This window comes from Pithys albifrons, chromosome Z (genome assembly GCF_047495875.1).
Source record: "Pithys albifrons albifrons isolate INPA30051 chromosome Z, PitAlb_v1, whole genome shotgun sequence".
Lineage (NCBI taxonomy): Eukaryota > Metazoa > Chordata > Aves > Passeriformes > Thamnophilidae > Pithys > Pithys albifrons.
In genome coordinates this window covers 75,014,829-75,146,309 of record NC_092497.1, presented here as the reverse complement: position 1 = coordinate 75,146,309, position 131,481 = coordinate 75,014,829, and the positions used below count along the sequence as shown (strand labels likewise).

The 131,481-nt window shown below is 40.3% G+C and overlaps 4 protein-coding genes across 15 annotated transcripts; 3 read left to right on the top strand and 1 right to left on the bottom strand.

The window, feature by feature from the left end:
* Positions 1 to 64,940: 64,940 nt before the first annotated feature.
* Positions 64,941 to 71,463, bottom strand: RMI1 (RecQ mediated genome instability 1). Its single transcript, XM_071580499.1, has 2 exons — positions 71,257 to 71,463; positions 64,941 to 68,864 (listed from the first exon to the last, which is right to left on the bottom strand). Exon 2 carries the CDS (start codon positions 68,836 to 68,838, stop codon positions 66,955 to 66,957), a length of 1,884 nt encoding a protein of 627 aa, XP_071436600.1. The 5' UTR covers positions 68,839 to 68,864; positions 71,257 to 71,463; the 3' UTR covers positions 64,941 to 66,954.
* Positions 71,464 to 71,954: 491 nt separating this feature from the next.
* HNRNPK (heterogeneous nuclear ribonucleoprotein K) lies at positions 71,955 to 93,480 on the top strand. 8 transcript variants are annotated; one of them, XM_071580075.1, is made up of 16 exons: positions 71,955 to 72,075; positions 74,933 to 75,011; positions 75,119 to 75,198; positions 76,085 to 76,194; positions 77,557 to 77,613; positions 79,137 to 79,180; positions 80,061 to 80,134; positions 80,580 to 80,707; positions 81,662 to 81,790; positions 82,254 to 82,561; positions 82,909 to 82,963; positions 86,960 to 87,010; positions 90,779 to 90,800; positions 90,877 to 90,959; positions 91,397 to 91,566; positions 92,333 to 93,480. In XM_071580075.1, exons 3-16 carry the CDS (start codon positions 75,150 to 75,152, stop codon positions 92,364 to 92,366), a joined length of 1,314 nt encoding a protein of 437 aa, XP_071436176.1. In that variant the 5' UTR covers positions 71,955 to 72,075; positions 74,933 to 75,011; positions 75,119 to 75,149; the 3' UTR covers positions 92,367 to 93,480. The 8 variants fall into 8 exon arrangements, with proteins under 8 accessions (XP_071436176.1, XP_071436183.1, XP_071436182.1 ...); XM_071580082.1 differs by lacking the exon at positions 71,955 to 72,075 and adding an exon at positions 72,253 to 72,331 and having other exon boundaries at positions 76,097 to 76,194; positions 80,061 to 80,133; positions 80,594 to 80,707; positions 92,394 to 93,480; XM_071580081.1 differs by lacking the exon at positions 71,955 to 72,075 and adding an exon at positions 72,253 to 72,331 and having other exon boundaries at positions 76,097 to 76,194; positions 80,061 to 80,133; positions 80,594 to 80,707.
* Positions 93,481 to 94,103: 623 nt separating this feature from the next.
* On the top strand, positions 94,104 to 101,328 carry QNG1 (Q-nucleotide N-glycosylase 1). The gene is made up of 4 exons (XM_071580474.1): positions 94,104 to 94,486; positions 95,457 to 95,716; positions 99,519 to 99,714; positions 100,975 to 101,328. The coding sequence occupies exons 1-4, from the start codon at positions 94,150 to 94,152 to the stop codon at positions 101,205 to 101,207; spliced, it is 1,026 nt and encodes a 341-aa protein (XP_071436575.1). The 5' UTR covers positions 94,104 to 94,149; the 3' UTR covers positions 101,208 to 101,328.
* Positions 101,329 to 102,500: 1,172 nt separating this feature from the next.
* KIF27 (kinesin family member 27) lies at positions 102,501 to 129,928 on the top strand. Of its 5 annotated transcripts, XM_071581067.1 has the most exons (18): positions 102,501 to 102,704; positions 104,203 to 104,597; positions 107,900 to 108,100; positions 109,454 to 110,391; positions 116,619 to 116,762; positions 118,518 to 118,724; positions 119,261 to 119,436; positions 119,842 to 119,975; positions 120,495 to 120,650; positions 121,660 to 121,865; positions 122,728 to 122,922; positions 123,273 to 123,380; positions 124,433 to 124,609; positions 125,251 to 125,466; positions 126,354 to 126,560; positions 127,382 to 127,580; positions 128,022 to 128,186; positions 128,732 to 129,928. In XM_071581067.1, coding segments are annotated over exons 2-18 (3,756 nt in total). In that variant the 5' UTR covers positions 102,501 to 102,704; positions 104,203 to 104,272; the 3' UTR covers positions 128,734 to 129,928. The 5 variants fall into 5 exon arrangements, with proteins under 5 accessions (XP_071437168.1, XP_071437170.1, XP_071437171.1 ...); XM_071581069.1 differs by lacking the exon at positions 120,495 to 120,650; XM_071581070.1 differs by lacking the exon at positions 122,728 to 122,922.
* Positions 129,929 to 131,481: the final 1,553 nt, after the last annotated feature.

The window sequence follows — 131,481 nt, the reverse complement described above, 5'->3', positions numbered from 1 at the left end:
ACCTATATACCTTTGTGAATGTGTAAGTTATTGATTATATGTTGTGATCTAGCCTGGCAGACAGCTAAACACCATCCAGTCCTGTGCTCACTCCCCACCACTACCGATGGGATGGGGAAGAGAACTGGAAGGAAAAGTAAAATTTGTGGTTAAGGTAAAGACAGTTTAATAGAACAGAAAATGAGGGGATTATTGTTATTGTTGTTATTAATAATAATAGAATATACAAAAGAAGTGATATACAAGGCTCAACATCCACTGAGTGTTGCCTACCTAGCCTCCAGGCTGCAGCCCCCATCCAGCCTTCCCCCTAGTTTATATACTAAGCATGGCATATGGTATGGAATATCCTTTTGGATAACTTGAGTCAGCTGTTCTGGCTGTGTTTTCTCCCAGCTTTTTGTGCTTACCCTCCCCAGCCTAGTCACTGGTAGGGTATCAGGAGTAGCTAAGAAGTCCTTAACTTAAGGTAAACACTAATTAACAACTGAAGCCGTTGTGTTGTCAACACCATTTTCATCTTAAATCCAAAGCACAGCACTGTACCAACTACTAGGAAGACAAGTAACTATATCTCAGTCAAAACAAGCACACTGAGAGGCAGGTCATATACAGCAAGTTAAGGAGCCAAATCAGTGTTCTCCAAATCAGGTGTCACTTCTTTCTCACAAAAGACATGAATAGAGAGTGACAAGATGCCAATGATACAGTATATGAATACCCATTCTTCTGCAGACTGAAACTGTTTTTGCTATGCAGTGGTCAGAGTACTTCTCACTATGCAGTGCCATAAATACATTGTTCACAGAAGTCGTGAGTCTGTGGATCACTAACAGATTTTGAAGTTTCAGCTAGATACAGGTAGCACTAATGTCACTTAAACATGTTGCTTAGCAGTAGCATATAAGTGGGAAGGTGTCTCAGACCTACCAGCAGTGGTAAAAGACAAATCTGTGTCATGGGCTTTGATGCAGAGCAAGGGAAGCTCTTGGCCCTTGTGAGATACATAGCATTGGGAGCAGCCCCCTACAGGCCTGTAGTTCTGCTGTAGAGACATTAGTTGACAGCCTCAAGACACTAACTACAGAGGTAAAGGTTGAGCAGAGAAAACTTAGACAGGAGATTAGGGAAAGTCTTCAAGTGGCACCAGTGCAAATCAGAGCCTCTGAGGTCAGAGCCAGATGCCCTCCGACTAGATAAAGTGGACAGACCTCATGAACTGAGATGTAGTATTTTCTGGCCAAACATGAAGAAGACATGGGACGGTGGGATAGGAAACCCACCCGTGCCCTTGAAGCCCAAGTATGAGTACTGAAGGAGAATGGAAGAAGGTCGGTAAGCGTAAGTGCAGTACCAGATTCTGATGGGTAAAGATCCAACCCACTGGAGGGTACCTCCCAGATGTATTCATTGGGAAAAAGTTCTGACCACTATGAGCAAGATCAGTGTTGGAGAGGCACTGCCTCCAGTCAGGTAGAGGCACGGGACAACCATGTCTATTGGACTGTGTGGATTCAATGGCCTGGCATGTCAGACCCAGAAAACTATAAAGCTTTGACTGATACTGGTGCTCAATGCACGTTAACGCCATCAGGACATGTGGGTTCAGAAACTATTTCTATTTCTGGGGTGACAGGGGGGTCTCAAGAGTTGACTGTACTGGAAGCTGAAGGGAGTTTGACAGGGAGAGATTGGCAGAAACACCCCACTGTGACTGGTCCAGCCGCCCCATGTATCCTGGGCATTGACTGTCCCAAAAGGAATGTCCCAAAAGGACATAGATGGGCTTTTGAAATGGCTGCTGTAGAGACAGAAGGAATTGAACAGTTAAATTCATTGCCATGTCTCTCAGACAGTCCCTCTGCTGTTGGGTTGCTGAAAGTTGAGGAACAGCAGGTGCCAATTGCCACCACAACAATGCGTTGTCAGCAATATTGAACAAATCGTGACACTGTGATTCCCATCCATAAAATGATTTGTGAACTGGAGAGCCAAGGAGTGGTCAGCAAAACCCACTCACCCTTCAACAGCCCCATGTGGCCTGTACATAAGTCTAATGGAGAATGGAGATTGACTGTGAACTATCGTGGCTTGAATGAAGTTACCCCATGGCTGAGCGCCGCTGTGCTGGACATGCTGGACTCCAGTATGAGCGGGAGTCCAAGGCAGCGAAGTGGTATGTCACTATTGACATTGCCAATGCATTCTTCTCCATTTCCTTGGCAGCAGAGTGCAGGCCACAGTTCTCCTTCACCTGGAGGGGCATGTAGTACACCTGGAAACGACTACCCCAGGAGCAGAAACACAGTCCCACCATTTGCCACAGACTGATTCAAGTTACACTAGAGAAGGATGAGGCTCCAGCGCATCTGCAGTACATTGACAACATCATCATATGGGGGGACACAGTGGAAGAGGGTTTTGAGAAAGAAAAGAAAATCGTCCAGATCCTTCTGAGAGCTGGTTTTGCCATCAGAGTAAGGTCAAGGGACCTGCCCAAGAGATCCAGTTTCTGGAAGTGAAGTGATAGGACAGACACTGTCAGATTCTGACAAGTCATCAATAAGATCACAGCAATGTCTCCACCTACCAGCAAAAAGGAAACACAAGCCTTCCTGGGTGCCATAGGGTTCTGGAGGATGCATATCCCAGCATAAAGCCAGATCATAAGCCCTCTCTACTTGGTAACCCCTAATAAAAATGATTTCCACTGGGGCCCTGAACAACAGCAAGCCTTTGACCAGATCAAGTAGGAGATTGCTCACACTGTAGTCTTTGGGCCAGTCAAGACAGGACCAGACATGCAGAACATGCTCTACTCTGCTGCTGGGAATAATGGCCTGTCCTGGAGCCTTTGGCAGAAGGTACTTGGTGAGACTCGAGGCCAACCACTTGGATTCTGGAGCCGAGGCTACAGAGGATCTGAAGCCAAGTACACCCTGACAGAGAAAGAGATCCTAGCCACTTATGAAGGAGTTCAAGCTGCCTCAGAGGTGATTGACACAGAAGAACAGCTCCTCCTGGCACCCCAAGTACCAGTGTGAAGTGGGTGTTGGCAGGACAGGCTGTCTCTACACATCATGCCACTGATGTTACCTGAAGCAAGTGGATTGCTTTCATCACATAGCATGCCCGTACTGGAAAACCAAATTGTCCTGGGATCCTGGAAATCATCATGAACTGGTCGGAAGGTGAGAACTTCGGTCTAGGAGATGAAGAGGAGGTAGAGCAGGTGACATGTGCAGAGGAAGCTCCACCTTACAATCAATTGCCAAAAGAGGAAATACACTATGCCCTTTTCACTGGTGGCTCCTGTCACATTGTAGGGACAAACTGAAAATGGAAAGCAGCCATATGGATTCCCACCCAACAAGCTGCAGAAGCTATTGAAGGAGAAGGTGGGTCAAGTCAATTTGCAGAGCTCAAAGCCATCCAATTGGCCCTGGACATTGCTGAACAAGATAAGTGGACAAGGCTTTACCTCTACACTGACTCATGGATGGTTAGACTGATGCACTGTGGGGATGGTTAGACTGATGGAAGAAAGCCAGTTGGAAACAGAGAGTGATCATACACTTACATCAGTGTAAATAACACAAGATTTTTTCCTTGGATTTCATTTTGATTTCAATCTAGTTTTAAAGTCTAGTGATGCATAGAAAGCAGTAAAAGTACTTAATACAATATTGTGTATTGATTAATACACATGCTTCTGTTTTGCTCTAAATCTGAAATAAGAATATGAACCTGAAAAACAGACTAGTGATAAACAATTTCCTCTTTAGCTCATGATGGTTTTATAGAGGGGGGGAAAATATGAAAGTATTTCTTGTTGCTATGGCATTGCGCAGCATAGGGATTCACTATAGCAACTAGTGTATTACCTCAAAAGGCATTGACCAGAGCGCATGTGTTGCCATGGTTGCCACAATGAATATTTTATTTTTGCTATATTGATTGATGCCTTTGATGTCAGGTGGCTAGAAATGTGAGGGAGATGCGAGCACCTTATATGACATTGGTGCTTGTTCCCTGGTGACAAATATAGATTGCAGTTCAGCACCACAATTGTGTAGATGAAGTGAGAAAATTTTGAATTTTTAAATGAAAAATCTTGCATGTTACCAGAATTAAATATTGTAAGAAATGCCCTATGTGGATCTTTCTCACTTTTTTCCCATGTGCTAGGGAAGTGTTCCTACCTCAGCAGAAAATACATTGCAACAATTATGTGACTTTTTGCAGAATATTCTGAGTTGGAAGGGACACACAAGGATCACTGAGTCCAACTCTTTAAAGTGAATGGCCCTTATAGGGATCAAAACCACAACCTTGGTGTTATTAGCACCGTGCTCATCCCTGTATTAGAGAGAATGGCTCCATATGCAGGATAATAAACACAAATTTGTGTCCAGTTGTGGATTTTGTAACAGGTCTCGTGCTCATCTGGGAAATTTTCTAAGCTGTTTCTGATCTATAAAGTAAAGCAGTAGCCTGCATATGTTGTTAAAAGTTTTCTTGCAGCAAAGTTTGTTAACAGCAAAAGTGCCAGAACAGTTGTTGCATTATACATGCAGGAAGTCTCTCCATCTGATTCTGTGTGCAAAGTAAAGAGAAGGTGTACATTACATGCATAGTTTCTGTCAGAGGCCCTTACACATGGATCAAAAGAGATATAACTCCATGGAACTTGGTACTTTGCCTAAACTAATAGCTCTATTTTAACTAAAGAAAGAAGACTGTGGATAGGTTCATACCAATGTTATTTTCCCCTCTCTAAAGAAAAACTATTTCACTGCTGTAGCATCTTAGCTCAAAAAACATCAGGGGCACAAAAATTTGGTGTCCATATGAAATAACTGAGGTTATATCTCACAATCCTACCTACATTCCATAGTTGCTTTTCTTCATAATCTCAAGTAGTCCAAGTATCATTAACTGATGACTGAACTTGTGTCACAAAACTCTCACTAGACTCTAGTTGGTTTTTTGGCCATATACAGTAATTATTACACAGGGAAAGACTCTGAAGTCTCCTATCTTTTGTCCTGAATAATTTTTGTGTTACAGCTACTTCCCCAAGAAGCCACTGAAAAAAAGCCTTTGTCTATTTTCAATTCACAAATACCATGTAAAAGACATCCAACGCCTAGGATTTTCGAATAATTGTGTCCAAGCATTTCAAAATAGAAACTGATCCTTGCAGCTAAAGGCTGTTTTTGCAGACAGCTCAGCTGAAATCAACTGACACACCTCCTCTACTATATATATTTACATTGCTTAAGCAATTCTGGGATCTGGCTTCAGCTGAAAACTACATAGGAGAATTTGCAGATCTCCCTTAGAATTAATGATTCCGTCTTTGTGTTACTAGATTACCATAATAAAACCACAACAGAGCCCAGTCTAAGATTTCAGTTCAAGATTCATTTATTGTTGAATCCTCAAGCCTCTTGCTTCTCTCTTTTTATCCTTTCTTCTTCCAATGCTTCCCTGACTTTCTCAGTAGCACTGTTCACATCTTTTTTATTTTATCTGCTAGTTTTGATCACCTCTGTTTTGATTTCACACATTACCACAGGATGCTGGAGTTTTTCCTTTCTTGGATCACTAGGTGGCAGAAAACAATCAGTAAAAGCTCTTCTCCAGAAAATTCATAGGGATGCAAGTATGTAGCCTTTTTATTTATATATATGTGGCCCATGTGGTGTTTGCGTTGCTCAAAATTTCATGTTATATACTTTAATTTCCCCATTTTCAGGTAACATAATGTGTTATGCTTTGGCATGATGATTTAAGAGGTCACTGTGGGCACTTTTTATAGCTTTACTTCTCAGAGTTGCATACAGGCATCCTTGAAATTCATCTTTTCTAAAATTATGTCAGCTGTTTCCTCAAGATTTCTGATCACCATTGTATGTTGTGGTGAAGGGTGTTAATGCCTGTTTGTAGTAACGTTAGTAGAATGAAATATGGGATGCATAAAGGTTTAGATGCTGCAAAAACTTGCAGTAGATGAGGAGGGGAAAGTGTAGTTGTTCATCCTCCTACAATATTCTCTTTCTATGTAGCTGCAGATAATGTGGGGCTAAAGACTTCTAAAGCACATACATGGCCCACAACATTATAGGGTGTATCAAAGTCTATTTTATTGTGATTTCCACCACCAGTGCAGTTCTCAGCACATCCTCTGCCTTGGGGCTTGCTGAACATAATAAAGCTTTTCACAAACTGATACAGCTTGCCTTAGGTTCCTTGTAGACAGAAGGGGAAGCAGGAAGAATCAGCTCACTATGGGAGAGAGGGTTAAGAAAAAACGTATTAATGATGACATAACCATGAGTAGCAGTCCTAGAAAACAGTACCCTTGGAAACAAGAGGGAAATGCATTGTGCAGAAAACAAAGACAAGAGATCTGTATGAGATGTACTAATTTACTCAAGTAAATGTCTTGCGTCTGGAGAACTGATTGTTGCAGTGTCTGCAAACTATTTACAGGAAAGTGGGAAGCACAAAGAGCCTCCCTTGCCTCCCAGAGATATTAGAACCACTACTCAAGAGCTTAAATGCTTACTTCTAAATATGGCAACGTAATCCATTTCACAGAACAGTAACCTGCTCACAGTGAGTTGCAAGACCTTCAACAGAATTTAAGACTCTTTAAAAGAGATTGGATGGGTATAGTATTCTCAACACCTAAATAAGGAGGTGTCTCCTTTGCATTCTCCCCAATTGAGAAATATTTCATCTAATAATATGAGACAGCAGCTATCTACTTTGGGCTGCTCTTCATTTCTCAGATCTATCATAGCATTAATGGGAACTTCAGGAAAAGGCATATACACAAGATGTGAGCACCCATTCTTCAGAAAGCGGGATTGGAACCATATACAGAACACTCTCAAAAAACTTGAAGGGCTCAAAGCCAGAGACAGTGTGCTGTTGAGACATGCTTAGATAAATTTCACTTTGTTGTATTAGCTTTTCCTCATAGTTCCTTATGTTGGTCTATAAAGTCTGCCATGTATGCTTGTCAACAGAATAAGCTAAAGCCCTTTTGAGCAGTAGTGGGATGCTGGTGTTGCTCTTACCTGAACTATCCAGCTTTGAAAAGGCTCTCTCTTCTGAAACATTGATCATAAAAGCATTTCACTTGAACATGAAAGGAAGCATATTCGCTGAAGAAGCTAGTTCCAAAAGGTACATTTCTGTCCGGCAGACATCAACCTGATTGTTTCCAACAAAGAGCTGAAAGGAAAAAACTGAAATATTAGTCTAATTCACCATGATATTTTCTCTACATTCCTTTTCTTTACAGAGAAATGCAATACTGTAAAGCTTACTGCCTGATGTTCCTTCAAAATATTATTGTCAAGTGGAAGAACTGTTTCTTCTGCATGTCTGAGTATACCGCAATAACTAGAAAAATATAACTCTTTATCTAATCATTGCTATTCTGATCTATAAAGACATTATTCTTTGTAGACCTTTGAGGATTGAATAGGGTGCTAAAAATGTACCAGATTTGTTCCTCCATTAGAAGTCACCCTCACCCCCTTCTTACTCTTTATATAGTTCCTGAAATAGTGTGAGAAGGTGCTTTCAGCTGCATATAGATTATTTCTTCTCTGAGACAAGGTCTTTGGTCCATGCAACCATTCTCAAAATCCTACAAAACAGACATCAGGCAAAAATGGCTTCTGCACTATATGTGTGTTCACTTGCATGTGCTTAGTTGTGTAGCAAAAATATTTTTCCGTGAATTTGACTCCTACTACAACTATATGAGGTTGCAGTAGAAAGTCAACTCTACTCCTTTCATGCTTTATGCTTTCTCAGATACAGCTGTCACAAACCTGCACAAATCCAGTCAGATAATTCATTCATTAGCCTTCAAAGAGAGAGATAGCTTGATTCCTGAGAACTGAGTTAGCAGCAAGTGTAGTCAAGAACAAAAGCATTACCTGATGAGTGTGAATCTAACAAAGAAAGTTGCGGTTGAACCAGATCTGATAGTGCTGGCCAAAGCAGAAGAGCTTGGTAATTCTTTCCCTTGTTTATTTTGGTAGGGGACATGAAAGAAACTAGTTTTCAAAAGACAAAAAAATCTTCCATTTGTAGGTTATCTTTGCAAATACAGATATTTAAGAGACAGAAGGTTGAATCCTGAGGTGTTGGTACAAATGACCCAGGAGTTATTCTGGTGACATTGGGAATTCTTATAATTCTTTCTGTAAAAATTATCTTATTTAGAATTCTCGGAAGACTCTCTTATACTTACATGCCCCAAAAAAACCCACAAAAAACCCACAAAACCCCAAAAAACTACAACCAAACAACCAAAAAAATGCCCAACCAAACCCCAAACCCACAACAAGCTAAGACACCTGCCAGCTAGATGCCGTTTTCCAGATTATGACAAAGTAAGACTATGCTGATGATACCTGTTTTGTTTGATGGCACTGCTTCTGGAAAACCATGTTCCAAAACATAGTAGGTATAATTCTGAGTAAATTACCTTTACAGTGACCACAAACAGGCACTAACCTACTTCTGACTCTGCATTATGCAAAAAAATAGGCCAAGCAGCAGAGAACTTTTGATACAATTTTTGTGGAATAAACAGAAAAAAATGTGTGTAGAAATCAAGGCAACATCAGACACAGGTGCATACAATTCTAATCACAGTAGAGCTATCATAGATAAATTTAAGGAAGTACACATTAAACAGTCATTAATGATAAAATATAGAGCACAATACAAATATAAGCAGGTCTCATGTTCTAAGCAAGAGGATGAATGTGTTACACTTGTATTCTATTTGTGTAGTGTAATTCTCAACTGCTGATAAAACAATCAGTTAATCCTTTCCTTTCAACAACATTTAATGACCCATGGCTAAATCCACATTGATTGGTTCGATTGCTGGCGATGGATAAGAGACAAAGTTCTCTTTTTTTGTCTGAGATGGGCCCACAGAGCTTTGGTTGCACCACAAATAAAACACTGCCTCTTGATGGGTTGGTACTTAAGTTTTGTGTACATGTGTTTCCTGAAGGGACCCCGTATTATGCTAACATCACTGAAATTAGTTAGGATGAGTACTTTGTTTTAACCAGTGTTGGCCGTCGCCTCTTCATCATAAACCTAGATAGACCAGGACTGGACCAGGTCTCATGCTGGTAGTACCTGTGTATCTGAAAAAGGGTCAATAAGAACAGATTTTTCACAAAACTGTTTGTAAGGAGGGAGTGTAAGGAGGGAAGGAGTGGGAGGTGGGAAGTGAAAGTTTCATTTGGAGTTTTTGCTTGCTTCGTTTATGAATAGTCAGCTTAATAATGATTAAAAGTGAAAGAATATATTGGATTTGCACTATCCTACTCAGCTGTCTGCTCTATGTTGGTGCAGGGTTGACCCATGAGGTCTAGATGGCTCTGCAAGGTTAGTGGTGGCACTGTGCTAGATATCCACTGTAAACCAATGCAGATGATGCCATTAGAACTCTTCTGAAATGAGTGTCAGAAGTTAATGGAACTGCTGTTGCTGAAGCACTTCAGCACAGAAATACACAGGATGCAGTCTCTTATCATGAAGTGGTATATTGGGTTTATGTAGCAAGGTTTTGGTAGTGGGGAGCTGCAGTGTTGACCTCTGTGAGAAGCAACAAGGGCTGTTCCTGCATCATACAAAGCAAGTTCCAGCCAGATCCAGAATGGAGCCACCACTGAAATCCCCATGTTATGTGTATGGAAATGCCTCCATAGACTATGTGCAGCCATGGAAAAGCATATCAGTGTGGTCTGGATGTCTCAACAAGCTGGACATACAAAAGGAAACAGTAAACAAATTCCAAATACAATCTATTTAAAAAGAGTCTCAAACAACATAAGTGACACCAATGTAGATATTATACCTTCTGCTAGTCCGCTGTCTAATTAGAAATACAGAACTATCATATTTAACAGTGTTATTTAAAAAAAAAGGCTACATGAACAAATCTGAGCCATCTAGTGAGTGTAGTCATAATCTATGTTACTTGTCTCGTACAAACTATAAGATTATTTAAAAACAAAGTTTGTTTGTTTTTTTATTTTATCTACTTCAGATGCAATGCGTGCTTGAGTAGCTCAAACGTGCTTAGGAAAGTCTAAAGAAGGAAAAGGACATCTGCAAAGGCAAGCTTTGTTTCCATTCCTCTACTCACTTCTACAGAACTCACAGAATCACACAGTAGTTTAGGGTTGGGAGGGACCACTGGAGATCATCGAGTCCAACCTCTCTGTCAAAGGCTCAGCCATGCTGGCACCACCACTGCGCTGCGGTTCCACACTCTTTAGATCCAGATGCACCAACGATAGAAGGGATCAAGATCAGAGATGCCACGCTGCTGTAAATGTGTTAGACAAGCCAGGTTTTGAGGACAGCTTTTCAAGCATGTCACACCTATAGACAACTTTCACATGCTCATCATCAAGCACTTTTGCAACCTGGCATACATGGCCAAAATGGCCAGAGAGGTCAGAATCAAGAGTCGTGTATGTTTTAAAAATTTGCTTATTTTCTGATACTTAAATAGGATCTGAGCCCCTTCCAAACTGATTATTGCTATAGTTCCATAGTTCCAAAATCCTTCACGGTAATTTCTTTTTTTTTAACAAGATAGCTTGTTGAAGCCCAGCTCTCTCACTACCTGCTCCCAGAGACAGGTAACTGTCTAAAGCCTAAACAAAGGGATAGCTAATAGCTTTGCATTCCAACGTCTTGGGTGGGGAGAGGACTGGAGAAGGTCTTTTCTTTTTTTGGGTGGGAGGACTTCTACTCTTCCCCTGGCTTGGAAGGTGGTGAGAGAGAGGTTTCCCAGTGCTCATTTTTTGCTGCTACACCTTTGTCCTCCATCAGCCTGGGTGCCCAGACACCACTTGTTGGGCTGGTGGCAATACTGGGAGAGGGAATTCCTGGTTTGCCACCCCCTGACTCCGCGTGTCCTGTGCAGTTCTCCTGAGCGGGCAATCACCACTGCCTGGATTCACTACAGGGTCTTCGAGGGGCCGGCACCACCTGCAGAGGAGCTGCTAATCCCCCCAACAGTTTCAGACAAAAGACAGTGAGGGGCCTTGCACTGCCCAGGAGAAACGTTCCAGCCCATCCCAGGGTGTGCCATTCCCACCTGAGCTCTGGGATCGGTGCCACGCCCCATCCATGTCTGTGTCCCCTGGGCCCGACAGCGCCCCCTGCTGGCCATGAGTGCAACTGCGCCAAAGGGGCAGAAATGGGACTGGATTTGTTGGAAAGTTTTGGCTGCAGTGCTGCTGTTTATTCTGTTCTGGTTTTGGAGATATATAGATATATTAGTAGAGAACTGTTGTTTCCTTTCCTACATTTTGGGTCTAAAACCTCTTAATTGTGAAATAATAACTTGGAGGGAAGGAGATTTCCACCTTTCTACCCGAGGAGGGCTCCTGCCCCCTTCAGCACACATTTTTGTCTTGTTAAACTGAAGACAACTATGTGCAAACTATGTTCTCTGGATTAGCTCAGATTCTCCATAGTGCTTAGGCTTGTGACCCATGGTGGTCTCTGCTGTCAGTTGAAGGTTTTTTCAAATATATCTTCCTGTCCAGGATTCTTGTGTTTAAAAATGGCTTCAAAGTTGCTTCAGTCTATCAGTGCATTGTAATCCTGTGATTCTTCGACAAAAGTACGTTAGGAAAGAAAATAATTTTAGAAAACAACAAACAAACCTGCAAGGATGGCATGGGACATGTAGGAATGAATAAGGAACATTCCCTGGATTGAGATGCCCATGTGACTGTTTCATACGTCTCATCCATCAGTAACAGAGTATCCCAAAAGAGTATTGTCTATTCCTCTGGATTTCAAATCTAGTCAAGGACTGTCTCAGGTTGAGCTGGCAAAATGCCAAGTGTCCAAGACAGAGAGAAAGGGTTCTCTCCTCCCCAACCAACCAGCCAAGGGAAAAATGAGGGAGAGGGAAAAAACCCTCCAAACTAGGTTTATGCTTAAACTATGTATGTTTATACAGAAAAGAGAAAATTAAGAGAAAATTGAAATTTAACACACACTTACACAAACTAGGAATACAAAAAAATAATAACTTCCCCACTCCCCAGTGAAAACAGATTCTATCACTCTGCATCTATAAGTACCCCAAAAGACACCCAACAAGAAACAGAAAGAGTAACAACAAAATATTTCTACTTCTCTGAACTCAAACAAAAGGCAAGTAGCAGCAGCAGCAGGAGCAGGGCCTAGAACAGCAAAACAACTCTAGCACGTCTTGCTTGTACTTCAGTCATGGTGGAACTGACCTAACACCTCCCACTGCTGCACTCATATCTTAGGTTTGCATCATCTGGTATGAAATATGTCCTTGGTTACCCAGTCAGGTGATAGCTGTCTCCCAGTGCACATAGATTCTCTGAGCCTGCTAATTTGAGGCCTAGCTAAAACCACTACAAGGACCAAACAACAATTCATGGGATTTTTGGAGGGAACTTGAAGCTTTTTTATGTCATAGGATTTATTATTAAGAAATGTTCTCAGGAAGAGACTGCTACAATTAAAAAAAAGTGTGAAAACGCCAGACTGAAGAATCCTAAACACTAGCACATTGTATGTATTCTTTTAAGCTCTTTCTATTAATTTACTACAAAGATGTGAAAAAATCTCCTCCATGCTGTTTACACTGGGAGAACATAATGATTCATATGGCAGTGGTGACATACTGACATATGTTTTGGCATATGTTGTGAAATCTTCTGAGCCACACTTTTCCCCTAAGGCATAAGAAGATGGAGAGACAGAGAAGAATGGGCAACTCTAGGGATGTTGGGTGCCTTTTTCTGCTTGAATGTTTGTGGGTTTCGAAGATATTTCTCCAAGTCTGTGGCATTTTTTAAGATTTTCAAACATCTTTTCTGTCCTTCACACCTGCTCTGATCCCTTTGTGAAGGAGCTTGCCGAGGAGGTGGTGTGTATCATTGGGCTTACTCCTCTCCCCAGTACTTATGGAACTTGAACTCTCCTGTTCCCTTTCCCTATTCTCCCTCTGATATATTTCTGCCTCTTTCCTGTTCTCTCCACTGTGCTTCCATGTGTCTCACTGTCCCTCTTTGCATGTCTAGAAAAAAGTATAGTAATTCTCATAACTATTGAAAATTTGATGGCTGCATCTCTCATTGTGAATTTCTAATAGATGTATATTTTTAATTTTGTTGCCCGATGTTTTTCCCCAGTTCTTGTGTCAACTGGTTTCTAAAAAATATTTTTTTTATTATTTTGAAATCAGAGAGATGTCTGGGAATGTTTTTCAGAGTTGAAATTAATTTTTTTCTCTGTCAGCTTTTTTAGTTCATGGATGACTCTTTGGGTTTGGTTTCGTTTTTGTTTTTTGTCTGCCACAACATTTCTTCATGCAGCCAGAGTTTACTTGCTGTGATGAGAAACATTATAGAAAAGATGAAGACTGCGTTGTATCCATAGACTAATCACTTCATGGGAATGACTGATCTCTCTTTGAAAGAAACTGATGCAGTGTTATTTCATTGTCAGTTTTCCAAGCTCAGATTTGCAAAGAATCAGAGCAGTGACAAACACAACATTTGAGAGAAGATGGTAGAATATTAAGTGCACCCATTTTTCATCAAGTACGTTTTCTGTAGTAGTCATTCTTAAACCAAACAAGGCCCATTGTTTAAAACACTCATCTCTGGAAAGCTCTAAACTTCAATGTGATGAGAAAGTAATTCCAAAATTTTTTTTTATTTTCTCAGAGACATGCTTGCTCTAGTATCACCTCATCATCTCTGACTGAAAATTCATCTCCATCCTCTTCATTCTCTGAGAATGATGGGACGAGACATTCATCTACTTTAGAAATTCCTGTTACCTTCTAAAATTTCCTCTTCTTTTAACTCTTGCCTCCTTGCTTCTCTCCCTAGTTTTAAGCTGGTTCTGTTCCACTCATGTCCTACTGGCTTAGCTGTGTGCTGTTGCTGTGGCTTCTTACTTTTAAAAATGTTTCTCTATGCCCATCACCTGCAGTGCCTTCTATGTTCTAATCCCTCCTCACAAACCTCTTGACAGTTCAGCCTTTCAGGCAATTAAACACATATTTGGGTCATCCAGCCACATTAATTCCTTGCTTTTGTAATTTCTTCACTAATCACTGAATTTCAGTCATCTCCTGTTTCTCTGGTCTCAAACACAGAGTGCCTTTGAATAGGGAGTACCGGAAAATATATATATAACTAAATGTCCTTGTAACTAATACCTGCTGATGAAAGGGGGACTAGACCATGCTGAGCATTAGGAAGTTTTGCAGCCTACTGTTCTATGAGAGAGTAACAGCAATATGGGCCTGTTACAAAAGCAAATAGAGTCAGAGGAAGTCACTTCGACTTCAGAGAAAATTTGAGTTTGATAGTACCTGAGTTACGACATGCTACTGTAAAATGATCATAGAATCATAGAATCATAGAATCATAGAATCATAGAATCAGTTGGGTTGGAAAAGATGTCCGAGATCATCAAGTCCAACCCTTGGTCCTACTCCAGTCCATTTACCAGATCATGACACTCAGTGCCACGTCCAATCTCAGTTTAAAAACCTCCAGGGACGGTGAATCCACCACCTCTCTGGTGGGCAGCCCATTCCAATGCCTGACTACTCTCTCTGTAAAGAATTTTTTTTCTGATATCCAACTTAAATTTCCCCTGGCAGAGCTTAAGCCCGTGCCCCCTTGTTGTATTGCTGAGTGCCTGGGAGAAGAGACCAATCCCCACCTGGCTAGAACTTCCCTTCGGGCAGTTCTAGACAGTGCTGAGGTCACCTCTGAGCCTCCTCTTCTCCAGGCTAAACAATTCCAGTTCCCTCAGCCTCTCCCCATAGGGCTTGTGCTCCAGTCCCTTCACCAGCCTTGTTGCTCTTCTCTGGACCCGCTCCAGCACCTCAAAACTTTTCTGAACTGAGGGGCCCAGAACTGAACACAGTACTCAAGGTGTGGCCTCACCAACGCAGAGTACAGGGGAAGGATCACTTCCCTGGTCCTGCTGGCCACGCTATTTTTGATACAGGCCAGGATCCCATTGGCCTTCTTGGCCACCTGGGCACACTGTTGGCTCATGTTGAGCTTCCTGTCAATTAGTACTCCAAGGTCCCTTTCTGCCTGGCTGCTCTCCAGCCACTCTGTGCCCAGCCTGTAGCGCTGCAGGGGGTTGTTGTGGCCAAAGTGCAGGACCCGGCACTTGGCCTTAGTGAACTTCATCCCACTGGAATCAGCCCATCTCTCAAGTCTATCCAGATCCCTCTGCAGAGCCCTCCTGCCTTCCAGCACGTCGACACTCCCTCCCAACTTGGTGTCATCAGCAAATTTGCTGATGATGGACTCAATCCCCTCATCAAAATCATCAGTAAAGATGTTAAACAGGACTGGACCCAACACAGACCCCTGGGGAACACCACTGGTGACCGGCCACCAGCTGGATGCAGCTCCGTTCAACAGCACTCTCTGGGCCTGACCCTCCAGCCGGCTCTTAATCCAGGAGAGGGTACACTTGTCCAAGCCATGGGCTACCAGCTTTTCCAGGAGTATATTATGGGAGACAGTGTCAAAGGCCTTGCTGAAGTCCAGACAGACCACATCCACAGCCTTCCCCTCATCCACCAGGTGGGTCACCTGATTGTAAAAGGAGATCAGGTTGGTGAGACAGGACCTGCCCCTCCTAAACCCACGCTGGCTGGGTCTAATCCCTTGTCCATCCTGAAGGTTCTGTGTGATTGCACTCAGGATGAACTGCTCCATAACCCTGCCAGGCACGGAGGTCAGGCTGACAGGCCTGGAGTTGCCAGGGTCCTGCTTGCAGCCCTTTTTGTGGATTGGGGTGACATTCGCCAACTTCCAATCATCTGGGACCTCCTCAGAGAGCCAGGACTGCTGGAAGATGATGGAGAGTAGTTTGGCAAGCTCTTCTGCCAGCTCCCTGATCACCCTGGGATGATGAAGTAATAGATCTGTGTATGTAAAACATTGACTAAGTTACCCGTAATTTTATGACTCTGTAAATGTATGAATGCAAAAGCATAATGTGTGTGAGTTCTTGAGATCTCGCTGTCAGGCAGCACTATCAAGAAGGGGTTTGCATGTAGCTGGTACAATACAGGCTTAGGATCTGATAGTCTTTGCAAGGTCACTCTGCAGTGGGATTTAAAATATCCACAGTAAACATACATTTACACAGGAGTAAGCAACTAACATATTCTCTTATTTGATCTACTTCTAAATTAATGGATAAAATCTTTGGGTTTTTCCTCATTTTTTTCTTGGAAAAACTCAGAGAATAATATCAAGGACTGAAGAACATAGCTGCCAAAGTTTAAGGAGACCTCTTTCTTATGATTTTTAAGTGATTTTCAGAGTGTAAATTATATTTTATTGGAGTGATTACTGGGTGCTGTAGCCATTCAAAATTATATTGAGGAGTTGATAACTTGGTAACCAGAAAAGTGACTCTCAAGTGACTTGCCACATTGTTAAATCTTGAAAGGCTGAGTGTATATTGCTACCCACACTGGCAGTACAATTCATGGGTTGGTGGACTTTGTCATCCTTTAAGAAGAAATGCTTGTCCCTCTTCCTTCTAATGTGACCTGTAGATACAATTTCCACAGGCCAATTCAGTTTTGCTACTGCAATTTACTGTAGCTTTTATTTTTAATTCTGCTTGCCAAGGAAACTGAACGACCTGCTCTCATTTGGACAAGTATTAGAAGACAAGCATATGCAATATGCTTTTATGGTAGAAAGAAATTGTTGACAGAATGTTCCTTCCAGAATTAACTAGAAAGAAAAAGGTAGAATGAGAAAGAGAGAAAGAGAGAGAGAAAGAAAGAGAGAGAGAGAAAGAGAGAGAGAGAAAGAGAGAGAGAGAAAGAGAGAGAGAGAAAGAGAGAGAGAGAAAGAGAGAGAGAGAGAGAAAGAGAGAGAGAAAGAAAAAAGAAAGAGCGAGAGAGAGAAACAGAGGGAAGGAGGGAGGGAGGGAGGGAGGGAGGGAGGGAGGGAGGGAGGGAGGGAGGGAGGGAGGGAGGGAGGGAGGGAGGGAGGGAGGGAGGGAGGGAGGGAGGGAGGGAGGGAGGGAGGGAGGGAGGGGGTAGAGTGACAGAGTGGCAGAAAGGTTGAAGAATTGAATAGGAGCATTAATTTATAGGACAAGGATGATAAAGTAGAAATAAAAATCAGAGATGAAATGATTAAGACATTAAATAATTTAAAACCTCAGGAAAAAAAATGCAAGCTCCAGTTACGCAAATGGATTTTTCCTATGCATATAACTCTTTTTGTGGTTCTACTTCCCTGTAAGGAAAAAAAAATTACAAAAGGGTAGCAGATGCTCCAGCCCTGGCTTACACAAAGTGGAAGAAAAACCTTCAATCTCTTGCTGTAATTAACCCACAGATCTGGTTCTTATTCCTAGTAAGAAGTCCAGTAGGAGCTGCTTGTCTCAGGGTATCAGGGGTATCTTTCAAAACCAGTAACTGGCAAATACAATGGAAGGATTCAGTCTGGATAACCTGTCTTTCAACTGAGGGAGAATTTGGTTAAAGTAAATTAAAGCATTTCTTTGTTGTACTCCCACCAATCTATTAAAACCACCAGTATAACTATCCTGTACTTTGCACACTAGTGAAAACGACTCAATTTTGCATTTTGAATGGACTATTTGGATAATACTGAATTTTTTCCAAATATTTTTCAAGCTCAACAATTTGTTGAAATGAAATTTCCCCAGAAACAATTTTTAGATTGAGAAATTAACATTTTATGGGAGAAAAACGGTGCTTTGATAATTCTGGGTTGTCTTTGCTTAAGGAACAGCATTCCATTTTAAAAATCAAGTGTGATTTTTTGAGATAGATGTAGAAGCTTGTTATCACTGTTTAAAGCTAAGACTTTGAAACTTAATCCTTTCTGTACTTCATAAGTATAGATCCTTGTTACTTACCATGATTAATACAGGAAAGTCATAAATATATTTATTATTAAACAAATAATCTCTGCTAACAAAGTTTATCTAGTTATGGTTTTCAGTAATGGGAAAAATAGAGTTAGGTCCTTTGGAAATTCCGTTATGGATAGGTGAAAGGATATTGGATATGTGCAGTCTCAAACAGAATCATGCCAAAATATCTTGGCTTGTCACAATGTTTAAGACCATCTGAATGTTGCACAGGAAACGGATGTTCCAGTTTCTTTAAAGACTTTTTAGAATTTATATGGGAAACCATCCAAGCCAGCTGTTTTTTCATTATTTACTGAATCAATGGTCTCCTCCACTAATGCTTTTTCTAAGACATCCCTCTGTATATGTAGGCCTGTGGGGCATTTGGACGCTCTTAAAGAGTCAATTTTTGTAATGTGCATCAAAGGAGTAATTGTTCAAGTATATATCATCATAGACATGCCTAGAGGCTTTATCTTTTGTTTTAGTTAAAGTTATTTCCCTTTATCTTGAATTTAAATGCACCTTCCTTTATTATTGTTGCCTCATTTTCCAAGTGTACTTTCCAGGTATTTTTCATTGCCTGTTGTCCATTTTCTAGTACTGCTCCCTTAAATGCTAATATACAGTATATTCATCATTGGAGCTGGAGAAAATTTTATCCATAAAAGCTATGAAACAGACAATTCATCCGTCCACTACAATAATGTATACTGATTTCACAGTTTGAGATGGACTAATAATGGTTGGCATTTCTATAACAATCTTCATTTCAGGAACTAAAAGTACTATAAAAAATTACCTGAGCTCTGAGAACATCCTGAAAATTTTAGTAATACTATGGTATGTTATTTCTCCTACATGCTAGACTATGCAAACACGATACTTTTAAACAGACAGTAGCACCAGCAACTCCTCATACTTTGGCTGCAGTAGTAAGACTAAAGCAGAAAATGCAGCCATGGTTGTCCATAGTGCATTTCCAGCATCTAAGAAAGGACACTGAAGATGTTCATTGGTGGGATTTATTGGGAGAAGGGGTTTGTCAGGATCAGATGTGGAGCTGGGGGCTTTGGATCAGGTTTATTATACAATAACAGCAAAGGTAGGAGAACAAGCTGTAGGAAAATAAATAATGTTCTCATTTGTTATAACACTATTACTTTAGTAAAAATCCTTTAATTAGACCTTTCTCAAAATGTCTGTAGTATACCAATGCAACACCTACACTATTTTCTGATACCCAGCTTGTTTTGCCCATTTCTTTTTCATTTAGCTTTAGGTTACTTGACTGTCTTAGTTTAAAGACTCTTGCCTGAAAAGACAAGACAAAAGACAGAGAACAAGACAATTTAGTAGGAGATAAGGGAGTAGAAGCATTAATGAACACCCAGGCTCCACCAGGAATACACATCCATGCATGTGCTCCAAATACTTGTTTCATGGTTTTTATAATAATGTCCTTCCAATCCGCATTCACCCATCCCTTGGTTCTGCCCCTGGCACATCCTATCAGGAGCTGCGTCTAGGGGATCATCTTCGTCTTTCTCTTATCACATTGGGTACTTGGGGCTCTTCCAGCTTTCTTGGACTCCAGGTCACTCTACCTATGTTTATGTCTCCTGGTGCAGGCCTTGAGGTGTTTTTCAGCACTTCTACCTTGACAAGAAGATTAAACAGCTATCAGAATTTTGAGAGATTGATATGGGGTGTGCAAACATTAAGCTATTAAGCTACCATGGTTACTTTACTAGAAATGCTGGTGCATTAAAATGAACATTCACTATAACTACTTGAAAAATCTATAAAAATTTAAAAATCGAGAATCAATAAAACCTCTGAGGCATGAAGACAAATACTGGAAGTCTGGAACACCAATAAGATGAATTACACTCCCTCTTTTAGGGATGGACCAAAAAACTCAAGGATGTTATAAGTGAAAAAAACCCAGTTTATGACAAGGAAAACAGCAGCAACTACAAAACTACATAAGAAAAGAGCTTACCCACAAAGAGGGGGAAATCACCACTCATGTGGCTCCCTGGGGATAATGTGGAAACAAATGACAGAGAGTTTCCCCCCTACAGCCACCTCCCCTCAGGAATTAACTGCAGCAGTGGTACCAGTTCACTCTCTTTCTTCCCAGTGGCAGTAAGGGCTCTGGCACAAGGTGTGTTTCCTCTTGGTGAGCAGGTGACAACAGGTGCAGGTAAGGATAGCAACAGCTGCAGTCAATCAACAGCTATGATGGCAGTGGTAGTAGCAGCAAGTGTTGGTCACAGCATTGGCGAGGGCAAAATGATGGAGGCACTTGGTGGTGGCTGTGGCATCAAGAAAAGCAGAGCAGCTGGGAGTGCCGCCATCCCAGCAAAACAGAATGGCTCCCAGCTGGCTCAGTCAAACCTCAGAGCTGTACACTTCAGCACCATGCCTTAAAGCTGAAGCTCAAAGGAACAGGAAATTAACCAGTCGGTGTGGAGAGGGGCTGGGCCTGCCAGGCTAACCCTGATACCCTCTTCTTGAAGGGAGCCAGGCAAGACGGAGCCCTTCTGCCTCTCAGTATGGCTTTTTCCCTTTGTTGTGGCCTGGCAGGCATGGTTTCTGGCCATGGTAAAGCCCCTTACTTCCCCTCCAATTCCTTACAAGGGGAAGGCATAGCAGCCCTCTTTTGATGACATAAAATATGAATATTCATTTCTATAACTCTGTTTTCCCTGACTTGTAATTATAACATTATCCACCCCTTATTCTATACCATTCATGTCATACCCAGATTTATGCTTTTCAACTATTTACATAGTGAAATGCACACACTCCAACTGTATACAGATAAACAGGCTAGCCAGGGAAGTGGTCCCAACATCAAGCCTCACAGAGTTCAGAAAGCATTTGGGCTTGTGGCATGACTCTTGGGGATGGTCCTGTGCAGGGTCAGCAGCTGGACTCAATGATCTTTGTAGATCCCTTCCAACTCAGCATATTCATATATATATATACATATACATATATATGTGTATATATAGGTACAATTATACAGTTTTGCCCCAAAATCAGATCCCCTTCAGGTATACACTGTGTTTCCCCATCTTCCTGCATTATAACAATAACAGTGACATTTCAAATCAGCTTCTTAAGCTCCAAGGATTTCACTGGAAGCTTTCAAGGGAGAGCTGATTGACTGACAAAAAGAGACAGAGTAAAAAAAAAAAAGGCAAAAAACAAACAAGCAAACAAAAACATAGAGTGAGGAAAAAAATTGTTTTTCTTTTAGCTGCAATCCTTGATTTGAAAACAGCTGCTGAAAATATGAGTAACTAGGCCCAGAGACTCAACAAACAAAAGACCATTTTTGAAGGACTGAGAGGCTTGGAAGATCCAACTTAAATAATTTACTTCATTGGCATATTTCTTTACCCTGAATAATTTCACAGATCTGGAATAGCAAGCGGTTGAAGACCAATGTCTTCCATACAAATGGCATAGGAAAGAAATGATCTTGAGGATGTTTGCTAAGCTGAACTTGGTAATTAGGTTCAGGGAATTCACACTTTTGCACCCAAATATGTTTCCTTCATCCTGACACAAACTACCCTTTAACATCTGTAGCTGAGGTTTCTGGGGCAGTAGCCCCTATGCTGAACCAATTTTTTCCTGGTGAGTTTACTTGGTTTTGATACTTGTGCTCCTGCAACTTTGCTTCAGGATGCCCGTCACACAGAACAAAGAGCAAATCTCCAACTATTTCCTAAGGGTCCAGTGTTCATACACTCACTCATTTTCTGCTCTTTGAAATACTACTCTAAACAGCCTCCACTACCAATACTGATGTTGTTCATGTCCTGTTATGAGAACTGTAAGACTGACAACTTGTTCTTCGTGTATGTGTTTAGTTGTCAAACGGGGGAAGCATTCTGTCTCGGCATAAGGATAATGAAGCAATTATAGTGCAGGTGCAGCTCTGTGTAATTAATTTGAAAACTGAGAAGGGACTGAAAAATAGAGGGATTACTAAACAAAACAAAAAAAAAGGGAGGGGGAAGGGAAAAAAGAGAGATAGAAAAAGGGAGGAAGTTACCACTTTTGATCACACTTTGTCCAGTGAAATCCATTTAACAACAAGCCGAGCAAGAGTCTCTTTGCATGTTGTGGCTGACTATTCCAAATGGCCAACTGCTAGCAATTTTGCTGAGAGTAGGAGCTATCTGATATTACAGCATAGAGAAAGAGAATGAGCACATCCGCAGGACAAAGGGGATCAGCGAACTGATAGCATTCAGAGCTCAGCCCATATTTTCTGTGCAGTTTGAGAGACAGCACAAGTTGAACAAAAACATGGTTTTGTGGGTAACTAGCTTTTGTCCAACAGGCTCTTTTTAAGCTCTAAAAGTGTAAAAGATGTGCTTATTAGTTACAGCTTGTTAAATAAGAGCCTGAACAGCTCCAGTCCGAGTTAAACTGTCCTTCAACACAGAGTGAACGAAAGGACCTTACAGATCTTTCTGATGAAATTCTGCAACATACTGAAATAATATGTGCTGTGTGTTTAACCTCAGTTTTGCGCTTTGCCCAGAACCAAATTTCAACACCATGTACTCACAATGCTTCACATTTTATGATCTAGATATACTGTCTAAGTTCACTTCTCTTTGACTTAACAGTAACAAAACTTCCCACAGTGTAGTATACCTGCACATACTAGAGTTAAATTGGGTGTTTTCTATATGGCTGACATAAATCTTCTTCTTGTTCACCAGCTAAAACCTTGCCCAGCCTCACTGTGATTCTCAAGATGTGCCATCTTGAGACCTAGGCTAGATGCTAATCCCTGAGCCAGGTTATGGGCTCAGCTTTCTAAGTCTTCCATGCTACAGTGAGGTTGCTTCTGGGGTCACTCAGCTGTGGGTAGGTCTCCAGTGCCCCTCGTTTCATGCCCAGAGAAGAAGGATGCTCTTTTATGAGTCAGCATGGAAGAATCACAGAACACTGGCAATTATTAAAGCATCAGGACATGGCTGCCTCTATGTCTGGTTTGCTGCGCACACACGTATAAGGGTGACCTGCATGATCAGCTGAGTTAGAAAATACTCTGCCATGAGGGCACTCCACTTGATATTAAAGTCTATCAGATTAGGACGCTCTACACAGCTTTGTGTAATGGTAGTGAACCTCTCAGTATTTTTCCATGCCAGAAACCGTTTCAGAACTGGGAGAATACCTTGTCTCTTCTGCAGTCATCACTTGAAAATTATTTTAATTAAAACTGTTACAGTCACAGTAAAGAACAATCACATTGTAAGTATTTGTGAGAAAAATTTACGATTTCTATACAGTTAACAGGAAAAAAAGCAGGATTTAAATACAATTATTGTCAGTAAAGTTGGTTTAAAGTTTGTATTTCTCATAACTCATGCTGTTAGCAGTGCATTTTGTTCAGTAATAATAGGAATTTCATCTCTTTAATATCAAACATTAATGTGTTTCAATTAATTGCCATCCTGTGAGTTAACCCCAATAGGCAGTTATGTACTACACAGTTGCTTACTCACTTTCCCCCCTCTCCCACTATGGAGTGGGGGGAGGAGAACAAAGGAAGTGTAATAGCAAAAAACCTCTTGGATCCAGCTAAAACTTGTTCAAGGAGAAGTGGAAGAAGAAACAAATAGGTAAAAAAACAAGTGGTGCAAAACCATTCACCACCTTTCACAGGTAGACTGATGCCCAGCCAGTTCTGAAAAAAACATGGCTAACCTCCCTAAACCCGTCCTATTTTTTCATTGCTGAGTGTGGCATGATATGAAGTGGAATACCTCCTTGGTTAATTCAGCTCATTTGCACTGTTGTGTTCCCTCTCAGTCTCTTGGCCACCCCCAGCTACTCCACTGGGGAGGCAGAGGAGAGAATACAGAAGTCCCGAATGCTGGAAAAACACTGTGCAGCACAACAGTTGTATTAGCCTTATTGTTTTGTTCATTAATGTAGAACACACTAGTGTTCAAGCTACTATGAGAAAATTAACTCTGTGAGAGCCAGATTCAGTACTGTCATTTTTGTTGATAATCTCCACTGTAAATTTCCTTGATTGGGTTTCCATAGTTGTAGACACAGTCTATATTTGAAAGCCAGAGGCCATCAAGTTTTCTGTGACTAAGGGGAAAGGATTGTGGTGAAACCTGCTTTGGTCCCTCTGGAAGTCATGACACATGTCCTTCAGTGGCCACAAGAACAAGCTCTTGCAAAGTAAAATCCATACCACACGCATTTAAGACTACTAACAGTACCAGCAGGTACCAGTACTACAGCAGGTGAGAGATTGGAGTGCAGTAAACGAACCCTCAGCTGGTCCTGCTCAGCTCGAAAAAATTAAACTGAAATGTGCTTTCTGTTGATAATAGTTCCTCCAGAATTAGAAAGCACTTTGTCATTTCCTGGGGTAGGTAGACTCTGACATAAGGCAGACATTGCTGAACAGTGTCTAAGGGGCTGTAAATGCATCTACTTTTTGAATAACCTAGTGTCTTTTCTGAGATGACCCCAAGATGCCAATGTCAGCACACTTTATCGATTTAATTTCTGTAGCTGTTTTCCAAGCAAGACAAAAACCAGAAAAGATCACAATTGCTGACTGTAGATCCTGCATAGCCATGAATAGAAGTGTGTGCTGAAACATGGGAACTCCTTCCCATGGGGCCAGTGGGTATGGTTGCAAGAAGGGCCCCAGGGACGTAGACTCTTGAGCTGCTGTGGAAGGGCATTCAAAGATAGAAATTCTTGTGTCAGGGTACTAACCTCTATCCTCAATGTTTGTCTAACTTTATTTTCTTTTATATTTTATATGAATTTGTGTTCATTTTAGTGGAAATGTGATTATTTGGGGAGTTTGTGGAATGAAATCTGAAATTACAGATATTGAGCTGTCACTAATGAATAAAAGCTGACCAGTCACCAAAGCACAGTAATGCAGGACAATTCAGGCTCTGTGTGCAAAGGTAATAATAAAATTAAAAATAATTACAGTTCAAGACTTTTTTACAACTTATATGTTTAGTTTAATTTATGTGTCTGTGTGAGTTAATAGGATATAAGTATGTAACAGGGTGGAATAGTTTTCTATTCAAATTACTGAATTTGTGCACATGTGTCTAAAGAAACACGTGTTAAAAAAATGTGTCACTTAAGATTCAGTCAAATAATTCCTGGGCACCAATTATTTTATGTGACTCTGTGCTGATTTAAAGGTGAACCAGCAGGGAAAATGAACTCACCACAAGAGAGATTATAAGTCAGAGGCTAAAATTTAATAATAATATTACAATAAATAGATTGACACAAAGAGGAATTGCTTTTAACTCATAAAACCTAGCAGTATAACCCAGTGTCCTGGGGTACAAACCCGAAGGGGTTTGTTAGCCCTTGTGCTGAGACCTGCATGGTTCCCCCCAAGTCCCAAAGCAAAAAGAAGTGAGAAACCTGTTGGTGCAGGTGATGGCTATAGCCTAGTCAAGAGCAGTGATCTCTTCCTGTCAAGGTCCTGCTGCTCCTCTAGATCCATCAAGAAGTACCCACCATTTATGTACCCTCAGGGAGCACCCAGTCCCTCCCCTTGGGCGGGGACTCACACAATAAGTGATTAACTCTGGAGCCAGAGGGTATTGTTGAACCATTGATGGCCCATTAGCAGCTCTGCCCCCTCAGGCTGGGTGTGAAGGTGATAATGGCCCCCTGGGCAGCTGCTGTTAATGGCCCATTGTCCTTGGGGAATGAATAGAGGGGGTAGAATACACAGCTTTGATCACCCCCACACAGTGTTAGCTGGTCCCTCCTGCTGAACTAGGACAGACTCTCAGGTAGGAGCTTGTAGGCAGTTTGGGGTTGATTTCTTATCTTAATCAATGAAATAACATGTTAAAGGCAGAGGCGATAATTTCAATATTTCTGCTGATCTAAAAAGCTAGAACTGGATGACAAGGGGAAAAAATATAATTTTGATTTCTTAAGTGCATCTAAGTGAACACAAATCACGTAAGATATAGCCATTAAACACCTAATCTAGTGCCTGTATTTAGACTTATGAACATCATTGATAGTGTGATATAAGGTGTGTTTTCTAAAGGTAGGAATTAGGATAATTATGGCTGTTTAATGTTGCAAAACAAATTGCTAATATTAACCATTTGAAATGTATGGGTGGTTTTTGGGTTTGGAAATTACATTGGGATTTGGAATTTCAAAATGACAGATGGCTTTATCCACATAAACTGTGCTAATATCAAACATGCCTGAATGGTTAGGTGCCTTGGTTAACTCTGGAAAACTTTTTGTCTTTTTAAATCAAAGCCTCATACTAACTTGTATTTGATGTCAGGTTAGTTTTTTCTTGCAGGTGTTTCAAATTGGCAAGGACAGGCAATAGTGCCTAACGTGTTAAATTACTTTGTTTCTCCCCACTTGCCTTTTTCTATTTATGCTAAAAAGTAAAATACTAATGACACCTTTTTAGGCATTATTACATTCCTAAGAACCAAAGCAAGGTCTGAGTTTACTTAATAAGACTCTTTTTATTTGTGAACACATGTACATGCTTCATAATTGTGAAACACAGCTACCAAAAGAAAAATCATCAACCAAACAAATAAGGTGTTGGAAGGGTCTACGAACTCCGCTTTGTTCAAATCAGCAATGTGGTCAGCAATAGTTTGTTGTATTTTCATTTTCATCCGTTAACAGCTACATATGAAAAATCAGATTCACCTTTGTCGAGAAATAATTATGTAAATGTAATTTATAGCTTTAATTTGGACATGTAAATTTAATCTATTCAAACTTAAAAATGTTTTTTTGCACTGAATATTCCTACAGTGATTTAATATGCTTAAAATAAATGTTGAGCAGACAACAGAAAAACACATCCTCCACATCACAAAAGTTGTTTTAAAACAATAGTTTAAGTGTCTAATTAATATTTACTACCTAGGGATTCTAAAATATTAATTGTACAAGCTATACAGGTGGTAGGCATTGATGGAAACAGATTGCAAATGGGCAAGGCAAAGGAGCATTATAAATGCACTTTAAAAAATCCATGAAACAAGAGAATTTTATGTAAAAGAGAGTTTGTTTCAGGTCTTTAGCTCCCAGGTTTCCTGAAGGCAAGATTCATGCAATTTCTCAAAAAAGCCCATATTTTTATAAAAGGATTTACCTTAGTAATATGTCCTTGTTCACCTAAGGACAAACTCAGTGAGGCTCAGACCCAAACACTACAGTGAGGTTGCCACACTGTAGCTGTTGGGCTACCCTATCCTTCCCTTTCTTTTGACCATTAGCTGCTTCAGCTACTTCAGAACTTGTTAAACTCTACCGGAGGTAACTAACTTATCTCTTCTTCTGGTTCTAAAGTTCAAAAAAGTAATTTGACTGGATGAAATACAGTAAACCTCTCAAATGAAAATTATACCAATTTGCTTCCACGATACAGAAGAAAAAGAGAGAAAAATGTCTCCAATTGTGAGTTCCCTGATTTTCTGAAGGGAATTTTCAAGTATCTCAGGAACTATACAACATGCTCTTTTACAATCAGTCATCTTGACTTGCTTTAGCCAAATCCTCCTTATCGTCAGTAATGGCTTAGCTTGCATTTTGACTGCAACCAAAAACCTTGTGCTGCTTTCATGAGCACTATCCTTGTTAAAAAATTATGTTTTGTGACTTCAGCTTAATGCAAAACTAGAAGTCGAATAATATTTAGCCTTTACTATGTGTCCAGCCAATTAGATGTAAATCTGAGGAAATCAAACCCCTGACCAGACACAATTCCCAGACTTGATGAAATTAAGCCAAGCTGCTGGTGGTAGGTCTTCTGGAACTTGATGCAGACACTTTTGATGTTGAAGGTTCTGGTTCTGTTCATAAAGGGAATTAATTGATTTGAAAGAAGGGTTCTGTCATGACCACTGAAAAAAAATAAAAATGGAAAGAGCTGGGATACAGGGTAGAAGGTCTGTTAGGTGTTTGATCATTTGGCTTTAGAGTACAATTATGTCAAGTCTTAAAAAGGATGCAACAATGTTTTGAAAACCCCTTCTGACTTCAAGGAGCGGGGCCCAGACAAAGTGATGTAGCAACATCAGTTTGCTTGTATTTATGCACATTCTTGGTGTTTCAGGCCAGGCTGTGGGGAAGGAATGTGGCACACCCTAGCTAAAAATAAGAGGGTTCTCACTCTCTCAAGGTATTGATCGTAGTATAACGATAGATCATTCTTTGATGGACAAATCTGTTGAAGGCAATTGGTGATTTTTAAGTAAATATCTAAGTAGTTACTTATATGCAATATCTTCATCCAAATGTGAATTAATTAAAATTTTATATTGCATTTTCTAATAAAGGCAGCTAGATATGATCTGAAGGTGTGCTCACTCGTGGAATCTTATTCTCTGTTATTTATAAAGAAAGATAAAAATTACATGAGGATGATCATTCTACATTGGCAGCATGTTTGTATCATTTGTAGGCACAATTGCCAGAAGGCACAATGTTTCTGTTTTTGTATTAAGATGTTTAGATGATTTTCACATTTTTTGTAGACATAGAAGTTAAACAAGTAAACTGCAATGACAAACTATCTTATTGCTCTTTGGCTTCTAATACAAACAAATCCAATCTTGTATTTATTGTATTTTGGGAGCAGTAAATCTCTATGCTTTTGACTTAGCAAATCTTTAGACTTTCAAATATATACAAAAACAAATCTTCATTTTAGTAGCATGTTTAAATGATGAATATTATTAATATTGAAAAGAGCATATTCTCGGAAAAGGGGAACTGAGATGAATTTTGTCTTCTGCATTTTCATGGTCTCTTCTTGTTGCTAGCTTTCATTTAAGTAATTTTTGTCTAGGAAGGTGCCAGTGTAAGGCAGAAACCAGCTCAGCAGTCATTTCTAGTTCAGGCAGTTCACAGGACTAAGTAGGGACTTTTCTGAACTAAGCTCTGTAGCTCTAAAATCCCTGAGTGACAACATTAACAAGGCTTTTCTTTAGAAGTGTAGCATTTACATATGCAAGAAATAATTATGAAACACCTCTCCTAAAGCTGGTGAGGAATACTGTCCTGACACAGCATTTTGAAAACAGCAGTCAGAAAGCAGCCTTTAGGGCTATTGTTATTTTCAGATTGCTCTCCAGCTGGCATATTTGGGCATGACAGGATGGGAGAAAACAGTCCAAAACAAAACCAAATATGGGTGTATTGGATTCTGTTTTCCAAGAAAACAAGGTTTCCTGTAAGGTAAGTGTCTTTATATCCGGTCCTCAGAGCTACAACCAGCTACTACACTGAAAGTACACCAGTGTTGCAGATGTGACTTCCAAGATTGATGATCAGATTGGGAAATCTGCTTGGTCAGAAATTGGAAGTCATGGGTCATGAGCTGTCTTAGAGAATGTGATTTACTAATTTTACAGAAAGATTGGTGAATAGAATAGGGAAGAATAGTACAGAATAAAATAGAATAGAATAAGGATATTTCTGTAAGGGGCCTGCAACAATCACCTAGTCCCACTGCTTGACCACTTCAGTGCTGACCAAAAGTTAAAGCATGTTACTAATGACATTGTTCAAATGCCTCCTAAACACTGACAGATTTGGCATATCATTTGCCCCTCTAGTAAGCCTGTTCCAATGTTTGGCCACCTTCTTGGCAAAGAAATGCTTACCAATTTCCACTCTGAACCTCCCCTGACATGCTTTTGAACAATTCCCATGCATCTTGTCACTGGATCCCAAGCAGAAAAGATCAGTATCTCCCTCTCTGCATCCCCTCCTTAGGAAGCTGTAGAGATCAATCATGTCACCCCTCAACCTCCTTCTCTCCAAACCGAAAGTCCTTCACTGCCTTCTAGCCCTACTTTTGACTGGCTGTGTCTGATTGGGTTTGCCCTCCTGGCTGCCCAGGCACTTTGCTGACTCACATTGAGCTGCTGCCGACCACCACCCTTAGATCCCTGTAGGGCTGCTGTCTTGGTTTGAGGGGAAAAACCAAAATGTTTACCCACAAGCTGGGGAGGGAGGCCTTCTCCACAGTAATCATGCCACTCTTTACCAAATTTAAGAAAAGGAACTTTAATACAAGAAGGATAACTGTCCCTAACTGATATATATATATGTAGGTATAGGTATAACTATAAACAGACCAGAGCAAACCACTTCCCCAACACCACAGATAAAAAAAAAACAAAACACAACTACCCCCACAACAACAAGTTTCCTATGGGAGAAGAGTTATACTTATGGCAGTACCAGTGTCACAGCCCAGCTGCCAGCAGGTTGAATTCCCAGATGAACTCTGTGTCTTTTGTCCCCAATGAAGAAAGTGGGGAACCGCCCCGTGTCCTGGAAAGCAGCTGCAAACTTCTCTCTCCAAGTCCCTGCCCCAGCCAGGGCAGGAAGGCCGTGATGGTGCAGGCGGCGGTGAGACTGGAGCAGAGGCCAGGACCCCAGATGCAGGAACCAGGAGAAACAGCCGTGGTGAGGAGAAAAAGTAGCAGCTCAGCAAGAAGCCCCAGCAGTAGCCAGCAGCAGGAGCAGGAGAAAAAAAGAACAGCTTCCCTCCTCGACAGCACACACACCGCTCCTGCATTCCAACGAGCTAAGAATGGAAAAAAGTCCCCAAAACCAAAAGAGACAACCTGCCCCCACCCAAGTGAACAGCAGTTAACTACTTTTTGTTAACTGCTGGCATGGGCAGTTAGTGACAGGGGAGAGAATTTACATAATAATTCCAAACTACAGCAGCTGCTCTCTAGACACTCCTCTCACAGTTTACGCTCACATCCAGCAGTACTCCATCCCAGGGGCAGAATCTGGTATTTGTTGTTGAATTTCATGCCACTGATGATTGCCCACAATTGGACTCATGATAATCCTTCTGCAAAGTTCCTGTCTGTCTTGGGTTGAGCTGGCAAAATGCCAACTGTCCAGGACAGAGTGAAAAGGGTTCCTCTCCCCCCAGCCAGCCAAGGGGAAAAGAAGAGGGAGAGGAAGAAAAATCCTCAGGTTTATGCTGAAACTAACTACATGTATTTATACAGAAAAGAGAAAATTAAGAGGAAACTACTATATAACACACACACAAGTTATGTATAACAAGAAATACCTTCCCACTCCCCAGTTAATACAAAGCCCATTACTCTAAATTCTAAGCACTCTAAAAGACACCTTGCAAGAAAGAGAAATTATAACAACCAAATATTTCTACTTCCCCGAACTCAAATAAAATGCAAGTAGCGGCAGCAGGAGCAGGACCTAACAGATGAGAGCAACTGTGGCACGTCTTCTCTGCACTCCAGCCATGATGGAACTGACCAAGCCACTCCCACACACTGGATTTTACACCCTTTGAGATGAAGTAGTATGGTATGGAATACAGTATTATTGGCTAGAAGAAGAAGTCAGCTGCTAGCTAGCCCAGCCCAGCTCAAATCAGCTGACAATCCCAGGTCCAGCTGAATTTCAAAACCTAAATTTAGGCCCACCTGGCCAAATCCATAACACTGTCCCTCAAGAGAGTCAACAGCACTCTCCAGTTTGGTGTTGTTACCAGCAAATTTGCCAATGATGCATTCAGCTCCTGCATCCAGAACATTGATAGAGACGTTAAACAGAACTGGCCCTGGAATTGAGCACCAGCCAGATGTAGGCCCATGTCCTACAGCCCCCAAAGCCCTGCCATGCAGCCAATTCTTCACCCAGCACACCATAAACACATCCGTGCCACAGCTGAACAATTTGTCCAGAAGGACTCTGTGAGGGACAGGATCAAAAGCCTTACTAAAATCTGGAAAAAAATTACATCCCTGAGCTCCCCTTCATCCACAGGGCAGATGACCCTACCATCGAACAATTAGTTAAACAGCACTCTCTGTTTGTGAACCCATCTTGACTGTGTCTAACGATTGCATTATTCTTTGCATGCCTTTCAGTAGTACCCAGCACATCATTAACAAGTATCAGTTCAATGTTTTCTTTAGTCTTTTCCTAGCTATAAACATACTTAAAAATCACCTTTTTGCTGCTTGACAGAACACTAGCCAGATTCAGCTCTACCTGAGCTTCAGCCTTTCATGTCTTCTCCCTGCATATGCAAACCCCAGTTCTGCAGTATTCCTGCAATTACGTATCTTGTTTCCAGTGAACACATTTCCTTTCTACTCGTGAGTTCCATGAGCAGTTTCCTGTCCAGCCAAGGTGGTCTTCTGTCCCACTTGCCTGACTTACAACACAGTGTGATTGCTTGCTCATGTGCTTCCTAAAGACTGACCACCACTTGTGGACTTCAAAGCCCTCAAAAGATGATTCCCAGGGTACTCTGCTATATAGTTCCCTGAATAGCTTAAAGCTTGGTCTCCTGAAGTCCAGGGTAGCAACTCTACTGGCTATTTCATGATCGCTACCAAGTGCTTTCCTATTAACAAATGGCAAGTCGAGAAGGGTACGTTTCTTGGCTGGCTCACTGAGTAGTTTTCACAAGAATTTATATCTCCTACACACTTCAACAATTTCCGAGCTCTGCATATTACAGCAGTATGATATTTCCAGGTGATGACTGCGAAGTTGAAATTTCCCATAAAGACAAGGGCTATGTGCTGGTTTTAAAACTCAGTGCAAAACCCAAGCCCATTCAAAATGCCATATTTCACAGAATATGCTAAGTTGGGAGAGACCCACAAAGATCATTAAGTCTGACTCCTGGCCCTGAATGGGACCATCTCCAAGATGTGTCTGACAGTATTGTGCAAACACTACTTGAACTCTGTCAGGCTTGGTGCTATGATCAGTTCCTTGGGGATCCTGTTCCAGTGCCCAAACACCCTTTGAGTGAAGGACCTTTTCCTGATATCCAACCTAAACCTCCTCTGGCACAACTTCAGGCTGTTCTGTCTGATTCTGTCACTGGCCACCACAGAGAAGAGATCACTGACTGCTCCTCCACTTCCCCTCCCAAGGAAGATGTAGACTGCAATGAGGTCTCCTCTCAGCCTCCTCTTCTCCAGGTAAACAGACCAAGTACCCTCAACTGCTCCATTTCCATAGTGGAGGAAAAAAATAGGAAAGATTGTATATTGGAGTCGCAATTTATTGAAGCAATTGCAATATACACAGCAATAAAAGGAAAAGATTGTACAAAAGATGTTATGGTTTAACCAACAAAGGCAAGATGTCACCTGCCCCCAGCTAGAACAAAAAACAAGACAGCATCTGTTTCCATGCTGTACACATGGGGTTTCTCCCAGGAACCAAGGTAAGATGGTGGAGAAGCTTTCCTGGCACAACCTCCCTCCTACTGCTCCCCCACCTACGAACAATGGGTGAAAAACTGCCCAGTGGAGAAGGATCTGGGGCCACTGGTCAACAGCTGGCTGAATATAAGTCAGCAGTGTGCCCAGTGAACAAGAACACAAATGGCGTCCCACCTTGGATCAGACCTGGTGTGGGCAGCAGGACCACAGAACTGATTGTCTCCCTGTACTTAGCTCTGGTGAGACTGCATCTCAAATCTTGTGTTCAGTTCTGGGCTCCTCTTAAGAAGAAAGACATTAAGTGTGTCCAGAGAAGCGCAACAGAGCTGCTACAAGGTCTAGTGTACAAGTCCTGTGAAGAGCATCTGAATGAGATGGGGTTCTTTAAACTGGAGAAAATGAGGTTAGTGGGAGAACTTATCACTCCCTACAGCTACTGGAAAGGAGACTGTAACTAGGTGGGGGTTGGCCTCTTCTCCTGGGTAAAAAGTGACAGAACAAAAGGAAATTGTCTCAATTGCACTAGTGAAGGTTTACACTGGGTATTAGGAAATATTTCTACACTGAAAGAGTTTTCAAGCTTTGGAATAGGCTGCCCAGGCTAGTGGTACAGTCACCACCCCTGGAACTGTTCATAAAATATGTGGACTTGGCATTTGAGGACATAGTTTAGTGCTGAAGTTGATGGTTATGTTTGCTAAGTTGATGGTTATGTTTGATGCTCTTAGAGCTCTTTTCCAGCCTTAACAACTCCATGATTCTATGATTTGTGATACAGTATCAAATAAAAGGACAAGAAATTGAAAGATGGGTCATGTTTTATGTCACTCTGAAATTAATTGAATTTAAATACTGGAACACTCTGATATATAGAAAACAATGTGCCGAAGTTTCAATTTAAACCAATATTTAATGATGTAACTACATTTTTTGAGGTATCTTTAAGTACTTTTTTACATTTTAATTTGCAGGTTGTAAGTACAAACTCTCATGTTGCCTTGATATTATTATGTTTGGAAGTATTATTTTGAAGAACTGACTATCTGAAGAACAACAGCATGTTACAGAGAAGCCTAGATTTTACGTACAGAAGCTAATTATTTGGCAATTAAATAACATTACAACTTGCTAACCCCTGTGCTTCCATGAGCTCAGATATACCATGGAAAAATCTTCTGTTTCATAAGAGTATTACTCATTCTGACCACCTGCTTTGAAGGTCCTTTGCCAAATCTCTTTATCGTTGGTTCTCAGTCCAGTGAGCAAGAATTAGGAAGCAGCACTTCTTCAAAGGATATTCATTACAACGGCAGAGAAGAGTGTTTGCAACTTCCTGCCTTGATTTCCTCTGTTTACCAGTGTTTAGTACTTGCAGCTCCATTTCAATTCATTAATATGATACTGTACATGTTTAGGACTTCTTAAACCCAGGCCATCATTAGTCTCTTACAGAAAAAAAAAAACCAAAACTAAAAAGGTATCCTCAGATACCCAAATTTGAAGTCATTGACCACACTAAGTAGATTATTTTAATAGCAAGGTTGAAAACAGACCAGTTTAGAAACTTGCAGCATTTATTATTAAAATGGTTTAAAAGTTTTTTCATGTTATAATGGCAATACCTTGCCCACACTATTTATCTGAAGTACACAGGTAGCTATAGGTCTAAAGACTTTGGACAAGGAAAAAAAGTACATGTGTTTACTCATTTGTGACTAACCTCTTTATGTATGACAGCAAGATAGTTCCATTTTCAGTACTTGCACATCACTGTTAATAAACTGCTATTAACCGTGTTCCTGCCCCTATGATGAGGACAGAAAGATGATAGAGCTACAATCTACTATTCTGTTCAGCAAAATAAACTTTAGTGCTACCAGTTTCTCTTTTTGAGAAAGTCAATATTATTTTACCAGGAACTGCAGTGATGGTAGTACTTTGTCCCTGCAAAGAAAATTGCTGCAAAACAGCAAAGAAATCTAATCATGGAAAAGAACCTGAGAGTCAACACATAATGAACAATTCTTCAGTTACTTAATCAGATATACAATATACCATATAGACTTTTCCTGCCCTTTCCAGTATGGTACATTTATAAGTAACCTTCCTTAATCAAATGCAAACCAAGATATACTCCAAGACTAACTGGATCTAGTTAGTGAAAGAGAATGTAGTATAACACATGCATGAGAAGGCTCTCTTTGCATCTAAACAGTGGTTTACTTGAATGTAAGTATATTTTAAATGTCATTGGCAAAAGAAAATTGATTAAATGTAATGCTATAGTTAGCAGGAGACTGCAGCACATGGGTCCACAATATAGTAACAGATGGCACAGGTTAAATCTATTAGCAGTCACTTGGCAGGAAGACTGAAAAAGAGAAAGAAAAGAGACAAACAAATGCCAGGTGAAATATAACACTTGCTACAATAGTTCCACTAAAATATATTTCATTTTCTTGTCTCTGTTACTAAAATTTCTCTAAGCATTCCACCAGAAATTTAAAAATCTACTGTTTCTAATTACCTATTTTTAAAAATGTGCACATTTAGTCTAGGATATGCTGAACAGCTGATTTTCCACTGCTGAAAAATAGGAACATTTTTATTACTTTAGTGGTAAATCAAGGATTAGAGGTAGTGCAAAGTCAACAGTGATGGAAAGCTAGTTCGTCATGGCAAAGATGGGTAACTTAACTGTCCATTTACTGCTATCACACTAAATTCTCTCCCCTCTTTGTTTATTGTCCCACTGCACTGTAGTTCTTTCAGAATTAGTGTTTTGTTTTTCACAGGCATTATTCTAGTTTTCTCTGTGATGTTTCTGAAGGGGTTGAAAATGTTTTTAGTGTTTTAACTAAGGGTTTAACCTCAAAATCCTAGTGAGCAATGCAGTGTGTTCTGAAGATAATTATCCTGTTATTATCCCCTTATTGCTCATTTAAACAGAAGTGCTTTTTTCTTTTTTTTCTTTTTTGCAGAGGACAAGGCTGTCACTAACTGTGGTGATAACAATACAGGGATCTTCTCTCTGTTCCTTTAACCCTTTTCTTTCAGAGGTTTGAAGTTCATGGGAAACAGGCTAGCATGGTCACCATTAAATCAATCTCATCTCAGAATTTTCCTTCGTAACTGTAATTTAGTTGTGAGTGATACAGGTACAGCAACTGTATCCTGCCCTTGGTCACACTGAATTACTGTTTCATGTGGTGTTACACTCCATTATCGTACCCAGCTCACACGAGCTGCCTTTTCCTTGGCAGCCTTTACACACAGCTCCTTGCTAATGAATAGTAAGAGCTGAAAAAACCTACAAAAGTCTCAGATGACCTCTTTTGCATTGCAAAAATATATGTGGATTGATAAATTCACTAGGATGTGTAATAATCCATTATTTAATTTTATAGTTAGTGAACACCTGGCATGGGGAAAGTGAGATGCCTGTTTACTTACCATCAGTATGAATGTTGATTTCCAACAGGCAACCGAGAGCACACCACTTTTACCATTTTAGAAGGGATAAAAATGTGAAAGAACAATAATTTTATTATTAAGAGATACGGTTTTAAATGTTATCTTCAAAGATTGTTTATTACACAGTTTTCCTTAAAGTTTCATTTATATTAGGTTTCCTTCAGGAGTTGAAACAGGCTAAGAAAGATTGTGAAAGGTGAGTTTATTTGAAGTCTACAAAATAACAAGGAGTTTGATCAAGGAGGTGTTACACTGAAGGTGGGTATAGCCAGATAATGAACATTTTGTCTAGCTGATATTACCAAGAAGAGATGAATCAAGTTGATCTTGAAATATAACTGAAAAGAAAAAAAGGCAAAAACCCAAAGCCAACAAGAGCAACAACAAAAACAAACAAACAAACAAGCAAAACCACTGTTAAAAGTTCAAACAAGGAAGGTGCTGTTGGGAGGAGTCCCTCAGAAAATTTTTCTCAACCTACCAACACAAAGGTTTGGGCTTGGAGTGCCAGGACTGAGGACAAAAGACTGATGACTTTCAGATTCCAACTGAATGGTGAGGTGGAGGTGAAAAACTGAAACCCAGCACCTGGGAGGGGAGAGGGTTTTCCCTGTGTGCTGGCTTGACTTTCACTTTTGGGCAGCTGCAGAAAAAGAGGCACTGCTTCCTAAGCTGGTGAGAGCTTTTTTTTCCTGGCTCTGCTCCTTGCCTTTCCCCCTCCATCTCTGGGCACCCTGAGCTTCAGAGAGAGAGAGAGAGAGAGAGAGAGTGTCACAGCTGCTTCAGGACACTCTGCAGACCTTTTTCTTCCTGGGAACTGACTTGGACTGCAAGGAGAGTCCTGGGAATTATCACCACTCCTCTACTCCCAGCTTTTCCTTCTTTTTTTGAACAAAGGACGAGGAGAGAGAGAGAGAGTCTGCTTTTCCTTCATGAAAGAGGCTTCATCTTGCACCATGTGAGTTGTTCACCTCCTTGTCTCTGCCTTGCTGGGAAAAGACTGAGAATTCACCTTGCAGCCAGACAAGGTGTGACACTGACACTGTCCATAAATATAATTGCCCCAGGAGGAACCAGCAGATTTTGGGGGTTGTTTTTTTTTGGTGCTGGGGGACCAGTTTGCTCTGGTCTGTTTATATCTCTCTCTCTATATATATATATATGTATAGTAGTTAAGAACAGTTATCCTTCTTATATACATTCTCTAATTAAAGATTTTTTTTAATTTAATAAGGGGTGATGTGGTTATTGAGGAAGAATCCTCTCCTCTGGTCTTGGTAAACACTTTGGTTTCCCTTAAACTAGGACACCTAGCTTAGTCTGAAAAAGATTTGACTATTTGTCTTGCCTGTAATATTGCAGATGCACTGTTTGCAACTTCTTATTTTTTAACTGTTGCCATTGCATTTCTTGCATTTCAAGTACCAAGCAAATTGTTGAAAAATACATCTTCTCTTGATTGTGTGAATATAGAAGGAAATGCTTTACTATCATGTTGTTTTGCTAGGGGAAAAGGGTCTGCACTAGAAACATAGATACCAACTTTAAAGAATAAGTGTGTAAATTTACTATAGTGCAAAACAGCAAAGAATTACAAAAGCAGGGGATTATAAAAGGATAAGTTTAGTAATGCACCTAATCCTTACTGCAAACAGTGTCCATAATGATTAAGAAAGATACATCGCCAGTTACCCTTTGTTATGGGCTTAGCTAGGCCTAAATTTAGGCTTTAGTTTTCTTAGTAGGCCTTAGATTATCAGCTGACTTGGCTGGGTCAGACCGGCTGACAGGTGACTGCTACTGGCCAATGGTCAAATATAAATACAGTAGAGTAGGAGGAGTTCTCTCAATTCCTCATGGCTGCTTGTCTGGGAAAGACGTATTGTGCTGATCTCCTGGAGTAGGACTTACTGCCACTTGCTGCTATGAAATCTTAGGAGAGTAAAATATTTCTTCTCAGTCTTCTCTCTGCTTAGGTCTGTCCCTCAGGGAATTGAGTTGTCTTAGGTGATTTGTAGCTATAATAGTGTGATTTGTGTTTGATGGGGAGTGGAGAATTATTGTTTGTTATTTCTAACTTGTGTAGGTGTGTGTTATATTGTAGTCTTGTTTTAATTTTTTTTCTTTTCAGTATAAATATATAAACCTGCTTTGCGGGGAGGGGAGGTTGTGTTTCACCCTTCTTTGCCTTTTCTCAGCAGGCAGAGGAAGGCTCTGACTCTGTATTGGGCAGTTGGCATTTTGCCGGCTCAACCCACCACACGCCTTTAACGCATCACCATCACCCAGACCTGCACGTCAGCTGGGGAGCCCCAAGCACAGCGAAGAGTTGGAAGAACCTTTCCCAGTGACTGGGAAATCCTGCACAGTGTGTCCACTGGTGGGTCTTCGCTGTGGGAAGGGCTCAGCTTTCATATTGGTAGACAAACAAGCTTACATCACTTATTTAATGTGGAAAATACCTGCCTTTCTTTTCTCCTTGGTTTTAACCCAAAGCCTGTCCAGGGCTCAAAGGAAAATCAGGGAGTCAATTTGGACCAACTACTGTCCAATATGGCCAGCCATCTACATCCATGGCCTTCAGTAGTCTCTAAATACAAAAAGATAGATACATTAATAACAAATACAAATCTCTACTAATTATGCAGAATTTTGGCTAATAAGCAGATACGTGATTAAATATAACATTCAGTTGGAAAGTTCATCTAGAGGTCAACTATTGTTCAGGCCTCAGTGCTTCATATGTACCCCTCACCTGCCATCAAATCCTATGCCCGCTATGCAGCTGCAGATCTGCAGGCTGACCAGCAGCTGTCCTGTTGCCAGAAGTGACAAGCTTACAGCATTCCCCTTTATAAGCATTTTTTGTGCCTCACAGTCAGCCACAGTCTCCACCTGTCTCTGTGGCAAGTTGGCTGTTCAGGCTCTGCTCTCTGCCAAATCTCTGTGAAGGTCTTGTCAGCACAACACCTCCAATGCCTCCAGCCCTGGGCACAGGGACCTGCCTCCTCTTTCTGGAGCCTCTTCTGAGTCTAGACCTCTGATATGTTTTACGCTCTATCATTCAATTAAACAGTCAGAAAATCAAAGCAGTCTATTCCACACCCCAAAATATTTCACAAAATTTCAGCTACTTCTCTGTGAGTGAAACATATTAAAGGTAAAGGCCATTTTGCATCTGATCTTCCCTAGTCACAGATTAACAGATTTTTCCATTAATGCAGTATCCAGTATTTTAAGTACTATTTGGCACCCAGTGACTTGGTCAGAATAGTCTTTTCCTATAAGGTATTATGACAACCATTATAGTGTCTTCTCAGAGCAGACGTTCAGCCCAACATTACCCCTAGTATACATGTGCTGCACCTAAAACCTATGCACCTAGCCCCACATTGAGAATCACACCATATAGAAAGATCCTAATGCCATTAAATTAAGCTTTTGTTACACAAACAAATAACATGATCACATTCTGGCCACCATAGTTTTCCACTTCTGTTAGCTAAACCTCTAGTGTTTGCAAGTGATCCCAGTGCTCAGTCTGAAGCCCAGTGCTTGGTGCCATGTTGCCACCCTCAGTTTCTATCCCTGTCACAAGGCAGAGGAAGCTGAGATTAGTCAGTGAATTTTTACCAGACCCATATTGGTAAAGAAAAGCATAGCGAGACCCTGAAGGACTGATAAATTTAATCAGAATCTGAACTCTTTGTCACAGATCTGCCAGAAACTTCTGCTGCCTGATCATCAGCTGAATTATTTATCTTCTTTAGGGTATAAGAGTAGCTCAGAAGAAATTCCTGAACTTTTTTCAGAAATATTTGTCAACTTGATTATTTTGAGAAATAATTTCCTCAGGGCAAATTTAGTGATATGTTTCTCCTCTTCTCCTCTGCATGAGAGAGGCAGAGAGACTGGAAAATACAGTTCTTTCTGATAGGTACTTTTTCAGGGACTTCTATGAAGATGTAAATCTGACTAGGACTGATATATTTCTGCCTCTCAGAGTACTGTGAAAGACTGGAAGAACATGACAGCTGTTCAACTGCCAACACCTCTAAGCTAAAGTCTCCATCCAAGCCCTAGTAAGTTTTGGGGTTTGGGAAGCAGATAAAGAGTCACAGAATCACACATGCAGTCATTTCTGAGTGGCAGCTATATGGGATATATCTTGGTTTCAGCACAGTATTTTGAATGTATGGAAAGTAGCTGTTGATTCTATTTACATGGTGATATTAACTTAGTGTTTTGGCTGCAGTCTTTAAGAAGAATATATGTCACACCTCCCAGAGTCACATATTGACCAACAGGTTCTTGCCTTAAGAGACTGCTGAAAACAGGGCTCCAGCCAATTTAATGTATGAGGTAAGATAAAGAGGGTAGGTCCTTTAATTCCTGGCCTGAGGTCTACAGGAATACATATAAACATGCGTGCCTGAATGTTGATTCCATGGTTTTTATAATAATGTCCATCCAATCCTCTTTCACTCAACCTTCGGTTCTTCCCCGTCCCACTCCCTGGCACACCCCATCAGGAGTTGAGTCTGGTGGAGTCTGGAGTCTGGGACCCTTATTTCATCATGTCAATCTTCCTTGCAGCACGCAGGGATCCTTGAAGCCTTTCCAGCATTCTGGGCTTGGAGGTCACTCTGCCCATGTTTGTGTTTCATGGTGCAGGCCTTGAGGTGTTTTTTAGCAATTCTACCTTGAAAGGGAGACTAAACAGCTAATGGAATTTTGAGAGATTGATATGGGATAGGGTTGGTATGTCTAAACATTGAAGTTAAGCTACTAGAAACCCTGGTTCACTAAAATCAACATTCAGTACAATTACTTCTAAAATCTACAAAAATTAAAAATAAAAAATCAAAAAAACCCTGAGACTTCAGATAAGTAGTTAAATTCCATACCACTCCTGGTTTTCTGGAACAAAGTTAAAAATGTACAGATCTATATGCATATAAAGATCTACACACCAATTTATCTTTATGTTTTCATGCACACTTTCAGGCTAGTGAGCATGGTGTCAGCTAAGCTAAGTCCACACCCCTATTTAACAGAAGGTTTCAAAAGATGTAGTAATATTCTTCAATGCTCCCATAGTACTGGGACCAAGTCCTAGTTTCTTCTACCTCCCTACTTGCCTTTCTTGAGCTAGCTTATAATAAGCAGGTCCAGTATATTGTAGACCTGCAGCCTTCCACTCTCATGCAAGTAATCGTATTATCACCTTATTGTTCATGTTCTAAATTTTGTTTTAATTCCAGCCAAGGCTTTATCTACTATCAGAATCACCAAACTTGTCCAAATATTTCTGAAAAATCCCATCCCACAATAATAGGGGATATAGTCTCCTAACTGGAGCTACACTAAAAGACAGCAAGCAGTAACTATCACCTGATGTTTGAGACCCAAATGTTGAGGCTGTGTAATACAATAAGCAAGCACCATCAGAATTTTTTTGCAGTACAGCCTACATCCTCAGACAGACACACTCACTGACCACAGCCAATCTTTGGGAATCATGTTGAACACTAATAGAAACTTTCATCAGTGTTAGATATGAGGTCTCTGGACATAAGAATTTGGTTTTGGTTTTGGGTATTTTTTTCAAGCCCTCTTCCACTGGCTGTGAAGATAAGTTTGGAAGAATATAAAAACCTCTGTTGCTGTTCTGGAACACTGTCAACAAAAATTATTAACTCACTATCAAATCACTTTCTAATGAGAAATTTACTATCTTTTTATTTGATCTAAGAGACTTCCAGTATATATTTTTAGCCTCAAAAATTCAACCTGGAAGTTATTAATTTGAACTCTTTTTTTTTCCTTTAGTTGCATACTGTTGTCCAAGAAAACCCTGCACATGAAATTGTAATTTTGGTTGTGTGTATCCTTCTCAAGTCAGAATAGAACCTGCTCACTTGCTCACTGCTCAGTACTCTGTTGCCAGGTGCCACAATATCCTGTGGGCATTAAAAAAATTTCACATGCACTGTACAGAATGGTTGTACTAATTTACTTTTTAAACAATTACAGAAGGTATCTAGCTATGGACTTTCAAGTACTATTATTGCATACCAATAGGAACATTATGAAGTTATGAATGTGATTTATTTATGGTGACATTGTTATAAGCAAAATTAAAGTGGGTATGGAAGTTAAAATTTAATAACCTTAGACTGTGATTTATTTGGGAATGTGTACAGGTGCATGTCAAGGAGGATATTTAAATCAGTAAATCTGATTGCAGCATTTTCAAAATATATTTTTATGAAAATATCCTGATTGCCCAAGCTGAAGTATATGAAAGACATTAGATTAGATCTATGGAGTTTTTGTTGGAAAAAGTTTCATAGCATCCTAGGTCAGACAGTTATTTCTGTTGAGAGAGCATGAAATTAAAAATCTGAATATTTTATCTAGAAATTGATGTCACAATGTAATTTTTGCTTGTGAAAAGACTTTGAAAGTTTGAGGTAGAATCCAGTGCAGAAGAGAAACAAGCTTACAAACGTTAGAAGCTTGACTGTTACAATGAAATTAAATTCTCACCTTTATCAACCCTAATAATTTAATTGTTTTCCAGAGAATTATAAAACGAGACTCAAAATACTTATTCAGATAACAGTACTTTTTGGAGACTTTTTCACCAGAGGATCTCAAGTGCAATTAAGCCTTGTGTCACGTGAAAGAGAGGAGGTAGACAGAAATGCAAAGATTTCTAGTCTTAACTGTATTAACTAAAAGTTATTAGCTGTAAGTGCTTCCAGACAATCAGATCCTTATGTACCCAACACTGTCTGTCCTCTAACCAGCAGCACACAGGATGGAAGGGGTTCTGACCTCTGATGTGAAGCTTCGCTTCAGCCAGGGAGAAAATTATTAGCAATAAGCGCTTTTAGACAATCAGAGCCTTATGTTCCCCAACACTATCTGTCAACTAACTGACAGCCCACAGGTTGGAAGGGATTCTGACTTCCAATATGAAGCCACACTTAATGCCAGAAAAGAACCTTTCTCACAACAGCTCCCGAAATAACATTTATTAATACAAATATGTGACAGTTATTGTGGGTTCTGCTTTGCCAGTGATAACGTTCAGCTGCAAGATTGTATTTAATTGATGATAAAAGACCCCAAAAGAAACCAGCACAAAACACATTCTACAGAGACACACAAAACTCAAGTTATAATACAGCAATGTATCCCATTCTCACAACAGACAGAAACTAGCAACAAAGAACTACTAAAAACACAGCCAGTTAAAACATTTATCCAGACACTCTTTCAGTAACATAAGACAATAAAATATCTTGCACACCACTCTCTCTGTAACACAAAACAAAAGAGCAGAGCTGCTTCTTATCAACATACATATTGAATAAAGAAACTGCACTTTGAAAGTAAAGTAGCAAAGTGTGAAGCAAGTTCTTAAAAAGTAGGAATAGCAAAAAGCAATAACCAATATAAAGTAGCAAAGTGTGAAGCAAGATACTGTTATTAGTATTAAGGTAGCAAAATACATTTAGTGAAAGAAATTCTTATAAAGTAAGAATCAAAGTAAGAAAGTTAAGAAAGTAAAGTTAGAAAAAATAGAAAGCTCATGGTCTCCTCACCTCTACATTGTTCCAAGAGGAGCCGCAGCAGTTACCCTCACAGAGACATTGGTATCTCTCTCTCCTCCTGGAGTTTAAACTCCAAACACTTTTTCTACTTTTTATTTCTTCCATGTGGTTTGTGTGGCTAAAAGTCAATCTAAGGGGGGGGGGGGGAGGTGATGATGATGCAGATGACTGAGGGGAGGTGGCTCCTTGAATGGCTCCTAGAAGATATCACCAAGGGAGGCCATGCTATTTCTTAACACTCCATCCTATGTTAATCTTATCAGTTTGAAAGCCTTTGTCGTCGGCTGGAGCACCCCTTCAGGGGCTGAGGCATCTCCTCCAACCCATCAGGCCTTATCAGAGGGGCCATCACCCCATACCTTGTAATAATTCTGCCATTAACATCATGTCTACATACTACAGAAAACACAATACAGATATTTAATAATTTCCCATCAAATTAGTAGTCTAGCCGTCTCCAGGGACACTCCCTTGTTGTGGGGGACAAGCTTGCGTGCCCTCATGAGGTTGAGAGCTATGCTGGAGGTGGTTTGTGCCGCCGGTAGGGTCTCCCATGCCAGACAGGTCTCAGCTGAAGGGTCAGACAAAGTGTGTCCACGGGCAGGATGGGCTCGCTAGCCCTCTGGCAACCATCCTAGGAGAAGGACAACTCCAACCCCAAACCCGGGCAGATGGAGCTCGCTCAGCCCTGTAAGGCCATCCATCTAAGAGAAGGATACTCTAACCAAACCTACGTCCTGAGGTATTCGCTGTCACCGTCCAAGCTCGCTACTCCCAAGGGTGGGGCCAGTTCTGCGCACGCTGTGCCTCACCTAAAAAATCCATTGCGCAGGCTTGAAGGGTTCACCCACATTGCAAAGCCCTGTAGCGACAAGCGAGGGTCGAAAACAGCAGGTGATAGGAAGTAGCTGGAAGCCGCAGACCCAACCCTGCATGCAGGCGGTTCAGGATATTGGTCATTCAAGACTTGACCCTGGAGATGACAGTCTCTTGCAGCAGCATCCTGAACGACCAAGCAGCCTTTTCTAGGGACAGCACTACTTGCTCCACACGGAGAGGGGTCTAGCAAAGGTGGCCTAAACAAAGCTCATCTCCACACCTGGTTGGATAACCACGGCCAACCGGCATCTTCCATGCGGTCAAACAAAACCAAAGAGAATTCAAAGGCATACAACTGCCTGCAAAGGTGTGTTCAAACAGTTACATGTTGGAACATCAGAACCATGCTTGATACTGGGGATAGTGGACGTCCTGAGCGTCGTTCTGCTCTAATTGCCCACGAACTGTCACAGCTCAACATTGACATTGCTGCTCTCAGTGAAGTTCATCTTCATGAGGAAGGCAGCCTTAAAGAACATGGTGCTGGCTACACACTCTACTGGTCAGGCAAACCCAAAACCGAAAGACACCTTTCAGGAGTTGGCTTCATGATTAAAAACTCCATTGCCTCCAAACTTGAAAATCTGCCGACAGGTCATTTCAATCGCATTATGTCCTTACGCCTCCCTCTACACAACAAGCAACATGTTGTTCTTTTCAGCATATATGCCCCAACTCTCCAAGCTGACCCAGCGGAAAAAGACAAATTCTACACCGACCTGCACTGCCTCACCCAAAATGTTCCTGCAGATGATAAGATCATAATCCTTGGTGACTTCAACGCCAGAGTAGGTAAGAATTCTGAAGCCTGGAAAGGAGTTTTGGGCAAGCATGGTGTTGGAAACTGCAATGACAACGGACGCCTCCTGCTAGAGTTTTGTGCAGAACAGCAGCTCACCATCACCAACACTATCTTTCAGCAGAAAGACAGCCTGAAGACAACCTGGATGCATCCTCGATCCAAGCACTGACACCTCATTGACTATATCTTAGTACAACAGAGAAAAGTCAGCGATGTCCGTCATACACGAGTGATGCCGAGTGCAGAATGTCAAACAGACCATCACCTTGTGGATGTCAAGCACTCCATGCCAAATTCCACGAGCTTGTTGTGCATTGCTGGGAACAAGGGGAACTACCACCAGATCTCCATGACACAGTCATTATCACCCTGTACAAGAGGAAAGGAGAAAAATCAGACTGCTCAAATTACCGAGGTATTACTTTGCTCTCCATTGCTGGTAAAATCCTTGCAAGAATACTTCTGAACAGATTAGTACTCACTATTGCAGACAATCTTCTACCTGAAAGCCAGTGTGGTTTCAGAGCCAATAGGAGCACCACACACATGGTATTTGTTCTCAGACAACTGCAAGAGAAGTGTAGGGAACAGAACAAAGGTCTCTATGTAACCTTCATTGACCTCACCAAAGCTTTTGACACTGTGAGCAGAAAAGGCCCGTGGCAGATCTTGGAACGTTTAGGATGTCCCCCCAAGTTCTTCAAAATGATCATCCTGCTACATGAGGATCAGCGTGGACAAGTCAGATATGGCGATGCACTCTCTGAACCCTTTCCAATAACCAACCAATGGTGTGAAACAAGGTTGCCTTGTTGCATCAGCTCTATTCACAATCTTCTTCAGCATGATGCTTCAAAGAGCCACAACAGACCTTGATGAAGAAAATGGCATGTACATCCGATATCGTACCGATGGAAGCCTGAACCTAAGGCGACTGAAGGCCCACACCAAGACCCTGAATCACCTTGTCCGTGAGCTGCTTTTTGCTGATGATGCCGCCCTCGTTGCTCACACAGAGGCAGCTCTGCAGCACTTAACATCCTGCTTTGCAGAGGCTGCTGAGCTTTTTGGGCTGGAAGTCAGCCTGAAGAAGACAGAAGTTCTCTACCAACCTGCACCTCAAGAAGTCTTCCATCATCCTCACATCACCATAGGCAATTCAGAGCTTAAGTCAGTCCAGCAGTTCACCTATCTGGGAAGTATCATTTCCTCAGACGGTAAGATCGACAGAGATAGACAACAGACTAGCAAAGGCATACAGAGCCTTCGGAAAACTCCATAAAAGAGTCTGGTCCAATAAACACCTGAATAAAAGTACAAAGATCAGTGTCTACAGAGCCATTGTACTGTCTACTCTTTAATATGGGTCTGAAACCTGGGTCATCTACCGCCACCACCTGCGGCTTCTCGAATGCTTCCATCAGTGCTGCCTCCGTTCAATCCTAAACATCCACTGGTTTGATTACGTGACCAATGTGTCTGTTCTTGAACAGGCAGGGGTCAGCATTATCGAGGCCATGCTGATGAGAACGCAGCTGCGCTGGGCAGGGCACATCTCCAGGATGGAGGATCACCACCTCCCAAAGATTGTGCTCTATGGTGAACTCACCACCGGCTGCTGCAAGAGAGGAGCCCCGAAGAAGAGATACAAGGATTCCCTGAAACAACACCTCAGTCTTGGCCATATTGACTGCCACCAATGGTCCACTCTGGCCTCCAATCGGGATTCATGGAGACACATCATTCATGATGCTGCTGATTCCTTTGAGAATGCACGGAGAGTCAGTCTGGAGGAGAAAAGACAATGTAGAAAGAACCGTTCCTTGCCAATGTCACCTAGGGAGACGTTCCACTGTGCCTTTTGTGACCCGACCTGCCTATCCTGTATCGGCCTTTTCAGCCACCAGCACGCTTGCAACAAGTGTGGGTAGTGCCCTTCTCAAATCTTCGTTCGCGAAGCCTAGCCATGATGATGATGATGAGTAGTCTAGCAGGGAAATTGTATTTCCTGACTCTGTTCTGGCTTGAACACAATGATTCCATCATGTTGTAGGAGCTAATTACTGTTATTAAACCAAAACAAAGTATTATTGTCCGCAAGAGGAAAAGACACATAATAAGTCTAAGATGAGAAAAAAGCTAAAAAGAAACTTCATTTAGGGAGTAACATCCTGTCACCAAGGAAAGTTCAAAATAATTAAGTTTCTTTTTAAAAAATAAGCTAATTCAGTATGCAATCATCACCTTGGGATCACTGGTTGAAGGCTCAGGAGCACAGCTAGTGGTTTCCTTGATCCTTTCTTGATCCTTCCAGCAAGGAAGAATTTCAAAAGGAATGGGCAGACTCATCAGAGATTCCAAGGCTGATGTTATCAGAAAAATTTTCAGGTTTTTGACCATGGGATGGTCTATTGAACATCTGGTCTACTGACACCGGCTGGTATGCACCTTTCTCAGAGTGGGAAAGTGGTTCTAAGAGAGGAGCTATCAGGGCTCATTGATAGAGCTTTACACTACTTTGGAAGGGGGAAAGGGACAAAACCGGGCTTAACGCTGAAAAGCAACAGGACGTCACTCCAGACTTTGAGAAACTGAGTGCTAGTGGAATTCTTCAATCTACTCCAGGAGATGTTGACTACAATGAACCACATTTGAAATGGTTTGTTCCTACATCAATATGTGCAGCATAAGGAATGAGCAAGAGGAGCTCAAAGCTTTTGTCCAGTGCCAGAGATATGACATCATTGGCATAAGTAAATTCTAGCCTGATAAGTCCTGTGAGTGTTGTGGCTTTTTGGACAGTTACAGGCTCTTCAGGAAGGATAGGCAGGGAAGAAGAGAGAGGGGAGTGATGTTGTATGTAGTGGAGGAGCTGGAATATATGGAGTTTACAGTTGGCATGGCACATTTGGGAGCCTCTAGGTAAGGACTGAGGGATAAACAAATAATCTGATTGTTATGGTTGGAGTCTACTATAGACCAACTAGCCAGAACAATGACACCAATGAATTATTCTTTGAGGAACTAAGAGACACCTCAAAATCAACTGTCCTTGTCCTTATGAGGGACTTCAACTTGCTGCATGTTAATTGGGAATACCACACAAGCTGGCACAAACAGGTCCAGAAGATTACAAACACCTGGACAACAACTTCTTGTTGTAGTACTAAGGAGGCAAACTTGGAAAGGTGCCCTCCTTGATTTGTTGCTTGTTAACTGAGAAAGTCTCATGAATGAAGTGGCAATTGCTGCTGTCTTAACCACAGTGACTACAAAGTGATCAAGTTTATTATTGTCTCTTGACATGAAGAAAAGTGTCGGTAAAACTTTGGACTGGCAAAAAATGTATTAAACACCTCTGCCTTGTCTCTGTCCCTGTTTGTAAGGTGACCACCCTCATCCTGTAATGGGCTGATGTAATTTCTGCACTGCTTTTTGCTTTTAATAGATTTCAAAAACACTTATTATTGTCCCCTGCATTTTTGGCCAGCTGCAACTCTAGCTGAGCTTTGGCCACACAAATTTTCTCCCTGCAGTGACAAGTAGCATGTCTGTAATCCTCTCACATCACCTGACACTGGCCATACACCTTCTTTTTCCATCAACTCCAGAAGAACCCTGCTCAGCTAAACTTGCCTTCTGTCTTGCCTACTTGACTTCCAACATTTTGGAATCACAGGCTCTGCTGCCCTTAGGAGGTGGTGCTTAAAAGGTGTCCAGCATTGTCAGACCCCAATATCTTGAAAGCATTTTCCCATAGGACCTTTCTCAATATTTCTCTAAGCAACCTGAAGTCTGCTCTCCTCCTGTTCAGGGCAGTACAGAAATTACATCAGCCCATTATAGGATGTCTTAGTGTAGGGGAAACCAAAATGTTTACCAAAACCAGAGGAGAGGATTCCTCCTCAGTTACCACATCACTCCATATTAAATTTATGAAAAAAGGAACTTTAATTAGAAAATGGATATAAGAAGGATAACTGTTCTTAATTCTTAACTACTATATATATGTATCTCTCTATATATATCTGTAGATACAGGTGTAACTATAAACAGACCAGATCAAACTACTCCCCCAGCACCAAAAAAAAAAAAACAAACCAAAAAAACCCCCAACCCCCACCCCAAAAATCCCCCAAACTGGTAGGTTCCTCCTGGGGCAATTATATTTATGGACAGTGTCAGAGTCACATTTCATCAGGCTGCAAGGTGAATTCTCAGTCTTTTCCCAGCAAGGCAGAGACAAGGAGGTGAACAACTCACATGGTACAAGATGAAGCCTTTTTCATAAAGGAAAAGCAGACTTTCTCTCTCCTTGTCTTTTGATCAAAAAAAAGAAGGAAAAGCTGGGAGTAGAGGAGTGGTGATAATTCCCATGGCGCTCCTTGCAGTCTAAGTCAGACCCCAGGAAGAAAAAGGTCTGCAGTGTGTCCTGAAGCAGCTGTGAGTCTCTCTCTCTCTCTCTCTCTCTCTCTCTCTCTCTGAAGCTCAGGGTGCCCAGAGATAGAAGGGGGAAGGCAAGGAGCAGAGCCAGAAAAAAAGAGCTCTCACCAGCTTAGGAAGCAGTGCCTCTTTCACTGCAGCTGCCCAAAAGTGAAAGTCAAGCCAGCACACAGGGAAAACCCTCTCCCCTCCCAGGTGCTCCACCTCACCACTCAGTTGGAACCTGAAAGTCATCAGTCTTTTGTCCTCAGTCCTGGCACTCCAAGCCCAAACCTTTGTGTTGGTAGGTTGAGAAAAATTTTCTGAGGGACTCCTCCCAACAGCACCTTCCTTCTTTTGAACCTTTAACACAGGATGACGGTGGTCACCTCACAAACACGGACAGAGACAAGGCAGTGCCACAGAAAGGAACCTGGGGGTCCCAGTTGATGGCAAGTTGACTATGAGACAGCAGTGCCCTGCCAGCCAAGAGGGCAAACGGTGTCGTTGGGGGCATCAGGCACAGCATCACCAGCTGGTAGACAGAGGGGATTGTCCTGCTCTGCTCTGCACTGCTGAGGCCTCACCTTGAATATTGTGTGCAGCTTTGGGCACTGCAATATAAGAAAGATATTGGAGAGTGTCCAAAGGAGGGTAACAAAGATGGTAAAGGGCCTTGAGGTCAAGCCGTATGAGAAGCAGCTGAGGGCACTTGGTCTGTTCAGCGTGGAGAAGAGGAGACTGAGGGGAGACGTCATTGCTGTCTCCAGCTACCTTGTGAGAGGAAGAGGAGAGGCAGGCACTGATGTCTTCTCTGTGGTGACCAGTGACATGAGCCAAGGGATTGGCCTGAAGTTGTGTCAGGAGAGGTTTAGGTTGGATATTAGAAAAAAGGTTCTTCACCCAGAGGGTGTTTGGGCACTGGAACAGGCTCTGCAGGGAAGTGGTCACAGCACCAAGCCTGGCAGAGTTCAAGGAGTATTTGGACAACATCCTCAGAACACATGGTGTCATTCTTGGGGATGGTCCTGTGGGGGGCCAGTAGCTGGATTTCAATGAACCTTCTGGGTCCCTTCCAAATCAGAAAATTCCATGATTCTGTTCTATTAGTTTATTACTGCAAACAAGTGATGCATCCTTTATTTATTAAATAAAAGACCTCTATTACATCTGAAATGTTGACTAATTATTCTAAAAGCATTAATCCATTTGTTAAGAGTGTTTAGGTGATAATATAGTGTCTTGTTGCCACCACAGTAAGATTTACCTTACATAACCACAATCTGATCACTGATACAAATACCACTCCTTTTACTTTATTTCAGGAAAACATTCTAGAAGTGCTCTAGGCCAAAAAGGGATGATAAATGATTTTTAGATGGAAAATTGCAGTGGATTGATTAGGAGCAATTTTTTATGTTTTACACAATAAAAAGATGAACTACATGGTTCATGGTGACAATTTGCAGAGCAACCTCTTCTCTCTAATTGCTGCTAGACTAATGTAGAAGCACACTCCTAGAAAGTAGAGAAATCCATTTACCCAATCACATAATTTAAGTAGTGAACTGGAGTAGTGGATTTTTCCATTACCTTTCATATTAGCCTAGCTGCATTCCACCTGTGACCCTCACTTGAAGAGTGCTATGCTCTTTTATACAATTTTGTAACCATAATGAAGTTCCACTTCAAATTTTTTTCAAAGTAGACTAAGAACATTTGGAAAAAAAACATAATTAGGGACATAACCAATCTCACTAACCCCTGGTAATTTACTGTAAAACCAAATTATTTGCTAAAAGGTTTAATAAATTTTCATCTTCATGAGTAGGAAAGAACATTTCTTCTATTTCCTTTGGAAAAAGAACTAGTGATTATTCTCTTCTGCCTACTTACTATATGATTGCCCCAGATTCTGCAAAATTTGTTTTTAGTACTGGTTGAGGGTTTTTAACAGGAAAGGGACAGAGTCCTATTTAAATCAAGATAGGAGGTTGTTTTTAGTACTACCCATATGATAATAGATAATTTATTGTTGCTGGAGGGAAAAACCCCATATCCTTACCTTCATTCATTGTGGCAAGCCACAGTACACAGAATAATTAGCTTTATGTTCCAGATGTCTCTGCTAAGGATGATTTCCATTATTTGCCAGAACTGTATTAAAAAAAATAACATCATTAAAAACAACCCTGGGAGCAGAAGTTGGTTCTGTGCAAGGCTTTTAAGTTTCTTTATTGAAATAAGAGCTCGTTTTAAAAGTTGTTTTCCAAAGTACCTAGAAAGAAAATGCAAATATATCTGAAGAATATACTTTTCATAATTTTGTAATAAAAGTGAACAACATTATTAACAGTGTCATATTCCATAAGAGACTGCAATACTTTTATACAATTTTTTTCTGATCTTTGGATGAAATTTATCCAAGGGGCACAATGTGTTGTGACATATTTTCAATTTTGCAGTAAGACTGAATTATAGAATTTATTAAGAAATAATTGCTCTAATTCTGCATTACACATACAAAGGCAATCAAAAAGCTGAAAAACTTTTACAGCTTTTGCTGCAGGATAAATAAGAACTGTATAAGAACTGCATAAGATAAAAATAGAAGCGAAAATAGAGGAAACCAGAAATGCTAGATTACATCTTTTAATTACAGCAGCTCTACTCATAACACATTAATACAGCTAAAAACGTTCTCATTGCTTAATGCTTTGTTTTGAAACACAATTAGGGAAACCTGTCACTTCCTGAAATCTGTATCAACTTTAACTGCAGTAATTAAAAAAAAATGTTCATTATCTGCACTTGTCTAAATACTAATTTGAGTGTGTTATTTAGATACCAAAACAGCAAGGCTATCACAGATAAGTTAGAGTTATCATATTCCCTGGTATTTCAGCAGTGCCTAGGGTTTTAAAACAGGCATTACAATGGGTTGATTGACCCAGATGGGATGTCTGGGAAAAAGAAAGGAGTTAGTAAATACACATTCTTCAAAGACACGTTTTACTTAACATATTGCACATACATAAAGACAGGGCATAATGCTTTTAAAATAAATAGCATCTTGAAAAAGGCCCAATAGTTTTGGTCTGCTGGCTTTGTATGCTGATAATCCCACTACAGATACAGGATTTACAGGTGATTTAGATAAAATACGCTAAGTAACTCAATTTTCAAATGAATATGACTTCTCAAAACTATATGCAGCTCATGACCTACTCCAGGAAAACCAAGGAACAATAAAAAATAGGCTATGATATCCTATTTGCACAGCAGGAACTGAATTAGTAAAGGCTGTGAAGTAACAACAAACCTGGCTTTTAATGTGCAAAAGGGATTCTGATAAGCAAGGTTTCAGATTTGGAGAATGTAGATATATATAAATATAAATATAAATTATATATATAAAACCTGATATATAAATATATAAACTAACTTTGAAAAACAGTTTACAAAAGAGGCAACTTTTGCAAACTAAGAGATATAATGTTCTAAAAATAGATTGTGATTTTGAAGACTGTAAAACCTCCAGTAGTTTTGGAGGTAGCCATCAGCAGTTAACATCTTTGTGGATTCAGGTCTGAATATCACAAAGATTTCCCTTTCTGCTACAGTGACCATATCTTCTTTTCTATATCTTGCTAATGCATTGCACAGGATGAGTCCTTAAAATTAAATCTACTCAAAGAAGCCTGGTCTATATCAGAGACAGCTTAACTGATATGACTGCTGGGTGACAGGAGTTGTGTCAGTAGAGGTCCCTATGACAAATAGGACATCACCAGCAAAAAAAACATTGGTGATTCTAAGTGGAAAAATGGCACATTTGTAGATCATAGTCCACTTTTGTTAGGATAAAAAACAGCTTTCTAGGTATAACTGCATCCACTCCTGGAATAGCTTTAGCAATGTCTGTTGGTACTCTTTCAAAAGGAAAGCATTCTGTATTTTAGGCTGTGGATATTCTCTACCTGGATATTAATAAAGCCTTTGACACCACCTTCCACAGCATTCTCCTGGAGAAACTGTCTGTTCATGACTTCGATGGGTGCACTGTTTGCTGGGTTATTGTTAAGGGTTCAAACAAAGAAAGGTGGTGGTGGGAGGAGCCCTTCAGCGAATTTTTCTCTCCCTTCCAACACAAAGGTTCTGGGAGTTGAAGCACCAGCACCGAGAAAAAAGGAGTGCTTGATGACTCTAGATTCCAACTTAAATGTGGGGCAGAGGTGAGGAACAGATCCCCAGCATTTGGGAGGGGGAGAGGCTTTTTGGTCGCATCCTGGCTTCACCTTTTTTCTGGGGCAGCTGCTGGATGAAAAGCCACCATTTGCTGAGCTCGTGAGAGCTCCTTCCAGCTCTGCTTTTCACCTTCCCCCCTCCATCTCTGGGCACCCTGAGCTTCAGAGGAGAGAGGAGAGAGAGGAGGGTCACAGCTGCTTCAGGACACACTGAAGACCTTTTTTAGTTTTTCCTAGGGACTAACTTTGACTGCAAGGAGATTTCTGTAAACTACCACCACTCCTCAACTCCCAGCATTTCCTTCTTTCAACAAAGGACAATGAGAGAGAGAGTCTGCTCTTCCCCATGGAAAAGTTCCATCCTGCTCCCACATAAGTCATATTGTCTCTTGTCTCTACCTCTCTGGGAAAAGACTGAAAATTCACCTTGTGGCCAGCTGAGGTGCAACACTGCCACTGTCCATAAATAAAATTGCACAGGGAGGAAATAACAGGGTTCTTTTTTTCTCGGAGGTTGTTTGGTTTTTTGGTGCTGGGGGAGTAGTTTGCTCTGTCTGTTCATAGTTATATCTAGATCTATATACATAGTATAGTCTTCATATATACATTTTCTATTCAAAGTTCTTTTAAAAAAAATTAATAAGAAGTGAAGGGGTTATTGAGGGAGGAGGAGTCCTCTCCTCTAGTCTTGGTAAACACCTTGGTTTCCCTTAAACTCAGTTAAAAACTGTCTGGATGCCTGGGCCCAGAGAGTGCTGGTGATTAAAGTTACAGCTGGTGATCAGTCACCAGTGGTGTTCCGCAGGGCTCAGTGTCAGGGCCAGTTCTGTTTAATGTCTTTATTGATGAGCTGGACAAGGGGATTGAGTACCTTCATTAACTCTGCAAAGTGGGTGGAAGTGTTGATTTCCTGGACTGTAGGAAGGCTCAGCAGAGGCATCTGGACAGGCTGGATCAATGGGTTGGGGCCAGTACAAGGTTCAACAAGTTGAAGTGCCAGGCCCTGCCCTTGGGTCACAACAACCCCATGTAACATGACAGGTTGGAGCAGAGAGGCTGCAAAGCTGCCTGGCAGATCAGGACCTGGGAGTGCTGGTCAACAGTTGGCTGAACGTGAGCCAGCAACATGCCAGGGTCGCCAAGAAGGACAATGACATCCTGTCTTGTATTAGAAATAGTGTGACCAGCTGGACCAGGGAAAGGATTATCCCCACGTACTCAACACTGGTGAGGCTGCACTTCAAATTTTGTGCTCAGTTTTGGGCCCTTCATGACAAGAAAGACCTGGAAATGCTGGGGCATGTCCAAAGAAGGGCAACAGAGTTGCTGAAGTGTCTGGAGCACAGGTTTTATGAGGAGCAGCTGAGGGTACTGGAGTTGTTTAGCCTGGAGAACAGGAGGCTCAGGGATGATCTTATCACTCTCTACAACTATCAGAAAGGAGGTTGTGGTGAGATGCAACTTGGCCTCTTCTCTCAGGTAACAAGTGATAGGACAAAGAAAATGTCCTCAAGTTGTGTCAGGGAAAGTTCAGGTTTGATATTAGGAAAATTCCTTCACTGAAAGGGTTGTCAAGCAATGGAACAGGCTGCCCAGGGAAGGGGTTGCGTCACGATCCCTGAAGGTATTTAAAAGATGTGTAGATGTGTACTTGTTCTTAGCAATATAATTAGTTCTGTGTATTTATTTCTCTAACTTAAAAAATATTTTCCTTAGACTAGCCCTATCTATTCTCACTGAATTTAACAGTTCTCGAAAAGATCCAAGAATACTATAATTGCCATTTCATGTAGTGTTGCTATGAATTCCAAACAGTTATTAATATTATGATGATTCAGCTACTGCTACTTACAAATGTTCAATTAGTGTTTTAAATCAATTTTCATGCTTAGACAGATTAACCCGTGTGAAGATTTTTTTAGTTGCTTTTGGGGGGGCTTGTTTTTAAAGTTTAAATTACACTTCAAGTGGTACTATTGATGAGGCAATTATGGCATTAACAGTACTTCTATTAGAGAGTGCACATATCAGATTTTTTAAAAGACAGGTTATCTTGGATAAGGTCTGTGTGGCAACAGAAAGGGACAGGAATGCAAGCAAACTAGAAATTTATCTCATACTGAAAAAAACCATTTGTTCTGTGTATGTAAGTGTTGCAGCACTGAATCAGATATGGTATACAGAATCAAATTTTAACTAACATTTCATGTTCACCGAAGCTTCTTATGTGGAGGTAGTCCAATTATTGAGCCCAATATTGCTGAAAGAGTCAGGGATATAGCACTATACTCTTGCCATGCTACCCTCCACATCCAGGACTGGACATTTTCAAAGACAAAATACTGAATTGTCTGGGTTGTTGATATCAACCTTTAAAGGCTTTCTATATTGTTTATATATTGCAAATACTTTAAAATTTTATGTAATTGCCCTATTATTCCACCATAAGTTAATATTTGAATTCTTCCATGTGAGTTTATTTTATTTTCAAATAGCTTTCTACATGCTGGAAGTGTGGAAAACCACACTTTGTGTTTACCATATCATTTATATTGTGTTAGGAATGTATCCTGAGAGCTCAATAGGACACAGGTTGCAAATTCTCATTTAAAGTAAAGTTGTTGTTTAGCAACTTCAAAATTTAATTAGAACCCTTTCCTGCATTTCATTATGATATTATACCATAATTACTCAGCAGGTCCTAGGTATTTACTAATGCAAAAGTGATGATACATGATACTGCTGAATTACAACTGCACAGCTGGAGAAGATACTTAAAGAAATAAAGAAGAGATAGATGCATTGTTTAAAAAGCATCAGGGAAAATTCAGCACTGAACATCCTTCCTCCCACTCTAACCACACTTTCACTGTTGTAAATAACACTACAATATTCAGCACGATTTTCTGCTTTATAATTAGTAGTAGTTAGTTCTTTACTCATGCAGCTTACAGGAATTGGGATATTGGTACCTGGAAGAAAGCTGCACTCCTAGCCAATGGAGGGCATGAGCGAGCTGCAGGAACGGGCCCTCATTACATTTACTTTAGTGCAGTGAGTCAACAGGATGGTGTAGAATTGGGTTCAAAATATGGTAAGACACACTACATTTTCTTTTCCTTGAGAAAAAAGCTGTAAACATATAATTCCTTTTGTTTGAATAATACCTGCATTGCATGGCCTTCCAAATTCTGCCATGAAAAATGAAGTTAAAACCATCACTCAACACTGTTTAAAGTTTTACTAAAAGTAATGTTTTATTAGGTTAATGGTTGGACTTGATGATCTTAGAGGTGTTTTCCAACCTAAGCAATGTCATGATTCTGTTACTAACTCTCAGAGAGATAAAGACTTTCCTATCATTGCTGTTGTTGTTGCTATCATCATTATTGTTGTTATTGCTGTTGCTGCTGTTGTTAGATTATTTTTGTACTCTTTCACAAAAGTACAATGTATACTGTAACACTTTCAGATGTAAGAAATTAAACCTCTGTGGAATACTTAAGAGAAAATAATGAGTCATTGTGCCTTCCTTTCTCTTTTGATAGGAAAATTTCAACAGAAAACACAGTATACATACTAATGTATAGTGATATTCTCAAATTAAACAACTTATTCTAATTATGTTGCATATCTTCACTGGTATCTTTAATCAGCATTATTATGTATGATTTTCATTTTTAGTTTCTTATGCAGTTGAATTGTGCTTTCCGCAATCACTTACAGTTTTTAACATCCCAGACAGTTTGAATTTCCCTCTTTCCCACCTTCCTTCGTTTATTATCCTTCAGTGCTCCTTATAAAGATGGTTTTTTATTTATGGAAGTAAAGAAAGTATGCAGCAGGTTTTTTCTCATTTTGATGCAGAGCTCAACCTCGTAGCTTCCTTCTCTTCTATTCTTGGCTTGTCCTCTTCCTGTATTTTCATTCTTTTTTCCCCTTGCTGGTTCTAGAGGATGCCTGTTGCTATCCTTCAGCAGAACAGTGGCTGTGGCTTCACACACAATAAACCATATGCAGTTCTCTACAACCATCCTCCTTTGTGACACTCAGATAACATAAAACCCCAATAAGTTATGTTTTTCCATTGTTACCCTATCATAAACATCCTAGTAGAAACTTTCTATCAGCAGTTTTGCCAGAAAACTTTCACAAATATCTAGCCAGGCACATCCTGCAAGATCCTAGCTGCCATATCAGAAAACTCAGCCAAAGAATTCTTAAAAACATCCTGCCTGTTACCAACACAGGTGCACAGTTCGTCAGCATCAAAGCATTCTACTATTGTAACAACTTAGCTAAAGTCATATCCTGTTTTTATGAAATTTGCAAGCTACATATGAAAAAACAATGTCTGAAACTTTCTTGGATACTATAAAAACTCCGAAGACACCTTGGAAATTGGGGCAGGGGGGTGGAGAAAAGAGACAGCCACTCTCCTATCTCCCCCTGCCTTCACCTCACCTCACCTTCTTCCTTCTTTGCCAACAAAGCTGCTCGTCTGCCTGTCACTGAAGACTGAGATCTGCCAGCCTGAAGAAAACTGGGACCTGCCATGCTACATGCAACGGGGCCAGCCGTGTTCCACATGGGAGATGTGAAATACTCGGCTCCTGCCTCTTCCCTGCAACCGTGTGACCGCCGTGTCTGCCCAGATTGAGCAAGGAGAGACCAGACAGCCGAGACCAGGAGCAGAAACACAGCATCACATCTGCATTTCAAAAGATGCATTCCCAGCCTCTTCATAGAGTGGCAAAGATAACATCGAAAGAACCAAGAGAAAAGGGTAAAAGGGTAAAAACTACTTTTCTCTCTCTCTCGCCCTCTCTCTCTCTCTCACACACACATACACAAACTTGGCAGAAAAAGTAGTTTGGTGGTATACTTTGCTTCTGAAAAGGAATCTTAGCATTTTTCTAACTTCTTATTTCCTCCTTTCTCTCTCTACATCTCTTAGCAATTAGTTGTTTAAATAATAAATCAGTTTTTAGAATTAACAGATAACCTGTTGAAGTTTTAATTTTTTTGGGGAAAATATTCTGAACCTGAGTTCTTTCTGCTATATTTAAGCAGATTGTAACATCCTTCTTTGTACCTCTGCAGCATTTCCTCCTTCATACCTCACAGAACTGGTTCTGGTTATAATCCGGCCCAACAGCTACTGAGAATTTTTAACCCAGCAGCTAATGATAATGTTTCTGATTGTTTCCAGTCCATCCACAGAAGATGGTCGACATGCAAGCATGAAAATAGGGGCAGGAAAGGTAATCTAACTTTTTAAGTGGACAAGATGGCTCATACAGGTCTAAAGCAAATGCAGAACTAACACATGAAAAGATCACATCCTTAATTTTTTTCAGTCAGCCAGATTCCACCTATATCTTATGGTGCATCACAGAGACTATTTTATAAACTGGGGTCATAACAGCTTTCTGAAAATTGGCACATATTATACCAGTTTAAACATCTTTCTACTAATACCACAATGTCCAGTGATTTTCAGTCCAGATCAACAGTGCCACATGTAATGTAGTTACATGGAACCTGTTACCCATAATAATCAAATTAATTTACTGTCTGTGCCTGAAAGGCTGCAGGTTACCACAGGCATCTGAATGGTTAACAGGTTTCTTCCATAGAACAAACATACAAGTATTTGGTTCCAACAGTATTCTAGGTGAGACAATATGGTAAAAAAAATACAGCAGCCTTGGGTTTTGACACATAAAGGTGTATTTCTTGTACATGAGTTCTGCCATGACAGGGTCCAATAAAAATTTCGGTACTGACTGCTCTGTGCACACCACTAGACCGATATCAAACACACCGTCTGTGTAAAGCACATTGCTTCCTTGCTTAGAACAGCAACCTTAGTTTATTCAAACAGCTTTTACTACAGAAAAAAATAAATTGAATCCAGTAAATGATGCTTAGTTTTTAGGTTTTTGTAAAGCTTTTGACGTTTGGGTTTTTTTTAATATTTTGCTTTTGCCTTGCTCTACTTAGGGAAATGTCTTGCTAAAATACACTACCTTTAAGATAACTTACTTCCTCATCAACCACCTTTTTCTTTTCCCCTGCCAAATTTTCCTTCACTAGCAATCCATTACACTCCCAAAATGAAGTCAGAAAGGCAGATATAATTTTAGAACATGCTTCTGTCTTGATAAAATCTGTTTGGTTTACTTCCATCATGGAAAATCTTTCTTAAACTTTTAAATCCTTGATATAACACAGTATGAACATACTGAACATATATCTCAGGAAAATCTAAAATGATAAATTACACTCAAGACATAATATTGGATTTTTAAATTCAAAACTATTAATTTCACAAAATAATGGGTCTTCATATGTAATGTTGAACTTCAGATTTAAATTAGTTAAGATCATCAAAACACTCATATTTTTCTTATCACACAATTTCATGTGTCTTCAGCTGAAAAAAACTTTTCTGAAGAAAACTTCTCTCTACAAAGAAGCAGCAACAGAGTTGTAATATTTAATTTCTGTACACAAGACAGTGTTTTTGTAAAAGCTCCATCAATACTGTCAAAGTATTGCACATTCTGCACCACAGGAATAAATTACTACTACAAAATATGGAAAATGCACAAATACATAGCCATGCTGCATTTTGCATGTTTGCTTCTGTCTATGCAGAGTGATTAACAATATTTATATATGGAGAAATAGTACTTCACAATTATTCTACTTTTTAATTTTTGCACATGTACCCAGGGTCTAATTTACTTGTTACTATAAAGGCCATTACAAAGGTATCATTAGATCAAACTAACTCCCAGTTCTGCTTCTCAATTAAAAAAAATGGAAGAATGGTCACTGAATCAGGAGTTTTAAATGCAACTGGAAAAAACAACACAGTCATCTAACTACTATTACCTGAACAAATAAAACCAGATTTTTTGAGTCTTGATTAGTCATCTACCACCACTAGTACCAAAGACAGTACATAAATTATTTTGCTGAGATAGAGGACTATTTAACACTGTTCCCACTTACTTAACATTAAAAATTACAAGTCATATTCTATAATACTACTATTAGGAACTTCTCCAGGGACAGCCCCTTGTCACGGGGGAGAAGCTTGCGTGCCCTCATGAGGTTGAGAGCTATGCTGGAGGTGGTTTGTGCCTCCAGTAGGGTCTCCCGTGCCAGACAGGTCTCAGCTGAAGGGTCAGACAAAGGGTGTCCGTGGGCAGGATGGGCTCACTAGCCCTCTGGCAACCATCCTAGGAGAAGGACAACTCTCACTCCAAACCGGGGCAGATGGAAATCGTTTAGCCCTGTAAGGCCATCCATCTAAGAGGATACTCTAACCAAACCTACGTCCTGAGGTATTTGCTGTCACCATCCAAGCTCGCTCAGCCCTGGCAGATGAACCTTAGGAGTAAAGGGTGGGGCCAGTTCCACACATGCTGTGCCTCACCTAAAAAGTCCATTGCACAGGCTTGAAGGGTTCACCCACATTGCAAAGCCCTGCAGCGACTCCCCCATGAGACCAGAGAGGATGCTGCTGAGGGTGGTGGCTCATGTCACAGGGCCATTCTCAATTACATTGGAAAGGTCACTGGAGTCCTGGGAGTTCATGATGATTGGTAGAAGGCAAATGTCACACCCATCTTCAGAGAGGACGACCCTGGGAATTACTAACTGGGCATTCTGACCTCTGTCCCAGAGGTTAGAGAAAATCCTCCCTGAATCCATACCCAGGCACCTGAAAGTGATGGTGATTTGGAATAGCCCCCACAGGCCTACTAATGTCAGGTCATGTCTGCCCAACCTGATTCCCTCTAGGGAGAAGTTTCTGATTGTGTAGATAAGCGGCAAGTCAAGGAGAAGCTACCATACATGGTAGAGAGCAACAGGGGAAAGAAAATGAAAGAAAGCAGTTAGAAAACCAGTACTGCATGGCCTGGACACGTGGACTGATAGAACCTTCCTTAAGTTCAGCAAAGACAAATCCAAAGTTCTTCATCCTGGCAGAACTAACCCCATGCGACAGTATGGTTGGGAGGCAACTGATTATAAAGAGTTACAGGGTAAGACCCATGTGCCCTGGTGGACAGGCAGAACAGAACTTGGCAGCGGTGATGACCAGCCACGTACCAGGTTCTATCAGAGCCAGCAAGCATGTTCAAGGAAGCAAGCTGCCCTCTGCTTTCAGCACTTGTGAGACTGCCTGTAGAGTATTGTGTCCTACTTAGAGATCAGGTAACTAAGAAGTAGTGTACTATACATCTCTCTTTCTTCCCTACAACAAAAAATTGAAGATATTACCTTTTTATTCTATACAGAAATGCTTGACATTATTATGGCAAGACATTAAGAAATATGATTTTGTATTTAGAACTCAACATTATGTTTACTATTCCATTTAATCATGGATTATTTCTGGTTTGATACAACCTGAAATACGTAATTCTTTTAGCATGAAGTGACACTACTGGAGCAGTTCAAAATGCATTTTTGAAGTAATGTTACCTCAACTACCTGTTGCTTCCTTAGGACATTACCTTCAGTAAGGAGGAAGTTGCTGGGTTATAATGATATGCATATTTGTGGCCAAACTAGTACCCAGTTAGTCCTCAAGCTTTCCTTGTCAGCCTCATTTATTTGGAAACCTGCCATATTTCTTGGACTAGCCACGGCCTTGATCTGCAGCTTGAAAGTGAATACCTTGAAAGGAAATAGGGCACGACAAAGTTTCTGAGAACTTTTTCTACTATATTGCCTTAGTGACAGAGCTGTTGAATGAGATATTCTGGTGCAGGTACCTCAGACTGCCATAGCAAATTCATTGTTTTAATTTTTTTTTAATAACTGTAAGAAAAGAAAGAGGAATAAACTTTCATTGTTATTAACATCCATGTCATTGTGAGGCAATATTGTCGTTTTCATACATTGAAATTCAATTAGCTTGAAGTTTTCACTGTGATCAGCAATGAAAAAAATGCAGCTTATTTTTCCCATGCACAGGAAAACATTCCTGAAGAACACACTTTTGAAACTGCAGCCAGATACACTGCACGTGTAGGAGTGTACTTAGCAGCTGAAACAAGAGAAAGTTAGTTTCTGATAAAGCATAAACAGATGACAGAAGGAGCAGAAACTGCTTTCTGCCAGAAGGCTACACGTAACTTGTGAGAGCATCTGCCACGACAATTGTATTCAGCAGCTGGTACAGGAATTCTGCTGTACTGTCCAGCTGAAACGTGGCTATACCTCTGCTCCAGATCTCAACCAGACTCAGCTGGGGTTGCATCCCACGTTTTGAATTCAGTCTGTAAACTATCATTATCTGAAAGACTGTGACACCCCCCCAATGCTCAGCAGTGAGGCAAAATATGCACACAATACATACAACAGCACCAAAACATTATGTCTGGGAATAGCCAGTTGCTTCTGAGAGCAGATAAAGTGAATAAGGCAGGAACAAATGACTGGTACAAACAGCCATGTATGCCATTTTCTATTTGACATACTACTCTTAACTAAGCATGCTTTCTCAATATCACTGATTTCATTCCTTTTCTTGTCAGAAAAAGTATGCAGTACTTCTCATTAATTCTAAAAGCTTGAATACAGAACTGGCAGCCTTATATACCAGAAAAGTGCACTGAAGTATCTGCAGAGTGGTCAAGCTGTAAGCAGCTGTGTGAGACCTACGTTCTTGCTTGCACTGGACAACAGGCATGAGTGTGGCCTTCCAGGACACACATCTTGACAATGAAGACAAGGACAATGCAGGGAGGAGAAGAAAAAATCAGACAAGTAACAGTGACTTTAAGGCAGAGAGGAGATAGATGGAGTAAGAGAACAGGAGACACAATTACTTATTTTAGCAAAGGTTGATAAACCTTAACACAAATGCAAAAAAAAAAGGAACGGGTGTGACTTCATCATCCAAACCAAACACAGCATTTAATTTAATTTTGTATTTTGAATTACATTCCTCTTGCTTTGCACAAGTAGAATAAAACCTGTGGATTATTCCTGTGTTTTGAACTTTAAGGACTCCTATCTTTTCACATGGTGTTGCCTATTCCTTTGAAAACAGACACATGAAAACAGTTTTAAGAGAAAGATATACAGGTTACCTTTAATAGAAGCTTCTAAGGTGCACAGCAGAAGGTCTGCACACACGTGACCAGGAATGTTAAAATTTTATAACCTCTCTAGTAATGTACATAGGAAATATCAATAACCAACCATGATTCTCATATCCCTCTGTGCCCCACCCATTGGGGTCTTCAGAACTGTCCCTTGGAGATCTTCCAGGATCTCTATGCCGGCCTTCTTGTGTTTTGTCTTCTTGCTATCTACAGGTGGCTTCTCACAAACACCATGGCCTTGGCAGGGTAGGAGAAAACTCACAATTTGTGAGAAAGATCCTTTAGTATCTTTAAGATGTGAGCAACTTAGAAGAATCTATGCAGCTTATATGGTTCTAAAGATCTACAAAAATGCACTAAAATCCTTAGGCATCAGCGGCAAGGCAAAAACTTCAAAGGAGGCTTCCTAACTCATTATAGGAGAAATATTTCCATAAAACTGCACTAAAAGTTTACAGTCAGCTCTACTACCTTCCACGGGGAATATATGAAATAAAGCTTGGTCAGTTTCCTACTAATAAGCTGAAAAGAACTAAAGAACCAGCAATTAAGTTCCACACAGGCAAAAGCTTTTGCTGTTACAGTTCTGAATGATCTGCAATTCCCAAAAGCCTCAGAATAAACCCAAAGGTGACTCAATGTATTATAATTTGCTCAAGTTCTCTTCAAAGTGGGGAGGGAAAAGCAAGGAGATGAAGGAAGGGGACACAGGAATTAATGTGTTTCTAAAATGTAAAATAAAACCTAAACACCTCATGCCTCAAGCATCAAAAACCTCAAGATTTCTACCTCCCTTCATTTTTACCTTACTTAGCAAATTACCTGTAGTTTTCCTTGGAGTTTCAAAGGTGTTTCTCAGTTCAGGATGGGTTATAAAAGCAATACTGATATACTCTCACAGCAATTCTCAATAGTCTAACAGACGTTGTTCAGGAAAAAAAAGGCTCTGAGAAAAGATAGTGACAGGCTGATTGAAAAAATCCCTCTCTTGGCCACCAATTTTACATTCTTTGCAAGCACTATCAACACTGTACAGACTGCTCCTGTCAGTGGTCCCCCTACTCCTAGCAGAATTTTAATTCTTCTAATTTCACAGGAAAACCAACCAAAGGAAAAAACACAAACAAACAAATAAAACCCCATCACTAAAACAAACAACTCCAAAACGAAACAATAAGGGGAAAGGATGGAAAGAAGTAAAAACAACAAAAACCCTAATCAAATAATTTCTGATACTCTATAGACCCAGTAAGATGCAAATTTTAATTTAAAGTGACTAAACAGCTTCCATCAAACTTTAAATGAAAACTTTGATATATTTATTTGTATACATTTTAGAAGTCAAAATTAAAAATAAAAAATAATCAAAATTAAAACCAACATTAAATATACCATACAGCAAGTTTGCAGCATAAGTATTTGAATACTCTGTAAAAAGGTTAGAAAAGTAATCAGAAGTGTTAAGGAATAAATTTGCCTGTGGGTTCAAAACTATTAGCAATGATTAACATCAACATGACAAAAAACAGAATCCCCAGATGTTACAATTCTGGGAATAAAATATTTTAAAATATTTGACCTCCTTTTCAATTACTTTTAAAAATGCACACGTGTTTTCATCTCATGTTTGCATAGAATTGGGTTTTTTTCCCCCACACCTGAACATTTAGAAGAAAATCTGAAAGACTGAGAGTCTCCTTTCTTTTAAAAATCAGGTAAGTACTTGAAAAAAGTATAATAATGAGATGGTTTATTCATTGTTATACGGTGCCTGAAAGATTTTGCTATGCTGGATTACCAGCACATAACACACAGGATTCTGCAGAATGAAAATGTTATATGACTGTTTTAAATCAAGACAGAAATACTTGAAAGCTTCATCATAAGAAACAAACTGCCCGGTTTTGCTCCAACAAGCTATCTCCTCTCTCACATTTCTGTTACAATTCCCAATAAAAGATGTACCACTTAACTTTAAAATTTAACTTGCAACAGTCCCTCAGGGGAAATCTGACTTAAATGCTTCCTAATACATAGTGTAGAGGTTTGCACATGTTACTTATTTAAACGATTCTTCAATTGTTTTAGATGCCTTGCATCAGCATCTTGGAGGATTAATACAGTAGTTTTAGACTGGAATGGATTATACTCAATAGTCATCAAACAGCAGAGGTCTATCAGTTGTTTCTGACAGTTCTCTAAACCATCCTTAAGCTTTAGACGTAAAGCTGGATCCTTTTTCAGCCTACTCATTTCAGGGACTGAAAAGCCAATCAAGCTTGTTAGAATACCATCAGCAAAATCTACTTCAAGATAAGCAGAACCATCAGAAATTTTTGCCTTTATACCCCAGAATCCATTGCTGTTTGTGAGGTTTCCAGTGAGAGTAACAATAAAACATTTAACTTTCAGAATTGTAATAGTTTCTGGTTTCTTTGCAAGGAGAAGGGAAATATATGTGAAAGGTGGAGAATCTAAATCTAAATCTGCCTCTACTGCTCTGCAAGGAAAGGTCTGTGAATTAGTCTTCTGCTGATCTGCTTCTGGATCAGTTTTTGTGAAAAATACAGGATCATCACTTAACATCCTGCTGTCAGAAGTGTGTTGGGCTTTGCATCTGCTCTCACCTAAGTCTGCATCATTTTTCCCTTCTTCAGGAGCATTTTCCAAAGACAAATCTGAAGAACTGCAGGTCTGATGTATATTTTCTTGCTGTAAAAAGCTATTCATACCACTTCTGTCTTCACCAAATACTGTTCTTCCAAAATTCTTTTCCTTGCTGGTAGTTTCCACAGGCTTATCTCTTTCATTCATATCACCTTTCTCATAAGAGCCATTTAAAGATGAATTGCACGACCTTCTAGATGTATGTGGAAGTCTTTCAGTAACTAAATCTACGTTTCTGTCCATGACCACTGGTGGCACTTCTTCCAGCTCTCTTTGCATCTCTTCTTCCAGAAGAAAGTCATCTTCTAAAGGAAAGTCATTTAAAAAGCCATCAGCATGTTCTATGGGTGGTGAAACTTGTTCATCTGAATGAGGCAAAGGGCTTCCAGATCTCTCTATCAAAACATTTCCATTGTGTGCAGTCAGTGAACCTGAGGCTGTACTAAAATTGTTGCTTCTGCTGCAGTATCCGCTTTCTACAGATGTTCCATTGTTTAAAGGAAATTCATTATTTTCATCAAGACTGGCTAGAAGTTCTTCATCTGAAGGGCCAAGAGTTTGTTCTAATTCATCCACAGGCCTGGAAGAAATCTGTTCGTGACCAGTTTGTCCAACTGAATTAGGGGTTTCAGTTTCTCCAATTAATCTAGCAAGGACTCTTTCCTGAGAATAATCCTCAAGAAGAGTATCCACTTCACCCCCCAACAGTTTCACATTTTCTGGTTTAAGCAGAAGGACTCCAAGACGATATGCAATATTGCCCTGTACAGTGATTTTTGTTCCAGGAGGAAGATTACTGCAGAGGACAGGCACTGGTTGATACTCCATGGCCTGAATTTGATGTATTCCATCAGTTAGTTGTAGCATCAGCATTCGAGTAGGCTTTGCTTCCCAGGGCTTATGAAATGTCTGAGTACTGGCTGTTACTTCTTCATTTACAGTGCTTTTCCCTCTTAGCTTCTGCAACTGAGAATATGCTGGCTGGCTAACATCAACCAATGAATCAATCTGTATGGAGTAGAAGCCTGACAACTCTCCTTTGGGAGCATCCAAGATGCAGTCAGGCAAAATGGGATATTCCAAGTCTCTCAGATCAGTAAGAAGCCATTGTTCAAATACTTGCTTGTTAATCTGAGCTTGACTTAAATCACCACCATTATTTTCTTCCTGGATCCAATTAATACATGCTTCCAGCCATGTCAAAGGAACTTTAACATGCCATGTAGATGAAAGCCAGGTTTCCACTCTTGCTGCAATGTTAGATGTAGACATTTTCTTTTATGGTAAGAGTGAATTCCCTAAAACAGAATCCAAAACCACACATTTACTCTTCTGACAAAAGCTGAAATTATGACAAGTCTCATGCTCATGGTATATGGAAATTTTCAATTAAAAACATCTATGTAGATACTAAAACTCACATGCATTTCCAACATTTAACATTTCAATCAGCATAAAAATATGTGCAATTATCAGGAAGTACGTACAAAATATCAGGCATATATTGAAATTTATATAAGCAACTGTGCTCTGACTTCTTTTTTGTTGATTTAATTAGAAACCTGTAACTGAAATCCATCTTATGCATGGAAAGAGAATGGACAAAAAAACCCAAACTAGAACAGAATTAAGTTGTTAAATGTATGTCCTCTGTGTTTTACTGCTTTATTTCTGTGGGTGCTGCTGTTAACACTCCACTGACTTTAGAAATTGACCTGCATTGTTATATATATGAAGTGTATAACTGAATGTTACACACTTCACCAGCACTGTTATGAAGAGAAGAGGCTCTACAGAACCAAGCTGGGGTCTATCAGCAGCACTTGTATCAGAGGGGTGACTTTCAGTCTGTAACTGGATGAAAGTTTTTACCTTACAACAGAAAGTTAGCTTGAAACATTGTTATCTAGAGATACAGTCCAGGGTTCAGCTGCAATAGCACTAAGTCTTGGCAGCTACCATAACAGAGACATCAGTTGCTAATAAGCTCTAGCTTCTTGCGAGTTCAGGAACTAAACGTAACCAGAATAGAACAGAAGTATTCCAGTTGGAAAGGACTTAAAACAGTCATATAGTCCAACAACCTGACCAATTCAGGGCTGACCAAAAGTTAAAGGATGTTATTAAGTATATTGTCCAGATGCATCTTAAACATTGAGATGTTTGGGGCATGAGATAATTCTCCAGGAAGCCTGTTTCAGTGTTAGATCACACTACTAGAATCGTACATTCACTGAGGTTGGAAAAGCCCTCCAATATCATAAAGTCCAACCTTTGACTGAACATGTCAACTAGGCCATGGCATCAAGTGCCACATCTAGTCCTTTCTCAAACACTGGCAGGGATGGTGACTCCATCACATCTCTGGGCAGCCTGTTCCAATGTCTAAACACCCTTTCAGTGAAGAACTTCTTCCTGATGTCCAACCTGAACCTCCCTTGGTACAGCTTGAGGCCATGTCCTCAAAGAGACTGATCTCCGCCTCGCTACAACCTCCTTTCAGGCAGTTGTGGAGAGTGATAGTTTCCCCTGGACCTCCTTTTCTGCAGCCCTTCTCCCTCAGCTGCTTCTTGTATAACTTGCTCTCTAGACCTTTCATCAGCTTCATTGCCCTTAGTAAAGAAATTAGTCCTGTAGTCAAGTCTGAACCTCTCCTGATGTAGCTTTGAACCACTGAGGTGTTCTTACACCAGACCCCAGGAAGAGATCAGCACCTCTCTCTCCACATCCCTCCTCAGGAAGCTGTACAGAGCAATGAGATCACCCCTCAGCCCTCCCTCCAAACTAGACAGACGCAGGATCCTCAGCTGCTCCTCACAGGACATGCCTTCCAGCCCTTCCACCAGTGGTGTTGCCCTCCTGTGGACCATTCAAGGACCTTCACATCCTTCTCAAACTGTGGGGCCCAGCTCTGCACACACGACTCAGGGTGAGGCTGCACCACGGCTGAGTGCAGCGGGATGATCCCCTCTTTTGGCAGCTGGTGATGCCGTGTCTGATGCACTCTAGGATGGGGTTTTCCCTCCTGGCTGCCTGGGCACTCTGCTGCCTCACACCGAGCTGCTGCCAACCAGCACCCCCAGATCCCTCTGTAGGGCTGCTCTCCAGACACGCCTCTCACAGTTTACACTCACATCCAGCAGTTCTCCATCCCAGTGGCAGAATCTGCTATTTGTTCTTGTTGAATTTTTTGTCACTGATGGTTGCCCACAATTGCACTGATAATCCTGCAAAGTTCCTGTCCCTCACGAGAGTCAACAGCACTCTCCAGTTTGGTCACCACACTTGCCAATGGTGCATTCAGCTCCTGCATCCAGACCATTGATAGACACGGTGAACAGAAGTGGCACTGAAGTGAGCACCAGCCAGAGGTAGGCCCATGTCCTACAGCCCCCAAAGCCCTGCCATGCAGCCAATTCTTCACCCAGCACACCATAAACACATCCGTGCCACAGCTGAACAATTTGTCCAGAAGGACTCTGTGAGGGACAGGATCAAAAGCCTTATTAGAATCCGGAAAAAAATTACATCCCCCAGCTCCCCTTCAGCCACATGGCAGATGACTGTAAGAATATCTAAGCTGCACCATGTTTGTATTTTCGGGTTTTTTGTTCTTTTCAGGTTTGAGGAGGGGAGGTGAGGGGTGTGAGGGAGGTGAGGGGTGTGCGGGAGGGCCGAGACCCGACTCACCGTGCGGGGTGTGCGGGAGGGCCGAGCCCGACTCGCCGTGCGGGGTGTGCGGGAGGGCCGAGCCCCGACTCGCCGTGCGGGGTGTGCGGGAGGGCCGAGCCCCGACTCGCCGTGCGGGGTGTGCGGGAGGGCCGAGCCCCGACTCGCCGTGCGGGGTGTGCGGGAGGGCCGAGCCCCGACTCGCCGTGCGGGGTGTGCGGGAGGGCCGAGCCCCGACTCGCCGTGCGGGGTGTGCGGGAGGGCCGAGCCCCGACTCGCCGTGCGGGGGATGCGGGAGGGCCGAGCCCGACTCGCCGTGCGGGGGGTGCGGGGGGGCCGAGCCCGACTCGCCGTGCGGGGGGTGCGGGGGGGCCGAGCCCGACTCGCCGTGCGGGGTGTGCGGGAGGGCCGAGCCCGACTCGCCGTGCGGGGGGTGCGGGAGGGCCGTGCCCGACTCGCCGTGCGGGGGGTGCGGGAGGGCCGAGCCCGACTCGCCGTGCGGGGGGTGCGGGAGGGCCGAGCCCGACTCGCCGTGCGGGGGGTGCGGGAGGGCCGAGCCCGACTCGCCGTGCGGGGGGTGCGGGAGGGCCGAGCCCGACTCGCCGTGCGGGGGGTGCGCGGGCACCGCGCGGGACCGCGCTCCGCAAAAACGCCGCGCGCAACAGCAGCCAATGGAAGGAGTGCTTCGAATCATCGCGAGAGTTCCGCTGGCGCCGGGCAGCGCGCACCAGGCGGAGTTCTGGCGGCCGCCATTTTCTCGCTGCTCGGTCGCCGCCGCTCCCGGTCTCCTGAGCAGGTCTCCGCTGCCCGCGCTGCTCCAGCGCAGCTGCCACTGCCCAGGTAGGTAAGCCTGGCCGGCCGCGGCGCGGATCTAACAGCACTCCCTTCGCCCGGGGCGGTCTCGCTCTGTCCCTCACGGAGGGCGGTGCGGAGCGCGGCGCCGCCCCCTGCGCTGATAGACAGCGGCCTCAGCCAACGGGGCGGCGATGGCGCCGCGCCGCAGCCAATCGCGGGTGGCGCTGGTGGATGTGCGCGTCGGCGGCCGCGGCTGCTCCTCTTTCTCTCCCGTGCGCAGAGGGCCCGGTGGCGGGTGTAGGTATGCGCAGCCCGCGGCGCGGGGCGGCCGGCGGGGAGAGCCGGGAGGAGGGTGCAGGCCACAGGCCGGTCCGGGCCTAGCCTAGGTCGGCAGGGCCGGGTCCCGTTCGGCACCGCTGCGTGACACAGCGGGGCGGGAGGGCCCGTGGCTACTGCCGCGCGGCCTCAGCCCCCGGGCGCCGCCGGGGGTGGCGGTCCCAAAGGGGTGGCAGTGAAACAGGGTGAGCGCTGCGTGGGTGAGAATGGGGTGTCACCGCGACGGCTGTTGCTGGGGGTGAATCTTCAGACGGCTCCTGACCCCTCGTGCCCTGCGGGCATAGTGAGCGGGACGACCGCGGGCGCTGCCGCCCGGCCAGACCGGGTTCTGCAGCACCGGCGGATGCTCTGCAAGGGCGGAGGAGCGGCCCTCGCCGTCCCGCGTCCGCCCTTGCTGACTCTATGCCCGGGGCGAGCCGCTGTTGCGGATTATGGCGGGTCCAGGAAGGGCGCTCCGAGCCGCGGAGCGCTATCGGGGCGCGCTCCGCGAGGCGGCCGCGCCGCTCTCGAGGGCGGGGGGAGTACCGCCGTGGCGGGCCTGCCCAGCTCTGCCCGCTGTGCCGAGCCTCGGGCCGCCCGGCGCCTCCTTTGTGTCCGCCCGGGAAGCACCGGGTAACTCTCCCCGCGGCCGCGTGGTGGTGGCGGCGGCCCTTCCGCTCCCGGCTCCGCCTCGCCGCGGGCGGGCGGGCGGGCGCCATTTCGGAAGGCGCCATTTCTGCTGCTGTGTGGGGGCTGTGCGGCGCCGCCGCCCTCGCCTCGGGCCCCCCGTCAGGGTGGGCGTCTGGAGGCGGAGGGGGAGGTTGGCGAGTGAACAAGAACAGCCGCTGCGCTTTGGAGGGAGCCGGGCTGAGGCACGCTGCCATTTCCCGGCTCTTGCGTCTGTTGTCGCTTGTGCTGCATTTCGTGGCCGCTTTAGTCTTTCGCTGTTTATATGAAACCCGACTTCATTAGTGATTTTAACGTTCTCGATTCACCCAGTTGAGCGAGGGTGCTGATGAGATCACCTGACGTACGGCAGGGTTTGGCTAAGGAAGACTAAGCCGTGAATTGTAACTATAATTGATATTACAGTTCGCCCCCCGTAACCCTGAAATTCTTGAGATGATTGGAAACAGCTTAACCGGAGTCCGAAAAGGCTATTAACCGGCGTCCGGTCGTTTCCTATTCTTCGTCCACATAATAGCGCAAATTTTGGCAATTGGTGCCTAAGGTGGTGCTGTCATTAGCTCTGCGTGCCCGTTAGCTCGCTTCCATCGCCTGGGAAGGCCGTGCGAGCTCGTACAAACAGGGCAACAACTCCACAGCCTGTCTGAGAGTTACAAAGTTAAACCCAGGTTTTGTGGTTTTTTTATTTTTTAGCACCAGAATGAGTGCCTGCACCTTGTTGAGGCAATGGAAATTAGTGCAATATAAGGGAAAGTGTGTGATTGTGTGGCTGCTTTGTCTGTAAGTCACATTTTTAAATACAGTAAGTTACAAAATTATTTCTTTTGTTTACTCGTCTCTCTAATGTGACTTAATAGCATTCCGAGATTAACTTAAAAAAAGCAGGTAGCAATCTGTTGTGAGATTGCTTGCAAAAAGTGAATTTCTGAGCAATCCAAACTGCTTCAGCTCCGTGAGAATCATGCTGATACTTCAGCCTGCAAGGACACACACCTGCTGTTTGTCCGGTAGGCGACGATCACTCCTTGCAAGTGTTTTCATGAGAACGTCTCAACTGCCTTCCTGATCTCCAAACATGGACCTCAAAACATCGGGATGAGATAATACAAACACCGGACTTGTGAGAGATAGGCTTTGAACCAATTGGAAGTTCTAGGGTGTTGGGGTGAGACCTTTTTAGCCAATAAGATATAAACCGTGTGCTGTGTGAAATAAAAGGTCTTCACTATAAACTTCATAAGCTTGTTGGTGAAGTCCTTTCTCTCCGCGAAAGTTTGTTTACTTTAGCAGTCTATTTCAGAAAATCCATAACGAGGTTCCGCGGCTTTTGGAGTTCTCTGTGTGTGTGTGTGTGTGTGTGTGTATGTAACTGCAGAGGGTGGTATTTTTAAAAGGAGTTTTCTTCATGTACCTAGAAGCTGTAATTTGTATTGCGTTCATCTATTATACTTGAGTGGCAGGCATGCTCAAATGGCAGAGAATTTATAAAAGTAATGTTGACAATTACCATAATAGGAAATTTTAATTTGTGTAGACCAAAGCAACAGGAGGCAGCTTCTTATATAGTGTCCTTTTATAAAGTGAGACCAAGGCACGTATCATGTAACATGTTGATTATAGGAGCTGGGTGCATATTCACTTTAAATATCTCAAAATATTTTTTGGTAAATGTTACTTGAAAGTAGCATGTGCCCAAAAACTGTAATTCAGACGGTAAGAGTTCATATAAGTCTACAGAGGTGGCATTTATCTCGTCTTAGTGGTGTGTTTGACTTGGGTGTGCTTTTTCATTTGTAAAGAAGATTCACGACGACTTAGGTCAAACTTCTGTGTTTGGCTGTAGTGAGAATCAGAGCTGTTACGTGTGGAGACTCACAACTGACATATGCTGTTTCCATAGGTTCTTGAAGCAATAGGCTGTTGGATTTTGATCCCACCCAGAATACTTGAGTTTTTCTCTGCAGAGATATATAATAGTGGTAAGTTCTAGCAGCAGGCATATATTATTGTTACTGTTTTTGCTTTAGCATGTTGCATAGTTTGCATTTTGACAGACTTGATGTCCCATCTTTTTATTTTACAACAGGTTTTGCTTGCCCACATAAGAAAAAAAGGCAATGGAGACTGAACAACAGGAAGAGACCTTTACCAACACAGAGACAAATGGTAAATCTTTTAAAGGACTGTTTCTTTTTAGAAAGAATCTCTTCAAAATTCAACATTTGTAATAGTTTTGTAATGATTTAACTTTGCTATATGTTTTTTATCAGCAGTAGTTTTGCATTCTGCATTAAACATTTTGGATTTTAATTAGGCTCTGTCATTTGCTTTTGTAGCATAAATACCTCACAATAATCTTTCTGTTGGCAGCTTTTAGACATGAGATAAGTAACTGAAAGTTACAGCTAAGGATTAAAAAATATTTCATAGCTGTGTGAAGAATGTAGACATGTAAGAATGCTATCACACATACTCATTAATTGTGTTCTGTTTATTGCAGTTGTTACATACAGAAATACCAGTATGTGAAATACATCTAAAGAACTTCATACAGAATTTCTTGTGAATAATTACCAAGGAAGTTAGGACATCAGTGTTGCTGATTTGTGCCAGTTTTTCCCAAACAGTATCTGAAGTGGTACTTTACTGTTATTCCACCAGGATTTCAGTGTTAGGCAAACTATATTTTAGCTTTATACCTGGAACATTTTTCCCAATTATAAATTACGTTTATATAATTATATATTGTAAATTATAAATAAATGCTAAGTGGATGATGCTTCACTGCTTTAAACAATGTGTCATGAATTTCTCACAACATTCTGATTTAAGCCATAGTTGATATATTTTGAAATGGACTTTCAGTAGTTAGTCGGTAAGAAAACTGATAAAGACTTGTGTCTGTGCTATGGATGCTCAGAACAGACTTCTGTAATTAATTTTGGACTAATATGAAAGAAGGTATCAATAGTTAAGAGCATAAATTTGGCACATGTTCCATTTTAATAACGATTTAGAAAGTTAAATAAATGTTTATGTTTCCTCCCTATGGACCTCTCTACAGGCAAACGTCCTGCAGAAGATATGGAGGAAGAGCAGGCCTTCAAAAGATCTCGGAACACAGACGAGATGGTTGAACTGCGCATCTTGCTGCAGAGCAAAGTGAGCTTTTGTGTCTCTGTGGTTTTTGCATACGGCGTTGTTCAAGGCAGTGGGGACACAGTGTATGTTGAGATTAAAGTTTATAGAGCATATGGGCTTTATCTAAAATGAGATAACTTTCTAGAATAATTTTCAGTGTGGATGAATGGTAGTTCAGCTGTATTGCAGTGGAATTATCTACAGGGGTTCTTTAAAAGAGTAAGTCCTGAAGGATTGATGCAGGGTTTTTTTAAAAGATATATTTGCTGGAGTGCTAGAGCAAGAGAAACTATAAGGTATTTTTGCATTTGAGGGGAATGACTGCAAATGAGTTTTTGGAAAAGAAACCTTTTAGGGAATTATGAGCTAGTGATTTTAAATTAAATATGACAGATGAGAATTTGGGATTTAAGTATCTCCCAGACTGATCTATTGAACGTGTTTCACTGTGTCAACAGGAAGAAATGTGGGAGTAATGTTTCAGGGATTGCAGTGATTTTGTTGACAAGTGTAAATAGTTAAAAGTTGCTATATGTGAATTTCCTCTGGTGCTTCCAGTTGCTACAGATCATTTTTACTTTCTGAAGTATCTCAGTCATCTGTGGTGGCGTGAAAGAATGTTACCTTAACTCCCATGTGGCATTTCTGACCAATAGTCAAGTTATATGGAGTACCATGAAATGTTTTTCCTGCTTTTAGCATAATACAATAAAATGTGTAATAAAAATAAATTAATTGTAATAAAAGCAATACTTTATATGTAGTCCTTTAAAGACTTTGGTAAAAGTGTAGTTTTGGAGTTACTTTTCTTCACTATCTGCCCAGCTTATTGCTGGTGGCTTCAATGAAGTTGTTGGCTGTTAATATTCACTTTAATCTTTTTCAGAATATACTGCTCTGAGGAAGTTAGGTACCTTACAGAGGTATAAACCAAAATTAGCACTAGGAATTACCAAATGTTTGCAGAACAGAAGTGGAATTTGCAAAGATACACCTTTAAAAAAACCCAAACAGATAAATGGAGGAAATCACTGACCTGCGTTACATTCATACAGTATATTTTGTGAGGGATATAGTCTATGGGATAAGTTTTAAATGGGCAGAATTGACTAGAAACTTCATTTGAAATTGAAATACTGGCATCAAAACTGAGTATCTTTCGCTCGCCTGTGATCAGTGGTAGTAAGAGCTTTTGGTAATTTTTTCTGGTGGATAAACTGTATCTGTTTCAGTTTGATTTGAACATTTTCGTAAACAGTGCCTGCCTGCCCTCACCTCCTGGGCCAGCAGGGTAAAGGAAAAATAGATTTACTATTTTTAGTCTTGAGTTCAAAAACATAGTCTGTGCTGTGTTGTCATAACTTTTTGAAAACTATTTTCCAGAATGCTGGAGCAGTGATTGGAAAAGGTGGCAAAAATATTAAGGCACTTCGTACAGACGTGAGTATACATGAGTTTGAACTAATTTTAACACCAATTCTTTCAGAGCACTACATCGAAAGCTTGATCGTGTGCATTTCTAGAAATGGGAGCACTTTGTAGGCTACAGCAATTCAACTCTGTAGACATCAATAGTCAAGTTAAAAGCCATTTGTATTGATTGTTAGAGTAGATAACTTAGTTCTTCAATTTCTATTGTAATTAAAACCCAGCTTGACTCTTGGGAGGAGAGGTTTTTTATTAAATCTCTTCACTTTTTAATAGGATTCTGCTAAAATACACAATTTGAGTGAGTTAACATCCTAATTAAATATTGACAAATCTTAAACCCCTTTTAATAGCACCATTTCCTGTATGTATGAATCAATTACAGTACTGCTGAACCCATTGCAGGTGGCTGGCCTAACCCAGTGTTAGAGGAATTCTTGTAACTTCTTTACAGGAGCAAAATAAAGTCATCCATCTATTCTTTAACAGCTTGCACAGGAAGAACAAAACCATTAATGTTTAGGTTTCCTACTTTAAATACGGGTATAAAACACTAAAGGAGCATTGTATTCTGTTACTTGGAAGCATTTTTAAATGGTCATGACTTTCTGCCCATTCGCGTTTTACAGTGGGTTAACTCTTGTGATTAGAGACATGCTCAGCGTTAATGTTGTGTATTTATAAAACTTGGCAACGCTTCTTAAATTCCATTTGTTTGCACTCCTGTACTTAACATCAGCTACAATTTCAACAGTTTTTCCAGTCAAGACTCTGTTCAACACAAGATTTGGCAATGTGTTACTACAAATCAGTTCCAACTAAGTTCAGCAACTACCGCAACCAGAATTGAGGATTTAGTTGAAATGGTTAGGAATCACGTACATATACTCACGAACTTTGGCAGCTAGATATTTTTTTTCTTTTTTGAGGTTTTTTGTCTTTTTTTTTTTTATTTTGCTTTTTGAATTTTTCGAGTAAATCAGTGTGTCACCCAAGTCCAAATAATTTAGACTGGTCTGGAACGTGAACTTTCCCAATTCACCCAAGGTTCTAGTACTATCAGTCTCGACAGGTTTTGTAGCTACCCTCATGAGCCAGCCTGCTACTGAAACATCATTTGTTGAAAGTAAAAAGTAGCTTAGTCAGAGCAAGTGACTCATTTTTAAGGTCCATTCTGTTAAGCCACAGTTGGTGTAGCAATCCATTATTGTGTTAGTCTTCAGAACAACTTAAGCTTGTTTCATTATTTGAGAGTAATGAGTATAGTTTGTATTAAATTAAAATTTATTGCTTTTCCCCCTTTTCCCTCTCCTTGTTTTTTTGGCCATATATCTCCGTTGCCCATGTACTGGATCGACTTGCCCCTGCGTTGCCCACCATGACGTTGGCCCATCCGCCCCTGAACGCCCATGTGAAAACCCTGGTTGGCTATGCCCAAAAATGTGCTCGTTGCCAAACGGGTACCATACTTGACAACTTCTGATTGAATACCCATGCCCAATGCCAACATCCACGAACGCCAATGACCAATGCAGTACAATGCCAGTGTTTCAGTCCCAGACAGCAGTGGCCCCGAGCGGTATGTCCCAACAGTTTATGCCTCACTGCCTGATTAGAAAGAGAGAAATGTATTTTATTACCTGCCTTTGATATAATTAAATAGTATCCCCTTATAGACGGTGTATTGTTTTTTTTTCAAGTTTTCTGTCTTATTTTCCCCATTAAGTCTTTTTGTCACTGAACTTTTACGTGAGTTGCCCACCCAAACAATCCACTAATTTTATTTCAATGGAAGGAGCACAGCTTCAAGTGTTGCATATTTGCTGCATTGTAAATCAAATTGGTTCAAAATAGTCTTTCGCTCTGTCTTTGTGGCCCACCTTGCTCCCCTCAACATTGCCTGTTCATAATTATTTCTGATGAAATGCTAATTCCGGGTCGCTTTCCTTCACTTCTCATTTGTTTTGTCTTTTTTGTCTTGCATTTGTATTTGTTTTCTTGGAGAGCCCATTAGAAATCTGATTTCATAACCTTATTCCAGATACAATGTTCACCACTTGCATATCCTCACTTTTAATATGAGAAGGTGTGCCAGCGTAATGTAATAGCGAGGGTATCCTAATCAGTGGTGGCGGGGAACATGAATATTCACTTCTACTTTCAGTTCTGCATCAATTTCTTGCCCACTTAATCTGAGCCCTTCCAAAAGCCCATTCTGTCTTTTTCTCTCTGCAAGGTCTACGTAATCTTAAATTTCTCATGCATATATACTGGGCATAAACAAAGATGCATGTGTTGTAAATTGAGCGAACAGGTTTTCTTTAAATGGGGTATCTTAATTGTAAACTCTTCTTTGTAGTGTATCTTTTTGAAATTTTGTGTGTGATGATGAAAAAAATTTACTTCTGCGTTTTCTTTTCTACCTTCTCCATATTGTCTGGCATTATGGCTTTCAACAGCATCTTGAGTATAAGTGCAGATATAGAGACAATTGGAGAAATCTTGAAGAAGATTATCCCTACTTTAGAAGAGGTATGTCTCTTAATATTTTTGTACTTTTTAAAAGTGAAAGATTAGGTTTTGAACAAGAAGATTCTAGATGATTCAATGCTTTTTAAATACAGGAAATTAGAAAAAAATGCCAAAAGTCTGTCACTGTTTATTAAATTAACATTTTGAACAGCCTTCCTCATTCAAAATACTAAGTATTGCACTATTTAATACCTTGTTAAATCTTTGGAACAAGTTGTGCAGTGTAAGGTAATAAATAATGTAATTAGTAATGTAGTAAATAAGGAAAACTGATAATTCAGCTGGAGAGGGGAGGTGCCTAAGTACCTGTGATCCTATCAAAGGAAATACAGGTTTACAATTCAGCAATAAATCTTGTCATACCAATGTGTTTAAAATAAAAAACTTAAACCACCAAATATTTTAGAATTTTGTGTGAATAATACTTTGGTTTTTTTCTCTACATGCGTCCTTCATGCAGTATCAACACTACAAAGGCAGCGACTTCGACTGTGAGCTAAGGCTTCTCATTCACCAAAGTTTGGCAGGAGGAATTATTGGTGTCAAAGGTGCTAAAATTAAAGAACTTCGAGAGGTACTTGCTTCTTCTGAGATCTGTTTTTTGTTCAATAAACAATGTTTTCTATTAACACGCGGCAAGTGTCAGTATCTGCTGTGCAGTGACTCTTTCTGAACATACTGTGCAATGCATTGATGTTCTGAGATGGAGCTGCAGGTTGAAACTTCCTTGCAGACTTTCAGAAGTAATTTGTCACACAACCTAGGACTTGATTAAACAATATATGTGGTTTGAGTACTGTTTTTAAAGAAGAGATTTTCACTCTATTTTACTAAAATTTTATTCTCCACTCCTAGAACGAGCTACTGCATAGTCTAGAATTATTTGTGTGATTGAACATGCAAAATGGTCTAGGGTAAAAGCATATCAACAATAGATAACTGAATATTACTGTAAAAGGGCTTTATTTTTGGTTGGTTTTTTTTTAAATCTAACTCCTAGAAAACCATTGTTTTATTTCAGTGAAGGAGTAAGATTTTAAAAAGTTAATAGTCTCTATGAGCTGAAAACTGTTCCTGGCATTATGTCAGAGGCAGTTTCAGGTCAGTTCATGTATAAGCCGATACCTGTTTGCATGGGTTGAGAAAAGCAAAAGATTACTAGACATAATCCTGGCTGCATTGCTGTCTTAGTATTCAAAGCATGTTCTCTTCATCTGAAGGTTAATAAAACCTGTAAGCTCACAATGTCTACATGGTCCTTTTTCTAATATTTAATTAAATTATTGTGTAGATAAGTCAGAATTGAAATAGGAGAAAATTGAACTGTTTTTCATTTTCATACAAAACTTAGGTCAGCACAGATCTTTAAAAGATGTCATCTTCAAATTTGTTGTGATAACTCAGAAGCAATCTTGCAGCTTTAAGTGGCTCTGAATTTAATTTTGGTTTTTTCTTTTAAAATGTTTTAATGGGTTTATAAAGTTGTTTAAAATATATTTGACAAGCTTGGGTATTTTTTCTTCTACAGAACACTCAGACCACCATCAAGCTCTTTCAAGAGTGCTGTCCTCATTCTACTGACAGAGTGGTACTTATTGGTGGAAAACCTGATAGAGTTGTTGAATGCATCAAGATTATCTTGGATCTTATCTCTGAGGTAATGTTAATTAACTTTATTCTTTCATTGGCATTCATGAATCCTGGATACCATTTGGATGAAAAACAGTATCTTGCAGTTTGTTTTGAATTTAGTACCTCCTGCTTTCTCAACAGCAAAGTGATTGACAGGAACTTTTGAAACTATTTCCAGTGTCTAGTACTGGGATGCACATTACGGGGGAGGAAAGCGGTTTTTGGTAGTAGTGGGCCATTATTCATGCTCTCTCTGCATGTCATTAAAGTGCAAAAATTGAGGAGGAAGGAAGCCAAAAGTTTAGGTGCCATGGATAAGGAACAGTAGTTTATCACTCATCAACATTTCCTTTCTTAACAGGCTTGTAAAATGAAAACTATGTTCCAAATGCATAAATTCATACTTTGATATTTACTGTATTAATTAAATATGCCAGTTGTGAAAGTCCTAATTTAGCTGGGGGATTTGTTTTGTTTGTTTGTACTAGTCTCCAATTAAAGGACGGGCCCAGCCTTATGATCCCAACTTCTATGATGAAACATATGACTATGGTGGCTTCACAATGATGTTTGATGATAGAAGGGGACGCCCGGTAGGCTTTCCAATGCGTGGAAGAGGAGGCTTTGATCGGATGCCCCCTGGTCGTGGTGGACGACCTATGCCTCCCTCGAGAAGAGATTATGATGATATGAGCCCTCGCAGAGGACCTCCACCGCCCCCCCCAGGCCGTGGAGGTAGAGGTGGCAGCAGAGCTCGTAATCTTCCTCTTCCTCCTCCACCACCTCCTCGCGGCGGGTGAGTTGTTGCATAAATGCATTATATAAAAAACTCGTATATATTCTCCTTAATCATATTTTCAGTGGTTTTTCCATGCTTCCATTTTGTTCATGATTATGCAGGATTGAGTGTGTATTAGACAAGAGTATTTTGAAAAGTACTGCAATTCAATTACCTGCTGCACTATAGTAAGTTGCCAGGTCTGTAGTCAGTACTTCCGAAACTTCTGTTGTTCAGTGCTTGGCTAGAGAAGTTTGATATTCAGTTCTGTGTGAACCATGAATGTGAAAATTTAACTTAGAATAAACAAACTAGTTCATAACACATGTAAGACAATTAACATGCTGCTGCTTTTTTAATTTTAGTGATCTGATGTCCTATGACCGAAGGGGCAGACCTGGCGACCGTTATGATGGCATGGTATGAGATTAAAATTGGCCTTGTTATGTTTCCTAAGTGCAGCTAACATGCTAACTGAAGCTACTTAATGTGGAACATGCGTGGTTCTGATGGTAAAACCAAAATGTGTTGTTCATTTGGGGTGTACAGAGGATTCCAGACGTGACCTATTTTATGTCTTTCCTCCCTGCCATCAAAAATAGTAACAGAGAGTTTGGCTGGGCTCAGCCCTGCAGGTTTTTTTGCACTGACCATCATTCATATTTTTTAATCAGGATGACAGAAATAGAATTAGGGTTAGGGTACAGAAAACAGGTCAGAGCAGCGTTCTGTTAGATTGAAATACACAAGCATGCTTAACAATAAAAGTTGGAAAACATGAGCATAGATAAAGTAGTACAGATTTTAGAATATTACCTGAGAAGAGCTGTAGTTAATCTGAAAGCTGATTGCTCTTTTTAAATAAATGCTTGTCTTCCAGTAATTCCAAATGTTTTGGAGGTAGGACTACCACTAAGTTGAATCCTGAATCAATACTTGCTGAAGGAGAAAGAAGTGTTTCTTAGTAGGTGTAAGCTTAAAACAAAGGATTAAAGATAGTCTTCTATGTTGCATTTTAAACTGCGACTTCCTAGCAGTTGTCTTGTGTTTTGAGAAAAGATACCTCTTTCCTGAGAAGAAAAGCCAGGTGGTTATTTCTTGGTTTAGCTGGTATGGTTACTTTCTTTGCTGTAGCTAGTACAGTGCTCTGTTTTGAATTCAGTGTGAGAATAATGTTGGTAATATACTCATGTTTTGGTTGTTCATAAGTAGTGTTTGCCTGAAGTCAAGAACTTGTTCAGTCCCATGTTCTGCCAGTATGTACACAAAAAGCTGGGATCGAGCATGGCCAGGTGACCTGAACTGGGCAAAGGGGTATCCAAACCACAGAACATCTTGCTCAGTATATAAACTGGGAGAATTACCGAAAATAGGGCCTGATACGAGTGGGGTCTGGCAGTTGTTAGCAGGTGGTAAGCAATTGTATTGTGCACCACTAGTTTTTTTTCCTTGGGTTTCAGCTCCTGTTTATTATTTACTGTTACTGTTATCTTCTACTTTGTTTTAATTACTGAACTGTTGTTACCTCAAGCAATTAGTTTAACTTCAGACTCGCCTCCCGGTTTTACCAGGCTGGAAGTTGGGTGGGAGGTATGAGCAAAAAGCTGCATGGTGCTTAGTTGCCAGCTGGACTTAAACCATGACAGAGGTGAATCTCAATATTAACAACCTTCTTTTCTCCTCGGGATTTGTCCAGCACCTTAAGATGGCAGGTGGTACAAGATGATTTTTTTTCTTCTAAATGAATCTAAGAAAGAAGTAGAGAAAAACTATGAAATTGTCTATCTAAATGTGCTTTTACACATCCCCTCCTTGGGAGTAGGAGTTACACTGCAAGAGCATCATGTGCTTACTAGAAATAATGAAAGATTTGCACACAGTTACAAAAATAAAGATTACCCATGCTCCTCTACATGTTAAGAAACTGGAAGAATTGAGAAGTACACCTCCAAGACTCCTTATTTGTATTTACAGGTTTTCTGAGCTCAGGTTTTGTTTTCCTATTTGTGGCTAATAAAGCCAGTGCTGGAGTACATAAACTGAGGAGCCTGCCCTTCTTTTGGTATCTGGTAGAGCAGTTTGACTTAGCTAGACTCTGGGACACTGATGTGTCCTATTCTTATGCTATACCAGATAGAATACAAAATCCATTTTTATTGGAGTTCAGCCTGTCAGGTTGACTGTCACTTTCTCGATATGAGTTTCTACAAGTAAGTGAAGTGTTTTCTGTTAGGGTTTTCTTGTGTTAAAAAAGCACTTTTATTTCATAGTGAAGTTGCTCATGTCTTTGACTCCTTTAAGATCAACAATCATAGCCTGGTTAAAGTGAGGACTACCTCCTTGCCAAGATTGTATTTAGTTTCTAGTTTTAGTTAATTATGATCCTGGTATCCTAAATTGTGTAAAGCAGAAGAGAAGTCTTCACATTGATTGTGAGGCTGCAACTGCAAGTGTCATTCTGGTAAGGTCTTCCTTTGCTACCCTTCTTTTTTCATATAGAAACCATTCTCACTAAAGTAAACCAGTGTTACTGTGCTTTGTGCACAAAGTAATGATGGGAAAAGCTGCAAAGTGCTCTTTCATGTGGATTATTTTTACATAGATGTAGTAAAATACAAGAATAGATGAATATCTAAAAATTCTAGAAGAATTGAATGTACAGAAAGTATATTTTGCCAGTTCTCCTTTCCACTAAAGGGAGAAAGATTGAGTCGTTGATGACTCATCAACTGGATGATGAGTCCAGTTTAAGATAAGATGCAGAGCTGTGATTTTTCTGGAATTCTAGAGGTAAAAAGGATTGACAGCCTTGTAAAGGTTGAGATGAGAGAAACCGATTTGCATTTTAAAGATTAGTTAATTCCTCTTGTTAATGCAGAGTCACTCACTTAAGATGATACTTACAGTTGCAGTATAGTTATGCAGTGCTATTAAAATGTTCATTTGGTTTATAATCTGCTCTGAAGCATTCTCCCCAAGTACAGACTTGTACTGTTTCTCTGTGAATGCAACTATGTATTTCAGCGTGTAACTACTCCAGGTCACATCAGGGCTATTGTCAAGTTGAAAAATTCCTGGATTTTTCCTATTTCTTTTATAATACCCCCATTCTCAGGGGTGTCTCAGGTACAGAAATGCATTTGGATACCACTTGGAGGGGTGAAAAATAATGGACATGCATATGAAGTCCTTTTATCCCCTAACCTATTTTAAATTAACAGTTCAAGTACTAAAATGTTCAAAGTACTACAAATTTTAAATCTAAGGTAATGTAGACTTAAATCAGAATGTCTTGTTAAGTGGACTGTCTCCACACTTTCTTAAGCGTTTTCAGACTTCTAAAATGCTTTTGCTCTTTCAATTACTTCCTGGTTTTTATTTTTTTAACCTACATGTATGTGTCTCATGTATAAACACTTGAATAAAGGCACACACATTTTAAAAAATATGAAACAGTCTTCAGGTTTAAGAAATTTGGCATTAACAGGCGTGTAAAAAAATCAGTAAAGGAAGAATATATGACAGTTGTGCTATTTATTCATGCAGATGCTAGAATAAAGTAACAAAAAAATGTGACTCTCCTAGGCCACTCCTAAGAAAAACTTAGAAGAATTTACCGTCAGTTAGGACTGTATGCATTTGCTTTCATTAGATGTAAAAGTTAAGCTTTTTGCCTTATCCAGCCCATCTGCCATGTGGTTTCTATTCTGACTAGCACAAACGAGTCTGCACAGCATAGAATATTTTCTTCTGTATGTTAAGACCTTGTTTTAGAAGCTTGTTTTAGAGTGCACAATAAAAATTCCTGAAACTGTAAAATTCTGAAAGAAGGAAATGCCATATATGTTTTTAAAGCAATTAAATTTCTAATATATTTAGGCAGCAGTAGATTGTTAGTCCACTTAATGTCTGTATGAGGTATATGGAATGAATTGGTGGAACATCAGAAGGACTGTCCTTCCTGCTTGACCTGCTGTTGGCATAATCACTTACAGCTACTTACTTCAATCTTAGTAACCTTCCTTTTCTCATAGATGGCAGAAGTAAAAGGTTTTTCAAAAATAGGGCAAAGTATTTTTTATATTTAATAGTACTTGAAGTTTTGTTTAAAAGGCAAAAAAAAAGCTTGTTCAAGCTTTGCCTTACCCTTGCCTGTCTGACCTTCTTTGCTAGACGAAAAATCTCTCAATACCACAGACGGAGGGTAAAACCATGACTGTGACCACATACAGTTCTCTCAAAGTAAAATTAAAAGGCAGTGAGTCTTGAAAGTGGTCTTAATCACATAATTTCAAGTCTTTGTTATCATATAAAGGTTTCTTTATACTAGTATGTATTGTATTTGCTTGCTAAGTTCTCTGGAGGTCTGTATGATGTGGACTTACTTTCTTCTTTGTTCTGTGTTGTGTCTGGAAGATGATGCAGTGTCATGTGGATGCTTGTGATGACATGCAGCCACCAGAGTTGGTGAGTACGTTCAACCTATTTTTTGAAAACTGCTTTATTAAACAAGTCAAGTGATAAAGTGAATTTCTTAAGAGATCTTGAGTGTAGTCTGTGGCAACTTGCAACTATTAAAATTTATAAAGCTGTCCTTTGGCAGTCTTAATAGTGTGTCCTTTGAAGACAGGTAGTGTTAATAGAAATGTGGAATTTTGCAGCAGCATGGTAAGAGTGGAGGAGCTTTTCATGCATTTAGAATATAGATTGTGTTAATTTCATGATGTTAGTTTTTATTTCAAACAGCAAATATAAAAAGTAGCTTCTTACATTTTTGGATACACTACAGTGCTTATCAATGTATTTGAAAATACACCAGTTGACAGATAGGTTTTAGGGAGGGAAGTTACCATAAAATGAGAAAACAGTTTTATTCGGAAGGGACCTTAAAAATCATATAGTTCCAACCCCCTTGCACTGGACCAGCTTGCTCAGGGTTCCATCCAGCATGACCTTGAAGAGTTTGAGAAGGTGGGCATGCACAGCTTCTCTAGGCAATGTTTTCCAATGTCTCACCACCCTCAAAAGAATTTCTTCCTAATATCTAAATTAAACTATCCTCTTTCAATTTAAAGTCCTTTCCACCCTTCTTTTAGGCTCCCTTCAGTTGCTGGAAGGCCACAGTAAGGTGAGCCTGCAGACTTCTCCAGCTGAACAACCCCAACTGTCTCAGACTTTCTTATAGGAGAGGTGCTCCAGTCCCCTTACCATGTTGGTGGCCCTCCTCTGAACTTACTCCAAGAGGTCTGTGCCTTTATGTTGGGAACCTCAGGGCTGGATGTAGCTCTGGGGTCTTACCAGAGCGAAGTAGAGGGTCAGGATCATCGTGTCGCTTGACCTGCTGGCCATGCTGCTTTTGATGCAGCCCAGGGACAATTGGCTTTCTGATCTGCAAGCGTATGTTGCCCAGTCATGTTCAGCCACTCACTGACCCCTCAAGTCCTTCTTGGCAGTGCTGCTCCAGTCATTCATTGCCCAGCTTGTATTAATACCAGGGGTTGCCCTGACTTAGGTGCAGGTCCTTGCACTTGGTCTTGTTAAACTGCAAGAGATTCCCATGGCACTGCTTCTCAAGATTCTCCAGGTCCCTCTGGATGGCATTCCATCCTTCAAGTGTGTCAGCTGCACCACTCACCTAGGTGTCATTTGCTAAGGGTGAACTCCATCCCTTTAATAGTACTGGTCACAGTGCAGACCCCTGAAGGACACCACTTGATGTCCATCACAATTCTTGAGTTATTGACAATACCCTCTGGATATAACCATCCAACCAATTCTTAATTCACTGAAAATCCACCTATCGAGTCCATCTCTTTCCAGTCTGGAGAGAAGGATGTTGTGGGGCACTATGTCAAAGGCCTTTACAGAAGTCCAGGTAGATGGCATCTGTAGCCCTTCCCATGTTCATTGATGAAGTTGCTCCATTGTAGAAGATCTGAAGTACATCAGGTGTTTGTGCTATCTTGCGGGTGGCAAAATGTCACCAAGTTAATATTTTTGATTAGTTCATACAAAATGTCCATTCTTAGCTTATGTAAACACAGCATCTGCCAACTTCTGTAGTATGGGGAGGCAGATGTGATCAAAGAAAGGATTATTCTTGGAAACAGATTAGTCCAAAAAGGAATCCCGTGGCAAATACCAGCAGGAATATGTCTGGGTGCATGCAATATGCTGTATGATCAGCTTCTGAATTAAGCCTTAAAACAGTGTCCATTCTCTTGTATTTTGGACTCCACGATAAGCTCTAGTATGTCGTATTATGATCTGTGTTGCTTGGAATGGGACAATACAAGTTACTTAGGGACAGAGAATAATAAGCTCTATGCTCTAAGTAACTTCCATTTTGTTCTATAAAGGTAAAAGTAATACTTTTTTTAAAGAAATGTTACATTGTATCTTCTGTGTACAAGTAGTTGTGGTTGGTTCAACTTGAGTGGCTGCCAGGGGCCCATCCAGCTGCTCTCTCGTTCCTCCCTTAGCTGGGTGAGAGGGGAAAGCAAGACGCAAAGTCTGTGGCTCATGATGAAGACAAGGGAGGTTACTTGGTAATTAACATCCTGAGCAAAACAGAGTTGACTTTAGGAAGGTTACTGCCATGTTGAGTATCATGGTGAGAAACAAAGAGGAAAACTAACAATGCCTTTGCCACATGCTTCACTTCCTCCCAGACTCAACTTCCACTTTCATTCCCTGCTCTTGTACTTCCTCTGCCATGAACAGTGCAAGGATTGGCAGATTGCATGTTAGTTCATTACACTAGTATCTGTTCTGTCCTCACACTGTTCCTGTACTCCAGTGTAGGGTCACTCCCATGGGACACAGTCATTCATAAACCGCTCAAATGGGTCTGTCTCTGCTGGACTACAGTTCTTCAAGAACTGCTCCAGTGTGGATCCTGTTCATGTGGTACAGTCCTTCAGGAACAGACTGGTTCAGTGTGGGTCCCCCACAGGCCACATGTCCTGCCAGTCAGCTGCACCTACTTAGAGTCTTCACAAACTGCAGTTTCCTTCAGGGCATATCTACTTGTTCCCAACACAGTATCCTTTATGGGATACAGTGTGGCTGTCTGCTCCTTCACCGTTCTCTTCATGACCTGCAGGACACTCGCAATGTCTGGAGTACCTTTTCCCCTTCCTTCCTTCTCTGTAGTGTCTGCAGGGCAGTTGTCGCCTTTTTTCCTTCTCGTTCATCTCTTGCAATCCATGCACACTGGGGTTTTTTCACTGTGTCTTACATGTTAATGTGGAGGTGCCACCAGATTTGCTGGCAGTTCCAGCTTTAGGCAGCACCCTGGCCACCTCTCACAGGCCCCAGGATTCTCTAAGAAGTTGAATTCATGAGAACCTTGCTTATTTATTCTCTGCTTCTGTAGAAAAATACAAATATGGGATCTTGAGCACTTGAAGCTGAACACTTGATATCAAACACAAGTTTACAATCCCTAAAATTAAAAAGGGGCCAGAAGTGCTTGTAGTGATATGCATTTGGTATATGGTTTAAATGGATCAGAATTTACTTACGTTATCATTATCTGTTAAAAGATGGAAAGGATTGTAGCATAGTCTGAATCAAGAGACAAATTATAGATCTGTTAAGAGTTTTATTGTTTCTTTTTCCCAAAGGTGTAGATGAAGTAGGAGGACGGACAGTCAGACGGACTGTCCCAAAACTAGCGACTTGAGTTTCTCCTGAGCTGTGTTAGTAGCATTAGTAAAGTTGTTGTGAGATTTTTTTAATTTGAATGTTTGTTTAGTCCAAGGGTCACAAGTAGGTCAGCATCAGGAGCCTGTTTATGAGAAGCTGAGTTAGTGAGACCACCTTGGTAAACTGGCATGGCAGAATCCTTTGTCATTTTATGCCATAGTTTTAGAAGGTTTGGCAGGGCAGATGAGAACCACAGAATGTGTTGAGTTGGATGGGACCTACAAGGGTCATTGTGTCCAGTACTTGGCCCTGCACAGGACAGTCCCAAGAATCATGGTGTGCCTGGGAGCATTGTCCTGATGGGTAGAGATTAATGAGACATCTCCCACTCACCCCTTTTGTTTCTGGTCTGATATCCTTGCCTCGGGATGCCTTTGCGGGCACAACACCTGTTATTTCTAGTCAGGTTAGGGTTGAGATGTCTTCATAAAATAGGTTCAAAGTTACCAATATAATATTTAAGACAAATATGTTAATGAAGCATAACTATTCACTATTTAAGGTTTTTTTCTCTTTCTTTTACAGTTTGAGGGTGGCTCTGGTTATGGTAAGTGTTAATATTAGAACCTTTATATGCTTCATTACATAGTTACTGAAGAGCTTGATGCATACACTTAAATCAGACTATTCTTATGCAGGGGGGCGTGGTTCATATGGAGATCTTGGTGGACCCATCATCACAACACAGGTCACGATTCCCAAAGATGTAAGTAAAGTTGACTTGGTTACAACTCGTGCTTTCTCTTAAAAAAGTCACAGCCATTTCTCAGATTATTTTAAGTAAATTAGAAGTACTTGGAATGTTTTATAAGTAGTTACAATACAAAACAAGTGTTTCTAAATTACCAGTAGTCTATTTTTGGGTTGTTTGGTTTGTATCTTCACTTCAGAGACTCTACTAAACAATTTTACTACGGGATTAATACTCAGAGATGGTCTGTGTAAATTGTTTTTTGCAAATGGGTGGCTGGTTCTACCATTCTTGCACTTGTGTTTATACAGGGGATGTTTTTAGCAGTAAAGAAGTAAGCTTCCATTTTAAATCTTAAATTTGTAGAAACTACTCAAATGCTGCTGTGATTTTCTAACTTGTTTTAGAAAGAATGATGTATCAGGAAATGAATTTTTTGCTTTCTTCCCTAGCTGGCAGGATCTATTATTGGAAAAGGCGGCCAGAGAATCAAACAAATACGTCATGAGTCAGGAGCTTCAATCAAAATTGATGAACCATTAGAAGGTTCAGAAGATCGGATAATAACTATCACAGGAACACAGGACCAGATACAAAATGCACAGTACTTGCTTCAGAACAGGCAAGTTAAAGTTTAATACTGTCAGTTTAAAATTGACATGTGCATTATAAAACTGCTCTTCTCTGTGAATCAGAATTTTAAGAGGACAGGTTTTAAGTAACTGTTTGAACCTAACTTCTCCAGTGGTAGTTTTGCCTTGGTTCTCTTCTGTTCTCCATTCTAATTAAAATGAAGACACCCTCAAAACTAATCTTGCTGGAAGACACCATAACCAAGCAGTCCTCTCCTTTCTCTGGTGAAAACTGCTGCAAAAAAAGTACTTGTAATAAATTACATAGAGCCTGTAGAAAATATAGAAGATTTCAGTGGATGTTGGCCTAGTTCTGTGTGGAAGACTAGTGATTTTGTTGTTTTTAGATAACTAAATTGACAACAAATCACAGTCTGCCATATGGCACAGACCATGCCTCTACAGGACAAGTTGAAACCGATTTGGTGCTGTTATGCAGCATTTCACACCTTGCTGACATTATTTTGCCTTTTCTGCCAAATATTAACAACTTAAGATACTATTTGCTTTATTAACTTCTGGCTGTCTGAGCACATTTTAATGTTTTAACTGGAACGTTTGGCTTTAGGTTATTAATATTTAAATATGCCTAAAATATACTAATACAGTTATTAGCCATTGATATTTTAAAAGTACAGACTTTAAAATGTATTAGGAATTTGTAATTTAGTTTACATTGTGAATGTCATTGTGAATGTTGATGAAAGATGTATGTTCCATCATTCTAATACATGCTTTTTTCTTTTTCTTTTATAGTGTGAAGCAGTATGCAGATGTTGAAGGATTCTAATGCAAGATTATTTTTTCTTTTTTATAGTGTGAAGCAGTATTCTGGAAAGTTTTTCTAAGACTAGTGAAGAACTGAAGGAGTCCTGCACCCCTTTTTTTTTATCTGCTTCTGTTTAAAAAGCCAACATTCCTCTGCTTCATAGGTGTTCTGCATTTGAAGTGTAGTGGAATCTTTGCTGTCCACCAGATGTAATGTTTTAGTTCCTTACAAATACACGGGGGGAGGGAAAAGGGCGCACGAGACTAACATTGAAACTTTGAAGCAGCAGAGAGAGTGAATTCTATTTTCATTCATTTTTGGTGGTAAATTGTAATGTTCTTCTGTAATTGTTGTGAACACCCTGCTCTTATGTACACCGTATCTTTACTTTAAAGGGGGATAAATACTGGTAGGCCACATGTCCTTGGCATCTATTGAGAGCGGTGTGCAGAATGTAAGGCTTTTTTGTAAGAAACATCTTAGGATTTTTAAATAAATTTAGTGAACCTATTCTTGGTGGTCATTTTTCTTCAGGTCTACATAACATAATAACTAAAATGGATTCACTTAGTTTGGGTTTTCTTCTCCATATGAATTTAAGTTGCTGTTAAACTTCCTCTTCAGCTTCCATGATACATATGGAGCTGTGTGGGGATTTTTGACAAAGAAACTGTATGAAAACAATGACTGCTTTGCTGTTTGGGAAAAAAAGAGTGAAAATATTGATGCAAATGTTGTGTAAAACTTCGCATTTTTACAAGTGTTTGGCCCTCTTTGCAGTACATATATATATTGGTGACAGTATATAAATAAAATATTTTAAAACTTTTGTGATGTCACTGAGTAAACAGCGGTAAAGTACTCCTGGTTATAGACAGACAGCTTGCTTAATGCAGATAACACTGTTAGAAATGACAGTTGCTCCCTACCATTACTGAATAAATTATAGCTGTTTCCTGAGCTTTTGTTTTTATGAGGTAGAAATTGCAAATTGGCAAAGTGACAGTATCTAACTCTGTAACTTGTTTTTCATTGTATGCAAAAGTTAAATTTGTTTGGTTTCCCAGATGTATGTTGAATTCCATAAGAATCATTTGTGAGAAACTTAAATAAAGCCTCTGGATATCTCATGTAATACTTTGGTATTTGTATTTATAGTTAAAAGTTTTAATTTCACTTCCTGAATAAAAACAAAAAATGTAAAAGTGTGTGTTGCACATTTGGATGTGATGGGTCCAGACTAAGTGTGGATTCTTTTATTGTGTTTTGCTGTTTTGATGATTGTGGTGTTTAGGTTTTTTCCCCCCTTGATTTGTGGAGCATTGAACTTGGCCTTTTTAGTGCAGCTGCTCTTAAAATCGAATGGTAAAGGCGAGGACCTACGGCGTTATAGGCAAGGCTGCCCTCTTGGTGGAGCTGTAATATCCTGTGGAAAGTGAACACCTTGCTTTTTGTCAGCGGGAAGGCGGCTGGCAGCCGGCTTGTTAAATAAGGTACCTAAATCGGAGGAAGAAATCTGCGTTCGAGGCAAAGGCTTGGGGCAAAATGCGAGTTAACTGGAACGTGCGAATTTTTCTGTGTGCTTCCGCCTTGCGTATGTACGGAAGAGTGCTGTCGTGGACGGTCGTTAGTTTGATTCCTTTCTGCTTCAATTCGGAAAGAAAGTTCAAGTACCAGCACGCCAATTTTTGTTGGGAGCTGAGCGTGTGTAGTGCTGCGGTTTGGCGGGATTTGCGCGCGCGCGGCGGGGTCCGGCCCGCGCTGCTTCCTGCGTCCCGCGGGCGGGGCGGGCTTCCTGCGCAGCATGGCCGTGTTCCCGTCCCCTCTGGAGTCCGCCAAGTTCATAGCTGACCACAGCAAGGATGTCTCCGTGGACGAGGACGGGGCGCGGCGGGTGGCAGAGAGCCTGTTTGACAAAGCTGCGGCGGCGGAGTTCGGGCTGGCGGGGTGGAAGAGCCTCCACGAGCTGAACCCCCGCGCCACCGACAAGGAGGCGGTGGACTGGGTGTTCCTGGTGGACACCCTCAACTTTTCCTTCTGGTCCGAGCAAGAGCAGCAGAAGTACCTGGTGAAGTACAAGGATAAAACCTACAGCGGCTACTGGTCCCTCTGCGCCGCCGTCAACAGGGCCCTGGACGAGGGTCAGTGAGCGCCGGGGAGCGGGGTCGGGCCGGGCGGGGCCGGGGCCGACACGAGCCGAGCGTGGAGGGTGGAATTGAAGGAGACGTCTCGCGAAGTGCTGCTCTCTCCCAGTTTCGGTAGCTCTGTGTTTGCAGGCAGTCCCGTGGAGCTTGGGGGAGGTAACTGCAAGGGCTTCCAAAATGCCGTCGTACTGAAGCTACTTAGCTCGTGGTCCTGACCAGATTATGACTCCAGTCGAAAGACTTTAAGGCTTGCTCTTAGTCAGCTATGCGTGACTTCGTTTATTTCACGTGTGTGCTTAAGATAATTCATATATTTCCGTGACAAATAAAAAAATGAGACATAAGCTGAGAATCCTCTGGGCTAATCTAATACCAGAGCAGCTCCAGTAAGTCTGAAAACCCGTATGGCCCTCAAACCAGTGGTTTAACCCAGTATTTTAAAGTTTCTTATTTAAAAAGTTTTTTTTTTTAAGTTTTGTATTTAAAACTGGTACTTCAGTGCTCAATCTTGTTGTTGTCCTCAGGGAAAATAACCCCAACCTGATTGTAGGTATCGATGAAAGTTTTAATTAATTTTATGCATAGTTGTAAATTAAGGGGGCATTAGTGTTAAGACGCTTTCTGTAAATGCACAATGGGATTAGAATCCAAGGGAAAACAGACCTATACCGACTACACTAGCAATATTACTAACTATATTTGCCAGCATGCTATGTAAACAACACACTCAAAATACGAAGACTAAGCAGCTTGGAAAAATTACATACTAAAATTAAGTATCGTTGTATTTTGGAAATTGTTTTGAGCAGCTCTGTGAGTGCAGTTATCACTGAAAACTAGGGTGATTGTAAGAGTTGACAGACTTTTCAGATCTTTCTGTACAAGTACTTTCATATGTAGCAGACCAATGTGTTAGGTCCTAGGATATGTTCTAATAACCTAAACGTCTTATTTTGACTTTTTGAAGGAATACCTATCACCAGCGCATCTTACTTTGCCACCATGACCCTTGACCAAGTTAGGCATGTATTTCGCTCTGACACAGAAGTGCCTATACCCTTGATTGAAGAAAGACATCGGGTGCTAAACGAAAGTGGAATAGTTCTGTTAGAGAAGTTTGGAGGCTCTTTCCTCAGCTGTGTTAAAATGAGCGAGAAGAGTGCTCAGAAACTACTACGTCTCATACTGGAAAATTTTCCTTCTTACAGAGATGAAGCTCTGTTTGAGGTGAGCTACTTCTAAAGCTGTGAAAACAGTCGTGCAATTTAGTAACAGTAAGAGACTTGATTGTTCATAACTAGACATGAAAAGGGTAACTTTTTTTTTTCACCACCGGAGTTGTGCCTTTTGTTTAATATGCTGTCTCTGTCTTTATTTTAATATATTCCAAATTCCAAATTAGATCATGCCTTCTTTGTGCTCATATTTGAGATAACTCCTGCCTGAAAAATCAGAGTATTTTTCCCCTTTTTTTCTCTTTTGCTTGAATTGCTGCCAACCTTCCTGCCCCCATCTTTCTTCTTTTACCTTGAGGTTCTCCACAGCTAATGAAGGAAATGAAACTGGTAGAATTAATGTACAGCTACTGGGACTCCACCCTCTTAACTGTTGTTAATTCAATATGCCTTGCACAAATGACACACGCCCCCCTGCATACTTTTATTAATGCTGGCAGTATACTGAAGCTTTTTGGTGTTGTTTTCCTGGAAGAAACTGATAGGAAGTAAACAAAGTCCATCTGGTATTTTCCGTCTCCCCGTTTCTCCTATACAGATATGCTTTTAGCATCGGTAGGTACGTAGCTGCACCTGTGCTCAGTTGCATGTTCAGTAGTATTCAGCTATTGCATCATAAAGTCCAAAAGACTATTTTAGTGCAGCCTATACTAACAAAATCTGTGCAGTCTTTTGGAGGTAGCTCCTTGGAATACCCATCACTGGAGCTCTGAACTTAACTGCATTTATTGTCCTTCAGTAGGTGGTATGATTTTGTTTTCCTTTGTCTCCTGCTATGAAGTAAGAAATGTTTACATGAAAAATAACAAGTTCTTTTTAAAACATCTTTGATGCTATTGTTTTAATTTATCTGGGGTTTTTAACATACAAAGTAATATATTGACAGTTTTTATGATCAAAAGAAATATTTTCCAAGTAAAGTGATGAGTTTTTTTCTTATCTTTATAGTGACTGTATTCATTGACCTTATGTTTCATGACATGAATGTGAGTGCTTTATAAAGCAAGCCTCCCTAAAAGCAGCAGCAGACTGCAGAGTGAAAAGGTGTTCCAAAAATGACCCCAGAGCCTAAGCAGTGACATAGTAATAAGGCCTGTTGCATGAATATGGAAGCTGTTTTTCTGCTTTCACTAAGCAAGATGTGTGTTTTGAAGATGGTGACATGGATCACATCATCAATGTCATTTCTCTGGCAGCAGGTTGAGCTCTCACAAGTAAGACTTCGTGTTCAGTAAAGGGTTAGGAGGGAACTGGAAAGATGGTGAGATACCCAAGAGCAAACTATTACTTTTCAAACATGGTTATAAAAAAAGTTCCACAGTAGCATCATACTGTCACAGAACGCTACAACTGCCCTAAATTCTGACCTTCTAGGGGAAGTTCTAAAATTAACACAATTATTTGGCTATATGCTTTTCCAAAGTCATACAAAAATATTTTAAAACATTACATGTATAATTATAGAAATTTTCAGTGTTTGTTTATTCTGAAAAATGAAATGCAAACCCAAACCAAAATCTTCAAACCATTGTTTTCTCCTTGGGTGGATAGTTCATATTTAGATGCTGTGCTGCATTTGATTCCCAACAGAATTTTAAATTTTAGACTACATTATACTCACATATCAGGGGTTTTGTGTTCTGACATAGACATAGTGGAGTCCTTTCTGATCCTCCAGTCATTGACATTGCATGTATTTATCTTTTAGTTACCATCACCTGGGACTGAGGTTGTAAAATTCTCATGATCCTCCTATTCTTTGGGGTTTTTTTACTAGCTGTGCTATCACATTTTGCTGTTTGCCAACACATTACTTCTCCTTTCCTCTAATATCAGTAGGACATAATTAGATATATCCCTTGATACTAGCACATTGTATTGGAGAGAAGATGTAAGTCTCTGTATGTGGTAGCTTTTCCTAGAAAGGAAGGGTGTTGTGGGAAAAAAACCGAAAAGCATAGTTGTATTGCCATGTTGTAAAAATTTGAGGGATTTTTACAAATTGTACTGTCTTTCACGGACAGAATCACAGACTGGATAAGGTTGGAAAGGACCACCGTGGGTCATCTGGTCCAACCCCCCTGCTCAAGGATGGATCATCCCAGAGCACATGGCACAGAATTGTGTCCAGACAGTTCTTGAATATCTCCAGTGAGAGAGACTCCACAACCTCTCTGGGCAATCTGTTCCAGTGCTGGGTTACCCACACAATAAAGAAGTGCTTCCTCTTTGAGATGTGGTATCATCCACCTAATGCTTTCCTTGCTTCCTGTTGAAAATAATTATGGGAAAATCTACTAGAAATGTTTAGTAGGCTTTTTCATATTGAGAATTTTATATAAATTCATGAGTTCTGTGCAGCATAAAAATTAACAATTGAAACAATAAAATTATAAATCCATTGGCTCGGCGATGAGTCCTAGACAGCATTTTTCTTCCAAATTAAATTGCAGCATGAAATGAAATGTTCCGTTTGAATTCTGCTGCCTTCTGCTCTTGCAGAATGGTGTGGTGCTGGAGACAATCAGTTCTTTCCTATATTGGAAAAATCTTAATGCTATGAAAGAAGAACACCCTTGCTTTGGGGCAGTAGGAGCTATGATAAAAATTGGTCTATTAGTTATTTACTTCCTGTTGTGATGTTTTAAGTAGTATTTTGACATTTAGCATACAAAATTGTATATGTTCTCCAGAAGTAAGTTTGTGCATCTGTTTCAGGTGCAGAATGAGGCACAGGGATGACAGGAGTTTTGAGTAGGTTTACAGAAACTGTTCTGTGAAATGTAGTTGGACTTCTGTTCCCAGTGTTTTTTGAGAATAGCATTTAAGTACAAAAAATATCTTTTGCTATCAGGAATAGCTGTATCATCTTAGCAATAAAGTAAAATTACATTAGCTGAAAAAAATGCCATTTTTAAACTTTGGTGGCAGTAAGGTGGCAGAATAAGACTGAAAATAAGTTGAATTGCCACCTATGTGTAATTCAGATTAACCATTGCAGTTAAATGTAGTTTAGCACGTATTGTCAAAAGCTATAAATGGAGGGAAACAAATACTTTTTTTCTTAAAGATGCAGATTTACAGTGACACATATTGTTCATCATAGTGTGAAAACCTCGGCAGCTTAGAGGTTATAGCATGTAATCAGTTTTTACCCTTTTGTCTAGTCACAAAAACTTGTAAATCATTATCAGGATTAGTAACAACAAAAAAGTTTGTGACAAAACTAGAACCACGCATAGTGTCTAGGAAAATATCATGTGTGGAAGTACATCTTTCACTGGAATTAATTTTCCTCTTTCCTCTGCACAACATATAGGAGCATTCATTTAAGTTTTCCTAAAATTTTATTTCCTTAATATTACAGACAAATGGATTAGTAAAATGTTTTAATTGTCTAATCCAACACATGCCTGTTATGCTTCTCATGTCAAACTAAAAGGTTGGATGAATGCTAGAGTGTCTGAAAATTAATGTTTGCTGGACTTTCAGCTACAGCATTTGCCAAGTGGAAGTAAAGCAACATGAATGTGTTCTGAGATCCAAGAATATTCTAAACAGTTTTTATTCCACTGCAAATGACTTCTGTTATATTATTCTTTTATTTATTTATGAGAATTCCACATAATTCTTATGTGCAGTTTGGATTGTTTATATTTTAAGGTGTTTGAGAGTGTTGCTCTTCTATTCTGTTCTAGTTAACTAACACGCTTAACCATAGGATAACTACATGTTATTCACTGTATTTCTTGATGTTTCAGGCACTTAAATAATCCATAAATTTCTTTCTTCAGAAAAAGAAGGTGTCTTTCTACAAACGAGCACAAATACTTGTGGCTGATACATGGAGTGTATTAGAAGGCACAGGAGATGGCTCTTTTGATGATATTTCTAGTCTGACAATTTTTGCTGACTATAGAATTCCTCAAGTTCTTGTTCACTTAAAAGCGATGAAGTATTCTGAAGAATTAATGAAGAAATTACGCAAAGGTTTGTTCTGCCCTTACTGATATTAAGTAATGTTACCCCTCTTGATGTGGTAGACTAAAGCTAGTTCTAAAATGTAATGTTTTGTCCATGTAAGGGTTTTGTGTACCTTTTTTCTTTAGGGAACAAGAATTTCTTACATAGTGATGAGGTAACATGCAGGAATTTTTTCCCCAACAATGATCTTGAATGAGATTTTAAGGTTACTTTTCTGTAAAGACTTGACTTTTCTGTGGATTAAACATTGGTAAGGGAGGATTAGAGAAACTCTAAGGTAGTTGATGTTCAGGTTTTTGAAGAGCTGCTGTTGCTAAAACCACGTTGCAGCATGAGAATAGTTGTGATTTTTGAGGGTCATGTAAAAGAAGCAGTGATTTCATTAACTCAGAGATGAATGTAAAAGCATGGGAATTCATCTTTATTTGTACTGAACTGCTAATTAACAAGCAAAACAATATTATAAGGGTCCATTAAAAAATACTGCTTTAAATGAAGTTAACAGCATATGACTAGAGTCTCAGTTTTACGGATGGTTCCAGCTTCCAGTACTGATGAAGCATGAACTTTAGTGAATAACAAAAAAAAAAAGCTAATCCCTCTTCCACTTTAAAATGACTGTATTTAGAGATAGGATGGTGTTACTTTCAAAATTACTCCGCAAGATAAACAGATGAATGCAACTGTCCATGGATCTTAATAGAACGGCAATATATATATACGTCTATGTGTGTACTTATATCCTAAGCTGACCATTTATATCCATTTTATCTTTCCATGAATCCTAGTGAGAACATTCCCATTCAAGTAATTCTGATGGTTCCTTTTACATTAAGTTTTGGAGGGTAGTGTTTCTTTTAATTTTAAAATCTTAAAATAGAGTGATCCTGGCAGAAAACAAAACTATAAAATATATTAACTATAAAGTATACTGTAATAAAAGACTGTCCTTTTGTCTCCACAAGCAGAGAAATGATCATATGATGTGCAGTATTGCCTGTTCTTTTCTAAAAGCAGTTCCTTAGAATACAGGATGTTGTTTTAATTGAATGGGAGGTAAACTTTTAAGTGCATATGGTAGAATTAAACCAATCATTAGAATATGACTGTTAACGGTTCTAGTGTAAGTGATGGCAGCTGGAGTCCTAGAAGAGAATAAATATGAGGAAGAGAATAAATATGAGGGGGAAAAAATGAATAAATTCAGGCAGTCGTTGTCCTTCTGTCTTTTGCATGTAAATAGATTGCTGTCTCTTGTGTCTGCAGGAACAATTTTCCAATCTGGAGACAAAGAGGAGGTAGAGATCCGTGGCTGTTCTATTTGGTGTTGTGAATTGATTTGTAAGAAGTTGAAGGAGCTCTATCAGAAGAAGGGTCAGGACACACATGAAAAGATCAATGCGGTTTTACTGGATTATTATCTTTGGGACTATGCCAGAGATCACAGGGAAGAGATGAAAGACATTCCATTTCACCGAGTACGGTGCATATATTACTAAGTTCTGTCTGATAGCTGTTGTATTCTTGCATTATCTTTTGCACTGCAGTTTTGCTTTTTGTACGGTGGTTTGTCATGGACGAATTTGGAACTGATTAAATCAAATGCTTGTTTGCTGGTGATGTATCATCTTGCTTTGCTGCCTTTTTTCCTGCCCCCTCCCCCTCCACTCTCCCCCCCACCCCCCCCAACGGCTTCTTCTAATCTTTTGCTTGTCCTGACTGGAATTAGCAGTGTAAACTTTGCCAGACAACCCATGTTAACGCAGGGTTTATGACTCCTGCGTTGAGCTCTGTGTCTGTGTGGATACCTGCCTGTGTGCACACCCCAGTGTGTGTGTGCACTTGCAGTGCAGCTCGCCGCCTCCTTGGCTGGTGCCTGCCCGTCCCCTCTCACACCTGCACAGAGATGGCAGGTGCTCAGTGCATGTTCAGAGATGAGAGTGGAACCAGTCCATTCGTCTAATAAACAATGTGGTGACAGATGTGACACAGTGTACGTCTGTGTTTTCACTGGTGTGAGCAGCCCCCAGTGAGATGGAGGGGTGGGACACTAACTCCCCATGGGTGGGAAGGAGTCACAAAATCACAGAATCATTTAGGTTGGAAAAGACCTCTGAGATCATCCAGTCCAACCCATGACCTTAGCACAATTTTGTCAACTAGGCCATGCCAGTAAGAGCCACGTCCAGTCTTTCCTTGAACACCTCCAGGGGCAGTGACTCCACCCCCTCCCTGGGCAGCCCATTCTAATGTCCAATCACCCTTTGTGTGAAGAAATTCCTCCTGATGTACAACTTAAACCTCCCCTGGCTTAAGATTGTGTCCTCTAGCTCTATCGCTACTTGCCTGAGAGAAGAGACTAACCCCACCTGGCTATAACCTCAGTCCAGGTAGTTGTAGAGCGTGGTAAGGTCACCCCAGAGCCTCCTGCAGGTTAAACACCCGTAGTTCCCTCAGGTGCTGCTCACAGGACTTGTGGTCCAAACCCTTCACCAGCTGCGTTGCCCACCTCTGGACCTCAGTGTCCTTCCTGAACTGAGGCACCCAGAACTGGAGAAGGAGGGAGGGCAGTGCTGGCAGCGGCGCCCGAGCCGGCGCGGCCCTTCCCGGCTCCTCCCGCCGTGCCGCCGGGGGCGCTGCTGGCGCGGGCGGTGCCGACATGGGGCCCGTTGCCTAGCGAGAGCCTTGCACAGCGCGGGGCCGGGCCCGTCTTGCCGCTCCGCTGGTCTGCTGTGCCGCCGCCCGTCCCGCAGTCCCGCCGCCCTGCCCGCCCGTCCCGCAGTCCCGCCGCCCTGCCCGCCCGTCCCGCTGTCCCCCCGCCCTGCCTGCCCGCCCCGCTGTGCCGCCGCCCGTCCCGCTGTCCCGCCGCCTTTTTCCTCTGTCCCGCGCTCCGTGCGCCCGGCCCGGCGGCACGGCCGGACGCAGCAGGAGCAGACGGACTCCGCGGCCCTGGGCGGGTCCGACACTCAGGCGTGATCCCGTTCCCGGTTTCTCAGGTTTGGAGAAGCGGCAAAGACGGGAGATATGTGGGGCCGCCCTCGCGGCATCCCTGCCAGGATGTTTGCTCCTGCCTTACGGTAGCCAAGGGCCAACAATGCATCCAACACCAGAGTATCGCTTTAGCTTTGGCTTACTGGGGATATTTCGTACTCCAACGTTCTTTTAGAAAACAGAATCTTATAGGATAGGGTTTCTCTTCCATACTCTCGGAACATTATTAATTTATCAATATAACTTTAAAACCAGAAGGGAAATGTCAGCAATTCATAGCAGTACTTCCCAGGGGATAAAAGTTAATGCACAGAGATAACTAAAATCAGTAATCACCTAAAAGGTGTTAGGAATCTGTAGTAAGTAAGTTCATGTGTCTGTTTCTGATTGCCGTGTACCCTGTGATACAAGTCTGACTGCACTGCCATGCTTGCTTTGTTTGGATTGCTCCTGTTGACTCAGGAAAACGGGGCTTTTCTCTCTTCTGAGCTTCGGATGGTTTCTCTGTGGATAGCCAAATCCTCAGACTAAACGGAATAGAATGAAATGCAAAAGCTCCTCTCTTTACAGCCACAAGGCAACAACTGTTTAAAGCTGTCATTTTTCAACAAACCTGAATTTTAGGGGCTTAGCTGATGGATTCTGACAGTTTAATAATACCTCTTTCTTAAAGGCAGCATGTGTGAGTTCAGCAAGCAGGAAATTCAGAAAACTTCACCTTGCACAGCAAATATTCTTAGAGTTAAATTAGCAACAACAACAAAAGAGGTGTGTTTGGGATCCAGCAGTAATCGTGAGGGTTTGTGAATTTTAGTGAAAGACTGCTCTAAAGAAAGGCTGTTCCTCGATGTTTACAGCTGTGCTACTGTACCATTCTTACGCTTTAAGAATGAATATGCACCAAGCAGTGTAAGGAATCATGTAAGCTAAAATTATAATTAATAAAAAAGTATTATGTACATGCTTAAGGTCAGAGATCAAAATCAGAAGAATGCTTTACATGTAATAACTAGATACGTTTAAAATTACACTTTCTTTGTAGGCAACACAACCTTTTCTCTGTGCTTGTCAAGTTACAAGTGTTTGATCCTTCCTAAGTGGAAAAGAGTTTTAAAACTCATGCATAAACATATAACTTTTGGAGAAAAAAGTTTTGTTTGACTGATTTATGTTGTCTGTGCAATATGAATGCAGGAATAGGAAAATGAGAGGATTCGTTGTAAGCATTTGCTGTGGCAACAGTGTTTATTAATAAGCTGTTATGATATCATTGCTTTATATGGCTGTGTTATGTTCAAATAGGAATCAGGCAACTTCCAGATTTAAGTCTGCTAGGTTGGAAATTAATAGGGACAAAATTAATTTACTGTCATTAATATAGCTGCTTTTGTATCATGTATTTTTCAAGATTGTAATGCTGTTTACATATTCTTTAGGAACTTTCTATTTCAGGAAATTACTAATTCTTATTTATTATGTAATGTGGAAAACGTTTTTTCTTAGTTACAGACAACTGCAAACAATGTGAATAAAGTGGTGGTAACAGATGTCTTGCTGAGTATGTGAACACTGAATGGGAAGCACGAGGGTGGAGTCTGGCATGGAGGAGATCCCAGTTAAAGTTGCTGTCCGAGTAAGACCTCTGCTTTCCAAAGAAGTTCTTCATAACCACCAAGTGTGTGTCAGATTAGTCCCAAATACAAAACAAATCATCATTGGAAAGGACCACGTCTTCACTTTTGATTTTGTATTTGGGACAAGCTCAACCCAAGAAGAAGTTTATACTGTTTGCATTAAGCCTCTTTTAGTGTCTCTAATTGAGGGGTACAATGCTACAGTGTTTGCATATGGACAGACTGGTTCTGGGAAGACCTACACCCTCCGGGGTAACCACATTGGTAGGTTATAGAAAGTTTGTTTCTTTTTTTAAATTGGTGAACAGTTCATTTGTGTAAGTTAAATGTTTATTACATAGTAGATAGTGCTGCAGAATTTTAAGGCCTGATGAAGAAAGATGAAAAAAGCTTCCAAAGTTTATGTGATTAATTAAACTGTCTAACAACTTATCCATAAATTAGGCTATGCGAAAAATATCTAAGAAAAAAAATTATAAAGTGCTGTTTCACATTCCACATTTTCATATGCAATTTAAACTAACATTTCTTTCTGAAACGCAGTGTTTTCTGAGACTTTTTCTGCATTTTTCTTACCTTGAAAATATCTGCATTAGACAATTAATTGTTTGCTTACTCACTGTGTTGGCTTTGTTTGGGTTTTTCTGAGAGACGTTTCTGTGACATCAAACAAATTTATGATTTAATTCTTCCGAATGGATATAAAGAGATTATTCTAAATCTCTTGGTAGGTATTAAAAATTTCCTTTTATTTAGAATCATAGAACCACAGAATTATTTAGGTTGGAAAAGACCCATAAGACCATGAAGTCCAACCATTAACCCAGCATTGCCAAATCCATAATCTAGTTTATTCCAATGCTTGATCATCCTTTCAATGAAGAAATTTTCCTCATATCCAATCTAAACCTCCTCTGGTGCAACTTGAGGCTATTTCCTCTTGTCCTGTCATGGGTTACTGGGATAAGAGGCGAGTCCTCCCCTGGCTACAACCTCCTGCTAGGTGGTTGTAGAGAGCAATAAAGTCGCCTCTGAGCCTCCTGTTCTCCAAGTTAAACAACCCCAGTTCCCTCAACTGCTCCTCACAGGACTTGTGGCTCCAGATCCTTCACCAACTCTGTTGCCCTTCTCTGGGCAGACTCAAGCATCTCAATGTCCTAGTTATAGTGAGGGACCTAGAACTGAACCCAAGGATTCATGGTGCAGCTTCATCAGAGCTGAGTACAGAGGGATGATCCCTTCCCTCATCCTGCTGCCCACACTGTCTGACACAAGCCAGGATGTCACTGGCCTTCTTGGCTACCTGGGCACACTGCTGGCTCATGTTCAGCTGCTGTCAACCAGCACCTCCAGGTCCTTTTCTGCTAGGCAGCTTTCCAGCTTCTCTTCCCCTAGCCTGTAGCACTGAATGATGACTCAAAGGCAGGACCTGGCACTTGGCCTTGGCACTCCTACTGTTGTCCTGTTAATTCTGCCCAGTGTGATAACTTCACTTACATTCCCTCCACAAGTAGTTTTTTAATGTTCCTGCAAGCATTGCCAGCCAAATTGTTTAGGTAGTGAGTGTCACAATCAAGGCTATTCACAGCTCAGTAATTATAACCTTTTAGTTTTATGAATATATTCACTAAATTCATCGTTAGATGTAAGCAACCCTTTAGTGTTTTGGTAGAAAAGATTCTTTGTATCTTCTCATAGACAAATTGTTTCCATATTTTTGAATAAAGAACAGAGATTATTAATTAAAGCATTGGCCTATGCTGAAAATTAAAAAACAAATAGAGTTTGGCATTAGTGTTTGTGCTGGTTTAAAGGTAAACCAGTGGGAAAAATGAACCTGACTCAAGAGAGATTACAAGTCAGAGTAACAACTTACTTAAAAAGATTACAATAAATACAGTGATACAGAGGAAAATTGGGTTTAACCCACAAAAACCAGATGTATAACCCAGCACTCTGGGGCACAAAATGAATAGTGTTCATTAGCCCCTGTGCTGTGAGCCACATGGTCCCCCTGAGTACAAAGGAAAGGGAAAGGAAAACCTGTTGATGTTGATGATGTTGCCTGAAAAGACTGCGGAGAAAAACTCTGGGCTAATTAAGTAGCAGATAAGATAAGGTGGCAGAAGCATAATGAGCACCCAGGCTCCAACACATTCATGCGCGTGCCTGGACATTGGCTTCATTATTTTTGTAGTAATGTCTATCCAATCCTCGTTCACTCATCTCTTGGTTCTGCCTTGTTCCGCCCCTGGCACACCTCGTCAGGAACTGAGTTTGGGGGAGTTTGGGACTTCATCATCCTTATCTTCTGCATATCACATTGGGTCCTAGGAGCTCCTCCAGTATTCTGATCCTTGAGGTCACTCTACCTATGTTTATGTCTCTTGGTGCAGGCCTTGAGATGTTTTTTAGCAATTCTACCTTGAAAAGAAGACTCAACAGCTAACAGAATTTTGAGAGATTGATATGGGATGTGCAAACATTAAGCTCTTAAGCTACTGTGGGTACTTTACTAGAAAATCTGCATTGACTGTAACTATTTCAAAAATCTATAAAAATTAAAAAATCAAGAACCAAAAAAATCTCTGAGGCATCAGTGAGGATGATGGTCGCAATCTGGTGGAGAGTGACAACTGCAGTTCTGTCGAGGTTCTGGTCCTCCTCTGGATCCGACAAGTGGTACCAGAAGTCCCCAAAACCCCAAGGTTATATATGCTGAGGTTCAGGTGGGAATGCTCAGTACCTCCCCTAGGGTGGGGAGTTTCAGAGTGGGTGATTTAACTCTGTGAGTCATGGGTTATTTTTGGAATCTTTGATGGTCTTGGTTGTTGCAGCTTCCTGTTGTGCCAGTCCCTAATAGGCCATTAGAGGACATGACCCCTCAGGCTGGGCATGAAGGTGCTTGTGCCTCCCCAGAGGGGAGTTATCACACACTGGTGTGAAAGCAAACACTCCCATCTCCCAGGGTTCTCTATCACCCAGCTTGTGTCAAGTGTGCCTTAGGCAACTGCTGTAAACAACCCATTATTAACAGTTCATCATAAATTACACGGAGGGTGTGAAAAACACAGTTTTGTTTATACCACACAGTGATAAACTGGTCCTGGTCGCTGTAACTAAGACAGTGTTCCATGTCTACTTTGAAAAATTAGGAAATTACTGTCAGTGTTGGTCATAAATATTTTCTCACTAAGCTACTGATGATTTTAGTTTAAGTAGATTTTATAGTTTCTCAAACCCTCGAGATGTCGTTGCCAACCGTTATGAGTAGGGATAAAGAAGAAATCTATACTCCGAGGAGTAGATTTAAAGCAGACTCCATATTTTTCATAACTTTCATGACTATAACTTTATGTAATTCAGAATTTAACTTTGAATCCTATTAATGGATGCAAACAAATGTTCTAACACCCAAGAAAACAAATATTTACAAAAATCCTTATGAACATTGAGGTCTTCAAATTCCCTAGTATTTTGAGTACCAAATCTCATAGATTTCTTTCAGTTTCAAGTCTCTGATAGAATAACTGCAAGCCTCTGTGACATTTATGCTTGTATTTTAGCATCAGTTGCAGTGGAGGAAAAAGGCATAATCCCACGGGCTATTCAGGAATTATTTCAGCTTATTTCTGAAAACCGTAATATTAGCTTCCATGTGAAAGTATCATATGTAGAGGTTTACAAGGAAGAACTTCGAGATTTGTTGGAGCTGGAGACCTCTGTGAAAGAATTACATATCCAAGAAGATGGGAAGGGAAATACAGGTAGGATTTCAGCTCTAAATTTTGATGTGTTGGGTTTCAGTTGTGTGTCCAGGTTATTCTTGCCTTCTCTTGAAAGTGCTTATTCATTGCCAATGCTAGGACAAAGAAAAGTTCAAGTTTCAGAATATAAATTCAGTTTAGCTGATTTGAAGCAGTTTTGTTTTCAGATGCTTGTGACCAATACAGATGTTCTGTCTATATGTATGGAAATGGCAACAAATGATAAAGTAAATATACAATTATTTCTTCGAAAAATTCTGTCTGGAAAAAAAATAGTGTCCCATTATCCACTTGAGTAAGTATTTTAAGATTAAACCATTGTTTCTCCCGTGAAAATTATAGTCATTAAGCTGCTTACATTGTAAATATTTGCTCTCTTTTCACTATGAAATGAGTGGAAGAGACCAATTCATTAAGAGGTGTAGGTATTTTTATGATAGTAGCTATTTTTGGAGGCATTGAGATTAACACCCTCTAGGTATCTTGTTCACCACATGAAAATGCTAGAAGAATCCATATCAGAGATACGTTATTCTCAAACTGTATAATCTGTTTTAAGTTTTGCTTTTTTGTTTGTTTATATTCTAATTGCTGTGATTAATATTATTATACTGTTGTACTGAGCTGTCACGGTTTTCTTGGTTGTAGTTGAAAGAAGGCATTAATTTAGCACAATTCTTGCAGACAATATCATTGCTTCAACAGGATACCACAATATATTTTAAACTATTTCTCTTCCTCAGCAGTTTGAGTCAGCTTCAGTGGACTGTGCTAGGATATTTTCTGTCCTTCATTAAAAGAAAAATATGACAAGAAATATACTTGGTAGGAGTATTTGGTAGAAGTACATGTCCACTGTATTAGATTACTAACAGATACCTGTCCCAAAGGCTTAACTATCTAAGCTATTTAGGATAGAAATTCTGTTCTTGCCACAGACCAGGAATAATTTTTACTAAAAATCTTATTGTTTTTATTTTGTTGTTGTTTTTTTTAAACTGTCAAAATGTCCTTTGAGCTGACTTTGCTCATACTTTTTCCAGCTAGCACTATACTATAAAGTGTGTAAGCCAAAGTGCAGTGTGTAAATGAGTTGTGTATTGTGTTTAAGATATTGTTTCAAATGCTATGATACAATACACCCATATATTAAATTACAGGGTCCAGATGTGTTGTACCTCATGCTTGTCATGTATTGATGTGGTCTTGTCTATAGCTATATGCTATGACCTCTTAACAATGCAGAGTTTTATGTTTCTCTGATATGTATTTATAGTTATTGCTGTACACTTTTGCTGTAGAGTTTAGAATTAATTGGATTATTCTTTCTTTCACTTGGTCTGGTGCTTGCAGTGATTGTTGGTGCCAAGGAATTCCAAGTAGAATGTGCAGATGAAGTGATAAGCTTGCTGGAAAGTGGCAATGCAGCTCGTCACACAGGCTCAACACAGATGAATGAGCACTCTAGCCGATCTCATGCCATTTTTACCATCAGTATTTGTCAGAAGCAATCTGCTGAGTCTCAGAAAAATACTGATGCTGCACGGGATTTGATCACTTCAAAGTTTCATTTTGTGGATTTGGCAGGATCAGAGAGGGTAGCAAAGACTGGAAATACTGGTGAACGCTTCAAAGAATCAATTCAGATCAATAGTGGTCTCTTGGCCTTGGGAAATGTCATCAGCGCCCTTGGAGACCCAAAAAGGAAAAGTGTACATATTCCATACAGGGATGCTAAAATCACTCGTATTCTGAAAGACTCTCTTGGAGGAAATGCCAAGACTGTTATGATAACATGTATAAGTCCATCTGTATTGGACTTCGATGAGTCTTTAAATTCCCTCAAATATGCCAACAGAGCCAAAAACATTAGAAATAAACCAGTAGTAAATTACAACCCTCAAAAAAACCGCATTGATGAAATGCAACTTGAAATCAGATTACTTCGGGATGCTTTGCAGAACCAGCAGGTCAGTAATCAGCATTTACACAACTTAAATCAAGAAAAAGCTCGTATCAGTTCACTTGAGGAGCAGCTCACCCGCCTTCAGGTTCAATATTTCAGTTACAGAAATTGTGTAGATGAAGCCTTCCCCTTCCTGGTTGATTTGAATGATGATGTTGGCTTAAGAAGCAGTCAGCAGGACAGGTTACAGAAATGGATCACCATGGTACAGAACATAAGGAAGGAAGCTCTCACCGTCCAGGAAACTGACACAGAGACTGAGATCAGCTCAGAGCCACATCACATTACAATTCTTCAGCTTAAGAAGGAACTAAAGAAATGCCAGGTATTTAGTTTTAAGTTCAGTATTTAAATAACTAAGTGAAAAAGCTATCTACCAAAACTTGAATTCAATTTCAAAAGGTGTATAAAACTGTCACCTGTACTTATTTTGACAATTTAAATTTAATTTGCAATTTTGTATGATCTTGTTGGGCTAATCTCTGGGACATAGGTTTATTTTAATAGATGTTTGAATACACAGTCATCTTAATGATGACAGAGATAAGTAAAGTAATGCTATATTTTTGCTAATCAGTTTCAAGATGGCTCTAAGGCTTAGCTGTTCTTTTGTTAGATTTTTATTTTAGTTATGCCCACGTGCTAGGTTTGGCTTGGATGGAGTTAATTTTCTTTATAGCTGCTCTTACGGTGCAATGTTTTAGATTTGTGACCAATAAATTACTGATAATGCAGTAATGTTTTAGGTCTTGCTGAACAGTGTTTGCAGAGCAACAGGCCTTCTCTGTTTCTGCCTCTGCTCCCCCAGTGAATGGACTTGGGGATGCACAAACTGTGTGGAGACACACATATAACCAAGCTGACAATCCAAACTATCCAAAGAGGTATTTCATGCCACATAACATCATGCTCAGCAAAAAAAAAAGGGAAGAGTAGGATGTTTAGGGAAATTGGCTGTGTTTTGCCTGGGAACTGGTTGAACATCAGTCAGCCATGAGAGGTGGTGAATGATTACCTTTGCATCATTTACTTTGTTTTGCTTTCTTTCTCTCTTCCACCTCACCTTCACTTACTGAACAGTTTCTGTCTTGACCCCACAAATTTTCTTGCTTTCACTCTTCCTTTGCTCTTCCTCCATCCCACTGTGGAGTGGGAAAGGAAGTGAGAAGACAGCTTTGTGTGTAATTGCTGATGTTAACCCACAACAGTGTTTTCTGGCACCCAACCTGCAGCTCAAGGTCTTCAAGATAATAACAAATTTGCTTTGACTGTGGTAGATAAAACTTCTAGCTGTTCTACCTGTTGTTATTTGAGGTGAGTGTTGCAGGTCATGAAGCTGCATATTTGCTTTAATTGCTGACATGTCTGTTTCCTTGAATATTCAGAAGCTTCATTCTTTTCTAGCTGTACAACAGCCTCCAAGAATAATTAACAACTTTTTTCAGATTTTCCTGGTTTGTGTGCTGTTTATCCCTGTGCTTTCCTTTGCTTGGGAGACCTATGACAGAACCACTGGCCATCAGCCTAATTTGGTATTTGGTTCTTCCACTGTGGGTGTCCCAGTAGTCCAAGACCCAGCTAATGGATAAAACCAACTGCTATACTTGTCCCCTCTTCTCTGAGAGACCTTTAGTGGAGAAAGGGAAAAATTACACCTCCCTCCCTCTCCTCCAGGATCATTTTTTATGGCCTTGATGTAATGGCTTCTGTGATCCTTTAGTATCCTCACATAATCAGACTGTTCATACTGCTGTATTGTGATCTCGATTTTGATTATTGTTTATAAGGTTAAACAGCTAACTGAGGATGCCACACAGGAACATTCTCTAAGGTGATTGATCCCTGATGTTGTCAGTGTGTATGGGAGGAGCTGGGCAGGTGCATTGAGCCATTGCTGCTTCTCATAGCTTGGGACTTCGTTCCTGAAACAGGCTCATAACCCATCAGACTAATACCTCATTTGAAGCAGGGAAAGTGAAACACAGTGACTTGTGTAGCTGTTTTGGACTTAGCCCATGCTTATCAAGTCACCATCCAGTGCTCTTAGAAATGCAACAGGTTCTCCTGATCTAAAAGCCCACAGACAAGCACTGAGAAGGTCTCTTGCTCTGAGGCCACACAAACAGACACTAAACCAGAGACTGAACCCTCAACTGTAGTAGTCAAGAAGAAACAGTGGAGGCAGAGGTCAGCTTACTGAGAGAAGAAGCAGCTGCTCTGAGGAGGAGAGAGGAAGAAACAGCCTGTTCTGCAACAGGATAGGAAAGGAAAGAGAGGTGGGAGCTACCTGGTTCCTACCCATGGCCAAGCTGAAAAATATATGTAAAGATTTTGTTTGACAGCAGGATGAGGTAATTGCTACCTGTTTGCCACAGAACTGAAATGATGGCATTAACAGTCTGGAACTAGAAGATAAGGAAATATAGCAGCTGGGATCCATTGCTAGGCACTGTTGGATTGACAGAGGGATCAGAAGAGGGTCAGCCACCCGCAGCCTCCAAGGGTGACTCTTACTGAGCATGAAGACAAAGTATGCTCTTAAGGAAAGACCCTGTACCCCAATGAGGCATGTGGACTGCCACAAAGGAGTGTATCTAATGTTTGAGGAAATTAAAGGTGCTTGAGGTGGTCTGCAGTGACACAGACAATAATCAGGCCTCCAAAGATCCAAATAACATACAGTGTACATGGTCTATGTGGCAGATGTCTGTACAGAGTAAACTGACATTGAGTGACAGCAACCTGGCAATGATGGATTGGGCTGACACTGCAGAACCAGCTTTCTACAGACCAGTCTGCCAGCCCCAGTGATGAGAAGCTCTGTTCCCTCCCTCCTCTATGGGCTTGCATCTTAGCTGTGGAATGACTGTTACGCAAGGTTCAGCAACTCAAAAGATAATGAGAATGATCTCTTTCCCCCCTTGCTTGGGCAGACCAGCTTCTTGGCTATCACAAGTAGGCCTTTCTCTGCTTAAATGAAAAGGAACCATGGGCCCATGCCACATGCCACCCTGTGATTCTATCTGTGCAACTGTGGGAAGGATATGAGAAGCGGGAGGGTACACCTGTCTTGGTCCTGGAACTCTGTGTACATGAATAATGGGAAATAGCAGTGGTTATAAATGGTACTACTAGGAAGATTACTGCTCCCGTTGCTGTCAAGCAATTCCTGAGATGCCCTAGATAGGCTGAGGACCTCCCCACTCTTTCTGATACTGATTCAATGGACTTACGTCCATGTGGGTTTGAACCCCATGCTTCTACCATGGAAGGACCATGCTGGTCTGTTGTAGGATCATACCTGTCAATAGTCTTTGTAGCGTAGCCTGGGCTCCTGTCCTAAGAGACCACTGTAACGTACAGAAACCAAGTCATGGACTAAATCAGTGGACTTTTTAGGAAGTACTACAGCAGGAATCACCTAAGACAACAAAGAACAAGCCTCACAACAAGCCAGACATGTGCAGCAGTGACCCAGCCTGAGATGGTTTTGATGTCCGGTGCCACAACACAACTTGCCTCTCCTAAAGTGATTACTTAAAAGACAGGACCCAAGCTATGGACTAAATGAACTCATTTGACATTTTACAGGTATTTTACAGAAATGGCCTGTAGACTAAAGAATGACATTGGATAAATACATCCTGTGGTGAGTGAACAATTGGCTCACAGGTCGAGCCAGAGGGTAATAGTGAATGGGGTAACATCAGACTGGTGACCTGTCACCAGTGGAGTTCCACAGGGCTCCATCTTGGGCCTTGTGCTCTTCAACATCTTCTTAAATGACTTGGACAATGGATTGGAAAGGATACTGACCAAGTTTGCAGATGATAGAAAAGCTGGAAAAGTTGGGAGGTCCTGCAGAGTGATCTCAACAAATTAAGCAGACTGGGTAATCACCAACCATATGAAGATCCACAAGGGACAGTGCCGGATTCTGCACCTGGAATGGGGCAACTCTGGTTGTTCATACAGACTGGTGAATGAGATACTGGAAGGTTGTGCCATGGAAAGGGACCTGGGGGTCCTGGTCACTGGCAAGTTGAGTATCACAGAATACGCTGAGCTGGAAGGGACCCACAAGCATCATCGAACCCAATCCTTAGTCCAGCGCAGGACACCCCAAGAGTCACACTATGTTCCTGAGAGTATCATCTAATTGCTTCTTGAATTCTCTCAGGCTTAGTGCCGTTGCCACTTCCCTAGGAAGCCTGTTCCAGTGCCCAACCACCCTCTGGGTTAATAACCTCTTTCTAATATCCAGCCTAAACTTCTCCTGGTGCAATTTCAGGCCATTCCCTCAGGTTCTATCACTGGTCACCACAGAAAAGAGATCAGTTCCTGCTCCTCCTCTTTCCCTCGTGAGGAAGTTGTAGACAGCACTGAGGTCTCCTCTCAGTCTCCTCTTCTCCAGGCTGAACAGACCAAGTGACCTCTACACTGGAGACTGCACCCAGATAGGGGGAGCAGAACAAGGCAGATGACCCAAATCAACCAAAGAAATTAAAAGGCTTAGTTACATTAGCTGTCCTTGTGCTTGGGAGCTGGCTGGGCATCAGTCTATCCTTTGGATGTGGTGAGTGATTGGATTTGCATTTATTAATTGCCTTTGTATTACTTGTCTTGTTTTCTCTGTCCTTCCATTTCACCTTCACTTACTGAGCAATTTCTGTCTTGACCCACAAGTTTTCTTGCTTTTACTCTTCCTTTGGGTTGGGAGCTTGAAAGTGAGGGAGAGGCTGTGTGTGGTTACCTGCCTGTGGGGGCTAGCCCAGAACAGTTGTCCTGTGAACTCAGAAATTGTCTTAAATGCTGCAAATATATTACTCTGTCAGAAGCATTACAGATATAACTACAATGCAGGTATTTTCACAGATATCAGTGTACTTACAGATAATCCATGGACTAAGTTTTGCAACTTATTTCTAATACTATATAGTACTGTGTATGTAGTATGCTGGTCTGTCTAATATCTTTAATTTCCTAACCTGTATTTCTTCAGCAGCGTTCTCACAAAACATTGCCATGCCTTAAGCTGGGTTTCTAAACTATTTACACATTTCTTTGTCTAATCACTTTTCTAACACTTGCTCTTGTGTTGAATATAAACTTTTGCTTTTTGGTGGCATCATACTTCTTTATGGTTTTCTAGCTGAAATGAGAATTTCAAAACAAGATTATTGGCATTTTAGCATGCCGATATCCCATAAGGATCGTCTTGCCAGTAGCTCTGATTAGCTGTTTTTCAGACAGCAAATAATAGTCCTAGACAATGACCTGTGGGGAGAAGAGCTCTCAGCTTTGTCAGGCATGATAATGTCTCCTATCAGAACTGACACATGATCAAATAAATAAATCTTTTTGGCAATATCCCTGTATACATTTAAGATTCTGTCATAAGATGAATGCTGAGAAAAACTAATTTGAGTCTGTCTTGTAGTGGAAGGAGACAGTGTTCCAAGAAGTTAGAATTTCGTAACATCAACTCATTTTTATTTTGTACACCAAACTGTGATGTCTGTACATTGTTATCAGGCAATTGCATAAACATAAACAAATGTCTATTCTTTGTTCTCAAGGAATCTATATCACAACTTTTTTCTTACTTCTTGATTTTCTTCTGGGGTTTATTTTAAACCCCTGTTTCCTATGTTCAAAACAGCATAAAAGCTGAGCTTAAATTTCCCCAGGCAAATATGCCATCCACATTCAGGTGGAGATAGTTAAGGAAAGTCTAAACTAAACGAGACAGCACAGACTGTAGAGCAGCATTTGCATATGGACAGATTTAATGGCTAATAGTGGACCTATTCTTGTGTACATACACATTTCTTTGCTAACACCTATGATTGCCTGGACAATGCTGTTTTACACAAAATTTAAATACTGGCATAGTGGATTAGCCACAGCTAACCATCAAACTGATTCATACCTCCACCAGCAGGACTCATGGATCAAAAATTAGGAATAACAGGAACCAGAAGATTTGTAGATTGATGTTATGTTTCAATACTTTGTATTTGGCTTCTACAGGCTTCCTGGAAGAGTAACAACATTTGGAAGTCTCCTTCCATCAGTACTGGATTATTCATTCCCAAGAACACCTGAAGAAGCATTCTTACAATTGGTTTAATCTTTAAGCTGTTACCCAAGTTTCAGAAAGAGGACAGCTGTTCTTATTTTTTTTCATTTGAGAAGTGTATTTATCCTAGGATACTTAGCTCTTGTGGCTGCATGTAACAGAACACGAAAGAGAATAATTTAACTCAGATATATACTTCAATAAAGGAGCTCTGATTATGAGTACATTATTCCCTTTGGAAGAATGCAGCGTATCAGAACAAAATCAATAGATGAAACAGAAGTTAAAAATAACTGGTAGAAACCTCAGGTAGCCACTTGCACATATTTGCCATACATATCTGAAAATATTGCAGTTCTGATCATGTCTTTTAAGAACAAATGAAGTTTTGTTTTGTTTTGATTCTTTTTCCAACTGTAAGAACTATAATGTCCCCTTTTCCCCAGCTGAACTTCTCTTTTGTTATCTAGCAGGCACTAGTTGTGGATGAAGAAGTATTCAGCCAGAAGAATCGTGAAGTGCAGATAATGCAGAATCAGATAAAGACATTGCTACAGAAAAATGAAGAACAACTGGAATCATTAAAGGAGGCTCAAGAAACACATAGATTACAGGTATTTTTCCACTCTTACACATGCATCTGTATTGAATCATCCTTCCACTGTGTTAATGCATTCAGCAGGTCCCTGTATTTTCTTTTTACTCTACCAGTCAATATTGGAACATTTTGATTGATTTAGAGCTCACCTAATGAGTTGGGTTCATCTACTAAATGAACCACAATAATGTGATTCCTGAAGTCTGTATATAAGCTTAGCAGTGCCACAGCCTTCCTATGTAACTTGAGATGAATCATTCCTCCCCTACATGCTTCCTGAAACATAATACACATCCCTATCCCCAGATTTGTTATTACCGTTAGGTAATTTCAGAACAATTAATGAATTAGGATTTTTGAAAGACTTTGAAAGATTCTTTAGACTCTAAAAATGACTATAAAGATTCTTTAATTTAAAGGTTCTAGAGAAATTTGTGACAGCTTTATTAAGTATATTTAAGTATGTAAAATGATAAGAGTATTGTCCCCTCTTGACTTTATAAGACAGAATTCCATCTTAACTTTCTGATCATTTACTAGTAGAGAAAACTGAGTGATGTAATGGAAAGTGGCATAGTGACAAAGAGGCTGCTTGCCTCTTTCTTTCTCTAGATCCTGTGCTTGCTTATGAGATTAAGATAGCTGTCATGTGCATAACATTTCAAGATTGAGAAGACTGTAGATAGAATATTTAACATTCTCCTGGTGTTGCCTTTCATATGGATGATAGAGAAATTATTATATGACTTGTTAAAAGAGAAAAGCATAAACATGGATAGCTAGTGGTTTTCTCCTTATTATACTTTTTCTCCTTTTTCCTCTTTGCTGTTGGCTTGGGAGAGTCAATGAGTGAAAGGTAAGTAAGTCATCATCTTTTTCTTTCCTCTGTCACTTTCTTTCTTTTCTGTTACCTCTGGCTGGATTTCTTTTTTTGACCATAGTGTCAACTTACACTGTGATAATGCTTATATAAATTCTGCATGATACAAGGTAGAGGTAAGGGACAGAATCTGTCACAGTGTAGGTGATAGATTTTTTCAGTATCAGAGACCAGAGAGAAGTTTGAGAGCTTTCATACACCATTTTGGTATTTATTTCACTAAATTGCCATTTCTATTTAGAAACATGCAATACAGGTAGAATAATGAAAATCAAGTGCTTTAGTCAAATATTTTAAGCTGTATTCACAGGAATATGTAAAGTAATGATAGAATAAGGACTTCAAAAGTAACACAGGTATTAGGTATTAAATGTTTATAAACATATGTATGTATGTAGTCGGTGTTACTCTGTGAGGTTGTATGTACAATAGTACCAAGGACAAAGACTCTTAAAAGGTTTAAATAATAACTTCAAGGTAAATCAGTTGGCTGTTACTGCTTCCAAAATGATAACAAATTTGATATTCATATATGTATTCTATTTCCTGTGATGTAGGAATAATATGTATTGCATTCCAACACCATGTCTCTTTGTAGCTGCTAATTATGTCATCCATTTCTCACTAGATGCCTAGATAGGCTCATGTAACTTAAGTGGGATGGGTTTTTCTCAAAAAAAAATGTGTCTAAAAGTTATTGGAGTTGGTGTGTGAATGTGTTAGATTGATGTTATGTCATAGCATTTTCAGTTTATTACAGAATTTGCCTATGCGTTGCAGAACAATTTAGGGTCCCTGAGTGTTTTACAGCATTCATGACCTTTGTAAGGAATTTAGAAATGGTGAATATGATACAGAGCTCACTTTTGCTTTGTTGTTTTTCCCCGTGAGGCTGAGAAAATGGTGGAACAACAAATGGTTATTGACCAGCTAAAAGAGAAATTGGAGAACATTACAGATGTGAAAACTTCAGATTTCTCAAGTGGTTGTGAAGATGGGTCAACTGTCATGGCATTTGCAAGGAGACCCTGCAGTGTCCCACTCACAAAAATTCTGCTACACTCCTTCCACCCATCTTCAGGGACAGAGACTTTAAAGGTAAGATCTGCCCAAATGTTACATTTTCCCCCTCTACTTTTTACTTGGTTATGGGCCAATAATTAGACATGACATGGCAGTATATGGTGGTTTTCTGAGAGACTGGTTAGCTTCTCATTAAAGACTCTGAAAAATTACTGTCTCGCAACATTTGCTGTGCCACAATTATCTAAAACATTCAGGCTTAAAATTCCCTGCTGCAAATGCAAAGGCTTTAATATTTTCTGGTGTTTTCCTGGGGGTTTTGAGGGTTCAAATATGAAACATTAACAAAAAGTAATGATTATGCTTACTAATATACTGAATATGTGGGACAGTGAGTTTAACAGTGCTTCTTTCACATTTGGAACAAGTCCTCTAAGTTCTTGAACAACCTTTCATTACAAAGGCATTAGAGAAAAACTCTGTAAGTTTGCTTACAAGCTCAGATGAAGTCAGAATTTTAAATTGAAATACTTTTTTAAAATATCAGTAAAGAATCACTAATTTGCTGCAACTGTTTTTACCCATCACTGTTTTTATATGCTTTTTGGCAGGTTTATCCCAGCCCCTCTGCCTTCTCCCTGGACAGGATAATGGCAGAATTCCGTGTTTGCAGACAGATGATACTGAGCAAGATAGAAGACCAGGATAACGTCCTTCACTGCCACCTCTCTGATCAGAGTGATGAAGAGGAAGAAAATACAGGCAGCAAAGGGGAAACCTCATTTAAGTAATTTTTTGTTGTTCTTTGACTTTTGTTACAGAAAAATACATAGCAAAGGTCATATTACTGCCTAATCCTGCCATGATATGAAACTATCTGTAATGTTACTTGTGGTAAACTTCTGAGATGAACTGGGCATATTGCAATATTAGTTTAATAAACATAGGTTTAAGAAAAATTGTATAATTTTGTTTTGAGGCCAGAATCTACCATGAAGATCTCAGGGGCAGGGCATGATGTGTGTGTGTGTGGTGTGGAGTATAGATGGGAAAGAAGATACAAATACCTTGGTAAGTTTGGGATTCTGCTCCATCTAGATGATCTAGGATCATCTACTCTGCATGAAGCTTAAAAACAGAAAAAAAAATCCTAGTGCATTTGTAGTTTAGCATGTTTACCATTCTTCCTTAGGCATTCTATAAATAAAACATGGACTAAAAATCAAGATTCTCTGTGCTGCCTTCCTAATCTAAGTGGCATGAAATACCAAATAAACAAGTCTGGTTCATCCAACAAATCTGCAGCACAGACTGACACCACCACAGGTAAAATGGAAATCGTAAGAGCAAATCTTATTATGGGATCAGAATATGCAAAAATGTTTTTAGCACATGTAACTATTTTTCCCAGCAAAGTATGTGTATTTGATGCAAATATTCTTTGGTTACAGCTAAATGTAGGCTTTCAAGATTCTATTCTTCTTCCCCTTTCTGCAACTAATGTCCATAACCTTAATGTTTAAGTAATACTTACTATCCAGAAAGCATTTCATACATCAAAAGCTAGTTAGATATAAATCTTCAGTAGATCCTATTATCTTACCAGAAATGCATCGAAATCTTTTCAGGAATATTTTTCCTCACACTTAGGGTTTGGAAATGCAAGTGCATACCTTTATGTTCCTGTTTAGACACATGGCAGAGAAAAGACTCTTGGCGCTATTCTCTCCTTTGATTCTTTTACTTCATATGGAAGAATTCCACAGACAGTGTTCTGGAGCACTACCTCTTGGATACAATGTATATTGCAGACTTTTTAGCTCCATTTTGCTTTGTTTTTTCAAGGTGAAGAGATTGACAGCCTCAAGAAAATTCGTGTTTTTAACATGCAGAAGTTAAAGAATTCAGAGTTGAGACTCACTGAGGCTGAGCAAAAAATAAAAGAACTTTCATTTAATATCAAGAAGAAAGAGGAACTTATTAAGGAATTAGTAAAAACAGGTAACTGGGTACTGTAGGGACAATTGGAGTGAAGATGTTCAGAAACAAAAGAAAAGGCACAAAAAACCTGAAGTTCTACATGTCTTAGTTTTTGCATAACTATCTTACACAAGAATACTTTTAACAACTTAAAGATTCATAATGTTTGCTACTTACTTGCTATGATTGCACTGAAGGCTGTAAATTTTGATTATAGCCTACTCTGCTATGATATGCAGTGTATTCGTTAAATATTTTTTGTACTTTGACTATTGCTCTTCTCCAACAACAGTGAAATTTGTAATGTATGCTCAGTGCTACTGTTCTCTTCATGAACTTCTCTTTGTCACATGGTGTCTGGTACAGGAGAGAAGATACATCACTGTATCTTCTGTATTTTATCACAGTACAGAAACAGGAGTCAGAAGTAGATGAGGGAAAAGATCAGTGTCTCTCTTTGCCTACATCTGTTACATATTTGTCCTGATACAGAAACTAGCCTTGCAGTGACAGTAAGAACCAATTTGCTCAACTCCTTCAATCACACTCATGCCCTGTACTTACCTTCTCTTGAGGTTATCTTTTGTCTTCTGTGTCCCACCACCATTTGCCTAAACAGGACAAGTCACAAAGTGGAAACACAATCCAAGGTTTTTTCCTAATTATTAAGCTTAAAGTTGAGTTATAAATAAATAGCATATTCTTCTGGAAAAACCCTCAAAATTTAAGAATTATAGGAGAGCCATTTTGGAAAAAAACTACAGTAGGCAGAAGAATTTAACTTTGGCATTCAGATGTCACTTTATTTGGTGACATCAGGTGACCCATGAAAAATTCATATTTAAGACTCCTTTCTTTATCTCCATTTCAGAGTTAGAAGAGAACTGTACCTTTCTTTAGTGTTGGAAAATGTACCAGAAATTATTGATTTAGCCAGAACAAAGCAAGTAATGATTGAACTACAAAATTGAGCATTATTTCAACTGATTATCCTGTTGATTTTAAACAATTTGAATGTGCTGTCTTTAAGGTAAGGATGCGCAGTCTGTTAGCAGGCAATATTCTTGGAAGATAACTAAACTGGAGCAAGAAACTGAACAGGCCAAAATGGAACTGTCTGAAACACAAAAGCAGCTTCAGGAGCTGGACAGTAAAGAGCTGAGAGACATTCCTGAGAAAGTCAAGTTACAAAAGGAGTTGCGGAAGAAGATGGATGAGGCTAAGTTGAAAGTGCAGGTATTTCTGATCTGACCATTAAGATTTTCAAATCTCTGTCTCTCTGTCATATCTGAACCTTAACACTCTGCTTGTAAAATTCTCACGAGTTTCACACGTTGGAAGTTGGTTCAATTGAAGTAGCTAATGAGAAACTCAGTACTATTTAACATATACATGGTTAGATACATTCAGTATTTTCTTGGTAGGTAAGAAGCCAGAAAAGAAGTGGGAGATATGAGATGTCCATACACCATTGTATGTAGTATAATAAAGGAACCTCTACAAAGATGCTATTACAGGTTTATTACCTGCTATAAATAAAATTGATGTTTTATGAAAATACTATGTAAATTCCATCTCTAAGCAAATCCCTGTGATGGTTTGCAAGACCAGGCCCAGTGCAGTCATATTTGTTTGACACTGAATTTCCATTTTTAACTTCTGCTACACCTAAATTTAAATTCTATGTAGGACCATCTTAGAGGTGCTTTGTGCTTTTCAAGCCTAGAATGGTGGGTTAGAAAAGTTCCTTACAGAAAGAAGTAGTTGGCGTATTGGCTTGAGCTCAAGACCAGCATTCTGGCACCAACATTCTGACACCATTAGGTCTCTGCACATTTTCCAGAGCTGTGGTTTTCATTAGATTTTACTACTTTCACTGTATTGCCAGGCATGAAATGTACTTTATGTTTTCATGTTCCATAATTCTGCCTGTGCAACTTTACTAGATATCTCAGAAACTGCAGCAGTAACAAGTGATTGACAGAAGTTATGAAGTCCTGCTGACTTTAAGAATTCAGTGAAATAAAGAATGAAGTTGAGTATTATATTAATTACAAGTTTTCCTGGTAGTAAGATGAAATTTGATGTGAACATTCAGGCCTTACAGAAGAAGCAGCAAGATACTAAGAATCTGGCTTCCTTATCTAACCAAAGTGACAGAGAAGCAACAGAACTTGAGCAGAATGTGGCTCAGATGAAGCATCAACAATCCCAGATACAGAAGGGACTGTGTGAGGAGAGCAAAAAGAAGCAACTAGAACCAGAACATCAGCAGGAACAGCAACAGATTAAAGTAGGATCCTTCCTGTTTCTGTATGACAAAGAATGATATGCCCCTGCTTCCCCAAAGACAATAAACTATATTGCCAGACTTTCAATAATTTTCCGTAATTACTTAATGACTTTCTTGATAAATACACCCAAGAAAATTGTCTATAAACACTTTCCCATAAATCTTCAATTTGTCTTTCTCTTTCAGCTTTTTTTATTTTTTGTTTTTATTACATGATGTCTAGTTCTGATTTGCAATTTTACAGGTGAATTTAGACTCATTATTTCAGATTATATACTTGTGTGGACTCTGACACTAAATGCATTTGTCTGACTGATGCAGGAAGAATTGTGCTTTTTATTTGTTCATAGGAACTTCAACTTAAGGTGGAGCAACAACAGGAGATCCTTGAACTTAAGGATAAAGAAATTGCTGCTCTTAAAAAGAAAAAAAAGAACTCCATGGGAACTCCACAGGAGGTACAGGTTGTTCAATCTGTTCCAAATCTGTGTGTGCCCTGAAATAAAAAAATCTTTCTTCATCCCTAGTCATCTGTTTTTGTAAACAGTTTGAAGGAAGAATATTCTATCATAGTTTTGTCTTTTTTGGTGTAGAAAAAATTGGGACTATAGTTTAGCAGCTCTTGTACTCTTGCTGAATGAAAGAAAGGAGGGCCTTCAAATGACTTCCCCCCCCCCCATAATTTATCAAAAATGCTGATTCAGAGACACAAGAATTCAACAGCTTTGGTTGTCTGGTAGGTTTGAGGGTGATCTTGTTCTGCAGTGTTAAAAATGTTGCATGGGTTGTTTGGGGGTTTTATTTTGTTTGTTTTCTACTCTGACATAAATTACTGTGGTCTCTGGTTTTGGTTGCTCATAACAGGGCTAGAAAAGTATGTATCCTATGCAGCAGTGCCACCTACATTATTTCAGAGGTGGACACCGGAACAAGTTACCCAAAAGTGAAAGGAAATTTTAGAAGTTAAATAAATGCAACTTTTAAACCTTGCCAAGAAATATATCCACTGAAAAACTGTGACATCAGAATAAACTTATAGTGGACCATGCTAGCAGGATGAGGGTGGACATTTACTGTCTTTAATTCTTTCAACACCATAATTTCTTGTCACTTGATATTATTACGCAGAGAGCCATTCCTGGGCAACGATCATGCAATGAGGATGGGCTAGCTGAATTCTAGTCATACCTTCTAAAGCTAGTAGCTATGCTTAGGCAGATGATATATATTTATATAACTGTTCTTAGAAAAAGACTTTCTTTCACTAAATGCATCTGATATATATTTGTTTATATGAGATGTAGCAATGTAACATTGGTGAGCCCCTTGTTGTCAGTCCACTTTCTGTATTATTCTGAGTCAAGATTCTGTTGCAGAATTAAAGTTAACATTAGAAATGTCAATGTCTTCTACAGTTTTATCAATAATTCTAAAAAAGCTAAACATAACAATAAAATTCTGACCCAAAAAGTCCTGGCTAATGCTCTCTGGATCTCTGTTGAAACTTCAGAAATTAGAAGAGCAAAAGAAGTGGCTGGATGAAGAAATGGAAAGAATTCTTCAACAGCACCAACAGTTAGCAGAACTCGACGGAGATTTAAAGAGAAGAGAAGCCATTGTAGCCAAAAAAGAAGCATTATTGCAAGAGAAAAGCCACCTGGAAATCAAGAAACTGAGATCTAGCCAGGTGATTTAAATGAAACCCACAAAACTCACCAGGGTCATGAAGCTGAGTGAAAGACTTGGGGGGGGGGGGTGCGGGCAGAGAAGACAGAGTCTCAAGCCAAGTGATCAGTGTCACACTGTGGTGTAGATACTGTGTGGCTTGACCAGTCAACATTTGAAATATAAATAACACAGACAATCATTTTTATCCACTTTTACTCCAAAAATTGCAGACCAAAGCAAACCAAACAATTCTGAGCTTTGGAGTTCTGTTAACGCAGAGCATTAACTAACATGATATCCATTATACCATATCATTTGTGAATGTGACTCAATCCTTTTGCAAACTACAGAACATGACAGGGAAACATCTTGCAATATTTGTTTTTCAGTAGCAAAACTGAATTGAAATTGAAGTATCATTGTCACTTATAATGACTAGCCCCTTTAATTTTTAGTATATACATAACTGCACCTTGAGTGTTTTTGTTTTCTTTCATCTTTTGAACATTTTATGGTAATTCTCTGCTCAAAATAAATGGGGTTGCATTGCAAGAAAGAAGCAATTTTTTTCACTTCAGAATACAACAGTTTCACCTACTGTTTTCTTACTGGAAGGGAATATCTCAGTTTTGTATCTGTGATTGCTGTGGGCTTTTTTAGGCTTTAAACAATGACAGTATGAAATTGTCTACTCGCTTAAGTATGCTGGATCAGGAACTGTGTGATAAAAGTATGCAGCTTCAGGGCAGCACCACTGAAGACAGGACAGACATTTTGGAAAAATTTCAGGTTCTTCACATGGAAAGGGATCAGCTGCTCAGAAGGAGAAATAGTGTGGATGAGAAACTGAAAGATGGTAAAGTGTTGTCAACTGAAGTAAGTAAGCATGTCTGAGGTAAATATAGATTTAACAAAAAAAAGGCATTCCAATCAGAACCTAAAATGTCTCCAAATATTAGATAATCTATAACTGAAGAACTGAGGTTGGGTATTTTTGTAAATAGCAATGTTAGAATACTGCTGTGATAGCACCAATTACATGTCAGTGAATGAAGTTTTCAGTTTAGGGGACTTAATTCAGATAGTGCCTTGCCAAACTCTATGGGTCTAGGAGTCATATAACGATAAATACAGAAAGTAGAAGTTCATTGGCTTATCACAGGCAAATATTTGAATGTCAGGACACAGAACAAGCAATGTGATCATATGACTCCACTTGATTTTTTTAATGGGTTTTTGTGAAAAAGCAAACTCCACCTGAAGGACTCCATATTTTTACAGCACAAATAAGTCATATTATCCAGATGGCCCACAGCTGAGTTGATTGTTATTATTATTTTGAAGATGTAATAAATCTGCAGTGCTTCAGGCCACACATTTTTGCCACTTCCTTACACAAATTATGGTCACCAAACTCCTTACTGACTTGATTCATTCATTAATGCAACAGAAAACTAGCACAACAAAAAAAATTAGCAGAAGTCAAACTATGGTGAAGATGAGGGACGGATAAAAAGGGAAACATGACTTCTGGTATTGTGATGAACCCTTTGATCAACCTCTGTATGGTGGTAGGAGTACTATGGCAGAAAAAGACAAATGTTCTAGACTTGCACTCTACCAGTTATTTTTCCTATTCCATTGTCTATGCTACTACTTGTTCATTTACCCTTAAGTTTAATTTTGCTCTTGAGAATGAAATTAAAGATGTCTTGAAAGATTAACTCTAAACTTTTTTCTTGAAAAAATGTCTTTCTCTGTAGGAGGAACATATCCTTTTCCAGCTAGAAGAAGAAATTGAAGCCCTAGAGGCTGCTATTGATTACAAGAATGAAAGTATTCATAGTCGCCAGCACATGCTTAGGTTATCTTCTCATAGTCTTTCACAGAGTGAGAATAATGTAATCGGGAGACTAGTTTCCCTGTCCGCTGCTGAGCTCAGAACTATCATCATAAGTTATTTCAACAAGGTTTGTTTTGGCTAATTAATAATATTTTATCACATTTTCCAGTACTGTTCTAGATAATGAATTGGTAGAAAGTAGTAAAAATAAATTGAAGAAGGTTTTGGTGAAAATCTTTTTGAGTTACATAGGTCTGCTATTAGTTCACATAATTTAATTTTTATGTTAACCTAAATAGGATACTTGTGTGTTAACTTTGTATAACTTGTTTTGAAGTCATTAGCTTAAAAGGTGCCAAATCTGCATATTTTCTTGCCCCTTTCCAGTGCTCTGTGTTGCTAGCTTTTGGAGCAGCTACATATTTTAGTAGTGGTGGTATATTGAAATTCTTCCTGATTGCAGACTTTCAGAAAGCTTCATAAAGCTCAGACTAGTATTCCTATTTTTTTTTTAAATTCAGTATGAACTAGTTTTGTGTACACTGCCTGCAGTGTGTACAGCTAGATACTGAAGATCATACTGACATCTGGAAACATAAAAATTAAATGCATTAGGACATGGTGTGTCTTTGTGACCTTGGGTGATTTTGTAAACAAGTTGTCTGCAGAATGAAAGTTGGAAGTTTTTCAGCATCAGGAAAGCATGGTTATTTCTGTTTAAATGTTGTACAGGGTATTCAAAAAATTCACTAGTCCATGTGGTCGAAATGTACACAGTTCAGTTCCAAAGAGTCAGATTGTAGCAGTGGCAAGTCTGTTTCTTGTATAAGTTTAATGGCCTGTAGAGATCATTGCTTTTGTATTTTAATCTATTAGGTTGAAGGGTAAAGGGTAAAAGATTTTCTTAAAATGGTTTGATAAATCCAAATACGTGTATTTCCTTCTTAGATTGTTGGCCTACGTGAGTCTGAACGAAAATTGCAACTGCAGATTGAAGAACAGGAAATGAAGGTCACAGACCAGGAAAACATAATACGAGAATTAGAATCAGCACTTGAACACATCAGGTTACAGTGTGACAGGCAGCTGACCCTTCAGCGCAAAGAACACCAGAAGAAAATACAGTTCATATTATGTCATTTTAAAGGTATTTGCTGCTTGGGCAGGGATTGTACAGCAAATATTGTCTTCAGTCACTACAGGGAAATACTGTATTTGAACTGAAAAAAAAAAAAGGAATAAGGTTCAGAGATCTATTTTGCCTGTCACTAATTTTGGTGTTATGTAGGATGCCAAGAAACAGACACATGATGTCTGTATGAGTGGAAAATTGGAAAAAAAATCAGAATTGTTGTATTTTCCTATTGAATTTACTGATATTGGAAAGTTGAAAGATACTGCTCCTGCTGATCTTAATCTTCTAAATGCTATTAAAACTGAGAAGCAGGGTTGACACAGCCTTTTGGATCCTGGGTCATGATATTCAAAATTTGCAAGCAAAGTACCATCAAGATACAAGACATATTCTGTCTACCTGGGCATCTTGATTTCTGACTTTTGGTTCTTAAAGTAGTGTTATTTCTCCTAGAACAAGATAGTGAAGGTATTGCAGAAGCCTTGAAAGCCTATGAAGTCAAAGTCCAGCAACTGGAAAAAGAATTATTTTTCTATAAGAAAACCAGCAGAGAGCTGAAGAAGAAATTGAAGAGCCTCTCTGGAGAGTCATCTCATCAATTATTGTCATCCACTAAATGTAAGTATATTATCTGAAAATATTTATGCAATTGTCAGTAGACCATTTAAGGAGGAACACACAGGAGTATATCAGACAGCTGTAAACATCGTATTTTTACTGTTCTCCAGGAATATATTACACCTCCCAGTTTCAAGGGAGAGACATCACTGGTTTATAGGTGTAGCAATGGTTTGACAGTGGTTTAAATTCTTGTTCTGTTTTCTCTGGCTTGTAATACAATTTCAGCATCTGCAACCTCAAATAGTTATGGTTAAGACAAAGGAATTTTACTATCTGCAGGGATATGAATGGTATTCCAACTAACAGCTTTGATTATATGCCATGCATTTGATTTCTTAAAAGTTACTGGAAGATAGTCAATGAAAAATTCTATGCTTTAATTACTAACTAGTTGCTTACTTAGTAAGGTTGAAAGAGGATTTATGCTATTGTAGGGGGGAACAAGTGCTTTCTAATGTGATTCTATGCTTTGATGTAAAAAATCCTCAACCTGCTGCAACAGTTGCTATTGGTTTTTAATTGTTCCATGTCCTACTTAACAGAATCCAAACCTACAACAGAGCTATCCCCATGGAGGAGAAAAGAAGTTCAACTTCATTGCTGTTTTGGTTGCCTGATACCTCTTGATGCTACCACAATACCTCACATGCACAATGCAGCCTTCTTGGCCCTGTGTTTCTTTTTGAGGCTCAGTGAGAGGTTCTTCTTCCCAACGGATGTTTCTGTTTCTTTCCACTCTGACAATGCCATGCCTTCTACAGAGAGATGCCGACAATTTACCTGCTACTCCCAGAGTAAATTAAGGCTTGGCCCTTGCCCTCTGGCCAACACATTCATTACTATAAAGTACACCATCAAACCATGAATGTTCACATTCACGTTTTAGAGACTGGATTATAAGTGACTATGGGAAAGCCTATTCTGAGTCTAGTATACAAAGAAGCATGTAGTTCAGGATAATGTATCCATATAGGGAAACACCTAGCCTAGGCAAACAGTAGCAATAGAAGGAAGGGAGAAGATCCCTGTGAATTTCCAACTTTTTCAAATGCATATATTTGCAAGATTTGTAAGAATTTCTCTGCATTTAGTTATTTTTAATACACTGTGAGAAATGTTGCTATATAGTGTGATAAAAACACTTTATAATTTGTTATTGAGCTTTAGAAATAATAAAATCCCTTTGAGTACATTGCAGTCAAATTTGTAAAATGTGTTTTGTGTGTAGTACTGGTATAATTGCTGACTGTTTTCCAATATGTGAATAATTTCATATTTGTCATGGGTCAGTTGTTTTAAGACTGCCTACTAGGATACATTACAAGTTACAACAGTGAGGCTTTTATTAACAGCACCTTCTAAAATGAGAATAATGGCTAATAACTCTGGTGGTTTTGTAGATGGTGAACTTTTTGAATGGAAAGGACAAAATGTGAGGTGCTGATAATTTCTTGCCATATTCATGCTACAAGTTACTGATGCTGTAAAACCATACTGACTACCTAAGGCAGGCACTCAGATGAGTTGTAACTTTTAGCTATTTATCTCCTGATAGTTTTCATTTTAGGTAACAGTCCTGGTGACAAGTTATCTAGTCAAGAGGAAGGAGAAGTTGATGCTGAGGAATTCAAGTGAAAACAGGTGTTAACAAAGTTCATATCTTTATTAACTGCAATTAAAAGTACTTTTTTTAAGCATCAGAAAACTCTCAATCTGTCAGCCTGCTCAATGTACCTTAAGCAATCAACAAAAGTAATAATAAATTAATTTAAAATAATTCTATGCTGCTGTACTGGATTTTGTTACAATGCCAACTCCTCACTGAACTTTTTTGGGGTTTTGCTTTAGATACTATCAAGGCATTGCTATCATGGACTGAAAACAGGGGAAGAGAGACATTTTCCCTAACTACTCAGGTGCATAACAATACCATGTAATTATTAATGGCAAATCTTTTCTGCATTTTAGAATGTGGTGAATCTGATTTCCAATTTCAGTTGTATGTAATAGGAGAAGACACAACTAAATACAAGAGTCCATTCCTGTTACATTGCAGCTTGAAAGGAACTGCCCTGAAATCTGAAAACATATTGATCTTTTTAACTGCTTCAGTATTGCGCTGAATCTACAAAACCTCCCAGCAATATGTAGCTCATAACTGCAAGAAAAGCTGAGTAGAATTTAAAAACAAATAGGTTGGAAATAGGTTGTGGGTAACAATAGTTTGTGGATGCCCTATCCCTGCAAGTGTTAAAGGTCAGGTTGAACAGGGCTTTGAGCAACCTGACCTAGTGAAAGATGCCCCTGCCTGTGGCAGGGAGTTAGACTTAGATGTTGGTAGGTCCCTTCTGACTCAAACCATTCTGTGAGTCCCAAGATTCTATTACCTGTATCCTGTTTATACCTCCATGAGCTTCCGCTGCAAAAGATCTTCCCTACCTGTCAGGTTTGGAAAGTGCCCTGCATCATCTTCAGAGCATACCTAGTAATAAACAATTCCTTTTGTGCTAAAAGACAAAGCTCAAACATTTCTTTTGTTCCATGTTCACTGCCAGTGAATGCAACATGCTATAAAAAAGCAGAATCATTGGTGCAGCACTGAATGCAGTACTAAATCCTGGGATCCTACTTATTTGAGGATAGTTGTTGAAGTGGAACATTGCAGAAGCACAGGACCTGGCTGACTAGAGATGGACTAGAAAATCTCTGTCCCAGAAAACAAGCAGAGAACACAGAAGCTGGAGGGAAGGAACCAGAGAAGAGACTAAGGAAGAGACAAAGCAAAATACCTGTAGGTTTAAAACTAAACAACTTTTAACTGAGTATTGGGTCCAGTCCTGTTTAACACCTTTATTGATGATTTAGATGAGGGGATTGAGTCCATCATCAGCAAATTTGCTGATGACACCAAGCTGGGAGGGAGTGTCGATCTGCTGGAAGGCAGGAGGGCTCTGCAGAGGGATCTGGATAGACTTGAGAGATGGGCTGATTCCAATGGGATGAAGTTCAACAAGGCCAAGTGCCGGGTCCTGCACTTTGGCCACAACAACCCCATGCAGTGCTACAAGCTGGGCACAGAGTGGCTGGAGAGCAGCCAGGCAGAAAGGGACCTTGGGGTACTAATTGACAGGAAGCTCAACATGAGCCAACAGTGTGCCCAGGTGGCCAAGAAGGCCAATGGGATCCTGGCCTGTATCAAAAATAGCGTGGCCAGCAGGACCAGGGAAGTGATCCTTCCCCTGTACTCTGTGTTGGTGAGGCCACACCTTGAGTACTGTGTTCAGTTCTGGGC

Coding starts and splice junctions, on each gene's coding strand:
- RMI1 (XM_071580499.1), bottom strand. CDS start 68,838: ATGTCTACATCTAACATTGCAGCAAGAGTGGAAACCTGGCTTTCATCT.
- QNG1 (XM_071580474.1), top strand. CDS start 94,150: ATGGCCGTGTTCCCGTCCCCTCTGGAGTCCGCCAAGTTCATAGCTGAC. Junction 94,487..95,456: donor CAACAGGGCCCTGGACGAGG/GTCAGTGAGCGC, acceptor GACTTTTTGAAG/GAATACCTATCACCAGCGCA. Junction 95,717..99,518: donor GAGATGAAGCTCTGTTTGAG/GTGAGCTACTTC, acceptor TTCTTTCTTCAG/AAAAAGAAGGTGTCTTTCTA.
- KIF27 (XM_071581067.1), top strand. CDS start 104,273: ATGGGAAGCACGAGGGTGGAGTCTGGCATGGAGGAGATCCCAGTTAAA. Junction 118,725..119,260: donor CAGGGACAGAGACTTTAAAG/GTAAGATCTGCC, acceptor GCTTTTTGGCAG/GTTTATCCCAGCCCCTCTGC. Junction 124,610..125,250: donor AGAAACTGAGATCTAGCCAG/GTGATTTAAATG, acceptor GGGCTTTTTTAG/GCTTTAAACAATGACAGTAT.
- HNRNPK (XM_071580075.1), top strand. CDS start 75,150: ATGGAGACTGAACAACAGGAAGAGACCTTTACCAACACAGAGACAAAT. Junction 76,195..77,556: donor GCATCTTGCTGCAGAGCAAA/GTGAGCTTTTGT, acceptor ACTATTTTCCAG/AATGCTGGAGCAGTGATTGG. Junction 91,567..92,332: donor CAGTACTTGCTTCAGAACAG/GCAAGTTAAAGT, acceptor TTTCTTTTATAG/TGTGAAGCAGTATGCAGATG.